Source organism: Marmota monax, unplaced genomic scaffold (assembly GCF_021218885.2).
Source record: "Marmota monax isolate L192 unplaced genomic scaffold, Marmota_monax_Labrador192_F-V1.1 WCK01_AAM20220418_F8-fsc00024, whole genome shotgun sequence".
In the NCBI taxonomy this organism is placed as follows: domain Eukaryota; kingdom Metazoa; phylum Chordata; class Mammalia; order Rodentia; family Sciuridae; genus Marmota; species Marmota monax.
This window is the reverse complement of record NW_026695224.1, coordinates 32,647,514-32,769,409: the sequence shown is the minus strand read 5'-3', so window position 1 is coordinate 32,769,409 and position 121,896 is coordinate 32,647,514. Positions and strand designations below refer to the sequence as shown.

Genomic DNA, 121,896 nt, shown 5'->3' with positions numbered 1-121,896 from the left:
CCAGCCAGCCACAGTCACAGGTATGCTGGGAGTCCATGTGCTGGTGTGTCCCCAGGGACCTGGTGTCATGAAGAGGCACACAGAGCCTGACTGCGGGGATCTGTGCAGTGCTGCATGGAGACGTCATGCCCGCAGTGGCTCAGCAGAGTGCCCTGGCTGCCCTCAGCCATCCTGCCCACCTGCACTCTCCCCTGTGCCTTTCTTTGCCCTGCTCACACAGGACATCTCCCACAAAGAACCCTCCCCATGGGCAGCAGGGCCCAGCAGTCACTAGCACCTGCAGAGCCCTCACTGTGGGCATGGGCAGCGTGTCCTCAGGTGTGTTCTGCCTGCTGCGCTCCCTGTGGTCCCACCACAGAAGACCCGGCTGGCCTGGCACAATCTTGAGACCCTTGCTTGTCACCAGTCTGCTTCCCTGATCCCCGACAGGTGTGAGTGCAGAGGGACCCAGCAGAGCCACTTTGCCGTGGGAGTCCCTGGCCTGTCCTCTGACATGCTCCATGGGGAGAAGACAGGATCCAGGGGTGGCCAGGGCGTGTGGGTGCTGGGGAGAGCCGCCTTTGCGCATCTCTTTGCCTGCCTTCTGCGCCGGAGGAGGCTGTGTGGGGCCAGTGGGGCGGGGAGCAGGGCTCTGGGGGGGCACCACCCGGCTGCTGCAGATGGGGCCCCACAGGGCGCCCCTCCACAGCCCAGGAAAGGTCATGCAGCCCTGTGATGCCGGCAGAGGGTGGATTTCAAAGCCCCTCAGAATTAAGAGGTTTTCCCCACGGCCTGGAATTTCACAGCCCAGTGGCCAATTTCCAAGTCATGCACATTAATGGGCAGCTAATGAGGGACCCACCGGCAGGGACAGGAAAATGCCCCTGAGCCCCCAGAGCCAGATTAAGGAGTACAAAGTCCCCAGCCGCTGATGAAGGGCTCTTTATCTTTGCTCTCAGGAGGCCAGGAGTGGGCAGAGAGCGAGCCTCGGTTGCTCGCAGGGCCAGGGCAGGCTGCATGAATGCTGCACGCCGCTTCCTCTGGCCCAGGCTGTTGCTGTTCTGCTGCCCGCCCTGCCGTGCCCAGCAGCATCGCCCAAGGTTCAACGACCTCACTCCAGTGAGAAGGACAAGGAGTCGAAGGCAGGAAAGGCCTTTCCCAGCAGTGCCCGATCCCAGGCCCCAGCCGGGGGCCTTCCTGGGAGCCTTGGCACAGGGAACCCCCGTGAAGATGGAGCCGAGGTCGGAGCAGTGTGGCCTCCTCCAGGGAATGCCCACAGCCCAGAAGCTGGAAGAGGCAGGAGAGGCCCTCTAGAACCCTCAGAGGGAGCACCACCCTGCTCACACCTGGACCTCAGATTGCTGGTCTCCAGAACCACGAGAGAATAAATGCCCGTTGTTTAAGCCACCTGGTTTGTGGTGCTCTGTTACAGCAGCCACAGGAACCTAAGGCAGAGGCCGGGGTCAGGGGAACCCAGTGACTCTCCCTTTCTCGTCTTCTCTTGTCCGTGTGCTCACTCACTCATTCATCCAACCTGTCCCCAGCACTGTCAAGAGTCAGAGGGGCAGGGAGGTGTGTGGCATTGCAGCCTTCAAGGTGAGATGCTGGGCACCTGTCACGGCCCTTGCCTGAGCCCAGGCCCTGTTGTGTGCAGCAGGACCATGGCAACATTCTCAGTGTTTGAGGTGGACGTTCTCGAAAGCTGGGCTCTCAGCCCACACACGGTGGCAGCCCAAGTGCTGTGTGTGTCCTGAGCTCCTGGACCTCCAGCCCTGCTTCCTTCAACCTGTGCATGCATGCATGCTGAGAAACTGGTCACAGCTGGTCAAGCATATATTAAGCTCGGCTGTGTGAGCCTTAAGGAGGTAACCAAATCAGAGGGTGGGACCTTAGGAGCACACAAGGAAAAAGCCTTTTGAGGCCCCCCTGGTGTCTGACAGGTGTGGGCTGGCCGGATGGGTGGGGCTCTGGGCATTGACATAGCTTACAGCCACGGTTCCCACAGGAGGTCCCCAGCCAGCAGCCTTAGTAGCACTGGGAACTCATCAGAAACGCAGGTTCCCAGGCCCCAGCCGGACCCGCTGGGGCAAAAGCACTGGGGAAGGGCTGCAGCCAGAACACGGCTGCCCCAGGGGACTCGGGTACAAGGGAGTGTAAGAATGGGAGGGGGCTGGCTGCCAGGAACCAACAGACTCCATTTCAAGACCGGACTTCGTGTGCCTCTTTCAGAGTGGGGCCAGTGCCACCTTTCTGCCATCTGAAGAGGGGGTCCCCTTCCAAGTGTGGTTCGGGACCAGCTGCAGCTGCCTCCCCATCAAGCTTGTTAAAGGTGAGGAGTCTGCCCCGTGGCAGGCCTCAGGTGAGAGGGAGCCCAGTGCTGGAGGAGCTCCCAGGGCAAGCGGGGGAGGGAAGCCCCTGGCACCCCACGTGGCACACCTGCTACAGATGAGGGTCTGGCCAGGAGTCACGTTGCCAGTCCGCGGCAGGCTCAGCTCAGAGACCTCCACCCCACCCTCAGGCTGGGGGCCTCACAGGGGCCCCTGAGGGCGGGGCCCTGGAGAAGCCAGCTGAGCTCCTTCAGAGCCCTGGGAAGCCCCACCCCGAGGAGGGGCCTGTGGGGGTATCTTAAGATCCCTGGTGAGGTCAGCTGTCTCAGAAGCTGCAAACTCTTGGCAAGGTGGCTCTGACCCCTCGTCCCTGTCTCCCTGGGCTTTGGGCCCTGACCCCACATGCCCTCTGGGGCCCCCTCCGTCATCAGCGGTCAGCCCATCCCCAGCTGAGGTGGGCTCTTTCTCGGCAGCCCTCCCTGCTCAAGCAATGCAGCAGAGGCAGCTGGAGGGAGCCTGAGACCTGTCCCTGGTGGCCGGGACTGTCTGGCCCCTTAGCGTTGGTATCTGTGGTAAGGACCAGGGCTTGGGGTGCCATGGGTGCAGAAGGTTGGAAGCTTGGTGGTGGTGGAGTGGGCTGAGGGTGGATGGGGGAGGGAGTTGGAGGACTGAAGCGGGGGAAGGACAGGGGGTCAGGATCACCACGGGGTTCAGAGAACAGAAGTGAGAATAAACGGGTAGAAAGTGGAGGGGTGAGGGCAGAGGTCACGGAGCTACTGCCTGTGTGGCGCTTGGGACAGGCCAGGCCAGGCCGAGGAAGAGGGCTGCGGGGTGGGGTTGACCTGGGCTTTTAGCTGACCTGGAGGGAGGAATCCGAGGTCTTGGGAATGAGACCTTAAGCTGTGAAGAAAGGGAAGGCAAAGACTGCCCTTTCTCTCTGTCCCTCTGCTGTCCCCAGCCATGGAGGGACAGGCCCGAGGAGGCAGAGGCCCTCCAGAAAAGCCCCTCCCTGCCGCTGCCAGCCGCAGCTTGTCCTCTGTGGGCGCCATCTTCATTCTCCTGAAGTCCGCGCTGGGAGCGGGGCTGCTCAGCTTCCCCTGGGCCTTCCACAAGGCCGGGGGCGTGGGGCCCGCCTTCCTGGTGGAGCTGGTAAGTCTCAGGAGGTGCTCTGGAGCCCTGTGTGGCTGCGTGGCCGCTTCGGCCTCCTGGGTGGGATCCGCAGGCTGCTGGCGCAGAGCTGCGTGTCTAGGAACCGGGCCTCTGGGGTCTTGCCCTCTATCTGCTTGGCTGATGGGGGAGGCCACAGTCCATCTCGTGGCCCTGGGCAGGAAACATTCTCCACCGTGGCTGGTGAGGTCAGTCAGAGCCGGGTGGTTCACAGGCAAAGTTCTGAGCACCCCGTGCATGAATCTGGCTCTGCTGCTGGGAAGGAGCCACCTTCGGGCATCCTTTCTCCTCCAGAGCTGCCCAGGCCCCTGCCAGGAGCTCAGTGGGCAGAGGCTGGAGGGCTCCGATGGCTGCGGTGGAAGGAGGTCTAACTGGTGAACCTCAGACTCTTGGGAGTTGTGAAGGCCAGACCTGGGACAGATGGCCAGACTTTGCTGTCCTGCCGTCACTTCGTGGCCACTGGTCCTGGGGGAGGTTCTGGGCCGAAGCTCCTCTCACGCTTCCTTCAACCCCCGAAGGTCTTTACTGAGCACCTGCTGGGTGTCAGGAACTTCTCTGGCACAGAGAAATGTGCTGTGGTCCTCACGGAGCCAGACATGACGGTGCTGGGGTGTGCAGAGCTGCGCAGCTGCCAGAGTCTGTTCCCCCAGCTGCTGGGCAGAGCACCTCAGATGGGTGTTTGATGCCCCAGGAACATCTTCCCACAGTCTGGAGGCCAGAGTCGGTCAAAGGTGTCAGAGGGGCCCACGGCCTCCATCCTCCTCTGGCCCCTGGAGGCCCAGGGCCCGCAGCTTGTGCGTGACCACCTCACTGCAGACTCCACCTCCTGCTTTTGCTGGGGCCCCTCCTCTCTCCCAGAAGGATGCTCATCACTGGAACTGGGGCCAGCTGCATGATCCTGGTGACTTCACCTGAGGCTCTTAACAACATGCTTCAAGACTCTTCGTCGTCATTGACATCTGCAAAAACTAAGTCGAAGTCGCAGGTTTGCGGGTTGGGGCACCATCCCTGCACGTGGTGGACCATTCTCTGCAAAAATGGTGATCAGCAGCACACACAGCACAGGGTACTGTCATCAGAGCTATGCCGAGTGGAGGAAGCCAGATAGGGACACAGAACAGGGGGAAGGGGAGGTCAGGGGTTTCTTCCAGGGAAAGACAGGCAGAGCTGGCTGGAAGGGACCTGCGGACCTTCCAGAGACTGTGGAACACTGTGTGCCAAAAGGAGTGGGTGACCACGTGCATCTCCTGTGCAACTCCGATGACACGGAAGGTCCTGCTCTTGATTCTGTGTAAATTCCATGGGGGGACTGGGAACACATCGCCCTCCGTAGCTGCGGGCAGCCGTGTCGGGGAAGCACACTGATACCAGCAGCTGGCTTCAGATGCGTCCATCAGTGGAGGCTGCGAGCTGCAGAGGCCTGGCCAGCGGGTGGAGACTGAAGCCATGCACAGGAGCTGCTCCTGGCCCAAGCTGGGAAGTGGGTGTGGTGCTCACTGCAGAATCATTCTAACTCTCCTGTATGTTTGGAAATCATGGTAAACAGTGGGGAAAATATTTCAGCCGACATAGAGGGAGACTGGAGCACTGAAGGATGGCCACCACTTCTGGAGCACTCTCCCTGAGAGGGCACTGAGCTAGGCCTGTCCCCTGCCATGGTCAGGCCTGCTGAGGTGGGCAGGCTGTGCCCATTTCACAGAAGGAACAGCAGGGGCGGATGGTCTGGCCCCACACAGCAGGCCACACACAGTTAGATTCTGGGCCCAGGCCTGCTGTTCCTCCTTGGGTTCCTAACCACCGCACACACCCACACCCAGGCGACCCAAGGGCGTAGTTTAAACTCTCTGGACCCCTGTTGTCTCTTCTGTCCTGCTGGGGCAGGATGGGGTCAGAACCCAGGTCTGCAGAGCCAGAGTGGCCATTGGGCTCCACCTGCTCTGCAGCTCTGACTCAGGGTAGGGAGGGGTGGAAGCCCCTCTGGTGGAGGCTGCAGGCTCCAGGCTCCACAGCCAGTCCCCAGCCCTGGCCTCCACAGAGGCCCATTGGAAGACCATTTGGTGGAGGCTGCAGGTTCCACAGCCAGTCCCCAGCCTGGCCTCCGCAGAGGCCCAGTGGAGGCCCTGGGGCTGCTGACCTGAGCATGCATAGTCCCACAGTCTTTCTCTGCAGGTCTCCTTGGTCTTCCTGATCAGTGGGCTGGTCATCCTGGGCTACGCGGCCTCTGTCAGCGGCCAGGCCACCTACCAGGGTGTGGTCCATGGGCTCTGTGGCCCCACCATCGGGAAACTGTGTGAGGCCTGCTTCATCATCAACCTGCTCATGATCTCCGTGGCTTTTTTCAGGGTAATTGGAGACCAGCTGGAGAAGTGTAAGTATCCTTGAAGAGTCAGAGTGGCCCAGGGTACAGAGCCCATAGTAAGTGGGACACAAGATACTGGGCAGGGCCCGAGGGGCTGCACATCCAAGCTCCCAACATGGTGGGGCAGGGAGACTCAAACTGATCATCAGCAGTAGGGCAGTGGTCATGAGCTGAACAGGAGAGACCATGCCTACATGGGATGTCCAGTGGTCGCAGCCCATTTCACAGACGGGGAGATGGAGCCAACTGCAAGAAATCCTTGCTGAAAAAGGCCCAGTAATGCCTTCAATTTTGAAATGCCTAAGTGACATGGACTCTTTCTGGTCCCCTGCTAAGACTTTTCCTCTAAGCACTGCCTTAGCAGCACCTTACCAGTGTCCATATGTTCTGCTCTCATTTTTATACCATTCTGAATATCTGCTAATTCTTGCTGTCATTTATTCTATAACTTATGGGATGTTTGAATTGTGTTGTTTAATTTCCGTTTGTTTGGAAGTTTTTTAGATCCTGTTTTGGTCTGTACCTTCATTATTTTGTGGACAGAGAACTTGGTAATTTCAACTGTTTTTGTAGTGCTGGGGTTCCAACTGCTAGGCAAGCTAGGCAAGCGTTCTACACGGAGCCACACCCCAGCTGTCAGTCTTCTGAGATCTGTTGGGACTTGGTCTGTGGCCTAGCACTTGGTCAGCCTCGGCAGCACTCTGTGTGCTTGTGGGGAGCTGTGTTCTGCAGTTGCTGAGTGCAGCGTGCAGGAACGGGTGTCAGGCCAGGTGGGCAGCAGCCCTGTGCAGGTCTCCTGTGGCAGCCCTGTTCATCTTTTTATCTTGTTCTAGTTATTTTCTCAATAGTTCAGCTGCAATTGCAGATTTGTCCATTTCTCCCTTTAATTCTGTCAATCTCTGCTTCTTGGTTTTTGAAGCTCTGTGATTAGGGACATTCTGTTATCGTTATGAAACATTCTGCCTTATCTCTGGGTGAGTCCACCTTCTCTGCTGTAGATAGGCCACTTGGCTCCCTTCAGATCGGGATGTGTGCAGTACACATTGTTCCTTTTCTTGTACTTTGAACTTGACGGTGGCCTGGAATTTTAAAATGCACTTCTTGTAGACAGCATCTGTTCCGCTCTTGCATTTTTCTGTCATCTTGACAATCTCAAGACATTTAATTGGATTGTTTAGACTTAATTGGAATGTAATTAGTGATAGGGTTGGGTTTAAGTCTACCATTTACCATTTATTTTTCTCTGACCTTTGACCCCTGTGTGAAAAGGTCCCTGGCCATGGGATTTTGGAATTAAGGCCACCATGTCTTAGGAAACACTGTCATACAGCATCACAGTTGGTCTCCCTGACCCTCCTGGTGGGTGAGTGGCCACAGAGTGCCTTGCTTCTCTCTAGTTTCCTAGTGGTGAACTGCTAGTGCTGTGCTGAGGAGGGCTGAGGACCAGTGTTGGAGCACCGTGACCGTGGTGCTGATCAGGATGTGAGTTGCCCGCTTGACTGGGGTGGAGAGTACCGCCCATGTTTCTGGTTAGGTATTTGGGGATATGAGTTTCTTTGGCAAGCCCAAAGCTCCTGGGAAGGCGAGCTAATTAGATGTTGGGGTGTTTAGGGGAGTCAGTAAGTTGGGTAAAAATGACCACTGTAAGTAATGCTGAGGACCTCAAGAAATATCCTAGAAACTGCACCTCTGAGAAGAATCTGGCATAGCCCTGACACTGAACTGGAGTTTCCTGGCGGCTAGGGAGCTGGTGGGTGAGCGCCTGCTCTTTCCCATGACCCACCTATGAGCTCCGGCATCTGCACCCTCGTAGCATCTCCAGCTCGGAGCACCTGCCCTGACTCTCCAGCTGCAGAAACTCACTGCCTCCTGCTGCAGTGGACGTCCTCTCCTGCCCCTCTGTCCTGCCTCAGATCTGCTCCATGTTAGCCCTCTAGCTGTGGCAGAATAGCAATAGCCCCAGCTTCTCTGTTATCCCTCCCCTGGAAGTGGGTGAGGTCTGAGCACCAAGTCCTCAAGTCAGGTAGGCTCTGGGACAGCTCTGTCCTGCAGATGGGCTGTCAGGAGGCTCCAGAGCAATCACCATCAGCTCAACACCCTTCCAAGATGCCCCGATCCCCACGTGAGGCAGCCCTGGCTGGCTCAACTCTGCCCTAACTCTCCTGATTGGCGACCTGGGTCATGGTGTTCTAGACCACCAAGTGTGGGCTGCTGTTGTGCTGCAGCTAGGCCGTAGAGCAGCTCTCCACCAGAGTCACGGCCAGAAGTCCCCCGCAGGTCCCAGTCTGACCCCAGCCAGCCACCAAGCTCGTTGGCTCACTTGTGCCTTATCTCTGGCAGTGTGTGACTCCCTCCTGCCGGGCGGCCTGCAGCCGTGGTATGCCACCCAGCGCTTCACCCTGCCCACGCTCTCCGCGCTGGTCATCCTGCCCCTGTCCATGCCACGGGACATCGCCGTCCAGAAATACACAAGGTACAGGGGCTGCAGACGCTTCCAGGCAGGGCAGCGTGCCAACTGGGTCTCCCCTTGGCGAATGCTGGCATTAGGAGGGACGAGGGGACCGCTGGGCTCTGGCTCCCCATTTGGAGAAGGGAAGAGATTGAAGCTTGTAGAAACGACACTCGCCCCTGGTGGGAAACGCAAATCTGCAAGAAGCTTGCTGTGACATGACATTGTGTTCTTGAACTGTCACCGACTTGTCCTGCCCACAGCCACACACAGGCACAGAGACACGCACAGCTTTTTCTTGATTTTTTTTTTTTTTTTTTTTTCCCCCTGAGGCTTTGGGTTTACTATTGAAGAAAGGAGCATGGGGCACCTCACCCAGGCTGCACAGGCCTTTCCCCTCAGGGCATGTGAGCAGAGGTAGATTTTTGCCTCTGGAACAATAGACGTGGCAGGCCACAGAGCTTCTGAGCCACGGTCTTCTCCTCTTCCTGAGGTTGACCACTGGTACCCTGACCTGGGTGCCAAGTCTGAGCAGCTGACTGGCCTTTGTTAGTGAGGGGCAAGTTATCATCTCCGAGGACGCCAGTGACATTAAAAACTCCACATGCCCAGCCTCTTGGCCTGAGTGGCCAGTGCTGCTGCCCTTTGTACAGATGAGGGGACGCATGCTCAGGAGGAGAATGCGACCGCGCTGGCCAGGGAGGGCAGGAATTTGGATGCCAGTGTGCACCTCCCTGCGCTGGCTGTCGCCCAGTGTTGGCACCCTGACGCCCACCCGTCTGTGTCAGCACCCTAGGCACCCTGGCCTCCTGTTACCTGGCCCTGGTCATCACAGTGCAGTACTACCTCTGGCCCCATGGCCTCGTGCAGGAGCCCCGTCCTTCCCTGAGGTGAGTCTGCACAGACAGCTCTTCGTGGCCTCCAGAGGGAGGCCCCCGGGGAGCCTGCATGTGGGACTTCTGGGCTTTCCTGCAGGGCCCTGGCCCTTCCTGTGAGGTCTCTCTCTTTCCTTATGCGTGACAAGGCCAAGGAAAGCCCCCTTCCTTCTTTAGAAAGGTTGCAGCCATCCCAAGGGATGACCAGCTACAGGCCCAGGCTACACAGGTGCTGAAGGCCACAGTAGCCTGGGGCTCCTGGCCATGGTAGATGTGTCCCTACAGGGGGATGCAGCAAAACCCAGCAGCCAGGTTACTTGGGCAGAGGGGACCGTGAGGAGGCTAAGCTGGTGGGCCACTCAGCCAGGACAGAAAGTGGCAGAGCACTCGCCTCGCATGTAGAAGGCACTGGGTTTGATCCTCAGCACCACGTAAATAAAATAAAGGAATTGTGTCCATCCTCAACTAAAAGAAATTAAAAAAAAAACAAAAAAAAAAAAACTCGTAGCTGTACTCAGGTAGGGCCTCTGGCATGGTTTAAAATTCATCCTCTCGAGTTGCGAGTGATTTGAGTTCCCCTTCCTTAACAAACGCCTGTTCTTGTGACTTGCAGCCCTCCGCCCTGGACGTCTGTGTTCAGTGTCTTCCCCACGATCTGCTTCGGTTTCCAGGTGAGTTCAGAGTGTGGCCGTTTCCGAGGCTCCCTGCTCCTGTCAGGGAGAAGTCCGAGGACTTGTTCTAGGGTGCCATGGGCTCTCGGCACCCACAGTGTTGGCCAGAGGCTGTCTTCAGAGACTAAGTCAGTGGGTTGGCGTCTGGCTTCCCTGGCGGGTTGTGAATTGTCATTGAACTTGGGAACCTAGTCCTCACCAGCAGCAGCTCCATGTGTACTAGGTTTGCAGCAGAGTGTGGGGACCTGGATCCTGTCCCCCTCTGCAGAGTGCTGACAGACTGTCACCATGCGGGCAGGCCTGGGGCTGCCCTCCTATGCTCCAGGACACCATGCCTGCAGGTGGTTTGTCCCAGGGGCCAGGTGAGAAGGATCGTGTCTCGTGAGGTTCACAGTTTGGAGGGACCAAGTGGCAGAGGCAGGCGAGGAGTGAAGGCAGCTGGTTTGGCCCACCCCCAGCAGAGGCGGGGGCAAGGACTCTGGAAGAATGGGGGTGCAGCCAGGTGGAGGAGGGTCCACCAGGCGGAGGCCGCAGCACAGGGAGCCCCCAGCATGCCGGCCTGGGCAGGCGGAGGGCGGTGGTGGGGGAGGGGCGGCCCACGCCCCCTCCCCCTCTGTGGAACTGGGGCTCCCTGCTCTCCTGGCAGCTGCCACCTTTTTTCGTGGTTTGCTTTGGGGAAGTTTTGCCTCCATCTCCTAAAAACAACCACCTCCCCTCCACTGATGCCACCCCCAACCACAGGACTCCGCAAAGTAAAACCCAGCTCCGAGGACTGGCGCAGTCCAGCTTTCAGCCCCCCCCCCAGCCGGTCTCTGCTGCCGTTGCCCTTTTGTTTTTGAGAAGCATTTTTGGAATATCTGAAACACTCCTGTTTCTCATCTTTATTACCGACTCGGTGCCGCTGCTGGGGTTCCGCCAGCAGTTCAGGCGATTCTCTCACACCCAACATCTTGGGAGATGCGCAGCGTGGATTTGCTGTTGGCTGTGATCTGGTCTAGCTTGGCTGCCCCTCCCGGCCCCGGCCACGGCCACGGCCACATGGTGGGCGCCTGGCCCTGGCTTCACCTTTGTCTTGGCTGCCCCAGCTCTCCTAGCAACCAGGCCGGCTCCAAGGACACCCAAGGACACCCAAGGACACCCGCTGCGCTGCTTGGCTGCCTGACAGCGGGGGCAGGGTTAGGCCAGAGGTGGGGGGAAAAGAGATGATGGAGGCTGAGCAGCTCGGGGAGGGGCAGGTGGGCCTGTTGTCCTCAGGAACGGACCTCATTCAAACAGCCACCAGGCGCAGTTAGCAGTGGACGGTCCCTCCCGCATGGCCTGTGCAGGCTGGGTGTGGGGCCTGAGGAACAGAGGGGCTGCCCGGATGATTCCAGCCGCCCAGGCCTCCCTGGGACTTCTGGGTTTGGTTTTACCTCTTTGTTGAGGGGCAGGTCACTTATTGTATGACCCGCCCTTCTGAAGCACACAAGTTGACGGAGTCACAGGCCTACAGCTGCCACCACCATCAATTTCAGAACATGTTTGTCAGGCCCCAAAAGAGCCCCCTAAGTGTCAGCAGCCACTCTGCCTCCCTCTCCCAGCCCCCAAGGACCTCTGACCTGCTCTGTCCCTGGGTCTCCCCTTATATGCCTTTCATATACATGGGACCAGTGACGTGGCACTGCGTCTTCCCCTCGGCACCATGTTTCCTTCACGTGGTGCGTGTCTGCTCCCTTCCTCGCTGTGGCCCAAGTAGCATCCCACCCAACAGTCAGCCACAGTCTCTGTGTCTGGTGTCCCCACCTCTGCTCGGCCTCTGTCACAGAGCAGCTGTGAGCCTGCACACACCAGCCCCCTCACCCCAACTGCCCTGCAGAGCAGCCACCCTGAGGGCCCCTCTTTGTCACCCGCCGTCAACAGACAGAAGCCCCACGCAGGAGCACAGGGAAGGAGGCTTCCTGGTGCGTCCAGCACCCTGAGGTCTGCCCCCACGTTGGGCCCCGCCGTGCCTCTGCACACAGAACTGAAAGCAGAGCCTGGGATGCGGGGGCACCTGGGGTCTGCTGTGAACAGGGGACGGTGTGTGGAGGAGCACCCTCACGTCACGGCCGGGCGGAACTCCTGGCCGTCTGGGAAGTGTGCGTCCCAGGAGCGCCCCAGCATGGAGGAGCTGCGGGCCTCATCCAGAGTCTGCTGCCCGTGGCGGGGGGCTTGGGGCTCAGCTAGCCTGTGGCCTTCATCTCCTGGGGTTCAGGGAGACCCCAGGGAGAAAGCAGGCACACAGCTGCCCCAAGGGAGGTGCACCAGGGCTCACCCAGGTGGGGCCCGGAGGGATGAGGCCAGTGTGCCGCCCCCACCTCCGAGAGGGGAGCTCCATGACAGGGCACTGTGGCGGGCTTGCTGACACTGTATTCCCAGCACGCACCAGCATCTGAGTGACACGGAGCCTGGGACAGGGAGGGACAAGGGTGGCTGCTGGGGAAGTTGGGAAACTTGGTTAACTAAACCTGGTTAACTATGGTATGGTTGTCAGCCATGCCAGGCTCTGGGCAGCCCCAGATCGGCAAGGTGGCCACAGTCACGATCGTGCAGCTGATGGCTGCTGAGCACCAGACCCAAAGGAGCACTTGTTGGGGCCAAGTGTGCGAGGGGACGCTGGGTCCAAGCAGGATGAGTAGGGCTGGGTGGCAGGTCAGCTGCCGAGGGGCGCAGGAGGGCCCTGCTCAGTGAGTGACCAGTGGGGCGGTGGTGAGCAAGGAACCAGGTGATGAGACCCTACCTGGGAGCTGGGAGCCTGGAGTGCGGAGTGTGTGAGAGGAGGCAGCATCCGTCCACCCTGGCTGCTCTGCCGTGCCAGTGCCACGTCTGCCCGAGTGCAACACCCAACCACAGGGGCTCTTGCATCCCCTGCACGGTTTATGTGGCAAGTCCTGTAAGAGGTGACATGTTGCACATGTAGTATTCAGGTTTAAGTCTGCTCCTGAGTGACGCTGTCCACTCCGGGAGGCCCCTCGCTGCCTTTTCCCACCAGTGGCACCCATTCTACCTGAACCACTGTTCCGCCATCTGTCACCTAGAGCAGAGATGCTCCTGAGTGACGTTTGGCCACATCTGGAGACATTTGGGCTGTCACAAATGGGGGCATCCAGGGGATCACAGCTGGAGTGCTACACACAATCCTTCAGTGCACAGAGCAGCCCCCACCAAGAGACTACCTGCACCCACAAAGCCAGTAGTGCCGAGGTCGGGAACCCTGCTACAGACTTGTCTGAACTTCACCCCGCGGCATGCTCTCCCGCCTGGCCCTGTGTTCATGGTGGCATGCCTGCGAGTCTTCGGGGCTCAGGTAGAGAGCTGGGCTCCATCTTTTTGGAGCCATGCAGTCTTGCCTGTGTGAGTCTCCCGTGGTCTATTTATGTCTTCTGCTAATGCTGGACACACAGGGTGCTCCCCGCCTTTGGGCAGTATTCCCAGTTGTTCAGGTGGTCCTGACGCCTGCTGACCTGAGTCTCGCTGACCACACTTCTGCCCTCCAGTGTCACGAAGCTGCCGTCTCCATCTACTGCAGCATGCGCAGCCAGAGCCTCTCCCACTGGGCCCTGGTCTCCGTGCTGTCCCTGCTGGCCTGCTGCCTCATCTACTCACTGACAGGTAGGACCCTGCGGGGCACCCAGGGGTGGGCAGGGCGTGGCAGAAGGAAGGGGAGCCACAGCTAGTGCTGGCTCCACAGTTTCCATTCTGAGCGCCCCACAGGAACAGGCCCCGCTCGGAGATGAATAAATGCAGCTCAGAGGGCTCCGGGGCTTGCCCAGGGCCTCACAACTAAGATGTGCAAAGCTGAGAGTCACCCTCTGCTGTCCTCAAAGCCCCTGCTCCTCCTGCTCTCAGAGACAGCAGCAGTGTAGCCCTCATGACACCACATCGGGGTGGTTCGCAAGACACTTGCAGCTGACAGGCTCGGGTGCTTACGAACTCTGCGAGACGGGCAGCGGATCCTCAGATGTGTGGCTTAGAAAGGGGCCATGACATGCCTGAGGTCACGGGCACATTGCAGCACAGAGCCAGGTCTGAGGTGGGGCGGGATGACTTCTGGCCACTTCCCAGCCTGGTGGCTTTTTAATCCACCTGTTGGAGCCTCTGATTTGGAAAGGCTCGGGCTGCAGCAGGCCTGCCAGGCAACTTTGGACTTCTGAAGCCACCCTAAGGGAACTCAGCAGAGCAGGGCTTGTCGGTCTAGCCCCGAGTCGGAGGACACCCAGAGCTGGCAGACCCCCTTCAGAAAGAGCCCTGAGCAAAGCCAAGAAGGCCTCAGCTCCTGGCCAGAGGGTGTGCTTTAGGGCAGGTGTGACCCTGGTCACTGAGGCCAGGGGATTGTCCTTGAGTCCCAGGCCACCATAACAGCTGTGTGGTTCTGGGTGGCCACTGACCCGGGGCTGTCCGAGGAGCGGGCCGGGCTGGAGCAGGTTGGGTTTTCAAGCACTGAGCCTCCAGCCTCCGCCCACTCTGGGCAGGCCCCTGGCACCAACTGTGAGCAGACACCAGGGCTGGGCGGGAGTGCAACCCAGGGGCATCATGTGCAGGCTGAGGGCCAGCAGGACGGCCTTGGAGAAGGGCGGGATGGGAGCCCTTCTGGAACCTTCCCTCAGCTCCCAGGGAAACCCGCGGGCCCTGTGTGTTGGGGGGTTGGCCTTCTCCGTCTGAAGTGTGCTGGATGCTGTGCTCCTGCCGCAGGGGCTTATGGCTTCTTAACTTTTGGGACCGGAGTTTCTGCTGACATCCTGATGTCCTACCCGGGTGATGACGTGGCCATCATCGTCGCCCGGGTCCTCTTCGCCGTCTCCATTGTGACCGTCTACCCCATTGTGCTCTTCCTGGGGAGGTGAGCCGGGCGGGGGTGGCTGGCAACTAGTGGGCGGGTTCAGCCTGTGGTGGGGCTGTGTTATCTCAGAGGGGAGAGGAGGAAACCAGGCACGGAGGGCCTGGGGAGCTTACCCAGTGCTGCCCAGTGAGCGCCAACCAGGACTGGGCCGAGCCACACGCGCTGGACCTTCCCCCGGTGCTGCACTCTGCTGGCAGCCCGTCTGACAGTCCCTGAGCCCCTGAGGGTTGGGGGTCCCCTGGGGAGTAAGCACCTGGGGGCAGAACGGGGGACGAGAGGAGGACTTGGGGACTGGCTGGGGCCCCTGGAGTGCCATGTTTCTGGGTCGGCACGGCCTCCAGGTCTGTGATGCAGGATTTTTGGACAAGGAGCTGCAGAGGGGCTCGGGGGCCCCTGGTGCTAGCTGACCCCACGGGGCCATGGGTTCGAGTGCCGCTGACCATATTGTGGATCGCTGTGACACTGGCCATGGCCCTGTTCCTGCCCGACCTCAGCGAGATCATTGGCATCATCGGGGGCATCAGCTCCTTCTTCATCTTCATCTTCCCGGGTGAGTGGCCGCCTCCAGGCTGGCCCAGCTCTGTGGGGCCTCAAGTTTCCGTGGGGTGGGAGCCCTGTGGGCAGGCTGCGGGCCCCAGGCAGGCCCCTGGTCACCAGGCATGCGGCCTGAGGCTTTGCACACCTGCCCTGGTTTAGCAGCTCAAGATCCCACGGATGGGGAGGCCCAGGCCAGAGTCCCAGGAGGCTCAGCTGGAGCGTGGCAGGGCCGAGCCCACCGCAGCTTTGTCCACATGCCACTGCTGCCTCTTACTGCAGGATGAGGCTTAATTTTTTAATTGCAGCGAAACTCACATAGCTCCAGGTGCAAAAGACACGAGGGACGTCCCCACCCGTCCCGGAACTGGAGGCACACTCCCTTTCCCCAGGCGAGGGCTTCCTGAGAGACCTCCCAGTGTTGGCACGCATTCCAGTCCCAACCCGGCGTTCTCCCCAAAGGAACCCAGCCAGGGCCAGCAGGGGCGCGCTTCAGGGCCCGAGGAGCCCTGGGGGGACAGCGGAGGCCCACAGGCCTGCAGTTCTGCTGGGAGAGCAGCCACATTGCGCAGATGGTAAAATTGGGGAGCCTGTAGCCAGACACCCTCAATGCCGCAGTCCAGCTGCCATGTCAAACAGGGAGGCCGGTGCCCCTGGGTGGATCTCCAGAGACCCAACGGGAAGTGAAGTTCAACTTGGGGCCAGGTAGAAGGGCAGCGGGGGCGTCACCAACAGCCTTGGGGGACAGATGTTGACATGGAGGGCCGGGGAGAAGCTGGGTATCAAGAGGCTGAGGACACTTCCAGAGTGGGAGCAGCAGGCTGTCTGGTGGGTTGAGCTCGGGGTGGACAGGTGGAGGGGGGCTTCCTCCATCCTGGGAAGAGCTCTCCCAGCCGCGCGCCCTGAGCTCCTATCTGGGCGCCGTATTCCGGTTTAGCTCGCGCTGGGTGCCTTGAGTCCCAGCCCTCCCATGCGGGCTGGAGGTCGGTGGTGGGGATCCCGTGGGCCCTCCAGAGCTACTTTAAAACCGGCACACATAGGCAAAGGAAAAGGAGCCGTGTCTGCCAGCCGCTGAGCGCCTCCAGGTGCCAGCCTCATCTGCGCCATACCCTCACTGATGCTGCTGTGGGTGGTGTTGTCACTGTCCCTGAGAGACTGAGGCTCTAGAGGCCATTGTCACCACTGGCCAAGGTGTTGGAGGGGTGCTGAGCTGGAACTCCCCCCACCTTCCTGACTCCAAGTTGAGCCTCGGGCCCCCACATTGTGCTACCTAGCCAGGAGGGACTGGCCTGTGGGCCACCTGTGGGAAAGTCCTCGAGGGGCCCCTGAGGTCACCTGGGTGCTGACTGCATCTCTTCACAGGTCTGTGCCTCATCTGTGCCGTGGGCGTCGAGCCCATAGGACCAAGAGTCAAGTGAGTGTCCTCAAAGCCAGGATGGTGGCTTGGGTGTGCCCATGGACTTAGGAGTGACAGTGCTTCTGTCCACCCTCCTCCTGTGAGGAGGGGGCATCCCCATGGTAAGAGGGTAGCTGAGCCAGATGGGTGCCCAGCCAGCAGTGCCCGGCCTATGCACATCCACCCGATCCTGGCTACTTGGCTAGACCCAGGGCAGGACAGGCTGCATGCTGGTGGAGTCGGGGAGCTTTGGTGGCAGGCTGGACCCAGGGCTACATGCAGTGTCCTCAGACAGCAGGTCTTGCTGGTGCCCTAGGTGCGGCCACGCTGGGCCTGTTACACACCACCACCGTCCTTCTGGGGAGCCTCCACTGGTCAGGAGACGACAGGACAGAGTGGGGCTGGTTCCCATTCACAGGTGCAAAGACAGAGGCTGGGCAGGTGGGGACATGCTGCTCTAGCGTTTTAGGGCCACCAGAGCAGATTCGCATCTCCTGAGGCCGAACGCAAGGAAAGCGCCCTCTCCCAGCCCTGGGGACCAGCCTGGGCTCAGGCTGCCCACTCTGCAGGCTGCTGGTGGCCGCTGTGTCCTTGGCTTGTAGCTGCTGCACCCGTGTCTGCCTCCGTCCTCCTGTGGCCATCTGCTCTGGGTCTCAAGTCCCCCACTGCCCTTCTCTTAGAAGGACATCTCCTCACAGATCCTCATGCCGTTACTTCTGCAAAGACCTGTTTCCAAAGAGGTCACACGCATGGGTCCCAGGTGGACGTGAGCCTTGGGGGACACATTCAGCCCTATTCAGACACTCTGAAGTCACAACAGCCAGGGTGTGGCCCGGCTGTGTCCCTGTCCCCCAGCCCCTCTGGACTCAAGCTCAGCTTCTCCAAAGAGCAGGCTCAGCGTGGCTTCTCCCCACCTGAGCCCAGAGCTGACCCTGGCCATCTGGCACCCTAATGGCATGTCTCTGGTGCGCTCTTTGGAATCTTGCTCTTGGTCTCTGTCCCATGATCCATGCTCATCACGGTTTTTATTGGAGAGCTTTCAAGACGATTTTCTTCCTAAGCTGCTCTCGACCTCCTGAACCACCGAGTGGCTTCAAGGGGTGCTGTGGCTGGGGTCACACCTGCCGTCCCCCCACTGTGTGCGTGGGTGGCACTGACATGTGCTCACCAGAGATGCCCCTCCTGGCCCCTGGGTCCTCCTAGCCTCTGTTGACAGGGCCAGAGCCATCTCTGGCCACCCTGCTGTTGGTGGGAATCTTCTCGTTGCCCCACCTCCTTGACTCACCTGATTATATTAGGAAGCTTGCGAATGTGGCCCTGGCAGCCAGTCCCCACCCCACACCTCCACCACCCTCCTCCCCCAGTGGGTGTGTGACTGTGACTTACAGCTTCTATCTCATCCCTCATTGGGAAGCTTAAGTAGATGAGAAGAGGGGAGTTTGAAACAGAGCCCCTCACCCCTCAGTTTCTTTTTCTCTGATAAAATATTGGGGAGAAACAAGATTATGAACTAAGAGATGGAGAGAGGAGGTTTTGGGAAATGCCTGGGTACTTTATTTCCCAAAGTTGACTCAGAAACCCATCCCCTCAGGTAAAGGAGAGAAAAGAATTTTCTCAAAACCGGTGACTCCCCTGGGGTCCAGCAGCACGTTTCCAGGCCGGCTTCGCTCGTGGGTGCAGGGCTGGCTGTGCCCGGCGCTGACGTGGTGCATTGAATTGGCAGGTGCTGCTTGGAGGCCTGGGGCGTGATCTCTGTGCTGCTGGGCACCTTCATCTTTGGGCAGAGCACAGTGGCAGCTGTCCTGGAGCTGCTCTGAGCAGCCCCCACAGGTGACCTGTGCAGCTCCCACCTCTATCCCTGAGACCGATGCAGGTTTCATCATGAAGATGCTGGGCAAACAGACAGCTTCCGCCTTCCAGGCTGCCCGTGGACTCTGCTCCTTCCAGGATTTCTGGTGAGGAAAGACGGAATTAGGTTCTGGCAGCTGCTGTGACAAACCACCACACACAATGACTCAAAGCAACATTAGCGTGTTGCTTCCAGTCTGGAGGCCAGATTTTGCAGTGGAGGTCTGGTGGGCCGTGCTCTCTTACTGTTGGTGGCTGTTGGTGCTCCTCCGTGACCCTGGCTTGCAGATGTCACTCAGTCTCTGCTTTCGTCTTCACCTGGCCACCTCCCCTTTGTGTGTCCGAATCTCCTCCTCCCTACAAGGATACCAGCCCTTCGTTCGGGGCCATCCCCATTAAGTATGTCCTCCTCTGAACTTGACTGCATCTCGTCTCAGTTACTCGATTAGGATGTATAAAGATCCAGTCTCCAAATAAGGTCACGTTGGCAAGGGCTGGGGGAAGGGCTTCAGCTACCTTGGGGACAGGACTCGGCCCAGGACACAGGTGGGAGCCGAGGCTTTGGGTGTATTGATCAAGGTGAGGGCAACGGGCGCCCAGGAGGAGACTTGGGGGCACGACTTGGGGGCAGTGGAGGGGTGAGCCCTCTGCCCAGGGCCTGGACCAGAAGGTGCGCAGGTGCGGCCCAGCGTGGGTCCCAGGAGACGCCTTCCCTGCCACTCGCTCTGCCTGGAGAGCCCAGGAGCCGAGTGGGCCCATCGCCCTGTAGCTCCCTCCTGGCCCCACCCTGTCCCCTGTCCCCACCCTGTCCCCTGACCCTGCCCTGGCAGGAGTCAGCCTGCTGCCGAGAGTGTCAGGGCAGAGGGTCCTTCAGAAGAGCGCTTTCCCCTGGGCAGGACGCGACCAGGCAGTGGCCTGTGCCCTTCCCATGTATGTCACACATGGCGTCTGTGACCCAGTGAGGTCGATGGTGACAGGACTGTGTGTGTGCCAGCCTGTCCACGTGCACTCAGTCTAAACACCACGCTGTAATTCACACACTGTGAGACCCCGCCCCCCAGGTGCACAGTCCAGGCACTTGGCATGTTCAGTCATGCCACCACGCCACCACCCCGCCACCCCGCCACCTGCCTGCAGCAGCTGCCCTCACCCAGGAGGGCCCCATGCCATCAGCAGCCCTGTCCCCTCAGTCTCCAGGTCGTCCTGTCTGGACACACCTGGTCGACCCATGCGGAACGCAGTCCTGTGGGGGGCTCCCTTGAGGGAGCACAGTGTCCACTGCACAGGTGGCAGCTGAGGCGTGGGAAGGCCAGGGCTGCCTGTCCTGCAGGCTGCAGCGCTGAGTCACAACCGACCTTGGCTTGAGCTCCACTGTCTGCTTCCTCTACCGCCTGCTCCAAGCAGAGGAGTGACCACAGGGGGGGACATGTGCTCAGCCTGCGGATGGGGTGGAGCCCCTACCAGCCTCCTCCACAGCCGCTGGGGGAGGGGCGTGGCTGCAGGCAAAGGCTCTGGACCCTGTGAGGGGACGCAGGACCTCTCCCAGTCCTCTTGAACCAACACCATGGTGACCTGCCCACCCTGTGTCCAGCGGCCACAGGGTCCTCCCAGACAAAGGCTCAGGAGCCAGGATGCACACCAGGCAGAGTGCTCTAGCAGGTGAGCTGAGGATGGTGGCCTTTGTTGACACCTGCTACCTCGAGGGCTCTGCTGCATGGGCCAGAAGGCTGGGCCAGGCTGTTCAGAGAATCCAGGAATAACAAAGCAGGCACAGTAAGGGTCCTGCCATGATGGGAGGCCACGTGACTGGCTTTGAACCTGAGCTTGGTTGGGAACCTGGCTCCACCACGTGCTATCTCAGAGCTGCTGGGAACGTAGGAACTTTCATCCTGGCCCAGTGGAGCTGGCTCCTGTTCCTGTGTTTTCACTGTGAAGCTCGAGGGTGGGGCTGCACCTACAGCTGCTAGGGTGTCTCTCACCAAGAAAGGCAGCTGCGTTTCCAGAAAACACCAAGGTTGGCAGAGGACACTGAGTTTCCTAGCAGTTATGGGAAAAGGGAAATGGGAGGATTCGAGAGCTCCCCCAGCAGAGCGACACAGGAGGGAGTGGACGGGCATTAAAGGTAAGAGGAGGAGAGGGCAAGGGCTTTAGGGGTGACCGCATTGCCACCAGGACCAAGGTTTCCAGCCAGTTCTGTGGCAGGTTCAGATGTGAGCCACACGTTGGCATCCCAGCACAGGGACAGCGGCCTGCCAGCAGAAGGAGGCCCCCTGGCTGTCTGACCTGGGGAGGAAAATGCTGACAGTCTTTTGGATTGTCCTGCTCAAATGCCAAGTGGCGCCTTGAGGTCTGTGTGGGACAGGGAGGCAGAGGGCCGAGGAGGGCGTGGGTGGGGCTGAGCCTGCAGGATCCAGGCTGACCTGGGTCACCGGTGACAACTGCTTGGGTGTAGAGATGCAGGTGCCTAAAGCCACCTCTTCCAAGAGACCACGTGACACATGTATACCAAGGGCCTCACCCTGCTCTGAGCATGGTGGCTGCAAGGGCGCTGAGCACCTGGGGAAACCTGTCCACGAGCTCAGGGTCACACAAAAGGCCCTGTGCCACAGGGCCACCTCTGAGGCCTCCCACGGACAGTCTGGGGTGGAGCAGGGCCCTCAAGGGTGCATCGGGGAGCTCTGTGCAGGTGAGTCGGTGGGGACTGTGAAATTCCTGTATCATGATTGACAGCTTCGTGGTGACGATCCCGGGCTTCGGTTGTGTCCGGTGCCACCCCTCCCCAGCCCACGACCACAGTCGCCCCGGGCTTGCGGTTCCAGCCCTGGGCGGGGTTTGTGGGTCCTAGCACTGCCTCCCGCCCCGGGGTTTGCAGGTCCTGGTGCTGGTGGGAAGGAGATGCGGGGTGGCCTCCCTTGCGGTTCTGCAGAGCATCCTTGCTGTGACCTCGTCAGCGCCGTACTCCCTTATGACTCGGTGCAGTCCTCCCTCGGTACCACCTGGCGACTTGGCCAGGGTTCCAGGGCCCCAGACACCAGGCACTCTGGCACCGAGTGTCCTGCCCAGAGTGGTGTGTGCGTCTGTGACGAGGCGCGTCCTCTGGGTATTTCATTTGTGCTGCGGAGGGAGCCCAGGGCCCCGCACCTGCTAGGCAGGTGCTCCACCACGGAGCTGCCCCTGGGCTCCCCCGGGCACACTGCAGGTGGCCTCTGGACGATGTGGCCCCGAGGCATCGTGGGTGTGTAGGCAGCGGTTAGCGTGATGTTCCGGGAATAACGGCAGGGAAGGTGGGTACGTGTCCAGTGCAGGTGCAGCCATCTGGCCGGACCACCTTGCACCCACCCCAGAGCACCCTGCCCGTGGCTGGCGACTCTGGCTGCGCAGCCTGGGGCCGCACAGGGCCCGCTGGCTGCGGCGTGTTCTGGACCTGCTGCTGGTCCGTGGGTATTTGTGTTGTCTCCCCCTTTTGGCTGCTGTGGCCAGTGCCGCCGTGAATACTGGTGCAGATACGTGTTTGAATGCCTTTTAAAAATTCTTGTGGGTATAGTGTGTATCCAGAAATAGAATGGCTGGGTCATAGGGTAATTCTGCCTTTAACTTTTTGAGGAAACTGATTCGGACATTAAGGGTCTTCCCCCGCCCCCCACCATGGAGTGCATGGTAGTTGGACACAGGGTTGTGGGTAGGTGGCTCTCGGTTAGAGTCCACCTGAGCTATTAGTTTGCTGTGTGACCTCTGGCAAATTACTCGTCCTCTCTGTGTCTTCGTTTCCCTGCCCAGGATGGTGCTGTGAGCATGAGGGAGATGGTGCCAAGTGCTTGATTCTGTGCGTGGCTCTGAAGTGTCAGTCAAGTGGAGCTCTTATGCCTTTTAGGGTTGAAATGTGTTCTCTTCAGAGCCTGATCCCACCCACCCTGCCTGTGAGGGGGCTGCCAGCAGCCCAGGAGGGGGGTGCAGGGTGCCCCTGTTATGCCTGGAGAGACTTGGCGCTGAGTCCTAAGGGTACAGTGGCCCCCTCTGGGTGCCGCTGCAGGTCCCTGCCCTGCAGGAGGAGGGCACAGGCTGGGGACTGGCGCCAGGGTGCACCTCAGGGACAGCAGGCCTCAAGCCCACCCCACTGTCCCGAATGCCTGCTGTTCTGGTTGTGTGGGGAGCCAAGGGGAGGGCTGGGCAGGTGGTATGGGCAGGCGTAGGAAGAGGCGGGTCCGTGGGTCTGCTTCCTGGGCCATGGCCTGCTGCCTGCTGCTCCCCAGCCTCCCTGCCCTGCAGGAGCCCTGCTGGCCTCACCTCTTTCTTGTCCCTTGAGCCTTCTGTGAGACTGTCCTCTAACCAGGACAGAGCTTCCAGAACAGGACCTCAAGGCCAGCACGGGGCTGCCTTCCCAGACAGCAGCCGCACCCCAAGCTCTGGGCAGCCCTGGCCTTGCCCCCCACAAGGCCAGCTCTACGCCCCTGGGGGTATCCTGAAGTCTTTCTTTACCTGGGCCACCTGGTGTCCATGCTAAGGACTCAAGGTGGGGTCCCTGGGGCGGGGCAGGGCTGACACCACTACTGCCACCTGGGCTGGCTCTGCTGACTCGGAGGGTCCCTGTGCTGCCCTAAACCATAAGTGACCCCAGCAGCTTCCCCGAGTCCCTTGGCTGAGCTCCTGGAGCTGAGGATGGTCCTGGGACCCAGAAGAGCTCACAGGCAGGAGCGTATGTGTCACATGCCTCCCCACAGAGCGGTCACCCCCTCCACACTGCAGACAGGACCTCGAGGCCAGGCGTCTTGGTTAAGGTCTGCGGCAAACCCGGGGCCATCCTGGCGGCCAGCTGTCACTCAGGGGAAAGGGGACACAGAAGCACAACACACAGCTGTTCCTAGCTAGGGTTTATTTGGTGCCTAAGGTGGCACTGGTACATGGGCACTACTGCCACTTCTGGGCTTGGCCTAGGTTGGGCACTACAGGGCCACGGCTCCTACCAGGGAGGGGACGTCAGGAGGGGGTGAGAAGTGGCTGTGGGCAAGCCCTGCTGAGCCAGGGCTGGCCTGGCGAGGCCACCTGGGGGGCAGGAGGGCTCGGTGGGGATGCCAGCCCAGGAGCCTCAGGGGGACCCCAGAGCACAGAGCTCTGCCAGCTCGGGTGGGGACAGGGGTCCTCTTTCACTCCAAACCGCAGAGGAAATACATTCTTGTTTAGAAGTATATTGAAAAGACTGTACCAAAGTTTCTAGAAAAGGGGGGTCCTTGACAAGAGGGGTGCTGCCTCCACAGCTTCGGCGGTGGTCAGTCTCGGCCCACGGTGCACCAAGCGGCTAGAGGCGGGAGGAGAGAGTCAGTGGGGTGGTGAGCACGCAGCCCCTTCCCTTGTGTTCTGAGGAGGGGGCGGCTGGCAGGAGAAGAGGGGGCAGGCCGAGCGCCCCCCACCTTGGGCCACAGCTGCTTCTCCACCAGGCCCCTCGGGCATGTGCCTCACTTGCGCTGGCCCAGGGCTGCAGAGGGCCAGCTCCGCCCGCTCTGAGTCCTGGCCTGGCCCGGCCCGGCCCCCTGTTCTGTGGCTGGTGGGGTGTGGGCCTGGGCCTCTCCTGAGCCCTATGCCAGCGTGGCTGTCGAGACTGGGCATCGGGCTCTGCTCCCGGTAGGGAGGTGGCGGAGAGTCAGTGCAGGCCTGGGGCCTCCTCAGCTGGCGCCACCCGGCGGGCTGCCCTCAGGCTTGCTCTGCTGGAACTCGGGAGCTGGGCAGCCCTCCCCAGTGCTGGCCCTCATCCCTCTACCTGGCACTGAGATCCGGGAGAGGGCCTCGGGCTGGCGCAGTGTGTCCACCTTGACGTGCCGGAATGCCTTGCACACGGGGCTCTGCAGGTGCCTGCGACCAGGGAGCAGGGTAGTCAGGACGGCGTGGGCCACCCCTGAGCTCAGCTCTGTCTGGGATGGGACCTCTGAGGCTCCTGGGCAGAGCAGGAGGCTGGGTGCCAGCTAGAGCAAGGCCCATGCCCCCAGGCCTGGTGGGGCCTGCCTGCCTGGAAACAAGGACCCTCCACCTCCAAGGTCACCCCAGGGGTCAGGTAGGACTGACATCCACCTGTACAGACAACACCATTGAGGCTGACCAGGACTCAGGCCCTGGCCCCAGAGGAGCCCATCGTCCTCCCTGTGGTCACTCTGCTACTGCAGCATCCCTAGGTCCTTAGTCTAATCGTCCCTCAGTGCCAGGGAGGAAGGACAGGGGCGCAAAGCCACCCCCACCTGTCCTTCCTGCTGGGCTGAGTTCTGGAGGGACCTGGTAGCATCTGGCGAGTCAGAAACCTCAGGACGGTGTTGGATTTCCCCATTGTCACCCAGGGAGGGCAGCAAGTTGGCCCAGACGTGCTCTGAGCAGGTGCCAGCCACAGCTGGAACCCCCAACCTGCCACTGCCTGCCACGAAGCACGTGGTGGGTGGCCAGGCGCAGGGAGGGAGCAGCTGACCGCACCTGCACTGCTCCCTGCGCCGAGTTGGGCTCTGACGCTAGGAGCTGTCCAATGGGAGCAGCTCAGTCCTCAACAGGGCTACAGGGAGGAGGACTAAGGAGAGCCGGAGGGCTTCCCCGAGGAGGGTGCGGGATCAGGGGCACAAGGGACTCTGCACCCACCCGCAGGGGAGCCCCAGGCGCTGGGCAGAGCTGGTCTGCCTGGAACGCGTGCTCAGGAGCCTGCTGCGTGGGGGAGGCTCCCTACACCTGAGCAACCGCCACCTGTCCAGGACCCGGGCTGGCGCTCATGCTGGGAGAACCTGGGCACAGTGCTCTCCATGGCCCTCCAAAGTCACTCCGCCACGGAACCAGCCAGCCCACCTCACCAGCCCCAGCACCCAGGGACACGGCGGTACCCACCTCTTCCACGCCTCCTCTGTCTCCCAGAACTCATAGATGACGAAGGTGAAGCCGTCCAACAACCTCACAGCGGCAATGCTGTGGGGGAGAGAGGCAGGAGCCTGCGGCGAGCAGGGACTGGCCCTGACCCCACTACCCAGACACGCCATGGCCACCTTTACATCTTCCCCCAGCTGCCCTCCGGCGGGCTTGGACAGGCTGACCTCAGAGCCAGGCTTGGAGCAACCTGAGGGATGTGCCCAGGAAGGACAGCCTGTGGCCCCCACTGGAGCTGGTCCTTGCACTACGGTCCCATGATGTTGCAGGGCCCGTGGTGGCTGGCGGAGTCTAGGGGGAGGCTGCAGGCCTGGGCACTCGCTCAAGCCCGCCCCGGACCCTCTGCTGCTCCCACAAGCTCCGTCCCAGTGACAGTCCTGGAGGCCAGCCAGCAGCCCCACCCTGGGCTACACACCCTGCAGGCCAGGCGGGCCCCCTGGGGGACCTGGCCATCACTCTCCCCCGTGCAAATGGGGGAGATCCTACATGGCTGTGGGGCCTCCGGAAGGCCAGGCTGATGGGCTGGATGGCTCCTCAAGGTCACAGCATCTGGTACTGTCCTGGTCCCTCGCCCTCCCCTCTCCTCTTTCACCCCACTTGGCAGTAGTGAGCCCAGCCCCGGGGGAGGGGACTTCTGCAAAGGTGAACGTCTGTGGGGGCTCACAGGCAGGGCCAGGCTGGCTTCACCCGACAGGCTGCTAATCTGTCCGTAGTTCATTATGCTCCAGTGACACGTGGAGCCCGGGGCACGCAGCTCCATGCATGGAGGGAGCGGGATGCTGCCCGGGACCAGCCCTAGCCCTAGCCCTGGGCCCTCTCCCAGCCACAGGCAGGTCAGCTCCAGGGGCCGGGCTCGGCTGAGTGTTACTGAGTGCCACCATCACGGGGTGTGGGTGGCAGATGTTGGGCGCCCACACTTGTGGTGGGGGGGGACAATGCCTCTGGCCCACTCCAGCCACAGGGAGGACACGTGTCCCACAGAGGTGGGAAAAGCCTCTTGTGTGCACCCAGGGGAGGCACCCCACAGTGCCACCCCGCCAGAGGGACTGGGGACCAAAGTGGAGGTAAAGGGGCCCCAAGGGCTGAGGGCCAGGGACACCCCTGGAGGATGGCCAGAATCCTCCTGCTCCTATGGTGAAGACCGTCTGCAAGAGCACTTGCCTGGCATGCACAAGGCTCTGGGTGCCATGGCCGGCCCCGCTGTAGCACCAGGGATCTAACAGGGGTCCCTGCGGCCTTCAGGACCCCTCCACCCACACACCTGCGTCCTCCCCCCTACTCCTGCTTGGAGAGACCCATCCTCCCTGGAGTCTCTGAAGCCAGAGGAGCTGGGAGCCCACTGTACCCCCTCCTCCCACCCCCAAACCCCCCTGGTTCTGGCCCCTCCTGCCCCCAGCCTGTCTTCAGAGGGCAGAGAAGGGGCGGAGCCCGCTCCTGCCTACGTACTGTGTCCATAGAGACGGGTCCTGCCCCTCAGCCTGCACAGGAGGGGTCACTCCCTTCAGAGCCCCTGAGACCTCGGTTGCTGACTCACATCACCTTCGTCTTCTCCCACCAAGGAAAAACCGAACAGCCACCTGCCTGGCTGCAGCGGGGCCCCCAGGGTCCAGCAGACCCTCAAGGAGGTGGAGGGCAGAGGAAGGGAGCTCAGGGCTAGCCCTGGAGAGGGAAGCCGGGCAGCACCCAGAGGCAGGGCCTGAGGGCTGGCCCTGGAGACAGATGGGGAGCCTAGGGCACGTGCCTGGACCTTCCAGACCACCACAGCAAGGGCACAGGCCCTTGGCCACACCCGCCGGCTCAGGGGCAGAACAGGCCAGAGGGGCAGGGCTGCCCAGTGTCTGGAGGTAGTTGCTGTGGGCCAGCGTCCCCACCTCGGAGACCCTCCTGGAAGGTCAGCGCACACTGGGCAGAGCGGGGAGGAGGCGGCTGCCGTTTCCCTCGGGTCTCCCCTGCGGCCCTCTCTGGCCCGGGCTACTGCACCGCAGCAACCCAGCTGAGGGGCACTGGCCTGGCTCAGCCCTTCCTGCCCTCGGGCCGCGTTCACTCCCAGTGGGCCAGGGCTGGGGTCTGCTGGGGCAAAGCTAAGACAGACAAGGTCAGGAAGGAAAGGGAGACCACCCTCACCCTCGGGCCTCACCCCTTCCTTCCCCAGCTGGTTTCCCCCCCCCCCAACTTTCTGGGAAACCTCCAAGTCGTCACAATCTTACAGTTACTGGAAAGTCACTATCAGAACTGCCCTGTGCAGTCTACCTTCAGCACCGATGAAGCACAGGGAGATAGGAGATCTTAAGAAACCTGTAACCAGGCACATTCCAAACCAGGCCATCTGTGGACCAGATACTGGAGAGCAAGATCCCGGAAGGGACAGTCCACCAGGAGCCATCTCGTGACCAGCAGACTGTCATCCCATCTCACTCTCGGTGCCTGTCCTTTCAGGGGTGTGTCTTACTTTCTTGAATAAATCTGTTTTGTTGGACACTGTGGAGTTCTTTTCTACAATGTACAAGGACCCTATCGTCCTGCATTGAGGTCCCCATCTCCTTGACCTACTTGGACACCCTCTAGTGACACGGCCAGCAGCTCCCTTTACAGATGAGTGAGCAGAAGTTATCTGCTACATCTGCAGGGATGGCCCCGTCCCCTCCCTCCACCGCCTGGCAGGGCTCCCTGCCACCGTCCGCCCCAGGCCACGCCAGGCTCACTCACTGGAAGCAGCCCCCCACTCCAGCGGTGCCCCGCAAGTACTGTCGCAGGGAGTCCAGGAACTCGCTCAGCTGCTCGGGGCACACGGCCATCTCCTGCCGGACAAGCTGCAGGTGCTGCCAGGACAGAGCACTGAGCCTGGCCTCCTCCCCTGGGCTCCCAGCCAGGACCTCTCTGCCTGGCCCAGCCCGGCCCTCCCCTCCGAGGCAACAGCCCCTCCCACCCCTGCAGTTTTTGTTCAAATGTATGAAAACTGGCTGGAGCAGCTAAGTCCCAATGCAGAGAGCAGCCCCAGGGCCAGGGGGTAAGGAGGCTGCCTGGGGCACGGGTCCCCAGACACAGCCAGGAGTCTGCCGACCACCTGGCTCCCGGCCACACCCCTTTATCAAAGTCTTGAGCTCAGCCCAGGGAGGGTGGCTGGAGGGTCCTGCAGCCCACTGCTGGGACTGCTCCTGCCCATCTTGGTCCCAGGCAGGAGGGGTGATGGATCTTGAGGGTCCTGGCTTGGGCAGGGGAGGGTGGCAGGGGCTCAGGGAAGGGCCTCACCCTATTGGAGCCTTCTTCATCCGAGAGGCGCTGCTGCAGGTCAAACCACAGTGTCTGAAACCACGAAGCACACGTGAGGCCTGAGAGGCCACCTTGACCAGAGCGGCCTCCAGGACCATGACGACACCGGAGCACACAGGGCCCCGCCCCACTGCCCACATCCCCGAGGCTGATGGGCACTCCTGGGCCAGGCCTTGCTGGGCAGGGCTGGTTGTGGTCCATGCACAGAGCTACCTCAGCGGGCCCCTGGAGCAGGGCTGGAGACCCACCATCGGAAGTGGCAGAGAATCCTTCTGTCCCCTGGGGGCACCGGGAGGCAGGCCAGGAGCGCTGGCCTTGGTGGGAGGCCTCAGGAGAGGCAGCACTGGTCTAGGACGCCGTTTTCCCTGTCACCGCTGCCGACCTGGGAGTCACCCCGTCTTAACCTCTGGAGCCTAGGAGTCTAATGGTCTGCAGGGGGCGGCCCTCCAACAGCCCTAAACCAAGGGATTCCTGAGACATGTGCTTAACTTCCCCGACTCCCCAGGAGGGCTGCCCCCGCAGGCTCCAGGAGAGCTGCAGAGGGAGCCTGTCACCTCCTCTGCCTGGGGCCCACAGGGCCCACTCACAGATGCTCAGCCCTGGGCACTGAAGTCACAAAAGCAGGTTCTCAGCGTCTTGGTCTTTCTCCACCTGATACGAGAGCCACACTTCTTCCTCCTTTAGCCTGGGCACCCCAGTCAGGGCTGCTCCTGGCTATCCTTCCTCCGTGAAAACAGACTGCCACTGTCACAGGACCACGTGTGCACACATGCATGCACACACGCAAGGGCATGCATGTAGGAAGCGCATCTGTTGTTAAGGGAAACCGCTGGCGGGGAAGCAGGCAGCGTGACCCACTTTACAATTCTTAGTGTTTCCACCGCGGGGCCTTTGCACGTTCGCGGTTCCACACATCACACAGCCAGCCGGAGAGCCCTGACTTCTCCAGGTCATGCTTTCAGAGAAAGTGCTTTCCAAGTGGCGAGGGAGGGCCCAGCAGGGACAAGCCTGTTTCTGGGTTTATAACCATGCTTGTGGGCTCCTGGAGGTCAGGGGCCCCAAGTGGCTCCCTCTGGCTTCCAAATCTGCCGCCCCAGAGCCTTCACCCTCCCGGGCCGGCTAGGCAGAGCCGGCTCAGGTGGGCCCGCGGGGGCGGGGCCTGGAGCCGGGCCCGGATTGGCCCCTGCTCACGGCCTGGGCCAACCAGAGACGGGGAGGGGAGGAGGCCCCGCCCTTCCCCAGGACGCCCAGGTGCTCCATGGTTACCAGCCAGCCGCGTTGTTCGAGCGACCGACCGAGCGCTAAAAATAAGCTTCAAAGAGCCTCCCTCCCGAGGCCCCCGCGGAGTTGTTATGACAACGGGCCCAGGGTCCCCTAGCCGCTCCTACCCCGGCAGCTGGCTGTGAGGGGGGCGGGATCCCGCTTCGGCCTCAGCCCTGCGACAACGACGGGATGCCAGCCTCCTCCCTCCAGCTCTGCCTCTGCCTCCCTCGGGTGGGAAGCCGCTTGACTCTGCCCCCGTGAATCCCTCCCCAACCCCAAGCCCACCGAAGTCCTAGTGTCCTTTGAAAAAGATGTGAAAAAATACAGAAAAGTAGAAGCGATGTCACCTCCATCCTAGAGTGCTGACACACCCTTAGCGGAGATCCCGTAGCTGGATGTGTACCTGGAGCCTTTTGGTGACAATAATTGCTGACCCTGCTAACTGTAAGTGCTAACTGGGAGCCTGGCTCTGAGGTCAGCCATCAAGACATCATTTTACCTAATCCTAGCAGCACCCGGTGAGTGGCACAGCCAGAATTCAACGCCACAGATGATCCCTGAGCCACCTGAGCCCCAAGGCACATGGGGGACTCCACTGATCACAAGCCACCCTGTAAAGGCTGTGTCCTTGTGCCATTCCCCCACCTGTGGGTGTGCCACGCTGTGCTCAGTCCATCTCCTACTGGTGACCAGTCCCTTGGGGCTGACTGTCCTGGATCTCACGCACCATGATGCCACTGTGTGGCTCCACCTGCTCAGGCCACTGCTACCTCAGTGCAGAGCCCTCTTTGCCGTGATGTCCCCTGGCAGCACGGGACCCCACTGGCCACTCTGCTCCTGGGGTGCCTGCCCAGTCCTCAAGGCCAGGGCCCATCCTTAGTCTGCTCTCCACCCCCATGCCTCACCTGGGGGAACCCGTCCCATGGCTCCCCGACTCCTGCCCTGATCTCCAATCTGCTCTGTGTGTGCATGTGGGGGCCACTGGGGAGAAAGGGGTGTCAGGCAGAGGCGGGGCTGGGCTTACCTTGTTCTCCAGCCTCCCAATCAATTCTGCCAGCCGGCTGATCTGGGCTTCTAGACCCTCCTCCTTTGGGTCCCCAGTGACTGAGAGAAGCACAGACCGTGATGGTAAGCAGGGCCAGGCCTGGGGTAGTAGCACCCAGCCCTCCCCAGGCCCCACCTGGGCACTCAGAATCCTGAGGCTCCCAGGCAGGCCCCTTCCCCCCCAGGGCCACAGCTCTCTCTCACCAGATGGCAGGCTCTTCCCTGGCTCCACAGCCATGAGCTTGTGGTTGGGGGCATGGGGAGGAGAGGGGCTTCCATACCAGGTGCCCATGCCCCCGTGGTCGGGCTTGCTGTGGTTCTGTCTGCAGTGTAAGTGGGGAAACAGACAGTGATGACAGCCGCAGGACCCTGGACACATTCAGCAGCTTCAACAGGCACTTATCAAGCACCAACTGTGGCTGCAGTGTGCCCAGAGTGCACCTGCGGACTCCTGTCCCCTGGAGTGGGCGACTTGTCTTCGTTTTGAAAGAGGTGGAAACAGTGCCCACAAAGCAGGTGACTTGGCCAAGGCTAGCTGGTCAAGCCAGGGCCGGAACCTGGCTGGGCAAGGCTGGGGCAGATGCCCACCTCCTGCCCAGTAGCTCACAGCATCCCCAGGCACCTGCTGGGCCCAGGCTGTGCGGATACCAAGTCCCCCTCCCTGCCCCACTGCCAGTCAGGGTTACGTGCCTCCTGGTATGGGGGATCTGGGCTGGCACTACAAGACTCCCAAAACGGGCGTCCTAAAAGACATGGAGAGTGGGGACACGGCAGGACGGAACTGGGATCCTAGCCTCTCCCGCCCCTGCACCCCTCCCCCATGCACACTGACCTGGGGCCCAGCTGGCTGCCTGCACACGGCTCAACAGGCACTGTGCATGGCAGGGACTTTGAAAAACGCCTGGTAAACAAACAACTCCTCATGCACAAGGCTGCTGGGAAACAGAGGCCAGGGATGGAGCGCACACACCCGCCAGCACCTGCCGCAGCGACACCCCGTCACCGAGCATGAGCATCGCTGCCTTGGTTCACTCTGGAATCCGTCTCCTGTGAACCCTGACCGCTCAGCACGGCTCTCCTGTGTGGATGGAGCAAACCTGGCTCCCCAGGGAGTGGGAAAGGCTCTGAGGTGTCAATCACGGTAGCTCTACAAAGCAGCAGCAAATTAAATGTGTCCCTTAGACCATGAAGGGCTGAGTGGGAAGCCCCTGCTGCGGGGTTTGAACCCGAGGCTTGTGCCTGGAACACAACACCCTGAGGAGCTGCTCGGGTGGGGAAACAGGCTGCTCCCAGGGACCCAGGGACCCAGGGCGGGGGGGCGGGCCGGTGTAGCCACCGACATGGGAAAGCAGGTCGGGTGCAGGCGGCCATCTGTGAGAACCACAGGAGGACCCGTGTGCCACAGCGGATGAAAACGGCAGGTCCTGATCAGGACAGGAAAACAACACACAGCACTGGAGAGCCAGGCTCAGCTTCCAGAGTGGCGACCCGCTCTCAGATCAAGACTGGCTACAGACACGGAGCTCTGCCTCCACGCGGGCATTCCCACCAGCGCCCGTGCCCAGGGCTCTGCACCCTAGGTTTCCCAGGTGCTGGGCACAGTCAGCACCTTTGTGATCACATCTGATTGAGGCAGCTCCGTGCCAGCCGGGACACACCCCAAACTCCCAGCCCAGGGCAAGCCCGTGTCCCCGCTGCACTGTGCCCGAGGCTGTAGAAATTCCAAGCTCTCTAGAGCGGGGCGGCCCGGCAGCTGTGGATTTTGTTTCCCCACTGCACTGGCACATCAGCTGCCCTGGGCAGAACTGGGTAGGAGAGTTTGCCTCAACCCGGGGCAGCACACGGGGGACTGGTGACCCGGGACTGGCACTGTTGTTTGAAGGAGAAAAGTGCCCCTCTCCAGGAACCAGACACACAGTCTCCACCTGGCACCATGAGAGGACCCCAGGCAGGAACAAGTCCTTACTGAACACTGAGTGACACTGTGACAAGACCACCCACTTTCACTTCTCTTTCGGTTCTCCCGGGAGAGCCTCAATTTGCTTCTACCCCCTCTTCAGTGCCTCCCGCAGATGGCCCAGTCTCTCTGTGGGCGAGGAGGCTGGAGTCCAGCAAGAGCATGGCTTATCTCGCTACTTCATCCATGGCAAGGGACGCTCTTAACCATAAAAAGTGGGCCAGACAACAGGGTCACTCTGCACCAACAGTGAGTGTCAGGCGGGTGCAGCGAGCCTGAGGGTCTCCAGTGGCACCTTAACTGTCCTGTGCAGGCCCTGCATGTGCACACCAGGCGTGCATCCGGCGCAGCCCACCTCACCCGCTCCTCACGGTGACGGAGAAGCAGCTAGGTACATAATCCTCCCGTGCTGCAGCCCAAGACACGGAGGCCCAGAGGAGCAGCTTGCCCAGTGCAGCAGGCTGGCCTGTGCACACGGCACACCCCAAGTGACCCTGCAGGGTCCCGTCCACGCACCGGATCTGGCTAGTCTGTTCTTCGATGGCTTCCACCGCACTCTCCACAGAGCTCAGCAGAGACTGGATCTGATTGGCCGTCTCCTTCAGGAGGAAGCGGGTCACAAACTGATCCACGTTGCTCCCGCCCTCATACACCTGTGGAGGTAAGGGAAGGGACATGGAGGAGAAGGGGTGGGGACAGAACATGGAGATGTGAGGCACCTGGGGTCAGTGTCCTTGCTTTGCAGGGGGAAGGGGATACTCTACTGCTTCTGCATCTTGGAGGCTGTAGAGTACTCAAGACAGGGCATGAACTCGGGCATCAAGGTCCAAACCCAGGTTTTACCACTTACCAGCTTGCGGCCTACTGGAGCCTAACAGGGCCACTGTACTCTATCTTACAAAGTTGTAATGGGGATTCAATGACCACATCTACATAAAATGCTCAGCCCAGTACCTGTCACAGCAAATAATAACCAGCTGGAATGATAAAGGTGATGGTGTGATGTTGATGGTGGTGATGGTGATGATGACAGTGATGGTAGTGGTGGTGGTGATAATGATGGTGGTGATGATGATCATGGTGATGATGATCATGGTGATGATGATCATGGTGATGATGGTGATGTTGGTGATGATGGTGATGATCATGGTCATGGTGATGGTCATGGTGATGGTCATGGTGATGGTGATGATGATGGTGATGATCATGGTAATGATCATGGTGATGGTGATGATCATGGTAATGATCATGGTAATGATCATGGTGATGGTGATGATCATGGTAATGATCATGGTGATGGTGAAGGTGATGATGATGGTGATGATAATGACAGTGATGGTGATGATAATGACAGTGATGGTGGTGGGATGATGATGATCATGGTGATGGTGATGATGATGGTGATAATGACAGTGATGGTGGTGGGATGATGATCATGGTGATGATCATGGTGATGGTGATGATCATGGTGATGGTGATGATGATGGTGGGATGATGATCATGGTGATGGTGATGATAATGACAGTTAGGGTGGTGGTGGTGATGATGATGGTGATGATGATCATGGTGATGGTGATGATCATGGTGATGATGATCATGGTGATGGTGATGATCATGGTGATGGTGATGGTGGTGGTGGTGATGATGATCATGGTGATGATGATGATGGTGGTGGTGGTGGAGGAGGAAATGATCATGATATGGCTGGTGCCCGGGGTCAGTGGCACGACACTGATCAGCAGTGGTGTTTATGTTGCCGTCACAGAGCATTAGGGAAGAACTTGTCATCATTTGGCTCCCTCTTCCCTCCTCCAAGGAGAATTCTTCGGGCTCTTGAGTATCATGTTGCTAAAGAGAAATAACAGAAGAAACTCAAATGCAGCCAGAGGGTTACAGTGGGCTCCCCAAAGAAAGAGCGAGGCTCATGCTCAGAAGGAGTGGGGGAGCAGAGCCCAGCGGGGGGCGGGGAGAGGGAGCAGCTCAGGAGGCCGAGGACCAGGACCAGGTGAAGCTCCATCCCCCTGTACCGAGACCCAGGCCCCGACTCTTCTCATCACTGAGATTCTTTTGGCTGCAAAAGGCTGCCCAGGAGATGGCAAGACTCGGCTCACCAGGCCACTGCTCAAACCCTGTGTTCCCCAGCCTCCCCCCGAGGTCCCGCCTGCCAGGGCCACCCGCTCCAGCACTTTGGAATCCTGCCCAGTCCCTGGCAAGGGAAAACAGGGCTCCCAAGGAAAGCAAATTAAACCATCCATCACTCTGACTGGGAATTAATTAGCAATAACTGAACAGTGGAGACATGGCGGAGAGACAGAGGCCGAGGAGGGAGGCAGGTAAGACTCTGACGGGAATGTCCTGGGTCAACACCCGGCCAGGGCTGCGGGGGACCGGCCCCGGGGGAGAAGGAATCCTGTCCCACGCCCACGTGGCGGGTCCTGGCGGCTGGGCGCACCACATTGATGGATTCTTCTTCCTAGCGAACAGCTGAGGCCACACACAGCCCAGTGACCGCTGGACTCTGGACAAATGAACAAGACGACTGAACTTGGTAGAAAAAAAAAATGGAACACATAGGAAGAGGCTGCTGGAGAGGGGCACAGCCGGAAACTGGCCGAGGACGGGGACAGGGACGGGTCAATAATGGCCTGGCCTGCGAAGCCGTCTTCCAGGGCGCAGAGGAAGCTTTCCAGATCCCTCCTCCGCCACAATCGCGGCCTCAGCCAAGAGACCAGCTCTGCAGTTGGCAGGGGGAGAGGGAGAGCTCGAATTCCACACCCACCGACGGTCACTCACATGCAGGAAGACGGGGGATATCCAGCAACCTGCGAATCTGTGACTTTCACCAGATGAGCATCTTCCCCTGAGGCTTGAAGCTCGGCCCGGGGAAGCGGTGCCCACAGGACCCGCGACCACGCAGCTCAAGCCTTCAGGTTACGGGGCCCTAAGTGAACCGGACAGTCTAACTCCAGTGACCCTGCATCAAGTCAGTAGACCATTAAAAAAACAGCCCAAATCTCAGAAATTCCTTCATTCCCAAAAGGAACAGAAAGGATTTTGTATTAGCCAAGTATAAAAATGCGTTTGAGGGTGTCTAGTGCTTTAAAAACATCACTAGTTTGGGGCTGGGGATGTGGCTCAAGCGGTAGCGCGCTCGCCTGCCATGCGTGTGGCCCGGGTTCGATCCTCAGCACCACATACAAACAAAGATGTTGTGTCTGCCGAGAACTGAAAAATAAATATTAAAAAAAAAAAACTCACTCTCTCTCCCCCCTTTAAAAAAAAATAAATAAAAATAAAAACATCACTAGTAAAACGACAATGAGGATTTTTAACTTCTCAATCCTGATCAAAGAGCAGCAGACCATCAAGAGGAAGTACGTATGGGAAGGGAGGGGAGGGGAGGGGAGGGGGCATAGTAGGGGATAGGAAAGGCAGCAGAATACAACAGACACTAGTGTGGCAGTATGTAAAAATGTGGATGTGTAACCCATGTGATTCTGCAATCTGTATACAGGGTAAAAATGGGAGTTCATAACCCACTTGAATCAAATGTATGAAATATGATGTGTCAAGAGCTTTGTAATGTTTTGAACAACTAATAAAAAAAAAAGAAAAACGTAGGAGAAATGAGGAAGGGTTAAAAAACCGGGAGAACAGGAGACCACGGCAGCAGCCAGGACAGAACGTCTGCCAGGAGACAGGCGGCCGCATCCCCAAGAGAAACGCAGCTCCGGTTGGTGATCCGGTGATCTGCCAGGGCGCACCGTCCCCAGAGCACAAGGGGCTATCGAGAGCTGCACAGAGCTTCTGCACAGAGCACTGGATCAATGTCACCGCACAGCTAGCGCCTCAGTGAGAAAGTGCCACGCAGGTGAGGCCAGGAGGCGCCACAGTTAGATCCCCATGGCGGGCGGCAGGAACTGCCACAGGTGTCACAGCTGTGTGACACAGCAGCTGATCACGATGCCTCGATTACGATGACCCACACTAGAGAGAGCAACGGTGAACACGCGCGCACGCCCAGGACCTGGTTAAGAGCCAAAACTTGGAAATAGCCTAGTACGGCCAACAGTAGAGGGAACACAAGCCAATCCAAATAGGAGGGTTTAAAATCATGCTTTCAACATTTTCAATGACATGGGGGAACTGTCAAAATATTAGGTGAGAAGCAGAAAATAAACTTTTCTAATGGGATGATATTAAAAACATTAAAGAAATGCACGTGGAAAAAAGGTATGAAAAGGTAAAAACCTTCAGTGTTCACCGTGGTGGGCTGCTGGGGTCAGGGTGATCTAAAAGGTCAGCGCTACATCCTAAAATTTCATGCTGAATACCCACCATTACACAATAAAAATGTAACGAAAGTCAGCACGCCTCAAACCTCCTGGCTGAGACCAAGAAGGAAAAACGTTTGGATACAAAGGTGACGAGACAACAGCTCAGTGGAGGAATGAGCCCTCCACGCCCCACAGGGAGGAGAAGCCGGACCACGGTGGTCAGGGAGGCGCAGGACCTCACCAGGCAGCGTCTGCAAGTCTCTGAAACAGACTAAAAGATCCCTGTGTGTCTTGTCTAGTCCACTTTTTGGGACCACCTAAAAGTGATCCCGTCTTGGAGCTGCTTTTATCACTCCACAAGATGCAGAGAACTTGGAACGACGCAGCACTCACTCACGGGCACGCTGGTGGGTTCTGCCCGGCAGAGCGTAACTGACAGCTCTCCGTTTGGCACCGTCCGCAAATTCACTTCAGAACCTCCGCACATCGAAGAATGGTCCACTCGATCTCATTACAACAATGAAAGGAAAAATGAATGAGAACAGCAGACTAATCAGAGAACAGTGGGACAGAAAGAAGGCACATCAAAACCCACGGTGGCCGAACACAGCACTCAAAGGTCAAACTGAGTTACCAAAACCATCTAAGCATTCGGTTTCACACGGGGCGGGGGGCGGATACCAAACAGCCACAACCGCAAACCCCAGGAATGGGGAAGGAGCTTGTAACAACGACACATAAATCAGAAAACGTATCTTGAAACGTAAATAAAAGTATGGGCTGTTTGTTAGAAACAACTAGTTCAATCAGGCCTGTCATATATACGATTAAAATTTTATATAAATATATATGTAAATTTTTTTTAGTTGTAATCAAACCCAATACCTTTATTTTATTTATTTTTATGTGGTGCTGAGGATCAACCCAGGGCCTCGCACTGCTAGGCGAGTGCTCTACTGCTGAGCCACAACCCCAGCCCTCAATATGTAAGATTTTAAGATGTAGAAAATGGTATCAATTTAAAATAAGATCTGAGCGGCAATAGTAGATGTTTGATCGTTCTTACTCTGCGTTAAATGAATCTGTTGTGTGTCAAACGGTGTTTTAGATTTTTAAAAAATAGTCCAAAGACCATACCATGTGTAATTGATCATAAAACCAAACACATCCAGGGCAGTTGTTTAAAAATATACCAAAATGAAAACAAAAAGTTAAAAAAAAAATTAACGAAAACAGGGCTTGCCTTAAAGTACCTACTAAAACACGCCCTCCTCTGGCAACACCTTAGCCCGAGAGCACAGATGACTTCTGTTTTTGAGTAGAGAACGATCCCGAGTTTGGGGAGCCGACTCATGCACAGAAGTCACCCAGAAGGCCCTCCTGAGGCCCCTGGAGGAGAGAGAGAGCAACACTGGGCCAGGGCTGAGGACTGGGCAGAGTGGCCACAGAACGAAGTCCCCATGAGGCTTTATCACAGGGAGGCACAGACTGTTCAATACAAGAGTCTAAAAATAGAACCCACCATCCATAGCTCGAGCAAAATCATTTGATGGTTAAAAAAACAAAACACCACAGTGGCGTTTGAGAGAACTCGCTACCCTCCTAGGACAGCACCTAATAAAGGCGGGCGGACGCATCTCCAACAGGCTGGAGCGGATTCTAAAATAAGAGCTGGCATTAATATCATAATTAGTGGAAAAATCCTAGAGCGGAGACTGAAAATCTAGCACAACCAGGCAGCTGGGGGGCGTCAGCGCCGCGTCTTAGAATCCAGGAAACGCGACACACCAGCGTGACGGGCACGCGCAGCAGGACCTGCAAGTGGGGCTGCTGACCGGGGGGTGCCTGATGCACACGGTCAGCTACAGCCAGGGGACATGAGAACAGAGCACAGCCATGGGCTGCGTGAAGAAATGGCAGTCACCACCTTGAGGACCTCGAGGACCTGGGAGCCACCCAAGGCCACAGAGAGCAGCCCCCACCCGCGACTGGTGCACAGTTCCTGGGGCAGTGGCCAGGCTGGCCTGCACTGCACAGGAGACGGTAGACCCCCTCCTGGCTGGGGGCTGAACCAGGGCCAATAGCAGCACCACCCAACCCTGCCAGGGAGCAGCCCCCTCCCAGAGGAGGAGAGAGGGGCCATGGAGGGTCCCTGCTGCACAGCACCCAGGGGCGTGTGGCAGCCTTCCATGGGCCATCTGTAGCTGGCCCAGGATCCCTGCTGACCCAGGGCCCTCACAGTGCTTCAGGATAGAAGGTGCTCAAAGACCAACGTGAACAGGGCGTCACTCTACGACGGTGTTAAAATACACTCGAAAGCAGCAGGACTCAAGCAGCGGCACGGTGGGCCAGGAGAGTATGTGTGCCCAGGCAGTGACCGGGCAGCAGCTCACCACGCTGGGCATCCGACAGGGGCCCGATGATGAAAACTGCCAGTCGCACTGCTCGGTGCAGGTCCTGTGCTAAGCGGCCGCCACAGTCCTCTCCAGGATGGTGAGACGGAAGCTCCCATTTCACAGAGGGAGCAAATGAGGCTCAGGAAGGGAAGTGACTGGCTCGGGCCCTTCAGCCAGGTCTGCTGGACACTGTCCTCTCAGCTCCCCAGCCTCCGCCAGCATGGCCTCCCTGAGCTCGGGTGGGCTGTAGCCCCGGCTACCTGCAGGTGTCCTCCTGGGGCCCTCTCCAGCTCCCTCTTGGTGGGCCTGGACTCGTGTGCCCAAACGGCTGCCACTACCCCTGCCGACAGCCCTCTGGTTCCCCTCCTGCCGTGCGCTGTCTTGCCAGGCTCTGACTCAGTTTCCCCTCCTCGTCCCCTGAAGCTGTGGCTGTGACCCCGCTGGGTTCCCTTTGTGCGCCCCGTTTCCAGAGCTATGAAATGGAAGGTGAAGACCACCCCGGGGGCTGCCCTGAGGACCAAAGGAGATGTGGAGTGTGGGGCCTGAGCACGCGCCAGCCTCCGCAGGTCCTCAGGACGGCTTTGGGGCTCTTCCCTGTGGGTGCGGAGAAGGAAGCCCGGGGCAGTGGAGGGTGCTGTGACCGTCAGGGCTCCAGGGAGAAGGCACAGAGGCCCCAGGGAAGGCTCGTGGCACCCAGCCTGCAGCCTGGCTCCACTGCCCTGTCCCCACCCTCCGAGGTGGACACGAGGCAGCAGGACTGTGGGCAGGCCCTCTCTCCAGGACACAGCCCCTCCACGGCCCACAGTTCCCAGCTCGGCGGGGGCTCCCTGCCTCTCCCATAAGACCACCGATTCTGGGGTCGGGGCCGACGCATGAACCCAGTGCTCCCTTCCAGTCTCGTAGGCCTGCTAAGGAAAGGCACGAGTCTGTCAGGTGTGGCACCTGCTCAAGGACGGGTGTCACAGCTGCTGCCCATCCCGATTAGGTGGGAAGGGGCCTCATGCCCTAAACAAGCATAAAGGGCCGTTCACCAAGCTGCTCCGCTCGCTCCACAGTTTATCCGAGCTCCCTCCAGGAGCCCCAGCCCAGCCCAGCCCAGCCCAGTCATCACACAAGCAGGAAAACTGACCTTCTTGGTGTAGCCCATGGCCTTCAGGACAGAGTGATTCAGTGTCTCCAAGGACGCCAAGACATCCTCATAGTCTCCCATGTGGTCCACAAAATAATCTGGTGGGGGAGGGCAAGGTCGGGGTAACCCGGAGTCTGCCCCTCCCACCGGCCTCCCAAGCCCACCGTGCCCCTCACGGCCTCGCCCTCCTTCAGGCCCTTTCCCATCCCCCTGCACCCCATCTTGGGCACCTACCACACAGCTCCTTGGTGTCCACGTGGCTGGGGAGAGGGGGGGAGAGAGAGAGTCAGCAGCCCGTCCTTGCCCCTCCCGTGTGCACAGCTGCCCCATTTGTGAACCACGCACCATGCCCTCTCCGTTCTCCAGAGGGGAGGGGGCAGCAGTGGGGGGCCATCTGCCTGCCTGTCCTCATCTTGAGGCCCACAGACCACAAAGTAATGGAGGGCAGTGAGCAGGGCTCAGCCGGGGGGTGGGGAGAGGCAGGGATGGGGGGGTGGGTCCCTGTCACAGGCTGCCAGGGAAACTCATCTGACTTCCAATGGTGGCCCCAGCCCAGGCATTGCTGCCTCTGGGTCCCAGCTCTGCAGGACAGGGACAGCCTTCCTCAAGGTGTCCTGGCCGCACTGCACGGTGCAGCCCGGGTCGTGAGCAGGCGGGAGAGGGGTTCAGTTAGCTGCAGGGGGAGGAGTGGGGCCAAGCTGGAGCTGGATTGGGGTCCAAGTCGAGGCAAGCAGCTCAACACCATGGTCCAGGCCGGGGCTGGAGAAAGCACGAGGCTTTGGCTTAGGGTGGGGTCACAAATGTGTGACATCACTGCCAACTGCCTGTTCTCACTGTCCACGTGTATAGGCAGAGCTGAGGGTCTGTCCTTGCTTGGCCAAGATGCTCAGAAAAGACCAATTCTGTGACAGTAGCCAATGCAGAATCGACCTGTCCACTCCCCACATCAGCCCGGGCAGTGAAGGCCACATGGATCTGACTTTTGGATGAGCACGGTTGGGCGTTTTGGGGCCCTGCCTCACAGGGGCCTGGGAAACGAGGCTGCCTTCAGGACAAGAAGGGACAGCTGCTGCACACGGCTGTGCGCGCCCTGGCCGGGCCGGGGCTCACTTGGTGTTGTCGGAGTCGATGGTGTGGAAGAGGTCCTCCAGCTCCTTCTCGTTGAGGACGCCATCGGCGAAGAAGAGCTGGAATTCCTCCAAGGACAGCTTCCCGTCATCTGTAAGGTGGCAAGACAGCAGAGAAGGTGGCATCTACAGATGAGACTGGCAAGGCCCAGCACACCCCCCCATCCAGATAGGTCCAGCCGGGATGACCCCCCGCCCCAGCTCGCCCCAGCCCAGCAGAGAAGCTCTGCTTCACATCATCCTGGCCCATCCAGCCGGTTCCAGTTAATCAGCAAACTCCAGTTCACAGAATCCCAGACTCACCCGGGGATGCCCAACTCCACAGACCCAGCCACGACCCTCCAACTAACAAGTGCTACAACAGCTAGCCCTCTGGGTCTCGCTGCAAAACAGCCATTTGCATGCACTCAAAGAACGGAGTGTCCGCCTCCAGGATGGCCTCTGTCCCATCTCCGCCCATCCCAGCAACCTGCCCAGCAACACGCCACTGGTCAGGGTGCAGCTGAGCCTGTGGTCTGATGAACGCCTACTGCTTCCACCTGGTCTCTCCACGGTGACCGGCAGACCCCGGCCCTCAGGCCTGACTCTGAAGAAGGACCCAGCCCCTCCACTGGGCCCATCCACATGGCGGCCAGAGACGCCTGTCCATGGTCAGCACTACTCTTCTCTCTGGCCATGAACACATCTTTCAAGCCGCCAGACCACAAGGGAAGGAGGTGCCAGCAGGGCCGAGCCCAGCACCACAGGAGCCTGCGCGAGCCGCGTCTGGCTGGAGCTGTGGCCTGGGGTGGTGGGTGGCGAGGCCCTAAAAGAGGGTCACTCGCCTCCCCCTCTCCCCCTCTGCTGGCTGTGTGCACTTATCTGTAGGGGACACCGCTGGCCCCACCAGGAAGGTCTCGTGGGATCAGGTCAGCCTGGGCCACTGAGGGAGGCAGCTAAGGGGGACTCCAGTCCTGCGTGTCAGCCCTGCTCCTTCCACCCGGCGGACCTGCTGAGCACTTGGCATGCTGGCCCCACACCTGCCCCATCTTATGGGAAAGCCGCAGAGCACGGGCAGAAGGCCACGCAGCCCCTAGTGAGTCGGCAATCAAAGTCAGCTGCTTAAGGGGAGGATCCCCGTAAGTCCCGGCACCTGCGTGTGATCAGACGCCCTCTTCCTGTGGAGGGACAAAGCCCAGGATTGGAGTGGAGTGCCACCTGGACCCGAGGCCTCTGTCCCCCGGGAATGAGGGCCCTTGTGCAGGGCACGACCTGCCCAGTCGCATATGGCAGGCCCTCTTGGGTTCAGAATGGAAATCATTCTTAAAGCTTAAAGGCCCCGTGCTTCTGCCTGCACCCGGTGCCCTGCCAGGCCCACAGAACACTCGGGGCACCTTCAGGCTCACGGCGGCTCCCCGCGTTTCCCTGGGGGCCATAAGGCATCGGGCTGGGAGAGGGGGATGTGGTGTCCCAGAGGAAGGAAGCATCTGTATCTTTCAGACACAAGCCCCTACACACCAAGACCCCAAAGGCAACCGTGAGACCTCCATCCAGCTCTCGCGCTCTGGGGCCCATCCAGGTGTCCCGGCAGGGAGCAGCCTCCCGCCAGCACCCCTTTCATGTCCCCACTGCTCCAGGCTCTCCACCCGAGGCCCGGCATCCCCCTTTATAGGGACAAACCCAGGTCCTGCAGCTGTAGCTTGAGCCCAGACCCTCAGGCCAACCCAGGCCAGGGTCTTGTGACAAGACCCCTCATCTACCCAGCCCTCGGCAGGGGCCAGCACAGTGCCCCCACTGCTTCTGGCGAGGGACGGTGAGCAGTCCTGTCCTGCGGGGGGAGAAGCTGAGGCCAGGCCTGGACGGGCTGCTGCTGATCTGCCAGGTCTGATGGCCACCAGGCACAGCGGGGTTGCAGCACCCCCCTCCCTCTCTTCCTCTTTGTCCCAGCACCTGGGTCCTCTCTGCACCAGGGAGAAGAGGCAGCAGCCGGCCATTCCCACCACAAAGGCTTTCAGCTGACATTTACCTTGAACATCAACAACCACGGGGCTAATGAACCTGTATCAGTTAATGAGGCAAAACACCCTCCCCCCAGGCTTCGTGTCCAATTAGCCGAGCCCGAGGCCAGCACTGCCATCTCCACCAGAGATGCTGAGCAGGGCCTTCTCAGGTGTCTTCACTAATTAGCACGAGCTTGGCCCGAGGCAGTGGCCTTTCAAACCTCAAGAGCCTGGTGTCCCTGGCCCTGGGGGGAGAGGGTGGCTGGCCCTCACCTCTCTGTCAGCCTTCAAGTGCCACCTTTTGGGTTCATATCCCAGGCTGTCTGTCAGGGTCCCCACTCCAGGTGTCTCCTGGGGACCTTGGCCAAGACGGACTCTGTCATGGGTGCCCCCATGACAGCCAGCCCTCAGGTCCTCGCTGCTGTAGTCTCCGAGGCCTGTGCCCTCTGATCTGCAGCCCGGGTGGACACTGCACGCCCATCTCCCACCCCCCAGGCACCCTGGGGTCCTTCCCTAGGTACCTGAGCAGGGCCGCAGGGGCTTGTGATCTGGATCATCTGCGCCTGCGCCACGCACACCTACTGCCATGGCTGCCCCCACCCCTTGTTTCTAACCTCCAGCATTGAGTCAGAACCCCACCTGCACCCTGCCCACCTCAAGAACACCATCTGCTACCCACACCTTGCTTTGTCATCCGTGAAAGGGGAGCAGTTCATCCAAGGAGTCCTGACACACTGCAGGCATCCGGGGACCGCTAGCACCCCGGCAGGGGTCAGCTTCCAGGGAGCCCAGGGTGCCAGCAAATGCCTGCTGACCAGCCACACCCATAGGTGGCCCTTCTCCAAGGGACTCAGTGCCCGTCGGCCGGTTTGGCAGATTAATTTCGTAGGAGCCAAGCCTGGAGCTCCTCTCTGCCCGCAAGCCCTCGGGGTGGGTGTCACAGTCCCCTTTTTCAGATGGGGAAACGGAGGCCCTGAGTTTGGTGACATTCTTGCTCAGCTGGAAGCGGCTGAGCCAGGACATGAATCCCTGGCAGATCTGCTGCAGAGGCTGGCCATGCACTGTCCCTGCCAGGCACAGAGGAGGGGCCCAGCCTCACCTCCTGCAGGCCCAGAGCCTGGAATCTCCCACTGGAATTGGCATCTCACATCACGTTAGCCCTGGTGACAACCCCTCATGGCCACACGGCAGTTGTGGGAACACACACGACCCCGGGAGGAGGAGCGGCTGCAGGAATGACACGAGGGTCCCCGCAGCTGTGCACAGGGGACAGAAACAGCTTCCCACAGGGTGGAAGGGCACGGAGGACACATCCCGGGGGATGGCAGTCGGAAGCTCTCACTCTCCCGGGCAGGAGTGTGGACCCACAGCGGGGCTCCCGGCAGAGGCCAGCACCTCCCCGACGGGCAGGCTTCCTCCCCGCAATCACCCTTTAGCGGAGGCCCTGAGTGTGTGAGCAGCCCCACGGCAGGGGACAGACCCAAATCCCCACCCGCAAGGCCCTCCCAGCCTGCTGGAGGAGCCGGGCTGGCCTCCTTCAGCTCCCGGCGGAGGCTCTGCAGGCCGCAGTGCGGCGGCCATTTCCTGGGCTCCAGTTAATCTTCCCACGTCCTCTCCCTCCTCCCCTCCTGGAGTCACTGCCAATGGCCTTCACCCTGAGCTGGCCTCACGTGCAGGATGGGGTCAGGCGGGAGACCTCTCCAGGACCTCTGTGCCTGTGCTCCACCCCACAGCCAGGGGGGCAGTCGACAGTGCCCCCAGGGGGAGGAGGTGCTGGGGACGAGGACCCCTGGGGTGGGCGACCCCAGTTGCCCACAGCTCCTGCCTGGCTTTTCCCAGAGCCCAGGGCAGCAGGCAGGGTAGGTGTCACCAGCCTGGGAACAGATGGGACAGGGCATCCTGGGGAGAGGTCACAGGGATGCTCTGAGCCCGACGGTGACTGTGGTGCTCTTAGTGAGGCGCAGGCTGAGGGCCTCGCGGGAGGAGCACAGGTGCAGGCCTTGCTTCATCTTCAAGCCCCTGCCTCCCTCCTGGTGGGTCTCCCCAAAAGTCAGGAGTGGAGGAGCCACGAGTTCCTGGGCCACAGCGACATGGGGCTCACCCTGCTGAAGTGCTGAGAGGTACGGGGCAAGGGCTGGGGGTCCATGACGCAGCTCCGACTTCCTTCAGCTGCTGAGCAACCCGGGGGCAAGTCACTTAACCTCTCTGGGTCATCAAGCACTGACAGTAGAGGGCAGCTGCCCCCAGTGCACTGGGCGGCTATGAGGACGTGCCCAGGCTTCAAGGGACTTGGAATAAGGCTGGGGCTTCCTTTAAAGGGTAGTTCTGAGGCCAGTCCACCGCCCTGGGCAGTCTATGCCAGCACAAGCACACCCAGGGTCCTCCGCATCACAGGCCCAGCCGGGGCCCTCGCAGCAGACGCTACGGGGATGCCCGCTGCGCGGGCGGGAAACCAAGGCCCAGGGCAGCACCAGGACCCGGCCTTCTGATTCGAGAGTCTTTAGGTTCAAGGTTGTCCACGTCTCCTACCCCTGATCCCGTCCCTGTGAAGCATCAGGACAGAGAACCTGCTCCTCACTCAGCGGACAGCCCGCGAGGTAACTCACCATTTTTGTCCGCACGTCGGAAAATCTGCAGAGAAGAGAGATGGGGTCGGCCCTGAGCTGGTAGGGGCCAGGCGCCCTCCGTGCTGGACCTGAGATCCCTCCCTTCCCCAGGAGAAGCTCTGGCCCAGGGAGGAGACCTGGGCAGGGCCCGGGGGCAGGGGAAGGACCTGCAGGCGAGGCTCCCAGCCCTGCCTTGGAAGGGCCACCCCCTCCCTCTGCGCCACCCGCCCTGCACTCACACGCCCACACACATCCCTGCAGGTGTGCCTGGCCACATCCCCACGGCTCACCCACCCGCTGCCTGGCACTCAGCAGGGTCCCACGGGGCCACTGGCTTCACCCCACACTCCTTCCAAACCCTAGGGCCTCTCCAGGAAGGCTGGGTGAGGTCTGGAGGAGGTGTCCCCCAGGTGTGGCCATGACACCAGCCAAGGGCAGGACAACTCCATTGTCTGGACAGGGGAGTGGGTGAGGGCAGGAGGCCAGGAGCTCAGATGACCAGCTGTGGGCATGGGGGGCAGGCCCTGCCCAGCCTGAACCCAGAGACCAGGCACTCTGCAATCCTCTCCAGACAACCGGCCTCAAGGTCAGGCTGGTGATAGGCACTGTGTGTCCAGAAGCAAGGCAGTGAAGACGGCCGGGGGCTTGGAGAGCCCCTCAGCCCAGGCTGGACCTCAGAGCCAAGGGTCTGCTGCTCAGGGCAGACCTGGGTCAACCACCACAGTGACCTGGCCACCCACAGAGTGAGGTTCCAGGGCCAGCAGCTGCCCCACCTGGGGCTTGTCAGCATGTGGAGAGTCAGCCCCCCTGGACCCACCGAGTCAGAACGTGCACTTTGACCAGGCCCCAAGGGCTGAGTCACCAGCACAATGAAGTCAGAAGGATTCCAGGGTGTGGGGCACCCCCACCCAATGGAACTGGCTGATTTCAGCCACCCCCAAGGAGGGCAGTGACACTGGCAATCCCCCCCCCCCCGTGTTCTCCCAGATACCAGGGGGTCTGGCTGGGCCCAGTGAGCTACGCGGGAGGTGCCACCCCCTCTGGCCATCTATCTCAGTCCTCACTCTGGAGCGAAGGAGAGATGCCCTTAACCACCCTCACCCCTACAAGTGACAGGGCAGGAGTGTCCCAGCCCTCCCAGGCCCAGCATGGAGTCGGCCGGAGGCAGCACTCAGGGAGGCTTGCCCGCCTCCCTGCTTCCCTGCTGAGCTCCCACACCAGCCGGGCTCCCCAAGACCCAGGCTGGGCACCCACACGGCTGCTCCCGACTGGGCAGAGATCCTTAAGGCAGGTCCTGACACGGCACAGTGGACATCCGGTGAGGCTGCCTCTGGAGTGGGCATGAGCACCTCCCCAGCCCCTTCCCTGCTTCACTGATGAGGACACCTAAGCCCGGAGCCCACATGGCCAGGCAGAGGAGGCAGAGGCTGGCCCCTGGGCAGGGCTTCTCTGCAGGGGGAGGCTGTGCTGCGGCCTCTGCCTGGGACTTTGAGCTCACTCATGCTCAGCCAGTGTAGCTGTGTGCCCTGTTGTGTGTGTGTGTGTGTGCAAGCATGCACAAGTGGGTGTGTGCGCCCAAGGCCCCAGAACGCCCCCCCTTCCAGCCCTCCAGTGAGACCCACCTATGGGATCGGGGAGGAGGAGACAGGAAACCCAGGTCCCTCCACTTGCAGGGATGCGATGCGTGGTACACATATGTGCACACACTCACACAGAAACACCCACAACCATCACAGAAACCCATGACACACGCAGAGGCACCCCCAGCTGCACAGGATCCCCACTGGGACCCGCACCCTCCCTGATCCCCCTTCCTCCTGCTGCCACATGCTTTAGTGGGGGGAGCCTGCTGCCCCAAGCCTCCCCCACCCAAGATGGGAGAGTGAGGTGGGCTCTGTGGGTGGTCAGGATGGGTGGGGAGCTAGTAGGGGTGAGAAGGATGGAGCTCTTGGTAGGCAGGGTGGTGGGGAAAGGAACGGCGGGCAGAGGGGCTCAGAGTGGAGTGGGTGGGGAGCCGGAGGGGTCCCAGCACTGGGCTCCGGGTGGGGGGCGATGGTTCTGGGTCCATGGACAGGAGACAGTGGGGACTTGGCTTTCCGGGTGGATGGGCAGGGCCCAAGGGTCTCTGCAGCCCAGAACGGGAAGACTCAGGGTCCAGAGCAAAGAAGAGGGCAAGAGCCAGGGGCGTGGGGGGTCTCAAAAAAGTATCGCTCCGGGCAGGAATCTGGGGAAGAGAAGCGGGGGTGGGGCGGCCAGGGGCTCCTGTCCCCAGGTTTAAATAGAGAGGGTTTGGCTAGAACCGAAATAGGGGGCGGGGGCCGCGAGCAGGGGCTCAAGGGTCCAGCCCGGATCCCGGGAAGTGGAAGCAAAGAGAAGTGGGGCCGACCCGGTCCAGGCGGAGACCGCCCCGGGCGCAGAGGGGCTGGGGGCTCGCGCTCGGGACGCAGAGAGCTGGGGTAGGGGTCCCGCCGCGGCCTCCGAGGCGGGTGGCCGGGGTCTCCTGCTCAGGGAGGAGGGGCCCCGGGTGCCGCCGGGCCCCGATGGGAGGAAGGGCTCGGGTCCCAGCGGGGCTCCGCCGGGCGGGGGTCCCGGCCCGCGCGTACTCACGTCCAGGATGACGGCGGTGCCCCCGCGCGGCGCGGCGGGGCCGGGGTCCGCGGCGGGGGCGTCGGGGACCAGCGGCGCCCGGGGCTCGCCCATCCTGGCGCCCACCCAGCGCAGCAGCCCGCCCAGCGCCCGGCCCTGCGGCGGCGGCTCCCGGAGCAGCCTGTGCGCGCCGGCCCTGCACAGGCGCGCCGCCCGCTCGCACATCGCGCCGCGCCGCCGCCGCCGCCCGGAAGCCCGCCGACCCCCTCCCGGCCGCGCCGCCCCCACGCGACCCTCGCGGCGCCGCCCGCCCGCGCCGCCCCGCCTCCCGCCGGCCCGGCGGCCGCGGATACCACGGGGATGGCCGGCGCCGGGGGACGGGCGGGGGCGCCCCGCCCGGACCCCGAGCCACGTGCCCCGCGGCCGCCGCCCCCACGCGCGCGCAGCGGCAGGGGGCTGCCCTCCGGGGCGCGGGGCCTGACGACCGGACCCCGGCCCGCCGCGGAGGGACTGCCCTGTGGCACGGGGTTGAGGGGGACCTGGCTGCGGGCGGGGCGTCCCTGAGTCTGACCCCCGAAAGTGTCCCGCTGGCCCCCGTAAGGTCCCCCCCAGTGGCGCCGCCGCAGGGGCCGGAGCGCGGTGTCCATCGAGCCCGGAGCGCCCTCTGCCGGCTCCACTCCAGGAATCGGCGCCCACGCGCCCGGGCTCCCCTGCACCCCCGCGCCGCCCACACTTGGCTGCTGGTGCGGCCCCAGACCTGCCCTGTGCGACATCGAGCCCCATCAGCCTCGGCCCCAAACGCCTTCCTCCCGGTTCGGTCCATGCGTCGTCTCTCTGCCCATCTAAGGATCAGTTAGGGAGAACCCACTAGGTGCCAGGCCGGATGCTGGGCACTGGGTTCTAGTAGTGGACAAGGGAGACCCCGTGCTTGGCCGCCTGGAGCTCACATCCAAGTGTGGAGCAGCTCTTGGATCCCACAGATAAGCGAGAATGAAAAAGGTCTGCTCAGGCCGAGAGCAGGGTTTGTCCTGACCGTGGCCAGGCCCATCCTGTCAGAGAGCCTTCCTAAGGCCTGGTACTGGGCTCGAACCCAGAGGTGCCCTACTTCTGCACAGCATCCCCAGCCTTTTGGCTTTTTCTGTCTTGAGAAAGGGTCTTGCCAAGGCTAGCTAGCATGGTGAACTTGCTGTTCTGCTGTAGCCCCCCAGGTGTGGGATTAGGGACCTGTGCCACTGCCACACTGGAGCAAGTGATTCTTTTTTTTTTCTCTCTCTTTTAGTTGTAGTTGGACACAATATCTTTATTTTTATGTGGTGCTGGGAATTGAACCCAGGGCGCTCCACTGCTGAGCCACAACCACAGCCCCTAGAGCAAGTTGATTCTTATTCTGAGAGATTTAAAGGAGGAGGGAAGTTGCCTCTGGCTAGATAGGAGCCTGTGCAAAGGCTCTGTGGCAGGTAGGCAGGAGCAAATAGAGTAAGGTGAGCATGAGTGGCTGGAAGGAACTGTGACTGGAACAGACAGGGGGAGGGGTGGCCAGCTGCAGGGGTGACAGGGGGTCCCTGTCCTTCCCTCCCAGAGCACACCCCCTGTGCCTGCCCTCTGCAGGCCTGCTCAGCTGCCTCGCCCCACCCCCAGCCATAGGCAACCCTGGTTACCCCGCCCCCAGGCACAGAGACTTGGGTGTGGGAGTGGAGGCAGACACTGGTTTTATTTGTGACTCTGGAAGGAACAGGACCTGCACTCTTCCCGTCTGGGTGTTCAGCTGGCCCTCGTGAGCCCAGCTCACACCAGGTCCCGGGCCCAGGCCTACTCTGGCCTGTGGCCACCGCTCCTGCCTCGGGCCTTGGTCTGCACGTGGGCAGCAGGTACGGCCAGCTCCTCCCGGCCCTTCTGTCTCCGGCCAGGAGAGGCCCTGGCGCTGCGTCTTCAGTGGGCCCTGCTGCCGGCAAGGCTGTGGGGATGTCCCTCCTCCTCAGGGCCTGGGTGCCAGGACTCAGGTGGCACTAGGGTGGCTTCCTCGTCTCCTTCCTTAGCAGGGAGCTGGCCACCGCCAGGGCCCCGCCCTGCACAAACCGCACAAAGTTGTCCCCGGCCAGTGGTCCCACTGCGTACAGGCCCTCCTGGCGGGTGCTCTGGTAGGTGAAGGGGTCCACGTCGATGGGGTTCCTCTTGGCGCTCAGCGGCTGCTTGGGGTCCATGGCAAGGTCAGCGCCCGCCCCAGGGAGGAAGGAGAGGTCAGGGTGCGAGCCGATGAGGACCAGCACCAGCGAGACCCCGAACACCTGCTGGCCGCCCTGCGCGTCCTGGAACACGGCCTGGCTGTCCTCCTTGAAGAGCAGGGGCCGGTGCTCCGGGAGGCTGCGGTAGCCCTGGTAGGGGCTGGGCGACAGGAAGGACTGCTCGCGCATCATCTGGTGCACCTTGTGGTACTCGGGGTACAGCATCTTGGGCAGCTGGTTGAACACCAGGCCAGGGTCGTCCACCGGCCGCCGGAAGGCGTGGACCACGGGGATGTTGTAGTGGCGGGCAAAGAGCACGGCGTCGGCGGCGGACAGCCCCGCGCCCACGATGAGGACCGGGTCCGAGGCTGGGGTCACGGCTCCCTGCCGCGTGGCCGCCTCCAGGGCTGACAGGTCGTGATGCACAAAGGGCAGGGCCTCCCCGGGGATGCCCAGCCGGGCCGGGCTGTCAAACGTGCCCGTGGCCAGGACCACGTTGTGAGTCCACAGCGAGAAGGGCTGCCGGCTCCGGTCCTTGGTGGTCAGGAAGCCGCTCACCTGGAAGAGGGGGCTCGGGCCCTGGGCCCCGGAGCCGCTGGGCTCAGGAGCCCCCCACTGCACATTCGTGACCACAGCACCAGAAATGAAGTTGCGGCTCAGCCCCTTCTTGACCACATAGTCCCTGTAGTAGCGGGCAATGTCCCCAGCTGTAGCTCGGCTGTTGCGAAGACCCCTGTGGGAGGACATGGGGGCAGGTGTCAGAGCAGGGACTGCCGTCCAGGGTGGGCAGGGCGTGACCAGCATGGTGGTGTCAGGCCCTGGAGCTGGGCAGCGGCTGTGCCACTCAGCCCCCGTAGGGCTGGGCAGGGCGGTTTAGCCTCGGGAAGCCTCAGTGTCCCCTTCTGTGAGGCGGAGCTGCAGGGGCACCTGGTGGGGCTGGGGCCTCCAGAGCCAGCTGCCTGGGTCCTGGTGCTGGCTCTGCTGCTGCTTACTGTGCCAGAAACACCTGTGCCTCAGTGTCCCCTCGTGAAACAAGAGTGACCGTAGCCACAGGACCTGCTTCATGGGGTTGCCGAGGAGACAGGGGCCCTGATAAACCAAGAGCCTAGAGCCAACCGGCTGGCCTCCATCAGGACCCCAAGGGTTGACAGTGTTCCCTGGAAATGTGCTTCGACCCCGGCACCTCGAAGCTCAGGGGCAGGCAGGCGGCTCTGCACAGCTGGCGGCCAGGAGCGGGTTGCCCCTGGATGCAGGGGCTCTGGGGAGGGCTCTGCTGGGGCTGCTGCGACCTGTGCAGCCTGTGCTGGGTGAGCTGGGCGGTCCCCTGGGGAGGCTGTCTCAGTTTAAAAGCGACTTACACACCCCTCTGGAGGACAGCCGCGGCCACCAGAGCCAGGGCAGTTTTACATTTTCGTTGCTCCTGTAGCCTCGTCTGTCCCCTTTCCTGGAGCAGAGGCTGTGGGGCAAGCGTGGCCCCTGGCTTTGTGTACCTGCTGCCTGGCTTTAGGTGGCGTCATCTACCCAGCTCATGGACCTCTGGCTGAGGATGATCTGAACCTGGATCTGAATGGCTAAGTGCCACCATTGTGGCAGGGACTGACCATCCCCCAGGCCACGGAGCCAGCCCAGCCCGCCTGGCTGCCCCTGAGACTTGAAGTCTGGGATTGACTTCTGTGGCTCCCTCTCGCCCTCTTCTCTGTGACGGAGACCTGTCCGAGGTTGCTCTAAGTGGGGCTTTGGCAGCACACTGGACAGAGTTAACGCTCCGTGGCAGGCCGTGTGTTGGTGGCCATGTGGCAGTGCGACTAGGGAGGGGCGAGCAGGTTGAGGGCTTCACTCTGACCCTGAAGCACAAGGCCCTGTGCCCGTAAGTGTTCCACGGGCTCCTTGTGAGGGGCGCTGCGCCACTGAGTCCTCCCTGTGGAATTCTCACCACACGAGGCTGACTTCAAAAGTGGGACCTAAAGGGCGTGTCTGCAGGTGAGCCTGAAGCTCACTCCACCTCACTACTGTCCTCCTGAACCTGCACGGTGGAGTCCATGCCACCAGGCCTGCTGGGCAGGAGATGCCCCCCGCAGCCTGGGGAGAGGTGGCAGCCCCACCTGCAGGGCGGACCCCACCCCGTGGGACGTGTTTGTTCCATGATTCCCCTGCTGCGCCAGGGTGGCGGGAGGGTGGTGGTGGTCAAGATGGAGCAGGAAACCAGATGGGGGGAGAGACCCCAGGTGGGACAGTGCTGGTGGAGGGGTGGGACTGGGGTTCCCTGTTCTCCATTTAAACAGCCTGTGGGGTGGTGATGCTTTAAAGGCTGTCATTTAGGAAGAGTCTCTCCTACAGCTGACCTGGGGTTCCAGGCTGGGCTAGGTGAGGAGGGGCAGAAGTGAGGGCAGGGCCAGGGCACCCTCGAGGCCGGCTGCCATGGGACGTGGATCGGGAGGCAGGTCGGGGGTCTTCCATCAGGGCATAGGACACAGGGGGTCGGGGAGCCCAGACCCACTACCCACTCCTCTTTTTGGGGTCTCTGCCACCCCTTCCCTGCTCCTGGCCTCGGGTCCCCCCCCCCTCCCCGGGCACTGCGGGCTGCCTACCTGCGCTTCTTCTGCAGCCAGTCCTTGACCTGCAGGTCAGGAAGCCCCATCCACTGGCCTTGGCTCAGGGTCACCATGGAGCCTTCCATGGACTGTGTGGAGAGAGGTCTTTAGGCCCAGGCCTCGCCAGGCCGACCCACTGGGGAGGAGGAGAGAGATGTGGGGGAAGGGGACGAGAAGTGGGGAGGACAGGGAGGGAGTGGCCCCAGACCCGCAGCAGCTCAGCCCGCCCCCGGCCACTCACATGCCAGGCCCCGCCGGGGAGGTTCCGGCCCAGGACCACGTGGGGGATGGCTCTCTGCTTCTCCTGCCTCCAGGTGAGGACGGATTCCAGGTTGCCCCCAAAGTCTGTGTCTGGGCGCAGGAGGGCATCGAAGAGCAGAGCCACGGGACTCTGGCAGCGGCCTTCGAGGCCTTCGGAGAGGTAGTCCAGGTCCTGGGAAGGGGTGCAAGTCAGGGGGTTGCTGGGGCAAGGCAGGGCCTCTCCCCAGAGCCTCAGGCCGGGAGGAAAGTGGGACTGGGCTGGGCCACCTCCCTGAGGCTGGGGGACGTGGTCTTATGGAGACGTCTGCGGCGGGGACTGTTGGGGACTCTCACTATAGGGTTTCTCCAGGAGCCAAAGGCCCGGGAGCACGGGCTGAGCGGGAATCTTAGGGGGTACTCGAGCAGTTGCCTGGTCCTGGGTTCCTACCCTGAGACCCGGTCAGGTAATCCTGGGAGATGCTGCCCCTAAATGAAAAGTCCCACAGTGGACAGTGGCCTGTTAATATTGCCAAACCCAGTGTCTCGGGTTTCCTGGAGTGAGACCATCTTCTCTACACATGAATGACATCAAGGAATTGGTGACTGATTGACTGATCGATTTGGAAGTTCCAGGGGTTGAACCCAGGGGCACTCCACCTCTAAGCTGCGTCCCCAGCCCTTTTTATTTTTTGAGGGAGGGTACTGCCAAGTTGCAGAAGCTGGCCTGGAACTTGTGAGCCTCTTGCTTCAGCCTCCCAAGTCGTTGGAATTACAGGTGTGCACCTCTGGGCCCGGCTAGTTCTACCGGACTAGTGTCCTGGAGAGGGCACTTTGAAACACCTTGACCCTGCTCAGCTGGGTCACACTTCTGTCCTCCACTCCAAGTTGGGGTGGGAGAGGCCTGGAGGGTGGAGGCTGCCTGGAGAGGTGTGGAGGAGGGCAGCCTCCCTGAAGGGGGCAGGTGCAGGGGGGAGGGAGGGGTGAGGGAGGGAGAGTGGGACCCAGCTGGACATGGGGTGGGTCCTAGTTCTCTGTGGCTGAACTGAGCATTAGAACGTGTCACAGCGTCTCTGGCCTCACCCCGCTGTGACAACGAGGCTAGTCACAGACACTGCCGAGCATTCCCAGGGGAGCAAGATGTCCTGTTTGAGGGCCCCGGTCTAGCGTGTGGTCAGACAGCTCACGTGGCCTCTGTGGGTCTGGCAGATGTCCCTGACTTCTCTGCCATGATGGACACCGTGTCTGCAGCTGGTCTCGCTTCCCCACACATACACTTGGGTTTTCCTTGGGAAAGCTGCGGTGTCCTCCTGAGACCGTGTGCCCCCCAGCCCTGGCCGCATGAGCCTGGCCCACCTGGTCCAGGATGGAGACCCCCGGAGCCTCGGCCAGCTTCCTCTGCAGCAGCGGGTGTGGGTGGACTGCACCTGGTCTCACGTAGGGGATGTGGCCTGAGAGCAGGTAGGACAAGCAGATGCCTGAGGGGCCGTTGCCTGTGGACACAGGGTGGGTCAGCGAGAGCAGCCGAGCAGTCACTGACGTGTACCAGGTATTATACCCACAGCTTTGAACACTGCTGCCACCGGGCACTGACTTTAGCGACGGAAATGCCGTCCTGTTTCTCATTTTCTACTTGGGGCACAGAGAGGGTAGGTAACTTCCCTGTGGTTACACAGCTTACAAGTAGATAGGTTGTGATTCAAACCCAGTCCAAGAACAATCAGGGAACCTGTGAGAAGCGTGAGCTTCTGAGGTCGCTGAGAAGTAGAGCAACCGTCTGGTCAATCAGGAGTGAACACCACACTCACTGACGGCTACTCGCCCTGGGGGTGAGCTTGCAGGGGTGGCCTGAGGAGGGGCACAGACCCCAGGTGGGGCCCTCTGATCTGAATGGATGCTCTTGGCATCTTCCCCGGGCTTTAATCAGGCCCAGCCTCCCCCCCCCCCCAGTCTCTCCCGGCCTCTTCTAATCGGCCGACTGCAGAATGCTGTCGGGAACCTGGGGGTTGCGGACATCCCCCTACTTCAACCTCATCTCCATCCCCTGTCATAGGAACCAAGTGCCAGGGCTCTGTGTCCCTGTGTGGGCACCTAGGACAGTGCCAGACGCAAGGCCGTCACAGGGGCCAGCACAGGTTTCGGCCGCCCCCATAGTTGCACGGTCTGTGGGTCCCAGCCGCCCGTAGAGGAAGGGCACAGGGAGGGGTCTATATGGTGCCCCGCAGCTTGCCACACGCACTTGGTGGCTTCGAGACAACCACAGTCAGGAGGTCAGACCCGCGGCCCTGGGCGTGCCCGCCCTGCCTGAGGTGACACTCACCAATGATGATGACAGGGAGGGGCTCCAAGCTGCTGGCGCTGAAGTGGTCCCCCCTTGAAGAGCTCATGGCTGGGGCAGGGGGCGCTGGAGGCTGGCAGCCGGCCTGCAGGCAGAGAGGAGGGGCCCCCTGGTGGTCAGGCTGGGGTCCAGGCCCTTCTCAGCTACGAGGTGGCCCCTCACGAGGCGACTCCCCTTCTCCCCTCCCTCCTCACCCACAGGTGCAGGACAGGCCCTGGTCCACTGGCTGGCCACCCCGCAGCTGCCTCTCTCCGAGGCCCACCTACTCTCCCCGCTCAGCCTCGTGTCTCGTCCCGAGGCCCAGCCCTGCGGTGCTGCCACCCCAACACCCCACCTGGCCTCCCAGGCTCTCAGTGTAGCCCAGTGGGATTCGGAGTCACCAGCTTTGGGGAGTTGCTTCCTAGCTGGTGACAGTGAGCCTGTCCGAGACGTTGCTGAGCCCCAGTCTCCCATCTGTAAAATGGGATCCAGAGTCCCTACCCCAGGGCCCTGGAGGAACGGCAGGATAAGGTACCGGAGCGCCTGCTTAGGCCCTGGGTAGGCGTGCACTGGGGCTTACCGCCAGGGCCCTGGAGTAGTGTGGCTGGAGAAGGTGGGTCGCTGGAGCAGCAGCGCCCCCTGCTGGTCCTGTGTCCACTCACAGCAGTTCTGAGAGCTGCAGGGCCCCAGGGGCTTCAGACCATCTGCCCCAAGTCCCCCAGACCAGTGGGCAGCGGCTGCAGCCTCAGCCTCACCCAGCCTGCCCAGACCCCTGCCGTCCAGAGGCCCACGAGGCTAAGCCACGCTGGGTGAGGGAAGTGGGCATTTGGCGTCCCACGCATTTCCCCTTTTCCACATCCCGCTCATGGGACCGATAGCACTGTTATTAACCCATCGCGCAGGTGTGCAGTGGGGCTCGGCACCGTGGCAGAAGCCGCTCCGTGGACTTGGCTTTCAAACCCAGCGCTAACTGGCACCGCGGCTCTGCCTGTGGCACCAGGCCCCTGGGCCCTCCCTGGAGGATGCCTGCCAGGCTGATGGACACTTGGCTTGCACACTGTCGGGTGAAGAGTGGGGACAGGTGCAGGGCCAGGGCCACCCAGAGTGGTGGGGCCTGGGCCTGCAGAGCCCTTTCAAAGGAGGCAGAAATCCGGGTGTTTGGGTGACTTCTCTGGTCAGGAAGAGCAGGCAACCCACATGCCCCATGTAAACCCTTCCCAGCCCACAGAGCACAGTTAGGGGCAGCACGTAGGAACACCCATGTCCACGGGCAAGCTGACCTGCAGAGGAGCTGGGCATCATCCCCTGGTGACAGCACCTGACCCCACCGTTCTCTACAGTGTGCAGTGAGCTTGCACTAAGTGACAGCTCTCTGTGCCCTGGGCAGCCTGAGCAGTGGGCCTTGCAGGCAAGAGGACATGCCAGTAGCTGGCCATGGGTTCGGGGCTCTCCGTCCCTGAGAATGGGCTTGGTCTCAGCTGGGTTTGGGCCCAGAGAGCCTCCCTGTCCGGTCCAGGTAGGCCCTGTGTCCCCAGAATCTGAGACCTCTTGCCTCTCCCAGGACAGAAGAAAGGTGGCCTTTTCCATACAGAGGCCCTGTGCTGTCTCCAGCACAGGGAGAAGATGGTGATGGTGACGGTGATGATTACAAACAACTAGCATTTCTATACCGCATGGAGTTGGTGGGGCGCAGAGCCTGCCCCCACCCCGTATACGTTCACGGATTGGACCTTGTGAGTGCGCCTCTGGGGCTGGAACCCCGGGCGCTCGTGCCAGGCAGGCCCAGCCCCGACTGAGTCTCTGTTTAGAGTGTGGTCAGGTACTCTTACAATCACGCCCATGTTACAGATGGGGAAACTGAGGCCCGGGGAGCTTCTCGTGGCCCATTACAGTTTGTGAGAGGAGGGTGCCGCAGCTGGATTTGAGCCAGGCTGCCGATCCACAGCCTCTGGGTGTTCCCCGCAGCGGGCTGGCTCTTGCCAGAGACCCCTCAGTCTGGCAGGTGCTCTCTGTCCCTGTTGCCCTGAGGCTCTGCCCAGTGCCTGTTGCAGGGAGGGACGCTCAGTGCTGGGCTGTCGCAGCTCCCAGATTTCTGCTCTGAGGGACAGTTTCTCTCCAGCCACCAGCACCAGGTGTGTCCAGAGCCCTGGAGACCTGGGCTGCAGTTCCCAGAGGGCAGGCTCCCCCTCGCTCGGGGCCTCTGCTAATGGCCCTGGGGTTCCTCACGCCTGTCTTCCCTGTCCCCGAGCACCAGCAACAGGGCAGCGCGGGTCCCGAGAGAGCGCTTCCTACACCTCACCCCCTTTAACTCCCTTCTCAGAAGAGGAAGCAGGCTCAGGAGGTGAAGCCGCTCCTCCAGGGCTTCGGAGCCCCCAGATGCATGCGCCAGCCTGTGCCCCCAGCCCACCCCCCACTTCTTTGGGATTCTGTGCTCCGCAGGCAGGCGCTGGCAGGAGTCCCCATTCATGCAGGACAGTGGAACTGCTTCCTGGACAGCAGAACTGCTTCCCTCCTCTCCCTTCGCAGGGGCAGAGGCGCTGATTACTGCCAGGGTTTTGACTCCTTGTTCAGAGTTCCCTCCCAGAACTGGCAGGCCCTGAACAGAAGCTTCTAGATGCCACACACATGAGGTCACCACCCAGGGGCTGGACCCAGAGGTCACTTCCTGTTCAGGGTGATACAGGATGTCCCAAAGTCCGGAGCGGTGCAAAGCCCTCACTCACACCCTTGCACAGCTGCGTGCTGCAGGCTGACAAGGGACCTTCAGGTGTCAACTGTCCCAGCCCCTTTTGTGCTGCCTGGTTGTGGAGTTGGAAGGATCCATTTTTAATACTATCCTTGTCCCTCTGACTAAAGATGGCAGATTTGGATGGAAAAAGTGAACACTAAAAGTTGATTATTTAAATTTCACAAAAAGCAAATAGGTATAAGAGAAATGGAAATAGTTGTGCCTTCAAACCATGTTTCTGTTTGCAGCGCTGGTACCTCTGAGGCAAGGAGGACTGCCCAGGGTACGGGACTCTGGGACCCGGTGTGGCTGCATTTTGGGGGTCCTCTGGTGGCCCTTGGCCCCTTTGACTTTGACAACACCCGCGAGCTGGGTTTCCTCAGCCCCACCCCACAGAGCAAGGAACTGAGGCCGGAGGAGGCGGGCTGCCCAGGTCACCAGGAATGCCCACACACACGTCTAGTTCTGCCCCTTGACGCCTGTCCAAGTGAGGACGAGCCCCCTCTTCAGCAAAGCCGCAGGTAATAGTGACATCAAGATCAAGTGACATGAGATCCTGGGGGTGAGGATGAGGAGGTACACTGTCCCCCAAGTGCTACCTGTGCTCAGTTACCGGAGCCCTCACCCCGCCAGCGGAACGCCTCTCTTGGGCCCATCCCCTCTCCCGCCGTCACCTCAGTGAGAAGCCAAGTCCCCGGGACTCCCACGGCTCTACCCCACCTGACCGGCAGAGGTGGGGACCCCAGGGCTGCACCCCGCCTGGCCCGGACTCGGCAGGGAGCCCAGCTGGCCACGCCTCTTCCTTGCCAAGAGCAGTGATGGGCTGGGATGGCGGGAGTGGGCTGGGACCCTGGCAGCTGTTGGGCTGGGGGCCAGGTACCTGGCCATGGGCATGGCCAGGAGGAGCCAGGGGGCCCCCTGGGGGGCAGAATCACACTGGGCCTCTGCTCTGGGCCCCCTGGGAACTCCTCTGCCTGGCTCCCTTGAGGCTGGCCACCCCTGCCCCCTGCACCAGGACGGTCCACCCCAAGCCTCGCCCAGGCCACTCACCTGACGGTAGTGGGTGGAGGGGAACGGGGGAGCCCGGCCTGGACAGACACGTGGAGGGCTGGGCTCACGGTGTTCACCCAAGAAGCGGCAGGCCCACTACCACTCTGGGCTCCCAGAGGCTGTGTGAGGCCAGGGGGAAGCGAGGGTATTTCACCGGGCGGGAGGGGGCGGGAGGAGGCGGTCCGGGAGGTGGGCGGGGCCAGGAAAACCACTTTCATAAGCGTGAGTCAGCAGGGCCCCCGGGGTGAATGAACTTGCCCCTGGGCCGGCTTAAAGGGCCCCTGCTGGGCCATCCGCCAGGGGGCAGTGGGTGGCCCTCCCCCAGGCCATCCCATCAGCCAGGACTGCTCTCTGAGACTCAGTCCTGAAGGAAGGACCTTGACCCCTGGAGGAACCAACCTGGCTGTTTCCAAGGGAGCCGCAGACAGCTCGGCTGAGTTCACTCAAACCCATCGCCCCTTTAATAGGAGAATACACCCCAGGTCCCTCCCTCCACCTGGACCCCACTGCAGGCCCCAGCGTCCCCGGGCCAGCTTGTCCTGCTAGGACCCCAGATCTGCCGCTTCCCGGCTCTGGACAAGCTGCCTTAAGACTGAGCCTCAGTTTCCCCACCCGAAAAACGGGCCGAGAGAGTGGGGCACGCTGTCTGCTCTTACTTCCCTGCACCGGGAGGTGCCTCTGTGCGCCGGCTCCCGGCTCCCGTGCCTGCAGGAGGCTTGCACACAGCTTGGGCTTCGCATTCAGCACACAGCACGTGGCCCACAGACCTGGGGACACACACAGTCACACCACTGTGACATTGTCAGTGTCACTGTTGCCTCAGCCTCCTCTCTGCCCCATTGACTGGGGGCTGCAGGTGCCACCAGGGCTGGGTCCAGTGGGGGGGGGGGTGCAAACTTCAAGGGGCAGCAAAAAGCTCACCTCCCCAACCAAGAAATGATAGTCTGATTCAGTTTCTAAAAATCAAAATGAACGCAGAAGAGTCAGGATGAGCAGAACGTTAAAGTTTTAAACAAAGGCCACGTGCGCGGGAGCGCGTGCCAGCTCAGAGCCCAGTGCAGAAGGGAGAGGGGAGATCGGGGCTGCCCTGCCGTCTTAAGATTTTGTTCCTTTTAAAACTAATTCGTTTCTTATTTTTTTCATGAATTTTGATTCTTAAAAACACCGCAGGAACACTGGCTCCTGATGGTGGACGCGCCTTGGTGTTCTTCAAATTTTGAGCCCAAGGAGATGCCCCTCCTCCAGGGTCCTGGACACGGGCCTACCTGGGAGTGGTGAAGCCACAGCCCGCAGGGGAAGCAGAGCAGGGGTGAATGGGAAGGGCTGGCGGCATGCGGCCTAGGGAGGAGGTGGCAGGCTGAGCCCAGGGCCAGGGTCTCCAGGGCCGCTGAGCACAGCCAGGCCTGCACTCCATCCTCCCCGGGCCCCGGGGCCCAGACCTTTGCCCAGGGAAGCATGCCTGGTGTTTGAACGCTTTGTTGTCCCTGGTGTGAAGTTCCTGGTCTGTTTTGAATGAGGAGTCACACTTTCATTTGCACCGTGTGAGTCTTGGTGGGTGCAGGCTGCCCCTGGGCTCAGTCCCCACGGGCTTGGGGAGCTCCTGCAAGGCACCAGCTCCCTTGGAGCCTGTCTTACTAAGAGTGATCCTTTCCTCCTGGCACGCGGGTGGCAGTGACCCTTGGGGCAAGATGGCAGTGCCCAGGAGAGGGGCCTCAGCTCCCCTGCAGGCTTCTGTCCCTACTGTGTGACCTGGGAGGGAGACACCCCTCGGTGGTTCTCTGTTCTAGCCGAGGCTTGTGACCAACACCCCTGACACTTTGAAGGTGTACCTCTCCACACCAGGCCTGCACGGGCGACTGCACACCGCGGGAGCCACGGGAGCTGGCAGGCAGGCAGGCAGTGGCACAGAAGCCTCCTGATCACCGGCCCCGCCCGGCAGTGCCTCAGGTCTCTACTCCCCATCCCACCGCCCCAGTGGTCTGGGAGGTGTAAACGGCGGCAGAGACGCCCCAGGCGCAGGGGCTCTCCCATGGAGTGTCCCCTCTGGCGGGAGTGAGGCTGAGTCTTGGGGAGGTCTTGAAGGAGAGCCCAGCCCGGGAGGGGGCAGCCTCCCTGGACGCCTGGTTTCCTGCAGACCTGCCCCACCCCCGCTGGCCCTGACCCCTTATCTGGATTTTGCTGAGTCGGAGAATTTGCTGATAGTGTGATTGTGGGGGCAGAGGTGGACTTTCTTCCCATTGCCTGTTTACCTGCCGGAGATTATTGGGAACAGAGTTATTGAGTTGTCTTTAGAGACCTCGGAGAAAATAAAAACAGATAGTGTCCAAAGTAGGCCAAAGGGGCAACGGTTAGAGGGGTGCTGGAAGGGGAGAGCCTCGAGACGGGTCCCGGGGCCTGCACCCGCCTTGTGTCCTGCTGGGCCTCGGGCTCGGGAGGCTGCGGAGCGTGCCAAGCGCGGTGCCATGTTGGGCTGTGCTGCAGGGGGCCACCAGGGGCCGTGGGGAGGGGCAGGCGCCCAGGGAGACTGACTTCAGCCCCCCAAGAAATAACTGCTGAAAGCCTGCGCCTGTCCCTTGCCTACTTGCACCAGAGTCTACTTCTCCATGGATGCAGGGTCCCGGCGGCCTCTTTTCTGGCGCTTCTCGCTCTCAGGGTAAAACGCACAGGAGGGGCTGACGGGCTCCTATGAACAGTCGGGCCGTCTCTTGTTATGGGCACGTGGAGGGGAGCCGGGGCACTGGGCTAAGCAGAACCTGACCGGAACCGACACGGCCCACTTCCCTTCCCGCTGGAGCGCTTCAAGCTGCACCTGGGCTCCCCTGGCCTCCAGGGAGGCCCTGGCCAGGACGCTGTCCCTGCTGCTGACACAGTGAGACACCAAGACGGGCAGCAGGATGGCCCGCGGTGTCCTAGGAGCCCCCTCGATGCCCCACGGTGTCCCCAGTGGCTGGACAGGGTGTCCCAGGAGAGGCGCCTGCCTTCTGAGCCTCAGTTTCCCCACCTGAGCACCGTGTGCCATGTGGAGCTGGCAAGGTGACCGCAGGCCTGGCTTGCCAACAGGCCGGGGGCAGCTGCTCACTGCATTTGGCACTGCGGCCCCTCCTGGGTCTCTCCTCAACCCCCTGCGGGTGGCTTTGAGGGTCCTCACACTGAATCGGACCCCGATGAACTCCTCCATTTCTCTCTCCCCTGGGAATCCCAGAACCTCAGAGCGACTCCTCTTGCCTCCTGCTACCTCCCTTCTCTTTTCTGTCCCTCTTTGGCCTTTTCCTCAACCAGGGGCTCCCACAGCTCTGCCACTGCTGGGCACCTCCAGGTACTGGGCACTGGGAAACACAAAGGCGGTTCAGAGAGGCTCATCTCAGGCCTGAGGTCACACAGCATTGAGCAGCAGAGCTGGGGCTTGAACCCAGGACTGCAGCTGCAGAGCCGGAAACTTCCAGGAGAAAGGAACAGATCGAGGGAACAAAGGGAGCCCGTCCCTGATCAGGCACCACCGCACTGCCAGGAGCAGGTCCTAAGGGCCACAGTGTCAGAGCACCACTTGGTGGCTTCATGGTACGTTTGATCCACACCCTGGGTCCAGGGAGGCAGCAGGGTCTGCTGTTCTCCCCATTCCACAAGTGAGGACACGGAGGTCCTGAGCATGTCAGACACACCAAGTCACAGTGGGGGAGCCGGGGTGGCGACCTGCCCTGCCCCACTTGGGCAGGAGGAGACAGGCCCATGCAGCACTGTTGTGGGAGCTAATATTTGTCCAGGGCCACGCTGTTTACAAAGTCCTGTCTACACACAGTCTCATTGATTCCCCCAGCAACCCAGAGAGCTGGGCAGGATTTCCAGTAACCACTTCGATCTACCCGTGGAGAAGCCCTCGGGGGAATTTGCCCAAGGCCAAATTCCTGGAGCTGGGAGGGGGTCAGACTTCCATCTGCCCCAGAGGACAGCAGCCAGCACAGGACTGTCGTGTGGGCTTCTGGGGAAACTGCCAACACTGGGGACCAGGGCCTGCCCCGTGGCTGGGGAGGTCAGGAGCCTTGGGAGGAAGGAGGAGGGCCTGCCAGAGCCTGCGGCCGGGCAGCCACATCCTCGGGTTCCCTGTATCTCCCTTTTCCTTAAGAACCCCGGGGAGCCTCTGTGGGAATGCTGTCCTGAGTGGGTGGTGAGCGCCCAGGCCAGGGGTGTGCAAGGCTTTCGCTGCGGTCAGTCGGGCCAGGATTCCAGTTCTGCACTTTCAGCTGTGTGATTTGGAGCAAGTGGCTTGGACTCTCTGAGCTCCTTGGCTGTGACAAGGGAACTATGACACCTACTTTGTCCCCACAGCACATCCCCCCCCCCCGCGCAATCAACTGGAAGGGTTCTGGAGGGTGTTGCGGCCCAGTCTCCCCACTGGGCTGGGTGCTGCTGGGCGCAGGGGGTTTCACTCCTGCCATAGCTGGAGCCGAGGGCCTCTGTCCTCACAGCCTGGCATGGAGGGCCACCTAACCATGCCCCACCTAGCCCGTCTTCCTGCAAGTCACATTCGCTCTGCCATTGCTGGAACAGACGTGGGGGCCAACAGCATCGTCAGAGGAGCCTGGCCATTGGGACAGCAGGGCCACTTTGACCCCAAGAGCCCCGACTCCACCAGCTGGAGGGGGTCTCGTGGTCACCTTGCTCATACTATGTGGCGGGATGAGCCTGTGGCTCTCCTGGGTCTGTGACATTGGCTCTGACTCGAGGAGGACCCGGCGTTTATTCCCTCACTCTTTCTGAGCAGGCCTTGCTCGAGCCTGGGCTCCAATCTTAAGGGACGAGTCCTAAGGGGAAGCCCCAAGCAAGAAATGGCTGCAGAGAACAGGGCGACATCCCTCACGGCGTCGGCGTCGATGTCAAGAGCACACACTGAGAACTTCCATGTCCACCCACAGGGAAGCCTTCAGTCTACACTGGAGCCCAGAGAGCAAGGTCGTCAGCCTTCAGAGCAAGCAGCGAGGGCCGGACACAGGGATCCCAGCCACTCCAGAGGCTGATGCACGAGGATTGCAAGTTCGAGGCCAGCCTCAGTGACTTAGGAGGCCCTAAGCCACTTAGTGAGACTTTGACCCAAAATAAAAAAATTTAAAGACTGGGCATGTGGCTGAGTGATAGAGCACCAGGGTTCAGTCCTAACCCTGACCCTGACCCTGACCCTGACCAAGAAGCAGCAAGGAAACGAGACAGCAGATCGTGGACTGGACTGAAGGCGAGTCCCAGGTGTGGGCCTGGGGGTGGGATGGGAGAGGATGCTGAAGGATTTTACATGGGTTTTAGACCCAGATTTCTGTTACTGTTCTATAATAAACAACAGTTAAGTCCAAGCAGTTCAGGGGGACGGGTCTCTGTGTGCGGTGACGCTCACGCACTTGTTACAAACGCCCACAGGGCCCCGGCCCCAGGAGGGGCTCAACGACTATTGGGTCCATTCATCTTGTTGCTTCCAGACTTTTCTGGTCCAGTCCTGAACATCTTGGCCGCCTTCCAGGTAAAGTTGGTGACGACTCGCCCCTGGCAGAGGGAGGCGTGAAGGGCCCTGTAGGATTCAGAGGCTCTGGGTCCCATCTCGGCTTTGGAACTGGTGATCTGTGTCCCTTTCCGGGACCTCCCTGCTGCTCTAGGCCGCTGGTCACCTGGCAGCTCCCCGGGAAGTGATGGGATCCCCCACCTCCCTCACCCCCTGGGCATTCGCACGCTGGGCCCAGTGACCTGCTCCTGTGGCACCTGAGACTTCCTAGACCCGGGGTCCCCAGGCTGCCCTCCACCCGGAGTCCACCCCCTGCGCTCTCCCAAGCCTCTGCGCTGTCCTGACATCGGCTCGCGCTTGAGGACTGTGCCCACAGGACAGGATGGTCCACCCACCCAAGGCCCCTGTCTCCACTGTCCTCCAGACCCGTGTGTAGGCTCAAGACGGAGGGAAAGCCATGTGGCCTGCACTCCCGGGGAGCCTGGGGGCGGGGCAGCTGCTTTCTACTGTCTCCTAGTCCTGACGCAGAGGCTGGAATCCTGCCTGGAAGGGCCTCAGCCTCGGAGCTGGAGTTTTGGCACATGCCCCACTGGTTTGTCCCTGCCCTTGAGGGTCCTGCACTTTCCTAGGGCTCATCAGTGGGGACAGTAGCACTGAGAGCGAGTGCCCAGGTCCCCCACACGTGGGAGTGCAGTGCAGAGCTGGTCCAGGCTGCCCGGGCTGTCTGACCAGGGCCTCTCCCAGCTCCCGGTCCCCCTGACAAGCTCGGACCTGTCCGGCTCTTCGCCCTGCCAGCGCGGCCTGGGAGCCCCGCGCCTATCGAGCTGTTTTCTCTCTGGCATCCAGGTCTCCTGCCCCTTGGTCCCTTTTACTTTTTGTCTCCTGTGTTTCTAAAAAAAACCCCTGTTTACTGCCCTTATCAGGCTGTGCACACCCTCGGGCCTTGCCTTCCAGGCCAGGTGAGGTCAGCGACCTACCCTGTGGTCCTGGGAGCCAGGCCTCTCCTGGGAACGGGATGGGAACAGCTGGCCTCCACTTCCGGGCAGAGGACAATGGGCCCCAAACACCTGGAGGTTCCAGGAAAAGCGCCCAGGGCTTTGGCTCCTGTGAAGGACGTGGGAAGCCGGCTGGGCCCACAGACTCCAGAGACTCTTCCAGACTCAACCTTAGGTCCTGCCCGCCCCGCTGAGCCTCTTCCAGGGGCTGCCTACTGAACCCCCAGGGCCTCCTGCCCTCAGGCCCCGAGGACCTGACAGGGGCACTGCCTGGGCTCTCACTGGGGTCCCAGGTGACCCCCTGTGCTAGCTGCTCTTCCAGGAGGCCCTCTCGGCTTCACCTCGGCTTCACCTCGGCTTCACCTTGGCAGGGCAGAGATGGCCTTGGTGCTGGTGTCTCCCAGCCCCGCCGCAGGCTGTGCCATCCCAGGTGCTCTACCAACACGTGCTCAGCCCACCCAGGAGGCTCCTGTCCAGGGAACTGGACCACACGAGCCAACAAGGCTCCCTGCCCACGTGTCCTGGGCGGGATAAAGAAATAAGAAGGAGATTTGGAAAGAATTAGGGCCTGGGGACGTCCTAGAAGCCCTTTGGAAAGGTGGCACTTTGTCGAGATGGCCTTGGTGGCTGGGAGGGGTGGGTGGGGAGTGGGTGGGGCTGAGGGGTCAGGGTGGACTCTCTCCGGTGTGGAGGCCTGGGCGGGGTTGGAACCCAGGAAAGAGGGAGGGGCCCTGACAGGGGCGAGGCCTGGCTGCTGGGGACAGAGAGAGCGTGAGGCCGGCAGGAGGGAGCCAGGGGAGCAGCCAGCAGCTGGGGCAGCCGCTCTGGGACGGCTGGCTACACCCTGGGCTGGCAGCTGGTTGGTGAGAAGGTGGATGGGTTCTGGCTGGGTCTGTGGCCTACTCCTGCAGTGTGGACTCCCGCTGGGACTGGCTGCCAGCCCCACCCACCATCCTGTGCAGAGCTGGGATGCCACTGGCCCCGGAGACAGCGAGAGGAGGGGAGGCGTGGGGAAGGCACAGTCTGTGGTGGGAGCATGAGATGGACGGAGGGCAGATGGCGGGCCTTCCCTGGGCAGGAGCTGGGAGTCGGCTCTCAGAGCCTGAGATGCTGCAGGCCTCTGGCTGGGTGTGGGCGGGGGTGGGGGCGTGAGGTCTCTGCTGGAGCGCAGCTTGGTCCTGCTGGCATGGACGGGGGCAAGACAGGGACAGAGGAGGCCCCGGAGGGGCAGCCAGGAGAGGGTCAGCGCTGACGCTGACGGGGAGAAGTGACTCTGGCCTGTTGAATGAAGGGCCTCTGCTGGCCTGCAGGGGGCCCTGCTACCTGCTGAAGCCCGTGACCCCGAGTTTGGTGGGGATTCTGGGGCCCTCTGGAGCTCAGGGCTTAGTCTGTGAGGGTCTTTCAGAGCAGCCTGGGAGGGTCCCGCTGGCTGGGGGCCAGAGTGGCAGGGCGGCCCAGGGGAGGAGGGAGAAGTGGAGCTCACTGCACCACCATTGCCACTGCTGCCTTTGTTATCATCATCACCATCTTACATTCCCACTCCTTCATCATCATCATGTCACCATCGCCACCACTGTCACCTTCGCCCTTGGGATCACCCCTGGGTCACCGGCTGTTGGGAGGGGGAGAATGAGACCCTGGCCCAGCTGTATTTGCCAGTTCTCGGCAGTGACCAAGTACAGCTGGTACATTTTCCGAGGGGGCCATTGAGTGGCGGAACTGAGACACTGCTAAATACGCGGTGTGGAGACCGGGGGGACGGGGGGGGGGGGACCAGTCTGAATAGATGAGACCCCGGCCTTGCCCACATGGCTCTCTGGCAGGACCCAACAGGCCTGGGCCCCTCGGGCGTGCTGGGAAGCCAGCCATGTGACCCTGGCTCTGCTGCCCTTCAGGGGGCAGGGTGCCCGCCAGCAGCACAGTCAGGTCTGGGCAGGCCCCAGCGCTGTGCACGTTTGGCACAGGTGGGTGAGGAGGAGCAGCCCGGCTGCGTGGTGGAGAGAGGAGAGGGGTGGTGCTGCGCGGGCGGGTGTCCCACGCCCAGGGCCAGGATGCTGGTGGAGGTCAGCTCCGCTCCCTCACAGGCTGCCCGGACGGGCTTGCTGCTGTCAGGGACTCCGGAGGAACCCAGGCTACGGTGGCCTCTTTTCCGTGTCTGAGCCCCACCTCTCCCTCCATTGGCTCAAGGTGGGCATCCTGTCTCCCTGGCGGGCAGGATCGGTCTCCTTCTGATCTGGGTCTTCCTCACCCTGGGGTCTCTGTGGCCGACTTGGAGTCTGGGCCTTTCCTTCAAGTGGATCCCACACTCTGAGGGCGCTGTGCCTCCTGTCCTCGGGAGAGAAGCTGAGGACGGGCATGGGGTGCATCCAGGTCACACCACATCTGCCCCAGAGTCCATCCCCAGCTCTTCCCCTCTGATGTGGTGCTGACTACTCGGGAGGGATCAGGGCTCCCGCCCTTCATTTGCTCAGGGGACATCAACATGCCAGATGCTGTGTCACCTGGTGGGCACAAGAAGGTGGAGAATGAGACACGGGCCTTGTCCTCGTGGGGATGACAGTGCCGTGGGGGAGACAGCAGATGGACACGGTCTGGCAATGTTGGGAAAGCCTCCCTGAGGGCAGGACCCCGGGGCTGGAGAGAGGCAGGAGCTGGTGAGGGCCCAACAAGACCCTCAGGCAGGGCCCACAGCAGGTGCAAAGGCCCTGAGCATGGGGGAGTCTTTGGGAGATTAAAAGGGCTTTCTCCTGAGAGCACCGGGGAGGGACGCAAGAGGAGATCTGCATTTGAGAAAGGCTGTCGAGGCTGAGAGCATGTCTGGGTCACAGGCTGTGGCCACAGTCCCAAGAAAGTGTCAAGGTCACAGCTGCTTCCCAGACCCAGGAAGAGGTGGCGGAAGCTTTGCTAGGAGCCCCTCTGCCGTGACGCTGGCATCCTCCTAGCCTGCACCTGACTGTCCCCTCCCAGACTTCTCTCCTGACCTCTGCTTCCTTCCTCAGCCGCTGGGCTTTGTCTCCAAGTTCCTGGTTTCTGAGCAGGAGGCCTCTCTTCCTGTGGTCAGACGGGCATCCTCGACATCTGTGAGCCCTGTTCTGCCCTGGGCTTTCACAGGGCACTGTCCCCACCCCTGCCCAGCACCTGTCTCCTGTGCCGTGAGGCATCCCTCCCTGCAGTCGCTTGGCTTTCCAGCCACTGCACGCTCTGGCCCACGCAGGTCACCCTGGTCCAGGGGGGTAGACCCCTGGCCACGCCTCCTGCATGCTTGCTGGTCGCAGCCCAGAGAGCTCCGGGCTCTGCTGCATGGGAACTGCCGCCTCCAGGCCTGGGGACGTGGGCAATGACTCTGTTGCAGTGGAACCCCCTTCCTTGGAGCAGAAGAAAAAAAAAAAGCACCCAGGTGTGAGCCCCAGGGCTGCACCAGCAGCGCCTCCTCCAAGGATCAGCCGTTCCCAGGGGGTGCTCACGAGGGAGGTGCTCACGCAGGTGTCTCGCCCCCCAGGGCGGAGGCGGGAATGCTGCACTGGTGCCCCGCTCATTCTCTACCTTCTCCACCCTGCTCTGAGCTCTGGGGAGCACGGCACCCTTGGCCCCCTGGCCAGCTGGCCCTGGCTGAGTTTGACCAGCAGGGGCAGGAAGAGGGAGCGGCCAGGGCAGGCAGCAAGTGTTTAGCTCCTAATTTGGGGGGGGGCAGTGTGGAACCCCTATTTGTAGTTTGTGGTGCATGTCGGGTGAGCACCCCTGCCGTGGGCAACTTCAAGGGGCCAGCGTGACTCTTCAGAAGGGCGAGCAGGGAAGAGACCTAGTGACCTGGCGCTTCAGCGCACAGACAGGGAGGGACCTCGAGACCCGGCCAGGAGGAAAATGCCCCCACATCTCTAGGAAGCGAGGAGCCTTGAGACAGCATCACCTTTGTTTTGAGTCTAACTTAGGGATTTAAGTTTATATAATCAATCTTCCAGGGGCAGGTGTGCTGAGCTGACCCACAGGAACTCCTAACATGTGACAATCAGCTTTGGCCAAGTGGGCCGAGGGGCCGTTCAGCTGCAGCTCGGCCGGGTGATGCTGCCTCGCTTGGTCTGCCCGGATGTCCCCATGGCCCTGCCCCAGGCCTGTGGCTCCTCTTCCCCATTCTGGCTCTCACCAGGCCTCACTGACCCTCTTCTCCCCTGTCCCATGACCCGGGGGGCTTCGCAGGCTTCCTGTGACGGCCACCCAACCCCAGGCGCCTCAATGTGCCTGTCCCTGTTGGGTTTTCCCTGGTGCCACCTTGGTGGGGGGCGACAGGGCAGATGCCCACTGCTTCAACTTCACCCCTTCCTTCTATCCATCAACCTTCTGCGTAAGATTTCTTTTCTGAAGAATCAATTCAAGACCAGAACGAAAGAAAACCACAGGAACAGGGTGAACGCAAGGACAGGGAGACACAGAGTGAGACCCACGAGGTCCCTCCCGTGACAGTAGGAAGCCCCTGGGAGGGCGACACCTGCCCTGAACACAATCCCGTAGGCCTCGGAGCCAGTGAGGCCTTGTTAGGCGTCCATCTGACCCACCACCTGCCCGTGCGAAGTGACGTCTCCCCAAAGCTATGCGTCCCGGCCGGCTCCAGAGCCAGGAACGGCAGGCAACCCCCGCGTCAATCATTAAGAGGCTCGTTAAATAGGTTCTGGCACATTCTGACGACCGAGGCCCCCACAGCCGCTCCTGCTGTACACAGGAAGGGTGCCCCGCGGTTGCATGTGGGGAGAGAAAGTGGGCACGGGGCAGAGCAGGTGAGGGCAGGACGCGGGAGCCAGGGCAGGCGGAGCCTGGGGCAGCAGGGGCTGGGCTGACTGCGCCGTGAACCAGGTGCCCCCTGAGCCTGGCGCCCCGTCCTGTGCCCCTGCCAACCAGCTCCTGCTCCTCCTCACTCCCCGCCGCCCTGATGACAGACGCAGGGTGGGGCTGCTCCCCCTGCACTGCTGACCTGGGCGCAGGCCCCTGCTCACTCCCTGGGCCAGCAAGCCCCGGGCTCCCAGCAGATGCTGACAGTGGTGACTGCCCTTGGGCTCTGAGTCCAGTCTCCTGTGCTGTCCTGACTCCTCTCTGCTCACCCGTGTGAGAGGAGAGAGGAGACCCAAGGTGGCGTGATGGGCCCAGAGCCACACCGAGCCCCGGGAGGGTGGCTGGCTCAGGGCGTGCTCGCAGTGCCTGTGTGGGGACGGCTCTCAAGGAAGGTCCGGCCCCTCGGGGTGGGGGGGGGACAGCCCTTGCTTCTGTCGCAGGGGCTTCATGACACGCTGTTTTTCATTCCTGAGATGGGGCTTTGCCACCGGTGAACTCCAGAGCAGGTTCCTGAACTCACGGCCACACCTTCCTCAGGGACATCTTACAGTGCCAGGGTCCCTTGGAGTGCAGGCCCTGAGGCTGGTCGGGGGGGGGGGACTCAGAGAGTCAGAACAGTGCCTGGGGCTGGGAGGTCACAGGACACCAGCACCCCGTCTTCTACCCTGGGCACCCAGGTAATTGTTAGAAGCTATCTCCAGAGATGTTGGGTGTGGCCAAGGATTGGGATTAAAACCCCCTCCAGGTGCCTGCAGCGTGTAGCCAGGAGAGCACTGCTGCCCGAGACCCGGAGCAGCAGGAGAGGCGAGAGGCTGGTCTTCGTGTGGCCACTGTGGCTGGCGTTAATAAGGCACAGATTACAGGATGTGGAAGGCGATGGCTGCTGGATTTGGCACCATCAACGATACTTGGTCTGGAGCCCACATCTTAGCAGAAGCACCGGAAAATTGGAAGATGTTCAGAAAAAGAGCCACTGCACCCAGGAGACCCCAACGTGGTCGTGGGGGGATGACTGGGCTGTCCTCCCTGGAGAACTCCTCAGAGGCAGCAGGCGTTCCTCGTACAGGAGACCCTGAGCTCGGGTTGGCACGCGCGGATCACCTTTGAAGGCACTCTGGGTTCCTGTCTTGCTGCTGAGGAGCAGGAGAGAGGTTCTGAGGGTGCAGAGGGGAGAAGAGAGCTGCGCGGAACCCCTGGGCGGGGGGGACAGGCCGAGGAATTCCCTGATGGTGATCAGTGATCCTCCAGGGTTGTGTGGGGCCACCAGCCAGCGCAAGGCGAGATCCAGTGAGTTCATGACTATTCAACAGGAGGAGAGCAGGGAGGGGGGTCAGGACGCCCACAGGGCAGGTGCTGGTGGTGCCCAGATGTGTCTCTCGCCAAGGCCAGGCCTGCCAGGACGGGCCTCGCCGTCCTATGTGTGGCTGTGTTCCTGGCCTAGCTCTGCAAACAGGTGGCACTCAGCAGAGCACCCTGAACGGGGGAGCTGTCAATGAGCAAGAGGGGCGCTCGAGCGCGGGGAGACGGAGAGGTGGTGTCCGCCCTGAGGCCTGGAGCACCTTTGCCAGTCAGGGGCACATGCAGCGTCCAGGGCTGAAGGGCTTCGCCCGTCTGAGGCCAGGGCCGGACCCTCAGGGAGCCCCAGGGAGGCTGGAGGGCTGCGGCTTCCTCAAGGCCATTCCTGGGTGCTGTCCGCCCCTTCGTGCGGCTGCCTCCAGCGCTGACCACATCCTGGAGGAGGGCCTGGCCTGCCCATCCCTGCACCTGGGGCGCCCTGGCAGGAGGCTGCCTTCTGCTCTGGGTGGCCTGGAGCCAGAGCGTGGGCGTCTGGGGACGTCATGGGGCCCTAGGCAGTGGGGCTGTGTCCCAGGTGCTCAGGGCCAGGGTGTCCCTCTGGTGTCCCCAGCTCCTGACAGGTCCGGGTGGGTGATGCTCAGGGCAGGCAGGACTGGCAAGAGGGAGGGGCAGCAGTGGGTAGAGAGGGGAGCCCCGAAACAGGCCCTGCTGCCTGCTCTCCCCGGTGGCCCAGGCTGCCCCCTGCAGGGGAGGCCGCTCCTGTTGAGGCCCAAGGCCTCCCCACATTGCTCTCCTGCTCAGCTGGAGGCCTTGCCTCGGACAACATTGACCCTCAGTCACACCCCAGTCCACAGCAAGGACACCGGCTCTACCTGCAGACAGTTTCAGAGTTGGACAATAGTGCCCCACCTGGCCTCCAGCACCTCCGTTCCACAACCATCAGCCCCTCCCAGCAAAGCCAGGGCTGTCCCCAGCCCTCTGATGAGCCCTCGCTATGGGCACTGACAAGTCCCTGCTGATAGTCTGGCCTCCTCCCCTCTGCCACCTCCCTGGGCTCCTGGCTGGGCTGGGCACACTCTTACCTCAGAGCCTTTGCACGTGCCGTCCTGGGCCTAGATGGCTTTTCCCAGCCACATGTCTTGCTCCCTCACTGTGCTCAGGTCTCCACTGAGACACTCCCCTCAGAGAGACCAGAGCCACTGGGTTGGGTGACTCCTGCTCTCCTAGCAGACTTCCTACAGAGCCTCCTCAAGTCGCCGCTCTATGTGCTTCACACTTACTCGCTCATTTGTTTGTCTAAACTTGTTGATTTGCACCCACACCGGGGTGCAAGCTCCCAGAGGCAGGGCGTTTCCTGTTCTCTTCCCTGGGGACAAGCAACATGGCCTCCTGGGCTCCTCCATCTGGGACAGACCTTTCTATCCCTGGAGATAGTCGGAGAGGTCAGCCCTGGCAGGGCACCTTCAAACCCACGGCTCCCCAGAAGTACCCAACAGCTTTCTGGCTGGTGAAGGCCAAGAGCAGTAGATGGGGAGTGGAGGGTGCAGCTGGGCCTCTGTGTGGCTGAGAAGTGGGGCGGGACGCGGTGGGGCTAGTCCTGGGAACAGGGGTAAGATGGTGGTGCTGTCACAGATGGAGCAGGGGACAGGCCAGCAGACAGAAAGCGGACTCAAACCCACGAGGAGAGGGGAGACTCCTGCAGGTCACAGTGAGGCCTGGCGAGGGGCGGTCCCCGGGGTCATGGCCACGGGGAGCTCAGGGCTAGTGCTGAGCTTCCAGGGGTGCAGTGCAGAGGAGGCTAGTGGGTGCAGGAGGAGAGGGCAGGGAGGTGAGTGGGACAGGACAGGCTCCCAAAGGTGCTGCCACAGCCTGGCTGTGTGGGGAAGGGTCTGGAGGGTGGCCAGACCCTCGAGTGGTTGGGACAGATAAAGATGGTGACCAGATAAAGATTGTGACAGATAAAGATGGTGCAGAAAAGGAGGTGGCCCTGAGAGAGCCACTCTTCAAAGCCTGGGCTGGCGATGTGAAGGAGTGGTGGGCGCTCGCAGGGCCCTGGGCTTTGTTCCAGCCCAGCAAAAACAAAACCAGAGACCAACAAGCCAAGCCTGGCCTGGGTTCTCAGCTGTCAACGAGGGGCTGGTCTGGGTCCCCTGAAGACTTTCTACCTCGGGTGCTCCTCTCCCTGCGCCATGAGGTACGGGACTGTGTCATCAACTGTCAGTGGAGCACAACAGCTTGTCCCTTCTTGCTTGGGGCATCTCCTCATTGGTGTTCAGACACCACTGCACCTGGAGAGGGTGTCGTGGGCTGCATGGTGCCCCCCAAACCCATGTCCACATCCTAATCCCAAGAACCTGTAATGTGACCTTGTTTGGAAAAAGGGTCTTTGCAGATGCAATGAGGTCAAGAATCTCGAAACGAGAAAAATTCCCCAGCTCAGTAAGAGCAGAGAAGCCAGGTGACCATCGAGACCCAGACAGAGCCAAGGGGCGCCTGGAGGCCCAGGAGTTGGGGAGCCACCTTGATTTTGGGCTTCTGGCCCAGACTGTGAGGGAGCATATTCCGCCGGTTCAAGCCTCCTTCCGCCAGCCACAGGGCCCTCACACAGGAGGGGCGGGGAGTGAGCCCCACAGAGGCTGTGTTCTGGAGAACCTGTCTACCTTTCCCTTCAAGTGTAAGGTTAGAGCCTCAAATGTGGCTGCAGCCCAGCTGTGGGGCCTGTTCTCCCAGCAGAGTGGGGGCGTGGCACATGGGGGGACGGAGGGACAGTGCAGGACAAGAGTGCTGGGGCTCTCTCAGGTTCTCCCCGCCTGAGCTGGGTGCCTGGTCTCCCTGGCAGAACCTTCTGGCTTTGCCAGAGGCCGAATCTCCCAGGGCAAGGGACAAGGGGGCATGTGAAAGGTGACGGTGTCGCCTGGCTCCACATGGCCTCGTCTGCCTGTGCTGCCACCGAGGCACGTAGAACCGGGCAGATGACACGGGGTGCAGGCAAGGGGAGCCACAGCTCTTGAGAAGGCGCAGGTGTGACATCCAGGGACAGGGGCAGAGCCCCAGGGACATTAGGGTGGGAGAACTCGCCCGCCGCCCCCGCTCAGTGGTCTCTGGCTGGGTCCCTCGGGTGTCTCAGCATCCCCATAGCAGGCAGCTATTCTAGGCATTTTACAGATGAGAAAACTGAGGTAAAATGACCTTCCCAGGGTCAACCACACAGGAATGGCAGAGGCACTGTCAAGGCAGAGGAGCCCAGGCCTGGCTCAGCCAGTCGAGGGCTCCTGACTGCTCTCGGCACTCAGCCTCCCGCTGGGACCAGATGTCCCTCCAGAGTGGACCTGTCCAGCTCCAGGCCTGCTGGTCCACAGTGCAGACGGGGTGGCAGCACGGGGACTGGTGCTCAGGGCTGAAGGCTCCTCCTTGGGGCCACCATCAGTAGAAAGGACCAGGAGAGATTTGGGGTCCCTCCTGGTTAAGCATGGCCTCTAGTTCAACCAGAGTCCCGAGTAGCTGGGAGCAGAGGCCGAGGGCCCAGGGGAGCAGGGCTGGATCAACAGGACAAGAACCAGGCACCTGGAGGCTCTGGATGCCACCCAGACCCAGCTGTCACTTCTGCTGGTGGCATGGGATGGCAGGCACGGGGAGCCCTGTCCAGAGGCCTTGGTGTTGGCACTACGCAGAACTCCCCAGATGCTCCTGGTGGGTGGCTGGGGCTTGTGTGCGACCACCCCACGACCCGGGGTCAGGGTTGGGAAGGAGGTGCTGGTAAAGCCCCGATGGGGCGAGTGGGGCAGCAGAGACCCTGGGAAGAGAGGCCAGCCGGGTGGCAGGATCTGCTGCTGTGGGGTGGGTCAGGAGGCGGGGAGGGCCTTGGGCCTGCCAGCCGAGCCTGTGGCTCAGTCCCAGCATGTGACTCCCACCCCGGGGCACAAGAGGGTCTCCTAGGGACCCCAGGCGGAGTGGGAAAACCTCAGGTGGGCCTCTAGCTGGGGCCTGAGCTGCCGGAAGGTAGAGGCATGAGCAGGGAGACCAGTCCTGGCTGTCAGGACGCAGGTGGGACGCCTGCAGTTGGGCACTTGAGACCCTGGTCTGGGAGCCACACTGCCGTTGTGGGCCCAGAGCCACCGCCTGCTTGCCAAAGGCTCATGACAGGTGGGCGGGGAGCAGGTGATGGCTGCTCCCTGAGGAGGCCTGGGGCTGGGGACTCAGCCAGGGGCTGGTGGCCTGAGAGATGGGAGCCAGCAGTGGTCAGTTCCAGGCCCGAGGACAATGGCCACCGTGCTTCGAGCAGTTCTGTGTGTGAGGTTGTGCTAGGGCCTCTGTGGGGAGGCTCACTTTCCCTTTCAGCGTCCCTCCCAGAGGGTCCTAGGGAGCCCATGTCACTGCCAGGGAGATGGAGGCCTCAGGAGCGTGGCACCCTCCAGAGATAACTTCGTGTCCAGGCAGCTGACTCTCGAGTGGCCATAAGCTTAGCTCTCTTTGCTCCAGGGCCAGAGGGCCAGGCCCCCACCTTCCTAAAGTCCCCTCTTCTATAGTCAGCTAGGTCCCCACCCCAGACCCCAACGCCCCTCCCACATGGTCTCCTTACCTGGTGACGAACAGGCTTGTGGAGGCAACCAGCTGGTGCAGGAGGTGCAAGCACAGTGGAGCTGGCTGTCCCCCAGGGGACCTCCCCCCCGGATGTGGCCACAGGGAAGCCAGGGGACAAAGGACCAGGCTGGCCTGTTTGTCGCATCACAAAGTCCTGGCCTGGACTGGCCTGGGTGTCTGGTCATGGGGCAGCCTCTGAGGCCATGCTGGGGCCTGCTGGGCCTGCTCTTTCTTGCCGTGGCTCCCCCAGGACAGCTGCTGCCTCAGTGGTGGGGCCTGGAGAGCGGGAACGCCTTGCTGAATGAGTCCCAGGCGAGGGCCAGGTGGGACGCTTGCAGTCGGGCACTTGAGACCCTGGCCTGGGAGCCACACTGCCATTGTGGGCCCAGAGCCACCGCCTGCTTGCCAAAGGCTCACGTGGGGGCCTCACCTGTGCCCACGTCCCAGGCTGCGCTGCAGGGACAGCATGTAGCAAGAGAAGGCCAGCAAGGGGGGGGGAGGAGAGAGAGGAAGAGGGGAGAGAAGGAAAGGGGGAGGAGGAGTGTGGAGATGATGGCAGCAGCTGAGTGCTGTGGCCCAGGGTCCCTTGTGGTGCCAGTGGGGCTCCGGCTCTCTTGCTGTGCTGCCTGTGAGGGTTCTTAGCTCTGCGCCTACAGGAGGCCTAGTAGGTCTGGGAGACGGTGTCTACACATCTGCCTTCCTGCTCCACTGGCGCCACTCAGCACCGGGACCCCTGAGGTGGGGGTCAGGGAGAAGGAGGGACAGGGCTCTGAGGAGTGGGATGTCTGTTCCCTAAACCCCCAAGTGAACTGTGCAAGCCCAGCTTGCAGGCCGGTGGGACGGGGAGACCGGGGGCCTCCCCATGGCCCTGCTGGACCCAGACTTCTCCATGCGTTCTCTGGGACTTAGGAACCAGCTGAGATGGTGGCTGATGGTATCCTTCCCAAGGCATGAGGACCAGACACTGCTGGCCTGCAGGGACTGAGTGAACCCTTCTTGAGGGAGGGGACCCCTGCCCAGATGTCCCAGGGCCTGGTGCAGGGCCGGCATTCTCTGAGTCACTGTGACTCTACTCCTGACAGCTGCCGGTGTGCAGTGCCACTGAGCAGCTGAGTCCTGCTCCCCAGGTGGCTGCCAGCTCAGCCACCCCCAGGGAAGCCTCCGACCCCAGTGTAAACAAGAGAGCTGCTCCACCAACCCCGGGAGGAGGAGCCCGGTGATGTCAGAACATGGCTAGAGGGTCTAGCAGGGTCTGCAGGGGCAGCGCAGGGGTGGCTCCAGCGGCTGGCCTGGCCTGCTCAGGAGGACGCCTCTGCAGCCCGCCTGGGCAAGGGCGAGCGTCTGTGCTCACTGGACCCTTCCAGACAGCTGTGGGAGGAGCCGCACCGTCAGGGCTCTTCCCAAGAAGCTCTGAGCTTAAGATCTCCACAGCAGCTGCCCCGAGCAGAAGCAAGACTGGAGGGGCAGGAAGAGGAGCTGCCCCCTCCAGGGCACCCTGGCCACCAGGAAGTTCCTGCCACGTGTTTTGTCCAAAACCTTGTTTACCAAGTGGCCATTTGGAATGGCAATCTGAAAAATTGTAATTAGAAAAATTACTTTACTTTTGGGATGGGGATGTGGCTCAAGTGGCAGCACGCTTGCCTGGCATGGGCGAGGCGCTGGGTTTGATCCTCAGCACCACATAAAAAAAAAAATAAAGATGTTGTGTCCACCGAAAACTAAAAAAATAAAAAAAGATTAAAAAAAGAAAAATTACTTTAAAAAATAACTACAATCAGTGCATTATTTATTGTGAATTCAGTAATGGCTCCGTGGCTCCCGAGGGCAGCATAAGGACCTGATCCGTGTCAGGGTTCCTTTTTTTGGCGTTGGGGATTGAACCCGGGGCTCTCGACCTCAGCTACGTCTCCAGCGCTGTAACTTTTTAGTTTGAGACGGGGTCTTGCTGAGCTGTGCAGGCCGCAGGCTCCCAGGTCTCTGGGATCACAGGTGTGCGCCATCACGCCCAGCCCACACCAGGGTTCTAATGAGACGCGTCCCAGCCTCTCTCCTGCTTTGTAATGGCACGGCTGGACAGCCTGGCAGCACGATGTCACCTGTGATGAGGGTGCTGTGGAGGGGCCGGCGGTTCCTGCCTGAGTAACGGACCGAGTGTGGGCACATCAACTCACAAAATTGACTGGCCCCCTGGGACGCTCCAACCTCTCACGCAGGGATCCCTTGGGTCCCTGCTGTCCAAAGGGAAGGACCTGACCATTCCACGACATGCCTTTCCTCTCACCTAGCCTCTGTAGCCACCCCTACCCCCGCTCCTCTCTGAAGCTTGATCCCCACTGTTGGTGGCACACTGCACCAACCTTTGTGGTGGCCTTGTTTCAAGGACATTAGCAAGAGGCATGAGTGCTCTGGGCTTGACTGGTGTCAGTGGGAGCTTAGTATATTTTAAATATTTCTAACATATATTAATCTCCTCCCCCATTTATTTGAAAGAGAAAGCAACTGTATCTAACTAAAATTCACTGACATTGGTTGTTTTTTCATATATTTTTTACTCTTAAATTCTACTCAATGACAAGACATGGCATTCTTATTTATGGGAGTGATATAAAAGATTGCAGTGACGGTCAGCAGAGGACTGGTGTTTGGGAACCACAGCCCCTGAGTCTGTTGGGATTGGGGTCTGTGATCTGGGCTCCTGGCCTAACCACTTAGGTCCCGTCAGCCTGAGCCAAGACCCACAGAGGGACGGGGTGCGGGATGGGTGTGCTCCGGGACAGCTGTGGATCCGAAGGCCTGCTACACTGTGAAGAGCGGCAAATAGAGCTGAGCACAGGCCTGACTGAAGGGCGGGAGGAGCCGGGCAAGCCCTGGGAATGAGGGGACACTGCAGGCTTGTGCAGCTCTGAGCCGTTACTTAGTCCTACGGGATAACTGGGAGCTGGGGCAGCTCTGGGCACAGGTTTAGGGCCTGGATGGATGTGTCACCTGTTGGGAGCTCAGCTGTAGGGCTGGGGGTGCAGCTCAGCAGTGAAGCGCCTGCCCCCAAAGCCCTGGCTCCATCTGCAGCACCACAAACAAAGTTAGCATTAACTCCCAGTTCAAGAGGAGGCTGGCAGCAGCACCATCTAGTGGCAACGGGTGGACGGCACCTGGGATGAATGCAGACCAGGACCCGCTGCCATCTGAGCTGTCCCACTGAGGTCACTGTGGGCAGGTGTTGTGCCATCTCATTAGATGCTGCAGCCCCAGGAGAGGTGGCCATGAACAGTGGCATTCACAGGATGGGAACCAGTGGGCCCCAAGTGACAGTCATTCAGGCCTGGGTTCACAGCTGGGCAGCCCCCACCAGGGGACATGGGGACACTTTCATTGCTTGAGAGAAGTGGGGCTACTGAGAAGAGAAGTCCGTCTTTTCAATTTCCCTTGGTGTTTAAAGGGAACTTCCTGATAGGGTTTCAGGCCCCTTGGCAGCAGTGTAAGAGTGGGGACTGCCCAGCTGCTGCTCCCAGGACAGCCCCCTCAGCCCCCTGGGCCTCGGAGTCCTCATCCTCAGGTGGGGAGAGGACTGGTGGGGTCTGAGTGAGCTGCACGATGTCCACCATGAACAGTGCCCAGTGAAGGGCAGCTGAGGGATGGTGTGTGTCTAAGTGACCGGCTTCCGAGTAGGAAAGCTTTAGCAACTGTGCCACGAGAACTGTGCCGCAGATGGGGGCTGTCCCCGGCAGAAGGGGAGGGGTCACTCTTGCCCTTCATGTGCAGGTGGCCAGGGAAGACCTGGAAGCAGATGAGCTTCTCTAGGGAAGAAAGGGAACTCCGGGACAGGCCTTGAAGGGTGGCTGGCCAAGCAGAGCAGAATACCTGTGGGCACGTCCCTGGCAGAGGGCCGCCCTGGAGAAGGCACCTGGCTGGGTTAGCCCTTGGAGGGCACTGGGGGCCTCAGCAGAGCTGCTGAGAAGAGGTGGCATCATGAGCCATGTCAGTGGTCTCCTGGGGAAGGGGAGGGAGAGAGAGGGCAAATGGCCCCCACCTCGGAGCAGCACCCCGAGCCTCATGCCTCCCATGAGAAGAGCGCTGGGCCTCTCCCCCTCCCTTACACCAAGTTGTCTTGAAGGGATCAAATCATGTCCAGGATGAGCTGTTGGGACAGCAGGAGTGGGGACAGCATTGCTTCAGTGGATCAAAGACATTTACCAAGCCCCTGCCACGTGCCAGGCACTGCAGAGGTTCACAGTGGCAGACTTGACAGGTGGTTCCAGCCTCGCCACAGGTGTAGGTAGAGCTCTCCTCTGGGGTGAGATGCCCATTCCACCTCCCTCCTTCCTAGGGACTGCCTGGGCCACTTCTCTCCTCTCCTCAACCCGAAGAGTGGACGCTAGCTGCTCCACCCAACGCCCCAGAGAGCAACTGCTTCCATCCAGAGGACCCCAGAGCCCAATCCCACCTGCAGATCACCCTCTGATGGTCAGCACTGCTTCTACCTTGGACAAGGCAGAGCCTGGACCGTGAGGGTCAGGCAAGGTGGAGGCTGCCCCTGCTTCCTTTGGTAAGAATGGGGCCACAGCTGAGGTGGCCAGGGGCCTGGCTCCCACTCTTCCTGAGCTTGGGTGTCCCACTGGACTGGGGTCTTATGCCTTAGATTTTCTGTGCCATGTTCCCTCTGTTGGACCCTGAACCAGCTGGAGCTGAGTTCTGTCCCTGGTGGCACTACAGCAACTGCTGCATATGCTTGGATTTCAGGGAGGCCCCTCCCATAGGGCAGTCCTTCTGAGTACCCCCCTTGCCAGGGTGGCACATTCTGCAGTCCCTGCCTTGGTTATCCTGGTCTGGTCTGGCTGCTCTGGGACCTTACTCTCCTTTGTTCTTGCCAGAGTGAGGGGCTGGTTGAGTCTCTCTGCTGGGGGGATTCTCCTAGGGCCTGGGCCCTGTTCAGTTCCCCTTCCACAGGAAGGCAGGTGGCAGAATGGATGAGGGCTGGGTGTTGGTGGGCCTGGGTTTGAGTCCCCGCCCCACCTTCTCCAGTTGCTCAGCCCTCATCTGTGAATGAGGGGGCTCTCTCTGGCTGGGGTGGAACACGGACGGAATGAGGCTCTAGGGAAGGGAGGCGGTCTGGAGACCAGGAATGTGTGAGCAGAGACCCATGGATGTTTCTCCTCTCCCCACTCCTCCTGTGATGGTCAAGAGGGGCAAGGTGATAAATGCAAATGGAACAAAACAAGACAAAGGTGACAAAGATCTGGGGTCACCTCAATTTGGCTAAACTGCCAACAAAGCAGAAATTTTCTGTGGTGAACAGAAATCATTGGGCAGCTTTGTTTCTAACAAGAGATCAAAATGGACTTCATAGTCCAACGAATGCCTCAAAATCCAATTAAAAATAGAGAGAGAGAGAGAGAGAGAGAGAGAGAGAGAGAGAGAGAGAGAGAGAGAGATTGGTTCACTGCATTTGAATCTTAAACACACTTTGTGCTTAACTTTAAATAAAGCTGGGAATAAGCTGAAGCTTACCAAAACCTCCAGCCCCATCCCCACTTCCACCCATACAGAGCAGAAGCAGACCCTTCGTGCACAGATGTCCCCACCTCCAGGCAGAGAGAGGACCCAGCTATCAACTCCTGGTGCTTGGCCTGGATGAAGGCCACACCCTCGGGGAAGGAAGGAGGGAACAGGGAGACTGACAGGGACACTCAGAAGCAGACTCGGGCTGCCTGAGGCATCGGGTTGCAGAGCAGTGCAGAGGAGACCAGGAAGGAGCTGCTGAAGCCACGCACAGCCACTGTGAGGGACAGCCGGGAACCAACATTTTAATATCCAAACAAAGGGAGCAGGGCCCAGAAGCTTCCTCTGGGTGTCACTATGGCCCCTGAAGTCCAGGGGAAGGGCTGTTTGCAGTGACCACGGCAGGTGTGCTCGTGAGGCAGGTGTCATGAAGGCTTTCTATACATCGTCCCATGGAGCTCCTCCGCGAGGGAGGTGCCCTGGCCACCCTGCTAAGATCGAGGAAACTGAAGAAAGCACGTGAGGGAGTGAAGAGCTGGGGTGCCCAGCTGGGGTGCACTGGCTGGAGCCAAAGTCCTCTGCCATTGCCGTGTGCTGCCTTTTCCAGGAAAAAGGGGGCTATGAATAAGTCAGGTACCCCCAAGTCCACGAGCACCCCTTAAATCTGAATCCCAGGAGGACAAGGCTGAGGAAACCCTCGAGGACCGGATGGAGGGCACACAGCACACTGAGGGCAGCAGGACGGTCCCCAGACAGGACCAGAGAGAGGCTTGGGAGTGCAGGGCCTGAACCTTGGGCTGGGAGAGGAACTGCTGTAGGGAGCAGGCTCCTCGCAGGGGCAGGTATGGACTTACCCTGGAATGCGGGGCATAGAAAATTACTCCTAATGACAACAATTTATTGGGTACCTACTACGAACCAGTCACTCTGCCAGGCGCTGTGCAGAGGAAGACACTTTGGTCAAAGTGTCCCCAAGAACAAGTGCAATGGAAACCAGGTCTGGGACTGCACTCTTAGCCTCTGTGTTCCCCTTGCAATAATGTCCCTGGGCACCGGGTAGCACTTGCCTGAGGAACACAAATTTAAAACACCAGCCTTTTGCCACCTTCGACCTGGCTGCGCTCTGCTCTGCCTTATGTGAGGATGAGCGGTGCACAATGGGGCAGCCTGGCCGTCTGTGATGGGTTGGGGAGCCAGAGGCCTCCGCCTGTCCAGGGTTCCGGGGGCTTTCTTGTAATGCAGGTGATGTGAGGACTGGGGAACAGCTCTCCAGGCTCATTCCCATGACTGATTAGAGTGGGGCCAGGGAGGTCAGTGTGTCCGTCTGTCTGCTCGTCTCCTGCCCTCCCTGGCATCAGCTAAACACAGGGTGAGAAGTGGGAGCAGGATGAGCGCAGAAGGCCACTGGCTGTGGGTGAGGCTGTGGGAGGGCTGCAGCGCGGGTGTCTGTTCCCCTCGGCAGGGAGGGGGAAGGAGGCCCATGCTGTGGGGAGGGGTGAGGTCTGGCCTTGCCTGTCACTCAGTGCTGCCATGCCAGCTCCTGGCCCTGCAGGACAGTGACAGGCAGCAAGTTCGGGCTGCTCCTCTGTGCCTGGGGATTCTGAGATGCTGGCCTCACCTCAGGCCACAAGGGGAGCTCTGGAGTGGCAAAACCCCGTGCCACGTATGTGCCAGCCTGGCATGGTGGCTGCCCTCACTGCAGCTCCAGGGAGGTCAGAACACCTGCCTCTGCGATGACTCAAAAGAACTGGATGCTGGATCTGCCTGCGGCCCCCGCGTCTGGAGGGCAGGGGCTGTAGCCTGCGGGGACGGCCAAAGCACTGCCCCACCGCCCCCCTCTGCAGCCCCTCCTGGTGAACTGAGCTGCTAACTCACACACTTCCTTGTGTGCCAAAGCCCCTGCAGTGCCACCACAGCCCACCCCATGCAGCCATTATTCCTTCTCACACAGGAGAAACGGGACCAGGCAGGTGAGACAACACCACTGGAAGCAGCCAGCAGGAACCCGACCCGAGACCCTCCGTGGCATCTGGAGTGGAGGGTAGGATGGGTCACTGGTTTCATGGCCTCAGCCAGAAGCTGAGGGAAGGATGACGGTGAGAAGAGGCAGCTTTACAGGTGACGGAGGGGCTGGGGACTTTTGCTGTAGAGGATTCTGCCTTTAGGAAGGAGGCGGCAGATGCCAGGGACTGTGGACGATAAGCCTGTGAGTCACTCCAAAGCCCAGGGCTCTTATACTGCTATAAAAGGCACAGTGGCACCAGACTGCTGCCCCCAGGGTGCACCACCACACCATCTGCTGCTGTCAACACACCCAGGTGGGGCTGACAGAGGACCTGCGGTGGGCTAGAGGAGCAAGGAGGGCAGGGGCCTGTCTGCTCAACTGAGAAGAGCCAGGGCACTGTGCACACGGACGTGGGACACAGACCAGCACAGATACAGCCCCCACCCCCAGGCTGCGACGGCCTCTTCCCACATGGCAGTCTGGTCCCACATTCCCAGGCCCCTCCCAACCGTGCTGCCCACAGCTGGCTCAGACGGATAGCACAGCTGATACCTCAGAGCTGGTCCAGCCTGGCCAGGACTCTAATCTTAAAGACAACCACCATTAAGTAAACACATTTAAAGCTTTACAGAACAAACCTGTTCTTTACTATTCGGTTCATTATGAACTTGAATCACGGTAGTTTGAAAGCTACACCCCAACTGAGGCCTCGACAGCAGCATCTGTGTTCAGTGATTAACTTACTATATTCTGTGCAAATCATAAGTCCCATACCTTCACAAGCTTCAGAATTTCCCTGGTAGACGTAGCTCAGCCCTTTATCCCCCTGTACCCAGTGGACAGAAATGGCTACAGTTATGCTCTACAAGCTCCAAAGGAGACTATATTCTCACTGGGGCCTTCTGCCCTGGTCCTTATAAGGCCCAAGGATTGGCCCTGGGCAGCAGCAGAGGCCTCAGCACCTGCATCTGCCACCTCCGTCTGGCAGCGCTTCTTTACCAGCACAGTGACAGCTGGGGCACGGCTTGGCGGGGCACCCTGCTGTGGGCAGGCCACACAGCACAGCTGTGGTTTTCCTCAGAGGCCCTTCTGATCCGCAACCTGACCCATCAGGAAGACCACCTTTTTCTGAGCAGGATCTGAACTGTGGAGGCTGGTGCCTAGAGCTTGCTATTTTTCTGGAACTGGGCCACCAGGCTGAGGACCTGCTCAGAAGCTTTGATGTTCTTGGAGCCCAGGTAGGCGATGCTGTTGGGGCCCATCTCCTCCAGGTAGTAGCGGTAGTTGACCATGAGGCCACATGAGCCAGTGAGGCCCCTGAGGCTGCTGTCAGCCATCCAGTTGATGCGCCACATCACAGCCCCGTTCTGCAGGTGGAAGTTGGCCACAGGGTTCAGGGCGAAGCCACGGTGCTTCTCACCATACAGGTACCAGGCACACAGCCGCATGAGGGGAGCCTGGAGCGCGCACACCAGCTTCTCCGACTTCACCCACTCGTTGCTGCTGAGCATGACCTTGAGGGTCTCCTGGATGGGGCCACCAGTGATCTCGGTGATCTCTTTACATTCTGAATCTGTGAACAGTTCGTTCCTCCCATGCTCCTTTGTCTGTGAGTTCAGAAGCCCCAGAAGCCACTTGGTGAATCCAGGTATAGGTGACAGGCTTGAAAATGCCCCCAGGTGAGGAAACTCCTTCTGCGAGCAGGTGGGTGAGAGGAAGGCAGAGAAAACACACAGTTCAGCAGGTGGTGTGAGGTCCCTCATCCACTGTCTACTCCTCTCAGCTCTGAACGCTGCTGCACAATCGGCAGAGTGACATGTGATGTCCATTACTACATTTTTCTTCTTTCAAGGTACATTAGGAAGCTGGTGTCTGCCAGGCCCTAGAAGCATCTGAAACCCCAAGGCAAGCCTCTAGGCCAGGTTTCAATCCATCCTTTTGCCACATTGCAAAACAGAGGCCAGGATTGGGGGCTTGCATAAAATCCGAGGGACAGCCCCTTCATGAGGAACATGGTCCAGTTTTTGACCACAGACCTCATCCTTCTACTGCACCATGTCCCTCTCCTGGGAGACCACTGTGGCCCCAGAGCCCAGTCTGACGCTTGGTATACAAGCACCAAGTGACATCTAAGTGGTGGCCCAGCTATAACTAGGGGGACAGGAGGGGCAGGTGGGGTGTGTCACCATAACTTGGTTCAGTCATTATTAAAATGATAGCCAGGCACGGTGGTACACACTGGTAATCCCAGAGACTTAGGAGGCTGAGGCAGGAGGCTTGCAAATTCGAAGCCAGCCTCAGAAACTTAGGCCCTCAGCAACTTAGCAAGACCCTGTCTCAAAATAAAAATTCAGAAAGGGCTGGAGAGGAGCTGGGATAGTGGCTCAGTGACAGAGTGCTCGCCTAGCATGCGCGAGGTGCCGGGTTTGATTCTCAGCACCACAGACAAATAAACAAATAAAATGGAGGTGTTTTGCCCACATACAACTACAAAAATTTTTTTTAAAAAACTTTAAAATTTATGAAAGAAGAGAAGCAAGCCACGGTGCTCCAGCACTCTGAGGACACGACTCTCAGTGGCCCCACATGGCCTCGCACACCTGGCCTGTCTCTGCTCATGTTTACAGGGACAAGACACTCAACCTACATTCCATGTTACAGAGTATATCACAAACATTCTAAATGTCACTTGAAATTAAAAAATACAATTTTAATGACAGAATAATATTAAAAGGTAAGACTATGCAGTGTCTTCCCTTCTCTGGGCATTGAAGGGTGCTCCAGTGTTGGGCTTTCATAAACCCCGTGAGACCTTCTGTGCAGAAGGGAACCAGCTTCCCTGGAGAGTCCCTGAGGACCCTTGGCTCACAGCCAAGTGTGCCTAAGTACTACTGTCAGGTGGCTTCGAGACCATGGGGAGTCTTGGGTGCATCACCCAGAGCCCTGGTTCTGCTCTCCCTGCTACTGGCTCGTTACCTCAGTGTCCTCCTCGTTGCCCTACTCATAATACCAACAGCAAAGAAGAAGGGCCTAGAAAAACCTTATATTATTATATGTGGCTTGTTAACACCTCTGGGGGAAAAGTGGCAGACAGTGACAATAAAGAAGCTGTTCCAATCTGAAGGCTGAGTTCTTAGATTAAAACTGACTAAGACTGTAGCATGAAGCGTGTAAAATATTTAACTTCAAGCTGCCATCCTTGAAGGCAGAGCATCTGCCACCACAGCCTGTGCTGGAGCAAAGAGTACCCAGGCAGAGGACAGCGTGCTCAGAGCCATTAGAAATCCAGTCATTTAACCTAAGACCTAGATTCCACTCACTGGAGGTCACCCAAGCCCTTGAGAGACAGTTTTGAAAAGCTACACTCAGAGGTCATCTGAGTGTGTCCACCATAGGACAGCCGGTGCCCTTTGCAGGCAACAAGAAGAAGGGAATTAGACCAACACCAAGCCAAAGCATTGACCTCTACGCTGCCTGGTCTAACCTTAGCACTCTCACAGACCCCGAGAGAGCCCACGCTGGTGGGATGTCAGGGGTCAGAGGCCCTGGAGAGTGTGGGTGGGCAGGGACAGGACAGGTCAGGCATGGCTAGGAAGACGGTGCTGGTACCTGGTCTGGGACAGCTGACAGTGAAGGAGGCACCCAGACGTGTGTGTGTGTGTGTGTGTGACAGCATGAGCAGTCACAGCGGGGCAAGCCAGGCAAGGCTTCCCTGGAGAGCCAGGTCCTCAGAACACGACTGTCTGCACCTGCAGCCCATCAAGAAGCCACTCTGGATGCCTGTTCTCAGCTCTGCTCCCACCTCCCGCAGTCTCCTGGCTCCTGGGACTATTCTGCTCCTCCCTTCCTTCAGCTCTCTCAGCCTGGGTCCTGAGAGACAGGAGAAGGATCTAGGCCCATCAGGACTCCCCCCCCCCCCCACCAGGATCACTCACCTGCAGCTCCTTGACCACGCGCTTTATGAGGAAGGTCCCCAGCTCCACCCCTTGCAGTCCCTGCTGGGTCAGGCTGAGGGAGTAGAAGATGGCAGCGGCAATCCTGTTCCTCTCCTCTGTTTCCGAGGGGGGGCACTCCTTCACGATTGCCTGGAAGACACCAAGGTGGCTCTGAGAAGGGCCGGCCGCCTTGGCTCACATGGCACCTGTCCTGTGTCACAAGAGCCTCAGAGAATCAAAGTGCTGAGAGGTCTGGCACCAGATGCAGGTTCTGGCTGTAAAGACTAACAGGCCTGCTCCAGTCTGCTCTGCTCTCGGAACTCTCAGGAGACCCCTTCAACCTCCTCTGGTTGTTTGCTTAGCATGGGTCACTCTGCCACTTTGGAATTCCCAAGAAGGCTTTGTCATGGCAATTTAGGCCCCTTTTTGCCTTCTTCAGGCCTTTGTACAAAATGGAACTTGTTCCCCATCCTCCCCGTAACACCCAGAGGTCACACACTGAGGCTTTGTCAGGGCCAACTGCAGCTATTGAGTTCCAATTTCTTCAGATTTTCTTTCAAAGGCCTGATTTTTTCTACCTTTAGTTATTTTTGCTCCTTTTCTCTCAACTCCAGTTTTTCAGATTTCCCGGAGGCCCCTTACAGTCCAACATAATTTTTCTTTTTTTTGAAACTTGTCTTTTTATGGCTTTTCTATATACCTTGTTGATCATTTGCCAACATTCTTGTTTTTCCTAAATGGAAACACATTCACTTATACACAAAACAATCTAAAAATGACTTCTATTGAAATGTCACTTAGCTGAAATCTGATTTTATTGGCTCCTATTTTAAAAACTTTTAATATATATTTTGAGTACTGGATATTGAACCCAGGGAAGCTCTACCAGTGAGCTACATCCCCAGTTCTTATTTTATTTTAAGTTTTGAGACAGTGTCTTGGTAAGTTGCTGAGCCTGGGCTTCTGATCTTCCTGCCTCAGCCTCAGGGCAGCTGGGACTACAGGTGTGGCCACCCAGTAGATCTCATTTTTAATTGCAGGGTTTATTGAACGCTAATAGCCTGAAGGTCACCTGGTAACAGTGGAACAGCAGGTGGCAGCTGCCTTTTGTTTTGCTTTGGAGGGGGGGGGGCACTCCAGCTTGCTTTTGAGGAATATACTGAAGCCACTTAACTTCTTCCAGCATCATTTGATTCTTGAAGTAGGGGTGTTTGGCCTGGAGTATGGGAGGCACTTCTCCTTGGGGTCAGGACAGGGTTGTGTCTGAATCTCTCTTTGGCCCTTTCTTTCTCTGTCACTGTGGGTACATTACTGATGTTCCCTAAACTTCCATTTCTTATGTCTAAAGTGAGGCCCATAATAATAAGACCTAACTCTGTGTTCTGAGCAATAACACATGGAACATGTTTCATGGGTGGATGGGCACAGGGCACGTGCTCAAGAGGTGTTGTGAATATTATAAAGGGGACCATGTTCCACACGTTCTTCTGCAACCTGAACATTTTACTCAAGTCTAAGTCCAGGCTGGCTTTCCAGGTGAAACAGAAACCTACACCAACATTTACACACTTGCATAGAAATCCAGTGCGTGTGCATATACTATGTTTATATACCATCTTCTGTGGTGGTGGGATGGAACCTGGGCCTCGCCCACGCCAGGCAAGCCCACCACACACACCGCTCTCTGGCCACCCCTCATTGAAGGGCAGTTACTTGCCATCGCTGGCCTTCCACAGCTTCAAACAGTGCTACATGAGCAGCCACCCAGACTCTCAGGTCCCTTAGAGTGGAATTTTCAGGAAGAAGGGTACATTTGACACTTTAATACCAGTGCTAAAACATCCCCAGAGGGGATCTGGAATGCTCAGCTCCACCAAGAGTACAGGAGCCTTCCGACCCCCTCAAACACAAAGTCCTGCAGGATTTCTTCCTGCCAGTCAAGTACAGGTGCCTGGTTGCCCTATTCAGCTTCTGACTTCTTAGACTAGGACACTGCCTGTGTGCAGAGACTGCTTACCATCCATTCATCCTCCCAGTAGGCCATTCCGACCCGAGTCCCCACCTCACTGCACCTTCCTAGTGGAAGCCCAGGCTCTCACACTCCCTTTCCCCTCCTTCCCCTTGTCTAGACCTGCTTGCCACCTCCAGACCTTGCAGTGTGGTCACTGGTCTCTTGCCCCACAGGCTCTGTTTCAGAAGTTTTTGCCAAACCCCTCCAGAAGCCCAGCTTGCCTCAGGATGTGGAAATGGAAGCAAACTCCATTCCCACACCTGCCACTCTCCAGCAGCATCTGGGTCCATGTCAGGCAGACGGCACCATCTTTCACTTCCCCACCACGTGGCTTAAACTCCCCACAGGCCCTTACCAAAGGCTGAAGAGCTCAACCACACATCTGTCCCTCTACCTCTCCATCCCTCACCCGTTTCTGCCTCACAGAATCACCCTGTAAGATTCCACTTCTTAATTCAAAGTCATCATAGCCAGTGAGCACTCTCCCCGAGCTGGACCTGTGTTTCTCACTCCTGCACCCTGCAACACAACCCTGGAGACTGCATGCACCCAATTACAAAGTCCAAAAAGTTCAAACAATTTATTCTTGAAATAAAGGATCCAACCAAAGTAAAAAAGCAAACACACAAAAACCTTAAGGAACTTTGTAGGATGCTTATCTTGTCCTCAAGTGACCAACTGCAGGTACCTGGATGTTGTTGGAGATGTCACTGGTCAGTGCCACATGCAAGACGATGAGGGGCTCCCCTGGGGTTGAACAGTGAGAAAAGAAGTAGCACCTCCTGTAGGGCCCGACGCGTCGCTTCATATCCATCCAGTTCTTTACAGGGTGCACAGCCTCAGCCCTGACAAGGGACAACAGGGATGAAATGAGTGTCCAATCTTCACGTTAAACAGTACTTGCTGATTGCTATTCATGTAACCCACGAAAGTCAAGCTCTTTCAATACAGCTCTAACCGACTCCTGAAAAATCTATAGACAAACATTTTAATGTGAAATACACTGAGAAGAACTATCATCAATGACCACTTTACATACAAAATTGGGTGCTGAATCTTAACGCCAATCTCGAGAGGAGTGAGTGAGGCTCTTGGAGGCATTTTTACAGTAGGTTTCAACACAGAATCTAACTGTGGCTTTGCTGTGGAGCTCTCTGTCCCGGGGACCCCGCATTCTGAAGCGGCTGCCTGTGCTGTGCCCCTCGGCCCTGTCTCCCAGCCTCTCCATGACTGTTTTTGGCATGTGAACCACAGCAGGCACTGTTGTCACTTAGGCTTCAACAGCAGGACCCTTTCTGAGCCTGAGATTCCATGGGACAGCATGGAATGCAGGCAGGACACGACACAGGACTGAGTGACACTGTCCTGGACGCGCTGTGACCATGCATGATGTAGTTTACCGAAAGGTTCTATCCCAGGGGGACTTAACAACTGGGTGCGTGCTGTTTGGATTACTAACACAACCACTTGGTCCAGAGCTTGCACGACTCTGATAACAGGGTCTTGAGAAGCCATGAATGGGCCTGTTGGCTTTAAACAGGAGGATGTAAACAAGACCCAGGTGACTGAGGACTAAAGGATTTTTCTGTGCTCTGCCCCCTCCCCCACATGCAGCAACAGCCATGATCCCAGTGAACACCATGTGGAATCTTGTGGGATCAAACAGGACACGGAGGAATGCGCCCAGGCTCAGCGGCAGTCTGAGAAGCGGCTCATACTCACTCACTGATTCTCTGCAGCACCTCACACGGCGAATGCCAGGTGACCCGTTCGAGGCTCAGGAACCCTGAGGAGAACCACTCCGAGAGCATGCCTTTCAGTACCCCATTCATTTCCTGAAAGGAGAAGGCAGGGGTCCTCAGGGGACAGCAGAAGGAGCCCACCTCCGTGTCCCTGTCAGCACAGTGAATGAAGCCGATCACGCATGATGGGAGACGGTGCCAGGCGATGCCCTGGGCAGCCTCGTCTGCAACACCTCTGTGCGACTCCCATCTCCAGCCAAGGCAGCCCCAGTTCCCTCTGCAGAGGACGACCGAGACCCCCGGACGCAAACTTTCACTTTGAACCACGCTGGCCGCAGTGATGCAACACTGCGATTTGTTCATCACAGAGAACATAACTAAGTATATAAAACAGGACAAACACTAACAGGCTTCACAGAGCCCCAGGGCCTGCGCCCTCCAGAACATTCTATGGCAGGGAAGAGTGCGATACCTTGTTTTCTGAGAGGAACAAGTACTTGGTCCAGGGATGCTATTTCATCACCTGGAGACACACACCTTCAGATCTGAACACCTCTGACGTCAGGATGCACCTTTCAAAAGGTGCTGGGTCACTGTTTACCTGCCAGCATTTTTCCCCACCTTAGTGGGAATTACAATAACAGTGTATCTGAAAGAAACTGTGGTATATAGACACAATGGAATATTACTCAGCAATAAAAGAGAATAAAATTATGGTGTTGGCAGGTAAATGGATGGAGTTGGAGAATATCATGTTAAGTGAAGTAAGCCAATCCCAAAAAACCAAAAGCCGAATGTTTCCTCTGATAAGAGGATGCTAATCTATAATGGGGGGTGGGGCATTGGGTGGATGGAGGAACTTTGGATTGGGCAAAGGGGGCACGTATGGGGATAGGAAAGATGGTGGCATGTGACGGACAACATTACCCTAGGTACATGTATGGCACGAATGCTATGACCCTACTTTGTGTACAACCAGAGAAGTGAAAAACTGTGCTCTATTTGTGTACAATGAATCAAAGAGCATTCTGTTGTCATGTATAAATGACTAGAATAAATAGAGAAAAACAAAGTAACAGCGTATTTGATAGAGTATTTTAGATTTGATGAAATTCTTCTAATTTTGCCTCACTTATTTATATCAGTTCTACTTCCAAAAATGATTTGAGTTGACATCAAAGATCCCTTTGCACTGAAACCCTTCAAGCAAGAATAGAAGAGGAGACACATGGGCTGGAGCAGGATCTGAGTTCAGTGTGGCCTAAAGTGACCAGGGCTGGACATGTAACTGTAGAAAGCTTCTGCCTGCCACAGTGAAGAGGGTGCCAACAGTGGCCCACACAGCTTATTATTTCACAGCAGTTGCTTTCTCCATCTTCCAAATTAACAGAGGTCACATTTTTAGCTAGGCACATCCATGTCTGTCCAGAATAGACTGCACAGCACCAGGGGGAAGCCATGTGAATGAGCTTTGGCCAAGGAGGTGTGAGCAGAGGTGTCCTGCAGTAGGCTGGGGAACATTAAGAGACGGCAGGAGCATGTCCTTTATCTATCCTTTCCCTTGTTCATTCCTTTGTGGTGGCTGGTGTGGGAGCAGCCATACTGGACCATGAGGTGACACTGGCGATGGGTCTTCAGGGCAGAGCAACAAGACTGAAGTGGAGGTTCATTGAATACACCACAGAGCAGATCAGCCGTCCCTAGACTTGGACCTGAAAAACTAACTTCTCTATTATTCAAACTGTTACATTGGGTCTTTGCTACTCACAGGCACACTGAACACTATTATTAAACGACAGTGAGTATCTTAGTGCATCTGGTACCAAATTATCTTTCAAAACTTTGTACAGAGTTCACAAGAAAGTGATAGACATTGTCTAAGACCAGTCTTGTAACCGTCATGGAACTTCATAGCACCATTTCACAATAATTCTGTTACAAGATGAAAGGCCTCAGAACTTTGTCACCTGAGCAAAAGCTGCAGGCATGGGCTGGTGGCTCATGATTTTTCAGAAGAATGTGAAGTCTGTTTTTTTATATTTAAGTACTAGGACCCAGAGGAGGCTGGGCTTGTTCTGTGACCCCACAAGGGTGGGAGGGGGCTAATCTAGGACCAAGCAGCAGCAGTCACGGACAGCAGATTTGGACTGTCTTCACCATAAGGAAGGCTGTCCGTCCTGGCAAAGGGCTCTCGCCCCTGGAGCAACTGCACAGGAGGGCTATAGCTGGGTGAGTCTGCTCCAGAGGGGATTTAGGCATTGGGCCGGCTCCTCCTTGCAATTCCTTGTAGCTCTAGATGCCATAACATAATCTCCTCTACTCAGCTGTGAGCTCGGCCAGAGAAGAAAGGAAAGGTGATTCGGGAGGAGCAGGCTGGGAGGCAAGAGATGGTTTGCTAGCTCAACGGCTCTTCATAAGACTCACTACAATAGTTCTTAATTCTCCTGGGGTCCTTTCATACTCTTAAGTATGTGTTAAAAATCAGAGACCCCCCCTCAAAATGCCCACATATTAATAAAATCTCATATAGTTTCCTGAGGCTCAGGACCTCAGCATCTTTGCTGAACGGTCAGGAGGCGGCTGGTTGAGCTCGGGGAAGATGTATTAGATTTCCGGTACATCTGTGACAGGAAAAAGCTGGAAAAACCTGGTTTTGACATTAATTATGAAAGAAATAGCTTGGCTGGTGGAAATTCCTCCTCTGAGGGCTCTCCACTCTATTCTGGGCAGCTGACAGCGACAACATGTGATGTTGGACGCAGAGCTGGAATCTAGGTGGAAGGTTACAAGTCTCCACTGCCTGCTTCTACCACCACAGCTGTTCCAGCCGGAGCCAACCATGGGCAGGCGGCCAGGAAGAACCTCCTCTGCCTCACTATAACCACGCCAGGCGGGAAGTGCAGCTGCCGGGGGCACCAAGCAGCGCCCAAGCAGGCTAGCTCTGTCCTTCTGTGCTCCCTTGGTTTCCTTGGATGACACCATCGGGACGACCAGCCAGCTTTTCCTTTAGCAGAGAAAAGTTGTCTCCTGCCCTCTCTTCTGAAGTTCTTGGCTGTTAAGATCTGCCTATTTTGGTATGTGAAGAAGAGTCGCTCAGAAGCCCTGAGCTGGAAGGGAGGCAGAGGCCAGGGCTCAGAGCGGGTACTACTCCAAATCACATGAGCCGTACCCCCACCCTTCACGAACCTTCCCACCTAATTCTTGCTTAGTGGAGCTAGGCACAGAGTGTCCCAGGACGCACAGGGAGTACTATGCAGACCACAGCAGGGAACCCTGCCCAGAGGGGCTGCCTAGCTGTGTCCAGCACAGCTGGTGGTCACAACAGCAGGGGTGGCCAGGTGGGATGCCGACAGAGTCTGACAGCACCTACCCCCAGTAGCCATGCTTCCCTCCACCACGGTTTCCATGTCCAAACGGCCCATGGCAAGGCCTTCCTGTGATCTACACGCTAACCGCCCTCAAGTATCTCCCACTGCCCAGACCTTCCTGCAGCCTGGGGGGATTCAACTGTTTCACTGGAATTTGATCTCGAAGAAAACTAAGTCCTCAACCAAGTGGGCCTCTGGAAATGACAACAGAAAGCCCCGCACCCACAGGTCAGGCCCAGAGGCAGGCACTGGCAGGGCTGAGCTGGACACTCAGGGCGCTGTACCAGGAGGCGGCAGCACAGAGCGCCCACTCTCCAGCTGAAGCCTCTACTCCTTCCAAGGGAGCCACCCTGTTAGGTGCTCTTCAGGCACCTGACTGACTCCGGAGCCCAAAGCCCAGGAAAGACCCTGCAGAGCTGGATTCATCTCCACCAAAGGCACCAGCCCACACACCCTGGGGGCCTCCAGAGTCAACAGAACTTTGGCTGAGAAAAACACTTTTTACCAAAGAACAATCGAGGACCAGAGGGAGGCTCTTCCTGCTGTAATGAAGCTGCTCCCTCAGAGCCCTCACCTTCCCTTTCCCACAGGTGAACATTTTGGGTTTTGTGATCGCTGACATCAAGAATAGTCTCAAGTCCTTTTCCTACTATAATTCCTTTCTTGGAGTAAGCCCACGAAGGTCGATAACTTGTGGTCCAAGGAATCCCATAAATCCACATTAGACGACTCCACCACAGCAGTGCAGCTTGGTGGGAACCAAGACCGACACACTGATCTTCTGATTCAGATTAACACAGGCCATGTCCACGTCCTTCTCCATGTACTGGATTTGCTATCTTGGAAAGCACAACAGATAGTAACTTGACCTTTGCCCCACTAAAATTTTCAAAGTGGTGCTTGTATCTTCCAGCAAGGACACTTGAAACTGACTCTGAACTTACATTGAAAGGGATTAAAAATCCTGAAGGGAGAGAAAATAAATCTTGTCTGGTTTCAGATATCCCAGGAAACAGACAGACCCCATACTGCCCACATCCTTCGGATCTCATGCTGGATACACTGCAATGGCAAAGTCAGTCTTCCAGGTGCTTATATCTCCAATAATCCCAGCCCTCCAGGAGACCAAGCTCTCCACAAACTGTGTCCTCATCTGTTTACCACATTTTTTAGCAAAGCTCTAATAAATCCCTCAGGGGACTTTTTGGGAAAGAAGCAGGCTAACCTTGAGCTCACTGATCATCAACTGAATCTCTCATCTCAGTGCGGAGCCAACGGGTCCAGGGGAGTTACGAGACTTGGCTAAAATCACCCCAAATCATCTCTCTTAACAAACAGATGGCAATAACGGAACCAGAGCCTGGCTCACTTCCTCATCCCATGCTCCTTCTGTAGACCCTCTGTCCTGTAAATCGCACAGCATCACTGAAGTGCACAGGTGCCACTTGTTCTAAAGTGAATCAGTAAACAAAGGACCTGGATAGATGGGCCACACAGTGACCTGGATGCACTCCAGAAAGGCTTAGGACAAAGTCCATAGAAGCCCTAACCAGGGCACATTCACTTGACCTTATTCAGAAAGTCCAAGAGTCAACTGGGGTCATGCAAGTTGCATGCCTGAGTGACAGGCAGCGCGCATAGAACCAGCAATACTGAGATCTGGGGAAACCAAGGAGTGAGCACCCTGCTCTTCCTTGAGCACTCAGCATTTAAGGTGCTTGGGGATCTGGGATCCTGCTCTAAGACTTTTCATGGTTTCTAATGTTTAATTGCTATGAGTAAAAAGCTGAGTTGCCTCTTTAATGTAGCTGTAAAATCCTCAATGAAGTAAAAGAAATAGGATAAAAATGGATTACACACCCAACCCACAAGAGCACATTAATGCACTACGGACCCCAAGTGACAAGGACATGTCAATGCAGGGCCATGAACTGTATGTAGAGGTATACCATTCTGTGGGGAGGAATTGGGGGGGCTGTGCATGAGTGAGAGCTGGGTATACTGGGAACTCTGTACCTTCTGCTCAGTTTTACTGCACATCAAACTATTCAAAAAAAAAAAAAAAGACAGTGCTCACAAAGTGATTCTGGGGCTAGCTCATAATATCGAATCCCAACTGACAATTTCTAGGGATAGAAGAAAACTATGATTTAAATGATGGGGATTTAAAAAATGTATGTAATTATGTAAAGCCAAGGAGAAAGAATTAACAGACTTCAGTACTGACAGTTAAATGCATTGCCTATGCAGAAGACTTCCAAGTCCTTCTTGGCTTCTTCCAGGCTCAGAACTCTGACAGCTGGCAGTGCAGTGTGACTTCAGGACAGCGGTGAATTATCAGTGTGCCGAAGATTCTTATGCTGGGGCATGCAGGGCTCTGTCTCGAGCACTCATTCATCATTTTGCTATGCCAGAAATTCAAGACAAGGTTCCACTTTTCAGGGAAATGTTTATCTAGTGTGGGATGGAGGGCACATTGTGTCTGCAGAGTTCAGACAGCAGAGTGCATTTGAGCTGGAACATGGTTAATTTAGTAAGAATCGTGACTGATGAGTCGTGATTGGGAACTGGGGATTCCCAATCCGGGAATTTTAGGATCAAAGGTTTGTAATCCCTTGGTAACACTTAACCAGCTACCATGAGAAATCAAATCATAGCCACCGTTATCACTCTGAAATTAATCCTATCCTTAACTACACCCAATATGTATATATCTGAGGCTAAGTAGCCAAAAGTGATGGTAATGCGTAGTGCAGAGAACCCTGGATTGGCGTAATCACAGACATATTTGTTAAGTTTCTGGATAAGTCACACAATCTCAGTTTTATCTCTGTGTATCACTCACCTAAGAGGGAACAAAAGTAACAACTGTTATGCCAACTTTACAGATTTGTTGAATGTCAGGGCAGTCATTCAACCATTCAATTTAAAAAACACATAATAAAGGTCAAAATGTCAGACACTTCTGAAACACATACTTTTCATTCACTAAAAGGGCAGGTTAGTGTTCCCTCAACACTTAATATGAAGAGCACAAAAGGACTATCAGCAACTCTAGGCTATCTTGCAGGTCGATTATTTAAGTCTCAAAGTATTTACCTGCATCTAACATGACTCACTGCCCTAAACTCCGACTACCTTAAGAAGGCAACTTAGAATAACTTGACTTTGTCATATTCAGGGCTGGGCCAGTGAGTTCATGCCCTCTCCAAAGTTATGGGACAGAGAGAAGGCTGGAAGGCACCATGGCTTCGAGGCAGCGCTGCCCTTCAATCCTACCCATCTTTGTGAATTTTGTGGAACTTCCTAGGACAATGCCTTACACGTAGTAAGTGCCTCTATTTTTTTTTTTCTTTTTTCATTAAACACAGGGTCTTGCTACACCGCGCAGGCTGGCCCTGAACTCTTGGGCAAAATGATTCTCCTGCCTCAGTCTCTCGAGTATCTGGGGCTGCAGGCCTGCCACCTCACCTGGCTTGTAGGTGCTGACACCGTCAGGTGTTCAAAGGGCGCCTGGCGTTGATACTTGTTCACGAAACTTGTTAAACAGACTTCATTGACGACACTAACCAGATGCCGGGTGGCCTGCCCTCCGCAACGGTGGCGCAGAAACTATCTAATAACACTTTACACCTGAGGCCTGCAAGGTGCGGCTGGAGGCGCAGGGGCGCGCAGGGCCTAGGCAAGGACTCAGAAAGCGGGAAGGGGCAGGGTTTGGGGGCTGTAACTGCGAGCGAAGGGGGGTGTTCAGGACCCGGGCAGAGGAGGGCTGCACTGGGAGGCCGCCGGGAGCTCGCGGCCCGGGGTCGGTGCGGCCCGGGCAGGGCCTTACCCGCACGTGCGGCCCCTCCACCAGCTTGAGGGCCTGCGCCTCGAGCAGGTCGGCCCGCAGCTGCACCAGGAAGCGCACGCCGCCGTCCAGCTTGCTGATGTAGTGGAAGAGGCCGCGGTAGCGCGGCACCAGCGCGTAGCGCAGTCGGTCCTCGGCCTGCAGCAGCACGGCCGCCTCCCGCGGCTGCTGGCGCAACTGGAGCACGCCGGCGCTCTGCTCGGCCACCTGGCCGTGGTCCACGCCGAAGCCCTGCGCCAGGCGGCCCAGCAGCTCGGCGCGCTGGGCCACCTCGGCCAGGCCGCCGTAGAAGCTCACGAAGTCGGCGCACTGGCCCTCGGCGGGCGCCGGCGTCTTCTCGCGCAGCTCGTAGGCCGGCGTGGGCGGCACCGCGCGGAGCAGCAGCTCGTCCATGGCCCGCTGCAGGGCTCCGGCCGCCGCCACCGGCCCGCTCGACAGCTGAGGCCCGGGCGGCCGCCGCGGCCGCAGGGGGAACCACAGAGGGAGGAGAAGCCGCGCGGACAAGCCCGGCCAGAGTACTCTCATGATGCCAGGAGACAGCTGCCGAGGGGCGAGGCCTCCCGCGCCGCCGCGCTTCCGGTTCCGGCTTCCGGCGCGCGCAGGCCCCATTGGCCAAGGACTGGGACGGGGCGGGGCGCTGGCCAATTGGAGGGCGGGGCGAGCGGCTGGAAGCCAAGTGCAGCCAAAGGGCCCGGGGGCGGGGCGGGGCGGTCCCTTGGGCGGGGCGGGGCGGTCCCTTGGCGCCTGACACCCACCGTGCAGCCACCTCGGCTGCTAGTCAGGCCACTGGCTAGCCACAGTCGCCTTCTCCGCTGCCACCCCACCACACACGCCTCTCTCCTCCAGTCCTGAGCCCCTCCAACCTCCAGGTGCAGCAGAGTCACCTGGGGACGCGTTACACGTGCAGACTCCCGGGCCCTTAGAAGGCAAGAACTATTAGTCTCAGGTTACACGGGTGGAAACAGAAGCACAGAGACAGGGGACTTGCTCAGGTTCACAGCTAATGGCAGAGGGGGTTTCCGCGAGGCCCGTGAGTGTGTGAGGAGGATTTGGACCCGCCCCTATCTCGGATCTGCTCCCCTCCACCTCAGGACCCTGCCTCGGCTAAAATGAGGAGTTCTGTATTGTTGAGAGTTACAGTGTGTTTTGTGCTGAACTGCTGAGGAAAATAAGAAGATAGAAATGTAACAAATGCCAAATTCTCCCGACATGGCAGAGTTTATGCATTTGATCCTCACATTCACTATATCATCCAATTTATAGATGAGGCCCAGGCTCCCCTGTGGGAAGCAAAGCCTAGGTTTGACCCTTGTCTTGTGATTCCAAAGCTTTTGCTTTTTCTACTCTCTTGAGCTAGGTGGTTGGAAAGATTTTCCTTCCTTAGAGGCCACATGGGACTCTGTTACTTTTTGGTGGCTAGGGGTGATATTGGACAGATATTTTAATTAACCATCACAGAGGGAGAGGGGTTCATGTCCCTGGTTGACTGTGTCTATGTGCAGAACAGTCCGGGCCCTGCTCTGAGTTACTCCATGATGTGTAGAATTGCAGTTTTCAGGCAGTGTCAAAATCTGTTACTCTACTTTGTAAAGCAGCGTCCTGAGTTTAATCCCTGGTACCAAAAAAAAAAAAAAAAAAAAAAAGATCCACTGATCATAGTTGCTGGAACATTCCAGGATGCTCAGCGTTATTCCAGTGATTTATACGTCGTCTTTTTGACAGACCACATTGTTGAGGCTTTGTAATAAGTTTCAAAAGCAGGCAACGTGAGTCCTCCAGGTTTGTTCTTTTTAAAGATCAATTTGGCTATTCAAATGGCGTTGGTCTTATTCCCTATTAATTTTAGGAGAAATTTTAGGATCAGCTTTTCTATTTCTCGGGGTTGGCGGGGGGAGAAGCAGCTGGAATTTTTAAGTTGGTTTAATTTTGTTTTGTTTCTTGTGATTCTATGAATTAAACCCAGGGCCCTACCGCTGAGCTACATCCCAGCCCTTTTTATTTTTAACTTTGATACAGGGTCTCCCTAAGTTGCTGGGACTGGCCTCGAATCTGCAATCCTTCTGCCTCAACCTCGGAGTAACTGGGATCACAGCATGTGCCAACAAGCCCAGGGGCAGTTAGAATTGTGGTCGGGATTGCTTTGAATCTGGCTATTATCATCTTAACAATTAAATCTTCCAGTCCATGAACCACGATTGCTCTGTCTGCTCAGGTCTCAGGTTTCCTTCAAAGCTGTCCTGCCCATTCCCCACCCCCTGGTCTCACTTCCCTAGGTAGCCATGTCCTTTCTGATGCTATTGTAAACTGAACTTTTCTTAATTTCACTTTTGGATCGTGGCAGTCTAAAGAACCAAGGGCGTGAGTGGGCAGAAGCAGCTCACTGAACATTTGTGGGTCACCTGGAGGTCACAAGCCAGGCAAGCACAGGCTGTTTTAGTTCAGACTTAATTTCCAGTACCTATAACTCTCAAGTCACACGTCACAGGGAGACTAAGAAACGGTCACAGGGTGCTGAGCCAGGAGCACAGAGAAGGAGATGAATGCAGAGTCAACGAGCCACCGTCAGATGGGGCGACAAACCAACTCAGCAGAGTCGTCAAAGCAGAAGGTCCAGGTGGACAGCAGTTTGGGTTCCAGAGTAGCATCGTGGAGTGCCAGCTCCAGTGTCAGCCTGGAGTGGGCCCGGCATGGTCATCCGGGGAAGGAGAAGCCACGCTCTGCTGAAGCCCCAGGACAGACCCAGAGGTTTGGCCCTGCGGTGATTTCCCTGGGCAAGGTGTGTGACAAGTGACCTGGTGATGGGGTCATGGAGCCACCATGTCCAGATTCGGGGGGTTCCTTCTTTGGGGGGGGTCTTAGCTAAGCGGGTTGTGTGAGAAAAGAAAGTCTAAGGTCGTGGGGGCAATGGCCAGCATCTCATTGGGGGGTTCTTCCTGCCCAGGAGAATGTAAGGCACCCTAAAACTTAAAGTCTCAAATAATCAGTGAAAAACAAAACACAAATATTCAGAAATATATTTACAAAAGCGAAGCCCCTGATAGATCTAGTCTACATGGGCTTTGGAACTAGACAAAGAAAAGATGGGGACATCAAAGGGGGACATCAAAGGGGGGACATCAAAGTCCGGGATAAGGCTTCAAGGGCAGAGTCTTGCTTCATAGTGTCTGGCAGGTAGCAGGTCGATTGACATCTTGGCAGGTCACACCCATCTCAGGTGCTGTGGGGGATCTCTGGCAGAGCCTGAGGGGGAAGTTCACCTGCCTCAGGTGGTCAATCCCTGTGGGGGTGCCATGATCAATTGAAAGAATGAGTTGGGCTCCAGCCTTTCACCACTCATAAAGGTCATGATCAAAGACCCAAATGTAGGAGCTGAAATCGTAAAACTCTTGGAAGGGAAATGGTGTACCGCTTCATGACCTTGAATCGGGAAATCACTTCCTAACTATGACATCGAAAGCATAAACAGCCAAAAAGAGAAATGGATAATCTCATCGAAATCAAAATGCTTCATGCATCAAAGGACACCATCAAGAAAGTGAAAAGACATCCCAAAGAGAAGGAGAAATATTTGCAAGTCAGGAATTCAGTGAGGGTTTAGTATCTGGAATATATAAAGAATTCCTATAATTCAACAATAAAAGGACAACCCAATTAAAATGGAGAGCTTTTGAATAGACACTTCTTCAAATCAAATATGTAAATGACCAATAAACATATGAAAAGGTGCTTGGTATCATTAGTCACTAGGAGAATGCAAATCAAAACCCCACTGAGACACCCCTTGGCCTCCGCTAGCTGCTATGATAGGAAACGGGTTTGCGGTTTTCCAACCCTCCGTGAGGGTTAGACCAGTGGAAACCCTCGGGCACTGTTGGTGGGGATGCTGAGTGATGCTGCCGTTGTGGAAATACTTTGGCAGGGCCTCAAAAAGTTAATCGTCGAGTTGCCATATGGCTAGCAGTTCCTCTCCTAGGTACACGAGAGGATTGGGAACATATGTCCCCATAAAAACTTGTGTATGAATGTTCATAGCCGCATTATTCATAATAGCCAAAGAGCAGAAGCACCCATATGCCCACCAACAGATGAAAGGGGTAGACCAAATGGGCTCTGCCTACACAGTGGAATATTATTTGGCCATAAAAACTAGTGAGGCGTCGCTACGCCTGGTGACATGGATGAACCTGGAAGTTGGGCTGCTAAGTGAACGAGGCCAATCACAAAAAGCCACATGTTGTTATAAGATTCCGTCTACAGGCACTGTCCAGCTTGGGCAAGTCCAGTTTAGGAGGAAGGTAGTGGTTGGCAGGGGCCTGGTGGGGTTGGGGAGTGACTGCTAATGCACATGGGGTTTTCTGTGCGGGTGAGGAAAATGTTCCCGACAAGACGGTGGTGATGATTGCATGACACTGTGAATATACTAAAAACACTGAATGGAACATGTTAACAGAATCAAAATGTTGAATTTTAGGATACATTTGTTTTATCTTAAAAGACAAAAAGACCACCCCAGGGCACTGGTATTTCTCCAGTCCAATTTCAAACGTTCAGTAGGGAGAATCTGATTGGTCCTGGTGTCCAGGGACCGGGCCGGCATGTAAGTCACGCAGAGCCAGTGGGGCTGTTGGGGACTCACCCTTTAGGGCAGGGGCAGTATTCAGGCAAGGCTGTAGGCTGGGTAGTTTTCTCAAAAGGTGTCTACCTGAAGTATTAGAGCAGCATCCAAGAAAGCCTTGGGAAAAGAAAAATGGGCCCCACCACGGTGGCACCTTGGGCCCCTGTGTTCATTCCTCAGATCCTTGCGGTGTCTGCCCAGGGCGTGCATCTCTCAGAGTCCTGACCAGGCTGTCTGTCTTGTTCCCTTCCCATCACATCACGAGCATGCCCCAGGTCTAGTCACCTTCGTCATCACCCTCTTTAGGAGCTGCATGACATTCCGTTGGGTTGAAGTGCCGTCGTCTTCTCGGTCACCTAGTCGGTTCCGGGGAGTCACAAGTTTTCCTCTTTTCACATACATGGACCTCACGCGGTAGGAAATTCTCTCGCTCATGCCAAGAGTTCTCTTTTCCTGAATTGCCCAAGTTACTTATAAAGACCACAGAGGGTAAAATTCCCCACGGAATGTCAACCAACCAGGAACTATTTCCTAGCTCCCTTCCTCTGTGTGTCTTCTCCCAGCGTTGGGCTCCCCGAAGGCCAGGGAGGGGACCGTGGCTCTCTTCCTTCCTGTGTTCACTCCCTGCCGCTGTGTGCCAGTCCTCCTGGTCCCATGCCTGTTGCTCAGGGAGCTGGGGCTGTGATGGGGGGTGGGCAGCAAAGGGGAGGCAAATGGAGCTGGGGGAGGGGCCTTAGGCACCCTTCTGTGGTCAGCAGAAGGAGGTCCCCATCCTAATCCGTGGAGCCTGTGGGTGTCAGGGGATGTGGCGAAGGGGAATTAATTAAGCTTGCTCCTCAGCCGACTTGGGAGCCCCAGGTGTGGGGAGGAGGTGGAGAGTCAGGTGAGAGAGGCCGTGCGCAGAGGGAGGAGGAGGACTGGCCGGCAGGCAAGGCCCCAGGGCGGCCTCTAGGGGCCGTGACGGGCAAGGACACAGATTCTCCCCTAGATCTCCCAGAAGGAGCAGTCAATGCCTGGATGTAGACTAAACGTTGGCGTCCAGAACCGTAAGAAGAGTGTGTGTGCCTCTAATGGCTCAGTCTTACCCAATCTCCCCTGAGTTGGTTGTCGTCTGTTACAATGGCCACAGGAAGCTAAGGCCTTCTAAGTTGGTCTTTGTTTGCTCCAGGAAGAAATGCAACGGGGGAGTGATGTTTTGATCGAACTGTGGCCTCTATTGGGAGGATATAATCCTCATGCTTGGTGGTGCTCTTCATGGGTCCCAGACATTGTCCTAACTGCTGTATCTAAACTCACTCATTTGATGCGCACAACTCTGGAAGGCAGGTTATATTTTTTACGGGTAAGTTCACTAAGGCACAGAGAAGACAAGCAACTTATCCAGGGCTGCCCAGCAGAGTTCCTGCGACATGCTGCTGGTCTTGTGTGGATACTCTCAAGGTGGGTTTCTTTCTGGTAAGATCTTCTAGATGTGCTGGGCCCCTGTGTGCGTGGTGATGCTGAGGGAGCAAGCCTGAGCTGTCACACTGCACATCAGCCCCTGTGTCAGTAGGTGAGGTTGAACTGCTTGCCCGGCGGCTTATGAGCTGTGAGACTCCAAGCACATTGTTCAACCTCTCTGAGCTTTAGTCGCCTTGTCAGAAAACAACAGGAATAACTCTTCCCTGAAGGGGTGGCATTTTAATAACACGAGGAATAGTACAAGGAGTCTCTGATCAAAGTCTTCCAGGCTCTTGTGAGCTGTTGTGAATCTGTGCTTGTTCCTGAAAACCAAGTTTTGCCCTCTATTAGGTGCAGTTCAATGCTGGGACCATTTGGGGAGTGTCTGTCTGTGCCAGCTCTTGGCCCTGGTGACAAGGACAGATAAGGCCCAACCCTGCTTCTAGAGAGCTCAGAGTACAGAAGCGGTTGCTTCTGGTGTTGATCAAAGTGCACGTTTTCTGCCTTAATAACTATGCTACATACAGCTCCACGTCTCTCTGTGTCCTCGCCAAGATCCAAGGGCACCTGTTTGTTGGGGAGATAGATCCACTTGCCCTGGGCGCCCAGCAAGTGGCTCAGTCTTCCCCAGTCTCCACGAGTCCTATATTCTCAGTTGAACTAGGGGACGGTGTGCCACTGCATTCAAAATCAGACTTGGGCTCCCGGCCGTGGCCTGCGTGGCCCTGTGTGTCCCGGCCTGTCTTCTTGCCCAGTCTTCTGTCTGGCACGGCCCTCTTGCTCCCAGGGCCTCCTGCAGCTGAGCATCTCAGTCCCTGCAGCAGCCGGGCTCCTCCCTGCTCTGGGCATCTGCTGGAACGCGGGTCCCTCCCTTCCTCGCCGCAGGCTCCTTCTGGGGAGTGGTCCCTGTCACCCAAGCTCTCTCCCTCCCCTCCCTCGCCTCAGTCCATGCTTGTTCCCCTCCTCGCATGGTCAGGTTGGCCGTGGCTCTACTGACTTGTTGGTGACTTGGTTTCTCTCCGTGCCGTCTACCTGTGAGCTGTGAAGGCAGGGCCCCTTGTGCCTCCGTCTGCATCGGGTCCCAGCAGGTCCCAGCTCTGCACAATCCTCTCCCGTCTCCCATTCACAGGGGCTGGGAGGGAGGGACCCGAAGAGGCTGAGAAGCACCTGCCACCCTGTATCCAGCTTCGGAAGCAGGTGTGAAGCCCCATCCAAGCAGCCGGCCGGGGAGCAGAGCAAGGGGCGGGGGGTGGGTGGGAATAGCTCTGGGCCGTCCTGAAGCTTCAGCTCACCTTTCTTCGGCCTCCAAGCCTAAGCCATTCGCCCACCCTTCCAGGCTGGGTTTCCCTGGGGAACCACCATTGGGGTCTGTGGGTGGATACGCATCATCTCTGGCAGATGCAGGCCAGGTTTTTCCAAAACAGCTAGAAAACCTGCTGCCTGTTTTCCACTACCAAAGCGCAGGGCTCCCCTGAGCAGGAGGAGGCCTGAACTCTGACATTGCTCTTCTGCTCAAAACAGGCCACACTTCCAGCCGTCCACCGGTGGCTCCCAGCCACAGCAGCTGGGACTTACATGCCAAGCACCTTGGCACTGTTAAATGTTAACACATGGCTGTTCCCTGGTGACTTAGACAATGTTTAAAAAATCCGAGTGAACTTCTGAAAGGCATGAGAATGTTTAGAGTAGCACAAAGTGCAGACAGCCACTGTGTCCAGCCGCCGCAGCATGGTAGGCAAAGCGTGGACTGCTCACATGGTGGAGTACTACTCAGCAATGAAAAGAACAGGTGCTGGATATGCACATGGCACCGATGAATCTCACACCGGGACCACGAGCAGGAGAGAGTGGACGCCACGGCTATGTGCTGGAAGTCCACTGACATCAGACTAAGGCAGAGGGGAAACTGATCTGTGGTGGCCAAATCAGATGAGTGGTTCCACCAGTGGGAGGCTGTAAACTCACTGGGAAGGGCACCTTCTGGCGTGTCGGGGACTACATTTCACCTGGTGGGTTACACGATGTGAATCTGTGTGAAAGACCCTAGACCTGGTCGCTGAAGGCGGGTGTGCCATGGCCCCAGAGAAAGGCAGGTGTGCGTGACCTGCATGCTAATAGTTCCAGCCTCTGGCTCCTGCTTCCAGAAGCTGGGAGCTAGTTAGCGCTCAGAGCCTCACAAGAGCGGGCCCCGCAGAGCTAGCCCAGGTGGAGAACACCGTCCCCTCCCCTCGCAGGGAGCTGGGAGAGTGTTGATGCTCGCCCCTCAGGGGCTGTCTCCTGCCCTCACCAGGGAGACCTACTGCCTCCAGGGTCCTGCTGCAGGGCCCCTCACATGCTCCTGTTTGGGGCACCACCACACTGTTCCAGAACTCCATCACGGGCCTGCGCTCTTCTTTCACTAGCTGGGCACCAGCTGGGCACAGCCAGGGCGTGGAACTCCTCTCCTGGCCCGGGGCCACCTGCGTCAGGCTGCACTGACTGGCACCCTCTGGAGTGAAGCCATAGAAGGGCCTCAGCTTCGTGGATCTGGCATAACCTGTGAGTTGAATTAAGGCCAAACTCATCCTTTATTTAATGTTACATTTATCCCCAGTTCTGCTGATAGGTATATAAAATATGTATGTGTTATATATAAACATACGTGCATATGAACACATGTATGTCCACACCATCACATACTGATTACATACGTGATGAAATGGACCATCTGTGTGCAGCCGGGCCTTCTTGCTGCTGTGGGTGAGGCAGAATCAGGCAAGTCCTTTCTGCTGTTAGAAGCATAGTTTCGTGCTCTCCAGAGCTGGGGCGGAGGGGGTGAGGCTGCGGGTGACGCGGGCCCTCATGGTTGGGGCTCAGCTGTCTCCTGTGCTGTCACTGAGGTGGGGGGAGGCTGTGCCCAGCAGATGGCAGCTCAGCCCTCTCAGCCTGAGCAGAGGCACGAATGGCTGGCCTCGGACTCTCTCAAGGACGAGCCCTCGATCCTGTCCTGGGGTTTCTGGAAGCCAAGTTGGAAAGATTTCCTCTCGAGTGGCAGTGTGGCTCCCACTCCCGTCCCCAGGAGACTCGACTCCCTGATCCTCTCACTCCTCCTCCAACATGGAGCAGATGTGAGGCTCACGCTCACGGGGGCGAGGCTGCTGGTTAAGGCCTCGTGTCTGCAAGGTGAGCGGCAGATCTGAGCTCTGGTCTAACTTCATTATTACTGTAGTCTGAATAATGGCCCCCCTATAGGACCCCAAGTCACCCTGGGCCTAATCCCTGGAACCAGGAGGATGTACACGGCAAAAGGCACTTGGTAGAAGTGATTAAGGATCTTGAGATGGAAGATCACTCCGGGTTATCTGGAGTGGTGGAGGGGGGTGAGGTGCCAGAGTCACAGGGGAAGTAGGGGGTCAGAGGAGAGTGGACAGATCAGAGTCATGTGACCGCTGGCTTTGAAGACCCAGGGAAGAAGGGGCCACAGTGGAGGAACACAAGGGCCTCCAGGAGCTGGCAGAAGATGGACCCCCTCAGCAGCATCCCAAGACCCTTGACTGCAGCCCAGCAAGACTGATTTTGAAATCCTTACTTCTAGCTGAAAGAGAAGGCACTTCTGTGGCTTTAAACCACTAAGTTTTTGGTATTTTTTTTTTTAAAAAAAACAATAACAATAGGAACTAATTATTATTTCTCTATTATTTTCCATGGTCTCTTCCCTCCCTTTCTTCTGTGTGGCTTCAAGAAGATTCAAGTTTCTGGAGCTTGAAACTCAACCCCCCTTTCCTGCTCAGTCTTTTCAGAGGAGGACGTGAATGCCCGGCCTCTGCAGCCGGGCTCGGTCCTCTGACCTCAGCCAAGTCCTCCCTGGGCATCCGCGTGTGTCCTGCCCTGGAGCAGGCCGGGCCGGGCTTTCAGCACACGTCCCGTTCCTGCTCCAGACTCGTGCTACATCTTAGGAGAAGGGCTGGGGTGAGAACATCTGCATTTCTTTTCTTTTCTTTAGAAGCATCCTTTTGGATGATTCTTACACTATGGAGCTTAAGAGCTACTAGGTGAGGCACCAGCTGCGCCCCGAGTCGAGTCTTGACTTGTTCTTAATAAATCTGCGCAGCAAACCCCACAGGGTTCAGCAGAGGGGGCTCTTGTTACACGAAAGAAGAAACAATGGCTGCAGAGTGAGCCGTGCTGAGCCGCCTGTTCAGATGGGGCGGGAAATGAGAAGATGTCCACCTGTAGAGGGACCCTCCACCGCTGCCTTCTGAGTGATCTCAGAGGAGAATCCAGGCATTGGTGGGACCAGCGCTGGCTGATTCTCTCCTGTCCTGAGAAGGGGGGAAGCAGGCAGCGCGATGCTGGCCATGACGAGGCCTGTGTCTTCCAGGGCCTGGGGGGATCAGGTCCAGGTGCCTGCCTTTCTGGGCTGCTCTGCTTCGTGGTCATGCTTGGCCTTTGAGGAAGTGGTGAAGGAAGCTGGATGATTGCTTGTCCCCAGATGAAAAGGGAACTTGCTGCCCAGCGGAGCTCACCCTTGGAGTCTCTGCTCTCATGTGAGACTGGCCGCTTGGCCGCAGGATCCAAACATGGACACTTTAACTGGAAGAGGGACAGAAACGGGCTTATTCAGCAACCTCCTTGTGAAGGAACTTGTATGTCCCAGCCTCGAATCTCCATCCACCCTGCAAACTTTGACGCAGGGTCTCCGTGTTCAAGGAGTCACTCAGCTCACAGGACTCAGGGAACTGGTCAGGTCAGGGGGGTAGGAAGGGCCAGGTCTGGACCTCGTTCTAGCTGGCTCAGTAGAAAGCAAAAGAAGCAGCCATCGCCCTCCTCTCACCTCGACAAGGTTGAGGCCCAGCGGCCCCTTGAGGCATTGCCCAGAAAGCGAGCTCACGGGGACTGTCCTGCGGGGCAGTGGACACACCCACTCTGATCAGGCCATCACAGGGGGACTTTTCCCTTTGGGTCAGTTCTGTCTTTGCACCAGGCACTAGAATGGCTGCCTAAGGACAGCCTGCTCCCCAGGACCTGCGGAGAGGCTGCCTTACCAGGAAAAAAGGGGCTTTGCAGATGTGCTTGGTAAGGACATGAGATGGGAGACTCCTAGTGGGCCCAATGTGGCCACAAGGGTCCCTATGAGTGGGAGGCAAGTGCAGGGAGGAGCTGTGGCCACAGAAGCAGGACTTGGCTGATGCAGGGTTTTGAACCAAGGGCTGCGTGCCGCAGTCTGGCTGGGCACAAATGCCGCAGTCTGGCTGGGCACACAATCACGAGCCACCACACAGCTTGTAGATTCAAACAGCGACTCTTTATTCCCGAACTCACACCAGCTGTCTACAAACACGTTCTGGGGAAATCCACGTTCTCTGCCCAAATTCAAATCCACTGGGCTTCTATCTCCAAAATATACTGTCTGAATCCCCTGAGAACTCAAGGGGAACTCAGGCAGCAGGATACTCCCTATTCCCAGCAGGAATAATCTTAAACCTGGAACGCCCTAAACCCGACGGGAACACCCTAATCCGCCCTGGTCCTTGAGCAAGGTCACCTACATTCAATGTCACTGCAACATGGGGTATGCTGGCAAGGAAATTGTCATACCTACTTGGCTAATGGCTCCCAGCAGCTGCGGGTGGCAAGGAAGTGATTCTGTCCTGAGGCCTCTAGGGCACACAGCCAGGCTTGCCCCTGGATTTGAGCCCCATGAAACCCCTTAGGATTTATGACCTCCAGAACTGCAAAAGAGCTTCATGTCATTCTAAGCCACAAAGGTTATGGGGACTTGTTAGTTACAGCAGCAATAGATGACAGATACCGTCTCAAACATCCAATTGCTCCGGACAAATCAGTCCGAGATTGGCAGTGCACAGACACGGCGTGTACAGCCAAGGCAAACAACGGTCATTGGGAAGGATAAAATAAGGGGACGTGGCAAACGTTTTAAAACGCATTTTTAATTTTAAATGGATTAGCAGTGCAAAACCCTTTTATCATTAAAATGATTTCCATTATAATATTAATAATCGCAGTGAAGGGTTGAATATGCTTCATTATATTTTAAACTCTTTTAATACTTCTTGATACCACAATTTAAGGATCTGACTTAAGGATTGGCGGATCTGAAGGCTCGGGCTGAAAGGCCGTCATAATTGAAAAATATCCCACACAAAGGCTCGTGGCCGTGAGTAAAAGAAGCCGGTGTGCACTTCCTGGGCTCAGCTGCCGGCTGCTGAGTGATTTCTGTTGACATCTGGTGGGTGAGTTTCCATGTCTCCTAATCTTGATGTTGTCCTTGCAACACCAAAAGATGATACCTTTAAATGCAGTTTTGGGGGAGAAAGTGACATAAAAATGGAAAACATTCAGAAAATGCTCTCCCGAGCTGAGCGGCTCAGCAAAAGCAGTTACTTTTTCATTTGTATTAAAAGTGGAATCCTCGTGGGACTGATTGATATGTTGATTCTTTTGAAATTGTCTGCTGGGTGATCCAGTCCTCAAGAGCTTCTTGCCATTAGCAGAACATATCGGCAAATTTGAAACACTCGTCACCTTGTGCTGAGAAAACGGAACTTTAGATTCATCAGCGGCAGGCTTTGCTCTGAGTTGCTCGACGGGCATGAGTTTCCTCCCACATGAAGCCGGACTCCATGAGGCCAAAGGCACCAATGTCACCCAGCAACACCGATGGGTGAGTGCGTCTGCGGCCACCGATGCCTTTGCCGCCCTCCTCTGCACACTTGACCTCAGGTGCTGCTAAGCACACTTCTCTTAACAAAGCATCATCATAGATCTACCCAATGTCCCTCACTTAAAAAGAAAAAAAAAATCTTTATTCCTGGAGGTCATTCTAATTTATCCCAAAGGTCATTCTAATTTCCCCAGGACCCCAGCAACTCCTCTAATGTAGTTAATGTTTTTTGGCTTTTGTATGTGCCCTTGAAAAATTTACCTTTGTTTTGCAATTGGCCAGATACTTTTATGAGTGAATTATACCAAACATTCAAGGAATGAAAACGAATCTTTCTTAAACTCTCCTGGAAACAGAACGGGGAACACTTCCAAAATCACTTTGTAAGGCCAGCATCACCTTGAAAGCAAAGCCAGAGAATACCACAGGTAAAGAAAACGAATAGGCCAACGTCCCTGGTGAACATAGATGTTAAACATTTTCCATAAAATACTTAACAGACTAAATTCAATAGCGCATTAAAAGGATTATTCGCCAGAGCCAATTTCTCCCTGGGATGGAAGCATGGTTCAACACACACAAGTCAATTAACGTGACTTAACACGTGAACAGAATGAAGGGTAACAACACAGGATCATCTTAATAAGTGCACAGGAAACATGATCAAATTTAGTATCCATTCATGATAAAAACCCAATAAAATAGGCACAGGAGGAACTTAACCTGAACACAGTAAAGGCTGTATATAAAAATTTATGGCTGAGCTCATAACTAATGGGGAAACACTGAGAACTTTCCCTCAAAGACGAGAATGCCCACTCCAGCCAGCCTGGTCAGTGTAGCACCTCCTGGGAGTCCTCGCCAGAGAAATTAGACTAGCAAAAGGACCAAGAGCCTCCAAATTGGAAAGGGAGAAGTGAAATTTGTTTGCAGATACCATGATCATATGTGTACAAGACTCTGACTCTACAAAAGCCTGTTAAGGACCAAGAAGCAAACCCCGTGTAGGTGCAGGGCACAAACTGCACATGCAGACACCAGTGGCGCTTCACACACACACAGCAAACTACCCAAAACGGAAATGAAGATAACAGTCTCAAATGCAATTTTAATGAAAGAATAAAATATTTAGGAATAAACTTCACCAAAGAGGGGCAAAGCTGGAATCCTGAAATGGAAAAACATTGAGGAAGGAAACGTAAAAAGACTCAGTAAGTGGAGCACATCCTGTGTCCATGGTTTGGGAGGATTAATATCCTTAAAATGTCCACACAGCCTAAGTGATTTATAGATTCAGCGTAATCCCTACAAAATGCCAAGGGTATTCTTTACAGAACTGGAAAAAAAAAATCCTGAAATTCATATGAAACCAAAAAGCCCATGAATCGCCGGGGCAGTTCTGAGGAGGAGGGAGCTGGAGGAATCATACTTCCCGATTTCAAACTATTGCAAAGCTACAGAAATAAAAGCAGAGTGGCACTGGCAATAAAGCAGCCTCAGGCCACTGGAACAGACACAGAGCAGGGCTGAAGGACAGTCTCTTCAACCAGTGGTGTCCAGAGCACGGAGTGTCCATGCAGAAGAACAGGACTGGGTCCTCAGCTCACATCAGACACAGAAATCGGCTAAAATGGATGGCAGACTTGAGTGTAAGACCTGGAACCACACCTACTAGGAGAAAGCACGGGAGAGAGCTGCCTGACGTTGGTATTGGCAAGGGTTTGTTTGGCTCTGACCCCGAAAGCACAGAAAACAAAAGCAAAAACAAAAAGTAGGACTACACCAAACTCAGAACCTTCAGCGACAAGAGAAACACCCCACAGAGAGGCAGCCCGGGGAAAGTGAGGACGTGTCTGACAAGGGCTCACCACCAAAAATACGTGGGGAATGCACACAACCCCCCAGCAGAAGGGACGATCCAATCAGAACACGCACGAAGGACCCAAGTAGACGCGTCTCAAGACACAGAAATGGCCGACAGGTTTCACACACTGATCAGGGATCCGCCCATCAAAACCCCAGCGAGGGATCATGTTAGAATGGCCATGATTAAAAAGCCCAGTAACGTGGGTTGGTGAGGATGTAGAGAAAAGGGAACCCTCGGACACTGTGGGCAGGAGTGCGTTAGTACAGCCGTGTGGAAGACCTAATGTGGATTCCTCAAAAATAAACAGAACTGTCTCGCAATCCTGCAATCTCACTTCTGGGGGTTTATCCAAAGGGAATGAGATCAGTATGTCCAAAAGAGGGCTTGGCTCCTGAGTTCACTGCAGCGTTTCACAACATCTCTAATGAAATGGAAACAACCCATATGTCGACAGGTAAACGATACAGAAATTGTACACACATACACACATATCATTCAGCCTTAAAAAGAAGGAAATCCTGCCATTTGCAGTAACACAGATGAGCCTGCAGGACATCACGTTAAGTTCAACAGGCCAGACACGAGAAGACAACTACGGCACCATCTCACTTATGTGGGGACGCTGAAGAATTCAAACTCAGAAGCAGATAGAAAAGTGGCTGTTGTCAGGGGCTGGCAGGAAAGGAGTGGGGAGATTCTGGCCACAGGCGCAAGACTTCAGTACTGCAGAATGAATAAGGATTGGAGACGCAGCGTGCAGCCTGGGGCTGCCATTTCAGTATCACACTGCACACTTGACGCACGTAAGACAGTCGAGTTTACACGGTCTCCACACACACGTGCACACACGCAGGCATGGTTCTGAGCGGTGCTCTCCCACCCCTATCTGTTTGCACAGCTTTTTCACAGAGCATTCCTGCTACAGATGTAAATGCTCTTGAGAATATGTAGCTCTGATTCATTTCTCATTTAATGGCTCCCCAAAGTGGTCTTTTATGTATTTACTGAAACAAAATCTAGCAAACACCATTAGCTCTGACTTTTTTTTTAAAAAAAGAAAAAAGTGCCCTCTCATCAAGGTGTGTGGAACCCCTCCGGCCCGCCCCCTTTCTGCTCCCTGGGTTTCTCCTGTGTCGCGGGCTTGCTGTCTACTCCAGCGGTGCTGGGGGTGTGCTTTCCCTCCATGTCCTTTATCCATTTCTACTGCAGCAGGAAAACCACATGTGTCTCCTTTTGCTCTTACTAAGACTCTCAAGAGGCCTTTGCCCATTTTTCGTGATCTCCTATGGAGCTTTGTGAAGCACTCTACTAAGTACTGCTAGGTTTTACACAGTCCTAAAAACAATCATGGAGGCTTTGCCTTCACACCCTGGGTGTTTATTTTTACAAGGTCTTGCTGATGACATCACTGACCCTCATCAGCTAATGTCGCTCCACATCTTTTCAGGTGGGCCCAGAAAGACACAGGGTGTGACACTCAGGTGTGAGCCTTTGCAGCTCAGCTTCTCTCCCCTGCCCCCTGTCACACCTGGCTTGATTTGGGGCTTCGCCCCCCTTTACTCTCAGCTCCTAGAGCTTTTGTACAACTGAGACCAGCCCACATGATCCAGGGAGGAGCATGGGACCCAGGCCCTGCCCATCAGCCTATTTGTCCTCCCGACTCTGATTGGCTCAAGGGTGAGCACATGACCTAGGCCTGGCCAATGAGACCCAACCCCAGGGCTTTGTTTCTTCTCCAGCTCAGGTGGCCAAGCCCGGACCCTGGAGCACAGCCTGCCCAGAACACAGCCGTGGGAGGAAAGCAGGAGCTAAGGGTGTCTGTCCTTTGAGTCTCTCCTTCAGTCTTGCCTGTCTTCCATGAAGTGAGTCCCAGATGCCCTCTTCTTTTCTTTTGTCTATGAGCATTTGGGTTGTTTTTGGTCATTTCCAAGCTAGAGAAAATCTGAAAACCACAATGTCCTGTTGTTTATTATCTTTCCTTGGTCCTTGTCCTGGGGCTCAGGGCTGATTTCCTGTTTATGTACATCTTCTGTGAGTCACAGGGAGAGCAAGTGCACCACCCAGGCCGTCCTGTGGATTACAGATGGCACTGAGCTTCATAGCCTGCTGGAAAGGCCCCTCCCACGGTCACTCTCCAAGCTAGAGCTCCTGGCATTGAGCAGGAATAGGCCAGCTTCATGGCCCCTCCCAAACCATGTCACCTAAACACATTAGTGTAACACTGTGGTGGGAGTAACTGCCTCCGACCTCTACAGCCTCTGGAAAGAGGAGGACTTGCCCACTCAGCCACCTTCTGCACACCTAATTCTGGAGGATTCTGTTTTAAAAACACCAGCAGGCATTACAGGAGGAGCCCAGAAGCCCAGGGCAGGGAGGATCTCAGTGCTGCTGAGTGGTGGGCCCACAGGAGACTCACTTCCTCCTAACTGAAGCTCAGCACTCATGTGTGGTTTCCTGGTGAAGCTCTTTAGAGAAAGGTCTAGAAGAGCTAAACTAAGCACTGCCCTGACTTATGGCCAACCTGTTTCACCCCTGGATATTGACCTGAGACATGAAGATGTGTTCGTGCAAAGACATGTACACCAGTGCTCTCGTCACTTCATCAGGGCAGTTCCAAACTGGAAACAACCCAAGTCTCTGGCATTAAGGGAATGATTTTTAAAGTGATGCAATCAGACAATATAACACTACGCAGTAGCGAAAAGGAACCAACTGCTGATAAATGTGATGTTGTGGATGGGTCTTGAATGCACCACACCAGCCAAAAGATGCCAGACCCAGGAGCACAGAGCATGAGATTTGGTTGCACGGAGACAGTCCTAAACAGAATGACCCGGGAGGCAACAATTGGGGCATGTACCTCTGGAGCCCTGGGTCTGTGCAGGGCGGCCCAGCAGAAACTGGAACCCTGGAGGGTGGGCAGCCACTGCAAAAGAAGGCCCAGAAACTCCCTGGCTTCTCCCTCCCCCCTGCCAGTCACTGTGGTTTGACCAGACCAGCCTGTTGGGGAACCTGGGAAATGTAGGTTCATAGTAAGCGACCGAGCAGAGAGGCCAACCCATGTGGACCTTGCTCCTAAGCTAGGGGTGCCAGACTTGATGATTAAAATCTGGGTGTGCAGGTATTTGAATTTCACATAAATAATGTGATTTTTAAATTCTGATTAGTTATACATGACAGCAGAATACACTTATATTCATTGTACACAGATGGAGCACAACTTTTCATTTCTCCGGTTGTACATGATGTAGAGTCACACCGTATGTGCAGTCATACATGTACCTAGGGTAACGATGTCCATCTCATTCCACCATCTTTCTTGCCCCCATGCCCCTCACCTCCCCTATTTCCCCCTTTGCCCAATGTTCCTCTTTTCTTCCCTGCCCCCCACCCCCCCAATTATGGATCAGCATCCGCTTATCAGAGAGAATATTTGGCCTTTGGTTTTTTAGGATTGGCTTACTTCACTTAGCTTGATATTCTCCAACTCTATCCATTTATCTGCAAATGCCTTAATTTTATCCTCTTTTAATGCTGAGTAATATCCCATTGTTTATATATATCACAGTTTCTTTATCCATTCATCTGTTGAAGGGCATCTAGGTTGGTTCCATAGTTTAGCTATTGTGAATTAAGCTGCTATGAACATTGATGTGGATGTGTACCTGTAGTATGCTGATTTTAAGTCCTTTGTGTATAAACCGAGGAGTGGCATAGCTGCGTCAAATGGTGGTTCCATTCCCACTCTTCCAAGGAATTTCCATATTGCTTTCCATAGTGATTGCACCAATTTGTAGTGCCACCAGCAATGTATGAGTGTGCCTTTCCCCCCAACACTTATTATTGCTTATATTCTTGATAACTGCCATTCTGACTGGAGTGAGATGACAGCTTAGAGTTGTTTGGATTTGCAGTTCTTAACTACTAGAGAAGTTGAACATTGTCTCATGTATTTGTTGATCGATTGTATTTCTTCTTTTGAGAAGAGTCTGTTCAGTTCCTTAGCCCATTTATTGATTGGGTTGTTTATTTTTTTGGTGTTAAGTTTTTTGAGTTCTTTTCATATCCTGGAAATTAGTGCTCTATCTGACGTGTATGTAGTAAAGATGTTCTCCCACTCTGTGGGCTCTCTCTTCGCGTTATTGGTTGTTTCCTTTATTGAGAAGAAGCTTTTTAGTTTGAATCCATCCCATTTATTAATTCTTGGTTTTATTTCTTATACTTTAGGAGTCTGGGTAAGGAAGTTAGGACCCAATCTGACATGGCAAAGATTTAGGCCTACCTTTTTTCCTATTAGTTTCAGGGTCTCTGGTCTAATTCCTAGGTTCTTGATCCACTTCACGTTGAGGTTTTCGCCTGGTGAGAGATAGTCGTCTAATTTTATTTTGCTGAATATGGATTTCCAGTTTTCCCAGCACCATTTGTTAAAGAAGCAACCTTTTCACAAATGATTATTTTCAGTGCAACATTTGGGGTATATCTATCTATCTATCTATCATATATATATCTGTCCTGCAGGGGCTCAGACCTGGGAAGGAGGTTCAGGATCCTGACAGCTGAAAAGCTGCCAGGTGAATTGGGATAGTAGACATGCTTTATCCAGAGGTGGCAGCAGCCCCTGAAACTTTTTATAGGCCTTTAAAAAAAAATATATATATATATATTCAGGCTAAAGAAGGCACATTGACAACAGGTTACAGAATTGAGTGCACGCTCACACACAGATGTTTATGACCTTGAAGACAGTGAAAACATAGCCGACCGGAAGTCTCGGTGAGGGAGCTAATTATTGCCATCTTGAGCCTGCCCCACGGTCTCCTATGAAATTATTTGTCATTTAGCTGTATTTTATTTAAGGGCACTACCTAAGCTCTTGCTCTTTCCACTCCTCTGCCTCACCACCTTCAACAAGAGACAACTGCACCAGCCATGCCATCACTTGGGGCCCGATTATGAAGTTGTGTTCTGGTTTGTGGCTCTGCAGTGGCCAGAACTGTCTTGGGTATGAGTGACAGAAATCCAATGTGAACTAGCTTAGGCAAGAAGGGTGGCTTGTTAGCTGGTGTCAAAACTTGCAAAGGACAGGTGTTGGGGGCTGGAGCCAGGCTCTTCCTTTCCCCGGGGTCTGCTCCCCACGCGGTGCCTTCATTCCCTGTGTCAGCTTTGTCCAGAGCTGGACCAGCTCCCAGACTCAGGTTTTCTGTGAGTAAAGAAAAGAATGGAGAGCAATCCCCCGGAAAGCCTCCTGTGGGTCACATGACCTTCTCTGGAGGTGACTATTGGTGGCCTTTCCCAAGGACCACTTCCCCCCTCACTGATCCTCCACATGTGGCCCCTGGGTTAGGGTCAAGAGTCTGGGTCAGCGTCACAATTAGGGACAGGATTAGGGTCAGGGCATCCTTGGCCCTGCGTTGGAGGTTCTGTGTAGAATCTGGTCAGTGAGCCCTCTGGGCGGCTCTGAAGCATCCTCAGGTGGGAGGAGCACTGCTCTCAGTGCAGGGGAGATGCTCTTTCTAGGCAAGAAGGGCTCTGGGCAGAGATCAGTGGTTGTTACCCATCATTAGACCAGCTTCTCTGGACCTCGTGAGCGTGAGACCTTCCCAGGTTTGGTCAAATCACATCTCAGAACTTGCAAGAGCTTGGACATGGTGTGGGGTGACCCTGCTGGGACACAGGTGCTAAGCAGGTCTCCCAACCAGCCTTCCCAGGTATGTTCTCTCCCTGTCAGCAGAGTGGCTCCAGCTGCCAGTTGTACCCTCCATTATGCATAATTAGCAATCATAGCAGCCATGCAGAGCAAGCAAGTGGCAAAGGTAAGGATGTGAGCTTCATCTGTCCCCGCTGAAGACATACAGGAGCTCTGGCACTGTGCAGACTAGACAACTGTATGAGTACATCCAAGCAGGTTTCCCCACTTACTCCTTTTCACTTAAGATGTTCCAAACTGTATCTCTGTTGCATTTCCAACATTAACAAATTATCGGGCACTAATTGCTCTGGGTTCTAGCGACTTTTCTAAACAGGCAAGATTTCCATTTAAAATATACCAGAGCAATTTGTGCTCCTTAATAGCTACAAATTTGTTAGCTTGACTTGCAACCAGCAAAACCTGGGAAGCTATTATGTAAATATAGATAATGCCTCTCCGCTGATGGTAATTAATGCAGAGATCTCCAGAAAGGCATTCCTTTTATGATTAGGTTGCTAACAGTGAATAGTTAATTGGGTCTGTGGGGTGCACAAAGCACCCAGGACTTCCTGGTCCCTCAGTGGTTTCTGAATCAGTATTTTGGTTTCCTTAGAGGGAGCAAGACACAGAGGACAGTGCCCCAAGGCTCACTGTCAGCAGAGTGGCTCTGGCTGCCAGTTGTACCCGTCCATCCTTCCTCTCTGCCTCACAAATGGTGATTTCTATTCCAAAGTGGAGACTGGATCTGGTGTTGAGCCTTCTAGTTTGTGTTAAAGTCAGTGTCATTAAGAATCAGTGTGGGCCGGGGTGGAGCTCAGTGGTAGAGTGTGCCCTGGGCCCGGGTCAGTCCGGAGCATCAAGGCAGGGGTGGGGGACAGTGATCCCTGTTCCTCTGCATCCTGCATGCCTTGTGTGCTTCAGGTAGTGCTGGACATTGAGTGCTATCGGCCGTAGCTGAAGGGGCTTCCCAAAACAGGGAGAGAGAGGAGGGGAAGGAAAGGGAAGGACTGGGGCCTGAATTAGAGCAAATTATATTCCATGCTTTTATAATTATGTCAAAATGAATCCTAATGTTATGTATAACTAAAAAGAACAAGTAAAAAATTGTGGGGGAAAAAAAAGAAAGGGCTTCCCGATCAGCTGATGTAGCATTTGTGTTTTATAGAAGGGAAACTGAGGCCCAGAGAGAGGAAAGGATTCATCAAACTAAAGCGGTAGGTCGTGACGGCTGCCCCCTCCAGTGTGCAGCCTGATCCTCGTAGCTGCTATATTCACAAGTCAATAACTAACGTTTTTGGAGTGTGCGTTGGGTTTTGGTTACCATACCAGGTAGTGGAAGGAGAAAACTCTAGAAACTCAATAGTCTAAGCCAGCCCAGTGGAGGGCAAGCGGAGGGGTGGAGGCTGGTGCTGGGGACCCAGGGTGGGTGGGCCTGACACTGCCTCCCCAGGGCTTTCCATCCGTGGTATAATGGCCGTCGTTTTACCCAGATGGACAGGAGTGTTGGAATGTGCTTCCAAGATCAGGTGTGATGCTCTGTCTTCGTCCTTCTCACCTGGATGTTGATGAATGCCTCAGACATTCCTCAGAGTGAAACCAAGGGCTAAGTTACCCATCCCAGTTAGATACCATGGACTCACCAAGAATCTTGGTGGACAGGCTGCAGGGAGCTGGCGGCTGGGCTCGTGTGGCTGTTGCTCTTAGAGACGCAGCACTCTTTTCTGAAGTCCTTGTGATTTCTCAGTCTGCTGAGCAGTGTGCACCTATCAATAAGCAGCTCGTTATTGATTTCCTAACCTTGAGTGATGCAGCCACTGGCTCTGTTTTTCCAATCCAGAAGGAAATGAAGAGGCCAGGTGAGGCTGCAAGATGACAAATTGGCTCGTTTTCAAGAGCATGTCAATCTAAAGCT

General features: G+C 57.7%; 4 protein-coding genes and 1 long non-coding RNA gene across 5 annotated transcripts; 2 read left to right on the top strand and 3 right to left on the bottom strand.

The window, feature by feature from the left end:
• Positions 1–584: 584 nt before the first annotated feature.
• On the top strand, positions 585–23,428 carry Slc38a8 (solute carrier family 38 member 8). Its single transcript, XM_058576048.1, has 11 exons — positions 585–2,878; positions 3,265–3,455; positions 5,643–5,841; positions 8,173–8,305; positions 9,070–9,171; positions 9,770–9,827; positions 13,343–13,457; positions 14,538–14,685; positions 15,027–15,235; positions 16,582–16,633; positions 18,339–23,428. Exons 2-11 carry the CDS (start codon positions 3,267–3,269, stop codon positions 18,430–18,432), a joined length of 1,299 nt encoding a protein of 432 aa, XP_058432031.1. The 5' UTR covers positions 585–2,878; positions 3,265–3,266; the 3' UTR covers positions 18,433–23,428.
• Positions 23,321–49,207, bottom strand: Necab2 (N-terminal EF-hand calcium binding protein 2). Its single transcript, XM_058576047.1, has 13 exons — positions 49,004–49,207; positions 46,397–46,421; positions 41,795–41,903; positions 40,919–40,944; positions 40,685–40,782; positions 33,399–33,535; positions 31,130–31,248; positions 30,906–30,985; positions 28,598–28,651; positions 28,055–28,167; positions 25,313–25,390; positions 24,216–24,307; positions 23,321–23,756 (listed from the first exon to the last, which is right to left on the bottom strand). Exons 1-13 carry the CDS (start codon positions 49,205–49,207, stop codon positions 23,728–23,730), a joined length of 1,164 nt encoding a protein of 387 aa, XP_058432030.1. The 3' UTR covers positions 23,321–23,727.
• A 1,467-nt stretch (positions 49,208–50,674) lies between these two features.
• On the bottom strand, positions 50,675–60,277 carry Osgin1 (oxidative stress induced growth inhibitor 1). The gene is made up of 6 exons (XM_046434274.2): positions 60,128–60,277; positions 56,353–56,455; positions 55,389–55,525; positions 54,037–54,228; positions 53,793–53,884; positions 50,675–51,937 (listed from the first exon to the last, which is right to left on the bottom strand). Exons 2-6 carry the CDS (start codon positions 56,417–56,419, stop codon positions 50,989–50,991), a joined length of 1,437 nt encoding a protein of 478 aa, XP_046290230.1. The 5' UTR covers positions 56,420–56,455; positions 60,128–60,277; the 3' UTR covers positions 50,675–50,988.
• Positions 60,278–81,602: 21,325 nt separating this feature from the next.
• Positions 81,603–86,144, top strand: LOC131423816 (uncharacterized). The gene is made up of 2 exons (XR_009225875.1): positions 81,603–81,845; positions 84,750–86,144. It is a non-coding gene; the product is annotated as an uncharacterized LOC131423816 (long non-coding RNA).
• Mlycd (malonyl-CoA decarboxylase) lies at positions 85,420–100,264 on the bottom strand. Its single transcript, XM_046434272.2, has 5 exons — positions 99,692–100,264; positions 92,472–92,584; positions 91,438–91,594; positions 88,739–88,888; positions 85,420–86,497 (listed from the first exon to the last, which is right to left on the bottom strand). The coding sequence occupies exons 1-5, from the start codon at positions 100,232–100,234 to the stop codon at positions 85,964–85,966; spliced, it is 1,497 nt and encodes a 498-aa protein (XP_046290228.1). The 5' UTR covers positions 100,235–100,264; the 3' UTR covers positions 85,420–85,963.
• Between the last annotated feature and the right edge of the window lie 21,632 nt (positions 100,265–121,896).

What these genes read in the sequence shown, in the direction of transcription:
- Osgin1 (XM_046434274.2), bottom strand. Translation starts at nt 56,419, where the DNA reads ATGAGCTCTTCAAGGGGGGACCACTTCAGCGCCAGCAGCTTGGAGCCC. An exon ending in CCTCCCTGTCATCATCATTG is followed by an intron (nt 55,526 to 56,352) that starts GTGAGTGTCACC and finishes CTGTGTCCACAG; the next exon opens with GCAACGGCCCCTCAGGCATC. An exon ending in GGGTCTCCATCCTGGACCAG is followed by an intron (nt 54,229 to 55,388) that starts GTGGGCCAGGCT and finishes ACCCCTTCCCAG; the next exon opens with GACCTGGACTACCTCTCCGA.
- Slc38a8 (XM_058576048.1), top strand. Translation starts at nt 3,267, where the DNA reads ATGGAGGGACAGGCCCGAGGAGGCAGAGGCCCTCCAGAAAAGCCCCTC. An exon ending in CCGCCTTCCTGGTGGAGCTG is followed by an intron (nt 3,456 to 5,642) that starts GTAAGTCTCAGG and finishes CTTTCTCTGCAG; the next exon opens with GTCTCCTTGGTCTTCCTGAT. An exon ending in GAGCCCCGTCCTTCCCTGAG is followed by an intron (nt 9,172 to 9,769) that starts GTGAGTCTGCAC and finishes TGTGACTTGCAG; the next exon opens with CCCTCCGCCCTGGACGTCTG.
- Necab2 (XM_058576047.1), bottom strand. Translation starts at nt 49,207, where the DNA reads ATGTGCGAGCGGGCGGCGCGCCTGTGCAGGGCCGGCGCGCACAGGCTG. An exon ending in GCACCGCCGTCATCCTGGAC is followed by an intron (nt 46,422 to 49,003) that starts GTGAGTACGCGC and finishes TCTTCTCTGCAG; the next exon opens with ATTTTCCGACGTGCGGACAA. An exon ending in ATGAAGAAGGCTCCAATAGG is followed by an intron (nt 28,168 to 28,597) that starts GTGAGGCCCTTC and finishes CTGTCCTGGCAG; the next exon opens with CACCTGCAGCTTGTCCGGCA.
- Mlycd (XM_046434272.2), bottom strand. Translation starts at nt 100,234, where the DNA reads ATGAGAGTACTCTGGCCGGGCTTGTCCGCGCGGCTTCTCCTCCCTCTG. An exon ending in TGGAGGGGCCGCACGTGCGG is followed by an intron (nt 92,585 to 99,691) that starts GTAAGGCCCTGC and finishes TTCTCCTTTCAG; the next exon opens with GAAATGAATGGGGTACTGAA. An exon ending in ACATCTCCAACAACATCCAG is followed by an intron (nt 88,889 to 91,437) that starts GTACCTGCAGTT and finishes GGTGTCTTCCAG; the next exon opens with GCAATCGTGAAGGAGTGCCC.